Source organism: Sorex fumeus, unplaced genomic scaffold (assembly GCF_029834395.1).
Source record: "Sorex fumeus unplaced genomic scaffold, SorFum_2.1 ptg000024l, whole genome shotgun sequence".
Lineage (NCBI taxonomy): Eukaryota > Metazoa > Chordata > Mammalia > Eulipotyphla > Soricidae > Sorex > Sorex fumeus.
This window is the reverse complement of record NW_026606081.1, coordinates 54,587,429-54,729,270: the sequence shown is the minus strand read 5'-3', so window position 1 is coordinate 54,729,270 and position 141,842 is coordinate 54,587,429. Positions and strand designations below refer to the sequence as shown.

Here is a 141,842-nt window from a genome sequence, read left to right as displayed (position 1 = left end):
CCTGACCTGCTCAGCCAGCACCTTCCCACTCCCCCGCCCCCTGCGCCCAAGTTCCAGGAACAGGAAACTTGGGGGGAGGGAAAATAGGGGGAAGGGCATCTCTTCAGGTGCTGATATACCGTGGAGGCATCATTCACACACCAGGGCTTCCAGAAAGACAGAAAGACTCATATTTATGCTGGGGGGGGTGGTACTTCCTCTCCAGACAGAGACCCCCGTTCTTAGAAAGCACTGAGCAAACCCGTGGAAACAAACACATCTCTCAGGAAGGTGTGTTAGAACTGAGAGCCGGGAATCTCCAGACCCAAACGATTTTCACTGACGCCCTGTGGTAGAAATGCAGTTGCGAAAGGGGAGAGAGAACAGGCCGAGTGAGGAAGGTGGGGCCCCAGGAGCCTGTCCAGCCTCAGCGTGATTCTGAACCCCTGTGTTCTGTGAGTTCTGGACCTGGGGGACGCCCCTCCGGACACCCCAGTTCCCAGTTTTGAAAGAGGCAGTTCCAGTTACCCACTTGTCTCTCTCAGCATTCTGAGTTTATTGTAGTTTTTTTTGTTCTTTCTTTCTTTCTTTCTTTCTTTCTTTCTTTCTTTCTTTCTTTCTTTCTTTCTTTCTTTCTTTCTTTGTCCTCCTCCTCCTCCTCCTCTTCCTCCTCCTCCTCTTCCTCCTCCTCCTCCTCTTCCTCCTCCTCCTCCTCTTTCTCCTCCTCCTCCTCCTCCTCCTCCTCCTCCTGGATGCTCAGGGGTCCCTCCTGGTTCTGTACTCAGAAATTACTTCTGGCAGTGCCGGGGAACCATATGGGATGCCGGGGATCGAACCTTGGTTGGCCTCATGCAAGGCAACTCCCCTCCTCGCTATACTATCTCTCCAGCCCCTCGTTCTTCATTCTAGCCCCATCTTATTTCTGACACACCTTTGCTTTCTTACCAGAAGACCCAGAGGTTTTATTTTGTGAAGAAATTTAAAGCACTATATTTCTGTTTTATTGTGGAAAGCCTAGCACTAGGGGTGGGGGTCGGTGACGTAGCTGTCTCTCTCCTCCAAGAAAAAGAATGGATTGATCAGAATTGAGTGTTTCTTGTTTTGTGGGGAGGCTACCCATGACGATGCTCAGGGCTGACTCCTGACTCTGTGCTCAGGGATTACTCTTGGCTGGGTTTGGGGGCCCCTCTGATATGCCGAATATAAAACCCACGTGCAAGGTAAATGCCCTCCCTGCTGTACCATCTCTTTGGCCCCTGTATCAGAATTTAAGATGGGCAAAATGCCTTGGACATCTCTGAGTGTCGAAGGAGGGCGGAGGAATCGAACTTGGGTCGGCCATGTCAGCCGCGTACAAGGCAAATGCTCTACCCTCTGTGCTATCGCTCCAGCCCCCAAAAAACAATAATAAATAAATTTTTAAAAATACAAATTGCCGTGTTGGAGGGTAGAGCACTTGCTATACACATGGTTGACCCTGATTTGGGCACCACACAGAGTCCCCTGAACTTCATCAGGAGTGAGCCCTGAGCACAGAGCCAGGAGTCAGCCCTGAGCACAGAGCTAGGAGTCAACACGAGTGCAGAGCCAGGAGTGAGTCCCGAGCACAGAGACAGGAGTGAGCCCTGAGCACAGAGCCAGGAGTGAGCCCTGAACACAGAGCCGGGAGTCATCCCTGAGAACAGAGCCAGGAGTGATCCCTGAGCACAGAATTGGGAGTGATTCCTGAACACAGAGCCAGGAATGAGCCCTGAGCACAGAACTGGGAGTGACCCTGAGCACAGAGCCGGGAGTGATCCCTGAGCACGGAGCCAGGAGTGAGCCCTGAGCACAGAGCCAGATGTGGCCCCAGGCACCACAGGGTGTTGGCCAAAAACAAAACAAAACAAAACAAAACCCCAGAACAACAAAGAATGTGAGAACTGAACCAGCTGAAAGGATGGCATCAAAGAAAGCAATTCCCGAGAGATGGGTTTTGCTCAGCTGTATTTACGGATGCCTCTGCCCAGCCTCAGGCTGAGGTGCTTGCAGTATGTGTAGAAATTAGCAGCAGCACCAACCCCCCTAACCAGAGTCATTAGCCTCCAAAATGTGCTGCTTCCAGCCGTGCACAGCAGAAACTGTCTACTTTTCAATTGCTTTCAGAGAAGCTATTTGATTGAATTCTCCCCAACGCTCCCCGGGGTTCGAGAGGGCAGGAAGATGATGCCAACCTCCACAGCAGGAAACAGGAGTCCCAGCGCGTGGAGGAGGATGACCACTGGACAGGTGCCAGCCCCCCAACTCCTGCCCACCCCACCCTGAGCAAGAAGCACACCAGGACCAATCGTAGCTGTGTCGATCCAAACCGGGGACTGTCCTCTGACACTTAAAAATCTGCATTTCTGTTTTTCACTTCTCAAACCTCATTCACTCAGAGATGTCCAAGGCATTTTGCCCATCTTAGTTCTGATACAGGGGCCAAAGAGATGGTACAGCAGGGAGGGCATTTGCCTTGCACGTGGGTTTTATATTCGGCATATCAGAGGGGCCCCCAAACCCAGCCAAGAGTAATCCCTGAGCACAGAGTCAGGAGTCAGCCCTGAGCATCGTCATGGGTAGCCTCTCCACAAAACAAGAGAGAGTCCGGCAAGCTACCGAGAGTATCTCGCCCGCACATCAAAGCCTGGCAACCTACCTGTGATGTATTTGATATGCCAAACACAGTAACAAGTCTCACAAAGTTACTGGGCCCGCTCGAGCAAATCAATGAACGACGGGAGGACAGTGACAATGACTGATTTTTTTGTTGTTGGGGGAACCACACCTGATGATGCTCAGGGGTTACTCCAGGCTCTGCGCTCAGGGGACCAGATGGGACCCTGGGGATCAAAGCTGGATTGGCTGTGTGCAAGGCAAGCACCTTACTGCTATACTATTGCTCTAGCCCTGAAATTTATATTTTTGAGTGAATCAAAAAACCCTACGGCCTCAGGATTTGAAAATAAAGCTTGGCCTTTTACTAAAGATACTAAAAAATTTACTAAAAATATAAACATGATTGCCACTCAATGTCTCTCTTGCAAAACACAGTACTCAAAAGAAGAGAGAGAGAACAAGGGGGAATGCCCTGCCACAGAGGCAGGGTGGGACAGGGGGATGGGGGGTGGGGGGGGATGCTGGGACCCGTGGTGGGGGGGGATGGGCACTGGTGGAGGGATGGGTACTTGATCATTGTATAACTGAAACCCAAGCACAAACATTTATAAGTCTATAACTGTACCTCATGGTGTTTCACTAATAAAAAAATAAATAATAAAAAATAAATAAAAAATGAAGTATAAAAAAAATATCAGGGCCAGGGAGAGAACATCAGGGTCCTCATGTCCATCCCTCAGTACTTCGTGTCACCTCACCTCAAGCATTGCCAGACCTGGTGGTGCCCTATAACCTCCTTCTCTGCACCTGAGCTTGGAGCCATCAGGCTTGTTGGCTCAGCACCAAGAGTGGCCCATGGGCCCCCCCACCCCCCGAGCACTGCTTGAGGGTGGCCCCACACCACACACTGCAATAACGAATATGGAGCACTTCAGTCGCATTTTCAGACAGACCCAGGTGACAAGCGTCCTTCTCCTTGGGAGCCCCCTGCAGACCGCCTGCCTACAGGAATGTCCTCAGTATGGAAAGAGGAGAAAGAGATGGTCCGCAGGAAGTGACGCTGCCCCTGGACAGAAGCCAGCAGGCTGGGCTAGCTCGTGCCTTGGAGAACAGATATTTTCAGGAAGTCTTCATCCAGTAAAGGCATTCAAAGATCAATAAGGAATTATGGTGTTTTTACAGTATTTGGCCAGGACAGCAAACCACCAGAGCTCTCGAAAGTGCCCAAGGCGTGTACCCAGGGACATCAGACGTTAAGTCGCTCTTGGACTGGTTTTGACGAAGACGGTGCCAGCAATGCCTGTTGTCAGGGAGGGGCCCGATTTCCGTCCAGCCGCCCGCAAAGGGGTCCCTTCAGTGTGTCCAGGAGGAAGGCACCTTCCTGCTCCTCGCTGCAGAGCTGAGGTCAGTGCGAAGTCCTCACCGCTCCTGCCTCAATGGATTCTTGTCTGACTCCTGCCAGGCCAGTGCTGACCCCTCGGTCTCTAATGAATCCAGGCTGAGCATCTGCCTCCCGAGCTTCTCAGCCAGGGACTGTGCTCAGATAGACAGCGCAGGGGTGAGGCCTGGCAATGCATGGTCCCCACGCATAGGGCATCGCTGGGTGCAGCCTCCGTGAGGTCACCTGCATTGCAAGGGCCGGGCCACACCCCAAACTGCTCGCCCCAGGGGCTGAGAACCCCAGGGAGAGGTATGCAGGCTTCCGGGGGCCTCCGGGGAGATGGAGATGCCAAAAAGAAGACCCCCAAACATGCCGGAAGAGCAAATTCCCTGTCTGTTCTTTTATTTGGGGGCCACACCCGGTGATACTCAGGAATTACTCTTGGCCTTGCTTAGGGAATCCCACAAAGTGCAGGAGTCCACCCTGGGCCTGCTGTGTGCACAGCCCTCCCCGTGGCTCTATCTCCCTGTCCCCTGGTGCAAGGATTTCGTCACAGTTCCCTTTGGATCTGTTGTGTTTCCTTTTGCGTCCACTCCGAAGGGTCGATTACAGTGCTTTTCCCACGTCCCAGCAGTGTCTTAGCTCTATGTTAACATACTCATGGACAAGAAGAACCATACACAGCACATTCTTTTCTTTTAATTTTTATTTTTTTTATTTTTTGAGGTAGTTCACAATAGTTGATTACATTTAATATTCAAACACCAATCCCACCACCATGACACCTTCCCACCAACAAATTTGAGAGGTTGCCATCCCAAGCCCCAATCCCTGTCCCAAAGCATAACCGAAATATATATTTTGTATTGTCTGTTATAAGAAAAAAACCACTGAAAATGCTACAAAAAAGTATCCATAGAGGAAACAGTGTGAAGATTGTTCTATTTTGGTAGGGACCATTCAGACATTCTTTAGGATATCACTAACATGTTGCTAAAGGTTGAGTGATGTGGAGCTTTCATATATATCTGAAAATATGTATATAGGCATATATAATTTTTCCTCTATGATTTGTTGCCTACTATTTGAACCCCATCAATGTGATGTGGTACTTATGGACAATGGGTAGGGAGTGTCTTATGATGTGTCGCATGAATGCAGCCACACGGTCTGGGAATATGTTCACTCGAATGTGAGGCTCAGCTGGAGCGTGTGAGGAATGGCCTTGACCATGGCAGCGGTTGGGGTCTGGAGGTTTTCAGCTGCCGGGGCTGGGTCCCTTGGGGCAGGGAGGGCTCTCCCGCTCCCTCTGGGGTTCCTCAAGTGAAATAGCCTGGCGCAGAGTCTGGTGGCATCGCTATGGTGGGCATCATGTTCGCACATTCTTTCTTAAAGTCCTGTAACGCAAAGCAGCAATATTAGATTGGGAGTTTTAGCTTTTTTTTTTTTTTACATTCTGAAAGTTTATCTAGAACCTAGAATAGCAATTGTTCATGTAGCTATTCATCTATATAAATATAAAACATTGGGTGCCTCTTTTTATTCATTATTTTAGTTAAGAACTTATTTACAAAGTTATTGATATTTGAGTTTGAGACATACTATTTCAGCACCAGCCCTTCCTCCAGGGTCAGCTTTCTCCACCAGCGATCCTGCTGGGTGCCTTTTTAAAATATCAATTTAATTTATGTCAGTAATAACAAATCCATCATATATTAACGGTGATGGCATATATCAATATGAGAAAGAGCTATTTCCATCCCCCAAGAAGGATGGATGGTTGTATTTTGTGTTTTTCAAAATCTGTCTAGGGGCTCAGAGAGATAAAATGAGGAGTAAGGCATTTGTCTTGTACATGAGCTACCCAGGTCCAATCCTCAGCACCCCATCTGGTCCTCCAAGCACTGCCGGGTGTGGCCCTCCCCCCCCCCCCCCATACACACACACACACACACACACACACACACACATATCTTTAGGGCCAGAGCTACATAGCCGGCCTGGGTTCCATCCCCAGTATCCAGCATCTCCAAGTCCATCAGGAGTGATCACTGAGTACGTAGCCTGGAATATGCCCTGAGCACTGCAAAATAAAACAAAAATAGTGGCCACAGCTCCTTAGTCCCCTGGGACAGTAGCTAAGGTCATTCCTGACATTTCTCCTGGCTGGGCTGCTGATGCCCATCATGCATCTGGCCCTTTGATTCAGCTGGATCAGGGGGTAAACTGGCCAGAGGCAGGGGGAGCCCTGTGACCCTGCCCTGGAAGTTTCCCCCGGGAGGGCCCACCCTGAAAACGTGCACTGCAGCTTGCTGGAGGCTGGCTGAGTCCTCCCGTCCCAGCCCTGAGCCCTGGCAGACAAACGTTAAGCCTGACGCTGACCTCCATGCAGTGCCCCGGGTCGGGAGGGCGAGGCAGATGCAGGAGCCAGGCGGGCAGAGAGCCAGGCCCTGCGGGGAGGCTTGAAGGTGGCACTGAGGCTCAGAGTAATTTTCCTGCCCATTAAATAATCATAAGGGTTTTCAAAGGCACTTACCTCATTGAGGCAGTGATTTAGCCGAGAAGTACAGTCCGTGGTCACTGGGGAACCAGAGAATGGTTCAGGAAATTAATAATGGAGCCACCGCAGGGAGACAGAGAGAGGAGATGAGTGTGCCTCCCCACCCCAACCCGCCAGCACCCCGCTCACAAGCAACAAGTGTGTGTGTGGTGGGGGGGCGCTCAGGGACAGCTCAGCTCCAGGCTCAGAGGCATCTTTCTTTTTCTTTTTTAACTTTTATTCAATTTATTTTGGTTTGGGGGCCACACCTGGCAATGCGCAAGGGTTACTCCTGGCAGTGCCCGGGGGGGAAACCTTGGGGTGCCAGGGATCGAACCTAGGTTGGCTTTGAGCAAGCAAACACTCTCCCCGCTGTCCTAGTGTTGTCTTTCATCAGTGTGGTGTTTGACCTTCTCTGTTATTGCCATCGCTTGACCCGTGAGGATCGTGGGGTGTCTCAGGACCATCACCAGCTGCAGAGTGGGGACGAGCACAGCAGGCGGGGCGGGGGTGGCGGGGGCTGGGTACAGTCAGTCCCGGTATCCCTGCCTGCCCTGTGAAGTCTCCACACCACAATATGGCATTATGTCTGGTGCCAGCAGTCAGGGGTGGCCCACACTCGTCGCAACGAGAACCCTGGTGGGGAGTCGGGAATGCGGGTAAGAAGGATGTTCTCCCACGAGCAACGCCCGCCTGCCGTTGGTTCTGTTTAGGAGCCAGACTCAGTGGTGCTCAGGGGTCACTCCTAGCGGTGCTCAGGGGACTCTACGGGATGCCAGGGACCACAGCCGGGTCAGCTGCATGCCAAGCAAGTGCCCTCCCCGCTGTGCTATCTATCTGCCCCCAACCCCCCGCCCAATTTTCTTTTGCTTTTCTTTTCCAACCAAGTCCAAGTTAGGTTCCAAGGCCGGCTGCCTCCTAGGCAGTCTCACGCCTCTCTTTCTCCCCTGGCTACTGGGAGGGGTCAGTTCAACCTTCCACACCTGCATCTCAGCCCTGAGCCTGGCACGTGCTTGCTCATAAGGAACAGCCGGGCGCAGAGGCGGGGATGTGCTTCTTGGTGTTCCACATGCTTGTACTCCCCTGCTGTCTGGGGAGCCCCCGCAACGCCTTCCCCTGACTTACAGTGAGGATCAGGGGCTGGGAGGTTGCTCAAAGCTGAAGGATGCGGATTTTCCAGGTAGCCCAGGTTCCATTCCCAGCACCCCCAGGTATGGCCCCTGGACCCCTGAGCACTCCTTGGAGGCCCCCCAGAGGAAGTCCTCTCCACCTCCAGGGACTGAGAGTGGAACCTGCTCAGCCTTTCTGCTCTGGGCAGGTAGACCCCCACCCCTGATACTTAGGGCTCAGCACAGAGAGCCTCCCACCACACTGTGTGTGTGGTTCTGTGCTCAGGTAAGCAACACTTGCCCGTTTCCTTCCGGGAGGGTGGAGGGCACTGGGGACAGACCTGTTTGCTCTCGGAAATGCTGGCGTGAGAAAGCGTGCAAGGGTTTGTGCAGCTGAGCTGGGCGATGCGTCATGATAGCATGGGGGTGCTGGGAGTGGAGCCTTGGAAGCGGATCCGGCGGTCAGGGCATTAAGCTGGCATCTGAAAAGTGCAGTGGAGTTTACAAAGAGCTTTCTTGGAGATCAGCTCCTTGGAGTCTGCAGAGCTGTGTGCCAGCCCCGCACTGTTGATCTCATCAAAGGAGGAAGAAGAGGGTTCAGCGGAAGCCACCCGGGTTGGTGATGCCCACAACCCACATCAGGGCCAGAGTGACAGGACTGCAGGGAGGGCAGCTGCCTTGCAAGCAGCTGACCCGGGCTTGATCCCCAGCGTCCCAGAGGATCCCTGAGCTCAGGCAGAGCTAGGAGCAAGCCCTGAGCATTGCGGGCTCTGGCCCCAAGCAGAACCCACCTGAGCTGAGACTTGCTGCTGAGAACAGTGCTGTGCAGTGTACACTCGGGCTGCGGAGAGAAATTACAGGGGCCAAGACTGAACCCGGCTCGTGCGTGCCCACCCTTTGCACCATCTCCCTGGCCCCGTGCAAGTTCTGCTATTGGTGGCGGTGGCATAGGAGATCACAGTGAGGTGACAAGGGGTGTCGTTATCCTTGCCCTCCACCTCCCACCATTTGGCTTCCAGGAAGCCGTGGGGTGATTGGACAGGACAGGAGTGTTGCTGGCACTCCTTTTTCGATAACTCATACTGCTTCCTCTGTGCAGAGGGACAGCTCCGGGACCTTTGATCTGAGTCTTGTCAGCCACCACTTTCTACCGGTACCATCCCTCACCATCTCACCGTCTGCAGACATGGGTACAAGGTGGCAGGAAGCCGGGCCTGCCCACTGGGCACATTCCTGAGTGAGGGCAGACAAGGTGGCTCTCGGCTCTCTGATGGGAAACAAGTGGCCTTTTCATGGCCCGCTGAGTGCCACATGCTTCGCATTTCTGACCCTGCACTGGCCTGGAGTGTGGGAGGACCAGGAAGCCGCAGGGCACCCAGGGGTGGGGGACAGTGTCTGAGAGGCTCCAGGCATGCCTGCAGGCACCAAGAGCTAAAACCGGGAAACGCCCAAACCAGGGTGTGGACCCATGGAAACCGTGAGGACAGACTCATGGACACCCTGCTTTCCCTACAATGTTCTAGAACTTTCTCCTGAGCACCGAGACTCCACCTTCCCAGGAAGAAAATGGCCAGGGAGGCCCTGATGTGTGGCCATGTGTGTATGGTGACAGAAAGGTCCCATGCCCAGTCCTGGTCGGGGTTCTGCCTTCACTTCTGCTGACTCCAGGAAACGGGAAACATCACCACTGGGGTCTGCGTCCACCCTGTCATCTCACTTGGGGGGGGTTTCTGCTCCTCCTTTGCTCCCCAACCCCCACCCCCCACACCCCCAGAGTCCCCTGCTTTGCGCTGCCCTCCCTGGCGGCTGTGCCCAGCTCTGGGCCAGTCTGGAGCGTGGTCTGCATGCAGAGCCTGCGATTGGGGCCTGACCATTGACTTACAGGCCTTTCTTTGTGCCCCCATGGGGCACGTCTGGTGCCCAGGGGCTGAAGCCTGGCCGGGGTGGCACCTTCTGGGGAGGGAGCCGGGGGCAGACACCTCGCTGCTCACATCTCTTGTCAGCCCGGGTTCTAAGGGAGAGAGGGCGGTTATGGAGCCCCCTCACAGCTTCTCCTCCCCTCTCCCCTTCCTGCCATTTCTTCACCCTGAGCGGCCCAGACACCACCAAGGCCTGAGGAGCATCAGTCGCCAGCCTCCTCGCCAGGTGAGGCCTCCTGATCTCCTGGGCATCCAGGCTTTCTCTGAGACTATCCTGGGACAGTGTTCAGGGGCCAGGAGGGAGAGAGACTGTGAAAAGCAGGACAGGAGGTAGCACAGGGAGGCACCGGTGAACATGTGTGTTTGGGGGAAAGGATCAGCCTCAGAGCTTCCAGTCTCTGCCATTCCCTCATCATGGCCACTACAAGGAAATCCAGAGTGTGTGTGTGTGTGTGTGTGTGTGTGTGTGTGTGTGTGTGTGTGTGTAAAAGAAAATTTGAAAGAAATGAAGAATATTCTAGGCCAGAGAGAGCACAGCGGGGAGGGTGCTTGCCTTGCATGAAGCTGATTCAGATTCTCTCGTGTCCCATAAGGTCCCATGAGCACTGCCAGAAGTGATTCCTGAGCACAGAGCCAGGTGTAAGGACAGAGAATCACCCGGTTTGCCCTCCTTACCATCTCCCCCTCCAAAAAAAATGAAGTGGAGAGTATTCTTTGAAAAGACAGTAGAAGTAGTGGGAATTGGTGAAGATGTAGAGAAAATATTTCTAGTGAGAATTCCTCTTCCCCCAGACCAAGAACACGGCCCCTCCCCCAGTGGGCACCGAAGAGAGTGATGGATTTGGGGGTACCAGTCGCCAGACTGCCCATTCAGGGGAGCTCGTTATGTGTCCCATATGGAAGGCATCAGCAGCCCCGTCTTTCTAATTGCCAGAAATTTGAAGACTTAGTAGGGAGGGTGGGGGAGAAATAACCCCAACCAATTCACACTTCTTAACTATAAAGAAGAGCTGATAACATCAACCTTCTTGTTTAAGGGAAAGCATCAGATGTTTTTTGCTCCTTAGCTAGTATTTAGTTTCAGAGCAAAGAGATTAGCACTGAATACATTCTCGGAAAATCATCCTAATCCAGTTAACGACGAACATGATTGAAACCAGCTTCGAGGCAGTCCCTGGCAACGTCACCATGTCCAGTCTGGGGTTGACAGCATGGTGGCTTGTGATGTAGAGTGGGTGGGGCTGATTCTTGGGGCTCAGGGTAGGGCTAGGTCAAAGGAGCAAGGGGTGCCCAAAGGTGCCAACAAAATGATCCTTGGGGACTAAGGGGAAACCTGGGGCAGCACCATGAATTATACTGCATTGCATCCAACAAAGTTCTGAATCTAGAGAGGTGTTGTCTCATGAGACCAGCTGTGACCCTCACGATGGCTATTACTGAGTGTTGTGGGTCTGATCACTTTGCATCACATTCAAGTAGCATCCCTGCCGTCCAGCAGGAGGGAACAACATGGATTGGGTCCGTCTCAGTATTCCAAATGTTGACAAAGTGGGAAACTTTCCATTGAAGAGTCTTCTGTTTGCCTGGTGATCGTGACCCTCAATGAGACATGTGGCTGTGGGTAGGGCATTTGCCTTGCACGCAGACAACCCAGCCAACCCGGGTTCGATTCTTTCGCCCCTCTCGGAGAGCCCGGCAAGCTCACATGGCAAAGCTACCCATGACGTATTTGATATACCAAACACAATAACAACACGTCTCAACAGAGACGTTACTGGGCCTGCTCGAGCAAATCGATGAACAATGGGAGGACAGTGCACAGTGCACATTTATTATCAGATTATTGTAAAGATTTATTATAAGATTCCTTCGGTCACTGTCAGAAGGTCAGGCTTGGCCTGAGAACCCAGACAACGAGTCACTCCCACACAGAGGCCCACGGGCCTGAAGACCGGACAAGTTCACCAGCAGAATTCTCCCTCCCTGCTAGATTGTTTAGGAAGCTGAGTCTCATCAGCAGCCTGGCTGCTGTATCCTACTAACTCAACAAGCTCAGCCATGAGGACAGAGTGAGCCCAGAGTCTCCTTGGCTTCCCCCAGACTGGCCCGTCACTTGCTCACACCAGTGTCCATGACCAGCACTGGCTGACAGGAGTGAGAGAGCCTCATGCCTCTTACAGCTGTTCAGAGTTGACAGCTGGGTGTGAGTCATGCTACATGGCCAGAAACCAAGTGGGCCCATCCCTGCTGGCAGGTGGGCACGGGAAACTCTGGACCATCTCAGCCTCCAGACTCTTGCTCTTAGGAGCGCCCCCTGTCTACCATTATCCTCAGAGCTCATCCTGCTTCCCCCCAGCCTTCCTCCCTGAGTCTTTGCAGTGTGCGTCTCCCTTTGGATTCGCCAGCCCGATCCCATGGGCAGGTGGGAGATTCACTGGCCTAGCTCTTTTGCTTCTAGGAGGGGTAAGAATCAGTGACCAGCAAAGTTCTCAGATAGCCTTGAACTTGCTACCATGGTTCATCAAAATCGTGCCCCACCACTGTGTTCTGGGGTGTGTGGGGAAACAGTTCATAAGTCCTCAACTCAATGTGTCATGCCAATGGAGTTGTGTATGTTGTTACTGTAACTCACTGACGACATTAGTCTTGTTCTGTTGGGAGGGAGGAGAGAGTGTGTGTGAATGTGTGTATGCGAAGTGTGTGTGTGTGCATGTGTTTGTGAGTGTGTGAGTATGTGTGTAAGTGTGTGTGTGTGCATAGGGTGTGTGTGTATGTGTGTGAGTGTGTATGTGTGTGTGTGTGTGTGTGTGTGTGTGTGTATGTTTAGGAGAGAAGGGTCAGAATCTTCCCCGCCCAAGTGCAGGAATAGCAAACTCAACCAAAATGACGTGGCACAGTTTTTCCAATCACACTCATTGTTGTCCCCCTACCCCCATTGCTCATGCATTACATGTGAGAACGGATGCACTCGTACTTTGTAGGCATTTCTGAGGAATTAGGTAGTACCTATAAAAGATTTTAATGGTGAATAACTATTTGATATAGCACTTTCATTTTAGAAACTTTTTCCTTTGGGTAAGCACAAGATAAGACTATAAAGTTGTTCAGTTGAGCTTTATGCATTATAGGTTTGAAATGTCTTAGATGCCCAACAATAGAAAACTGAATAAATCATTTCACTGTATATTGACAATGTAATAGTAACAAATGTAATAGTATCCTCAGAGATAGATGCAGGCAGTCCAACACTTACACGATTAAAATTATGCCAACACTAAAATTTTCCAACAATCAAAATTACACCCAGAAACGTGTGTGTGTGTGTGTGTGTGTATTTGCTTTTTGGGTCATACCCAGCAATGCACAGGGGTTACTCCTGGCTCTGCACTCAGGAATTACTCCTGACAGTGCTCAGGGAACCATATGGGATCTCAGAAATCAAACGAGGGTCAGCCGCGTGCAATGCAAATGCCCTACCCGCTGTGCTATCACTCCAGCCCCATACCCAGAAACATATTTGTTGACACACAGAAATATTTCCACAATATTTTTGTATGTCAACAGTTTTGCAAACAACTACACACACATATTTAACCTTTGCTTAGAGTACAGCTTGGTTAATGCCTCATTTTGATCTACCTGGAATTTCTTTCTAGTGGAGATACATGTGTGACAGGGAGGGGGGCTGCCTGTGCTCTCAGTTTTCCAGTGACTTCCCCTGATGTTGTGTCCTGGTGGGCCCCTGGTCCTCAGGCAGGAGGGTGTCTGTGCCAGTCCACAGGCACCCTCCATGGCCAGGCAGATGGCGCTATTCAGGCCCTCGTGAGAGCAGGTGCACTGTGACACATGGTTGTGGGGCAAAGGAACCTGGTAGAAACTCTGAAATGGGAAGTTTCAGAAGTGAGTGAAATGCGACCTCCACCGCAGAGAGGGCAAAAGCTGTGAGGGTGTTAGATAAGGAGGGAACAGCACAGGGGGTGTTTCGTGCCCCCGCCCCCATATTTCCAAACTCCCTTAAAAGCTCTTTCACAGATGTGCACTCCCTGCCATCCCCACGGCGGATAAAAATACAGTTTCATGGAGCAAGAGGTTAAGCCTGTCAGGATGAGATTACAAAAGGTAGTAACCCAACTCGCCAAACCCAGCGCCTTCAGGCTGCCGGCGCCTACCTCTGAGGCTAGAATTACATTTGGTGCATGTAATCCTGATAGCCACAGCACCAGATTCACTGTGACTTTCCAACAAGAGAGCTGATGGCTCTGAGACTGTGCTCCCTCTGTGAGCTCGGTAATGGGGCACATGCCCTTCTTGCCCCCGATGACACAGTTGGAGCCGGACCCACGCACCAGTCTGCTGTGCCACCGAGTGCCAAGCTCAGCTCGTCAGCACCAGAGGCTGCCCGCAAGAAAATGCACTGGGGAAGGGGTGGATTAAGTCGGCAGCTGTGGATACCCCAGGCTTTTCTGCACTTCCTGTGATCTCAGGACAAAGGCATGATGGCATGAGGAGCTAAGAGAACAGGGTGGCCTAGCAGGAAGGAAGTGGATGGGAGGTAGATGCTCTCAAGTCTCCACTATCTCTATGTTCCCGGGCAGGACAGGAGGGGTGATCCCCCTGGACCTTGTCCTTTACCCTACTGAACCTGACCTCATACATAGAGCAGCTTAGGAAGGGGCTGCTGTGAGGCCAGTACCCACGCGGGGTACCCTCAAAGTGGGCTGGCATGAGGTCCCTTTCCCAGGCCAGTGGAGGCCACGTTCTTTCTGGATCCTCACGACATCTTCGCGCATGCACACCCGCTTCACACCACACTTTGTGTGTGCACTCTACTTCTGGGTATGCTCACCCTGTGTTTTACACAGGCACACCCCACTTTGTACCCACTGTGTGTGCACACTCCACTTTGGGCCTGCCCACCCCACTTTGCGTGTGCTCGCACCTATTTTGCATTTTCTCTGTGGCTCCGTCTCGTTTGCTTTGTGGCCCACGCAGGAAGCAGCTGTTTGCCCTCCAGTTGGCACACTGTGGCCTTGGCATTGGCTGGCACGGGCTCCTCTGTTGCCATCAACTTTGCTCCTGGGCCCTCCATCACCTCGGGACACACCGGGAGTGGGAGGCTGGCACGGGCTGAGTCCAGGCGCAGGTTGCTTTCAGCCTCGATTCTGAGATGGTGAGGAGCGGGATCAGGAAATTCTGCCTGGTCAGTCTCTGTGTTTAGAAAAGCAGTTCTCTCCTTGGGGGGGTGGGGGTGGGAGGGATACTGGGGTTAGTGGTAGTGGAGAATGGGCACTAGTGGAGGGATGGGCACTCGATCATTGTATAACTGAAACCCAAGCACAAAAATTTGTAAGTCTACAATTGTACCTTATGGTGTTTCACTAATAAAATAATTTTTTTTAAAAAAAAAGCAGTTCTCTCCTTAAGAGAATCCCCGCCCCGCCCCCCCCCCCACCCCCCCAACCTCCTGCCAGGAATTTCTGAGTTGACAAAGACAGGAGTGGAGCAGCCCTAGTAAATCATCATTCAGATCTCTGGAAAGGCCTTTCTTTCCAGTGCTTGTAAGTGAAGGCCGCTGAAAAGCATCAGCGTGGCTGGTGTGAAACGACCAGGAGTAGATAATGGATGACTTGGGAGGACATTCCCCTGTGGTGTTTTTGGGTCTGTGTGTAGGTAAGGCTCCTCAGGCGTGCCAGGACTGGGCAGGGCACGGCAGTGCTGTCTGCCTGGAGGTAAAATCACGGTTGTTATTGTGACAGACGCCCGAAACAGCGCATGCCCGGGACAGATATGGGAAGCCCAAAGCCTCCCCAGTGCTTCTGGGACAACCTGGACAGCAGTTGTCTCTGATGGGATCACGGGAGAAAAGGTAAAAATTGCCGTGGAACAATTGCACATGGCTGATTCAGGTTCAAGTCCTGGCATCCCATAGGGTCCTCTCAGCACTGCCAGGAGTGATCCCTGAGCACAGAGCCAGGAGGAAGCCCTGACCACGGCCCGGTGTAGCCAAAAAACAAACAGAACAAAGGAAAGAATTGTCTGCCTCAAATGTGTGCTCGCAATTGTATTTGGTTTGCCAGAGCTGATTCTGACTCTGCCTTTTGTCCATGCCATATGCACGGATGTTGCAAAGGAATACATGCGTGCACTCACAGGTGCCTCAGATTCCAGCTCACACCATGAGCGTTTGGTCTCTGCTGTCTGGCCATCATGGGACACGAATGAAAGCTGCATGTCTAGTTATTGTGAACATACCTGCTGGGTGAGGCTCCCCCTGGACTCCCCAGTCCCCAGTCCCCAGCCCCGCACTGCCTGGTTGCCACGAGAAAGGAACCAGGGAATTCCAGCCCAGCACTGATGAGTCTCGCCCTACACTGTGTTGGCTGTGACTGGCTGGCAGCTGCTGGAGGACTGCCCTGAGGCCCAGCGCCCCACCCAGCCAGGCAGCCCTGGGCACCTGTCTGGTCAGCCACCCAGGCGGGTAGAGAGTGGCAGTGGGTGGTTAATGGTTGTCTGGGTGGGCGGCTTCTTGGTGGCATATGCTCTGATTGGGCTACTTGCGTCAAGCTTGTAGATTCCTTGTCTCAGCAGACAAGGAATGTCTCAGAAATTATTGGTGACCCTGGGCTAGAGCAGAGAGGCGCTTGCATTGCCCATGACTGAACTAACTGGATTCAATCCCCGGTATCCCCTGTAGTCGGTTCCCCAAGCACCGACAGGAGTGGTCCACAAACCAAAATGATAATAAAATTTGTGACCTTACTTAATAATTTAATAATAATGTCCCCTAAACAGTGACCTTGCTTATGGCATTGTCCCCACACTCTCCTCCTTCCTGCTGAGACTTGCTGAACAGTCGCTTAGACGACCCTGACTGCATCCTTCGCTGCGTCAGCATCTCCTTCAGGGCTCTGCCGCGTCATCTCTGGCCCCCAATCTCCACAGCCACCCCCAGGGACCCCCCCCCCCACTGAAGGGTTAGAACACACCCTTCGCAGATCAGGACTGCCTCCCGCTTGTCCATCAGAGGCTCCATCTCGCATTGGGGTGTCCCCCACACCCCCCCCAGGAGCAGATGGAGCCAGAAGTGTGAAGAGCTTCCCTGAGCTGCCTTTCTACCTGCGGTGTTGCTGTACTGCCCCCTGGGCACCCTGACCACTTCTGACGCTGCCCTCGGTGTCCCTGGCCAGCTGTCTCTGTGCCTCCCCACCCTCGTGACCATACCTCAACCTGCCCTGAAAGTTCACTCCAGCCAAAGGATGCGCCTGCCCTTCCCGTGGCAGTTGGATCTGTCTTGTGTCGTGAGGTTGTCAGTGGAACCGCCATGTTTCATCTTTCTCTGTCCAGACCCCCCCCACACACCCCCCCAAGAGAGGAGGTGGGCACGGGGAAGCCTGTACCTTCTCGTCCTTCCAGATTTCGCCCCTGCTTTGGGGCTCCTGGCACTAAGAAGGCGCTGGAACATTTCCCCCGAGTATCTGATCCGCTTGGCGGATGTTTCCCCGGGCGCTGTGGCACTCAGAAGGCTCCCGGAGCCCGCCAGGCTTCCTGGGGAAGATTCGCCTCTCCCCTGTTCTCCTCTCCCTGCTCACTTGCAGCAGCCAGCATGCCCCTCCTCCTTGCCTCCCCTGCCCCCAGCCCGTGGCACCACTTAACAGTAGTAGCAGGGGTGGGAGGGGGCCACCGTTTCCCATAATGAAGGGCTTGGCGAGAAAAACACCCGGAAGAAACTGCGTCTGGAGAACAAGCACACGTGCGTGGACCCTGCACGTGGGGGCATTGGTGCCAAACCATCTGTCCCCGCTCCTCCACGCCGTCCCATCTGTTCTCTCCCTCACCATGGCTGGGTAACCCGGGGTGGGAAGCTACCAGGAGAATCGGCTGAGAGCAACAGCAGAGGGAGAAGCGCGCTCTTGGCTTGGAAATAGACAGACATGTCGGGGCTGAGTGGTGGGATGAGGCTCTGGGAGGAGAATGAACAGGAGCCTGAAGACTAGTTACACAGCGCACACACCACACACACACACACACACACACGCGCGTGCACGCACACACACAGGCACACACACACCGCATGCAGACACACACAGGCACACACATGCACACACACAGAGGCACATACACAGACACACGCAAACACACACACAGGCACACACATGCACACACACAGAGGCACATACACAGACTCACGCAAACACACACACAGGCACACACAGACACACACACAAGTAAACACGCACACAGGCACACACGCACGTGCTCACACACATGTGCACACACAGACACATGCATGCACACACACATGCATACACATTCACAGACACAGACACACACACAAACACACGCATGTGTGTGTGCACACAAGCACAGAAGCTCAGGAGGACAAAGTCTGAAGATGATGTAATCATGAAACCCAGATGGTCACTATTTTTTGTTTTGTTTTGGGGTCACACTCAGAGTGCTCAGAACTTACTTCTGGCTCTGCATTCAGGGATCACTCCTGATGGTGCTTGGGGAACCCTGTGGGGAGCCAGGGATTGAACCCAGGTAGGCCATGTGCAAAGCAAGTGCCTTCTCCTACCTGTACTGTCACTCTGGCTCCACTAAGTCCATTGGAAGGAATTGGAGAACTATCAGAGCAACACAAAAGAACAAACTGGCGCTGTGACCAGAGAGATAGTACAGCAGGGAGGGCACTTGCCTTGCATGTGGCTGACCCAGGTTCAGTCCCCAACACCACCATGTGGTCCCCTAGCCTCACCAAAAGGAACCCTTGAGCACAGAGCCAGGAGTAAGCGCTGAGCAACACTGGGTGTGGTTTAATGCCACCCAGATCCCCCCCCCCCCCAAATAGAACAAACAAAAACAAATTGGCAGTTGTCAGAATTCTCAGGTGAGCAACCTGGGTAAGGGTGGTCAAAAGATAGAAAACTTAACATCTGCACACTGGGTGAGTCCTGGGCATGTAACGGCTGGCATGCAGAACCATTAATAAAACAATATTGCAAACTTGAGAGTTTCTGAGAACATGAATATTAACGAGTTTAGAAGATGGCAGCCCTCTCTGTCAAGTGACACCAACCAAACTCACAGCAGTGATCATTCTGCAATGGCACATATACCACGTCACTCCCCCTTGCAGTTGATAACAATGTGTGCCAACTATATTTCAGTAACCATTTTAAAGTATTTTTTTAAAGGGCAATGCATTAATGAGAACTTGACATTATTGGGATTTTCTCTTCGAGGCACTGGATAATTCTAAAGCAGCTTAGAGCCAAGAACTCAGAGTCCGTGTTTAAGAGGCGGAAAGGCTAAGAGATTTCAGTAATCTCAGAGAGCTGGGAAGACAAGAGTTAAAGTCCAGGCCTCGCCAGATGCATGAATACATGGGCATGTACCCCTATTCCAGGAAATGCCCTTGAGGAAAGGCAGAATGGACCCACTTGAGCTCAACAGCTAAAACCAGGTGCAGGCCACTCAGTGCCAGGGGCTTAGCAGAGTGTCAGACAGAACGTTCTCTCTTGTGGAGGGAGATCCCAGTCAGAGCTTAGATGATCTCAATGACTTTGCCTGTCAAATATTTGATTCCTAATTAAATATTTAATTTGTTAAATATTAATATTTATTGGGAATCAAGTATTACATTCCTGGGTATGTGAGAAGTTCTAGAATGTTACCTGGGAAATAAATATTCCTGGGTATGTGAAGAGTTCTGGAATGGGACTAAAAAGCAAGAGAAGAATTGGGGTGGGGGGAATGACAGGATGGAGATTTTCACTCCAGAATTTCATTTTTAGGAGATGGATGAAAATAAGAAAACTAAGGACTTATTAAATGAATATCTTAGACCCTACTAAATTTAGCAGAGGAGAGAATTAGTGAACTGGAAAATAGGTCAATAAAAATATTCAGACTAGGAGTTAGAGTGATAGTACAGCCTCTGCACGTGACTAACCTGCGTTCGATCCCCAGCACCTCACATATTTCCCTGAGCATTGCCAGGAGTGATTCCTGAATTCAGAAATTCAGAGCCAGGAGTAACCCCTGAGCATCTCTGGGGGTGGCCTAAAAAAAAAACAAAAAAGAACAAAAAAAATATTCAGACTAAATAATTTTTATTTAGTTTCTTTGATTCTGTTGAGACGGAAGCGGTCATTGAAGCCCTAGCCAATCAGGGCATTCAAGCCCAATACATCAGGATCCTCCGTGAGCTGTATTGCGGATTCACTACCAGGATCTCACCATTCTACAAAGAAGTGATCGTTGATGTCAAGAGAGGGGTGCGGCAGGGTGATACCATTTCACCGAAACTCTTCAGTGCCACCCTCGAGAACATCATGTGACGACTGGAATGGGAAGGAATGGGAGTGAAGATAGATGGTCGGCAACCACACCACCTCCGCTTTGCTGATGACATTGTTTTAATAACACCAAACATCAGCCAAGCGGCACAAATGCTGGCCGACTTTGACCGTGAGTGTGGAAAAATAGGACTACAGCTGAATCTTACGAAGACAATGTTTATGAGAAACAGCTTCGTTCCTGACGCCCCATTCTCTCTCAACGGAACGACCATCTCCGAATGCAACAGCTATGTGTACCTAGGTCGAGAGGTCAACATGACAAATGACCTGGCACCCGAGCTGCGCAGGAGAAAGAGAGCGGCTTGGAACGCCTTCAAGAACGTCGAAGAAATAGCTAAGAGGACGAAGAACCTCCAGCTCCGGGCACATCTCTTTGATTCCACTGTTCTTCCTGCATTAACATATGCCTCAGAGACCTGGGCCCTACGCAAACAAGATGAGAACGCTATTCAGGTCTCCCAAAGAAGAATAGAAAGAGCTATTCTTGGAATATCACGTTTCACTCAAATGAGAGAACGAATCCGGAGTTCCGACATCCGACATGATCAAGAATCAGGGACGCTATCTCATTTGTCAAGGTGTCGAAAATCAGATGGGCTGGTCACGTAATGAGATTTAAAGACGACCGCTGGACTAGAGCTGTTACTGACTGGATTCCACGGGACGTCAAAAGACCGCGTGGCCGACCACCTTCCAGATGGTCAGACTTCTTCGTCAAGATCATGAACGATCGGTTTGAGGCCCTTCATGTTCCAGGAGCGAACAGATGCCAATGGGCTACACTAGCACGCGACAGGGACAAATGGAGACATTACTGGCGCCCGCTCGAGCAAATCGATGACTAACGGGAAATTAAGTGACTAAGTGACTAAATAATGAAAGATGAAAGTCCATGAAAAATAATATTAGACGTGGGGGTACATTAAAAAGACTGGTCAATTTTTAAAAATGCATTATTTGTGTGACTGGTGCACAAGAAGAAAGGGTATGGGCCAGAAGCAATATTGGAGGAAAAAGAGTACAGAAAAATGTTAGAAAGGCTTCCAATCAAAGATTCAAAGAGAGTTGAAAAGCACAGCCTAGGAAAGGAAGGGGAGGGAGGAGAGAGAGAGAAGGGAGAGGGGAGGCTGGGAAAGGCAGGGCCTGCGGTCAGAAGCCTGAAGGTAATTGGGCCTTCCTTAGCAGAGGGTCCTGTGCCTCCAACCCCCATACAGGGTCCCGGGACATTCCAGGGCACCTCAGGTGGAAATCACATAAATTAGAGCCAAGGGATGAACTTAGGGCATAGGACAGGGCCCCACCAGCAGGGGACAAGTCTGTAAGGGCCCCCGATGAGAGAAATGCTGAGAAGCATTTTTCTAGATGATTCCCGCCACCCACAGTCCTGGACTCCTAACTTGGAAGGAAGGCGTGGCTGTGTCCAGCAGTGTCCAGGCGTGGCCCTGGGCCCCACATCTTGGTTCACAAAACTTGGGAAATAAAACAGGGGTGGTTTTAGACCCACACAAGAAGAACTGCCAAAGCCGGATGCTGAGAGGCCTGGGTGAAGTATCCAAGACCCAGAGGGTCCCTGCTGGCTCTTGGGGGGCTGCCGAGGAAGGCATCTCCCTTCCTGCCCTCCCTCCCAGTGTTTGGCCGCAGTGATGGCTGCTGTGGTCGGCTGGTGGTGGTGATTGGGCCCACTCTTGCTCCAGTGCTCATACGTGGTCCTGGCACCCCGTGGAGCACACAAAGTGGGATCACACGGGTGGTTCCCAAGTGCTCCAAGGGACCCCGGGTACCAGGGGCAGCCAGGGATGGACCCGAAGCCTCGTGATCTGCAAGGCAGGCAGCCACAGAGCTGTCCCCTCGCTCTTACCAGTCCCATGGGATTCCACAGAATCTTCACTTAATCACTTAACTTCCCGTTAGTCGTCGATTTGCTCGAGCGGGCGCCAGTAACGTCTCCATTTGTCCCTGTCGCGTGCTAGTGTAGCCCAATGGCATCTGTTCGCTCCGGGAACATGAAGGGCCTCAAACCGATCGTTCATGATCTTCAGGAAGAAGTCTGACCATCTGGTAGGTGGGCGGCCACGCGGTCTCTTGATATCCCGTGGAATCCAATCAGTAATAGCTCTAGTCCACCGGTCGTCTTTAAATCTCATTACGTGACCAGCCCATCTGATTTTCGACACCTTGGCAAATGAGACAGCGTCCCTGATCCTTGATCGTCGACGGATGTCAGAACTCCGGATTCGTTCTCTCATTTGAGTGAAACGTGATATTCCAAGCATGGCTCTTTCTATTCTTCTTTGGGAGACCTGAATGGCGTTCTCATCTTGTTTGCGTAGGGCCCAGGTCTCTGAGGCATATGTTAATGCAGGAAGAACAGTGGAATCAAAGAGATGTGCCTGAGCCGGAGGTTCTTCGTCCTCTTAGCTATTTCTTCGACGTTCTTGAAGGCGTTCCAAGCCGCTCTCTTCCTCCTGCGCAGCTCGGGTGCCAGGTCATTTGTCATGTTGACCTCTCGACCTAGGTACACATAGCTGTTGCATTCGGAGATGGTCGTTCCATTGAGAGCGAATGGGGCGTCAGGAACAAGGCTGTTTCTCATAAACATTGTCTTCGTAAGATTCAGCTTGATTCAGAATCTTGATTCCTAAAATTGAGAGGGCGTTCTGAGAAATAAAAAAGCGACAGGTTCAATGCCCAAAATTAGAGTGAGAGTAAGAAGGACTGTACCTGCCACAGAGGCAGGGAGTGGGGTGGGGTGGGGTGGGAGTGGTGGGTGGAACACTGGAAACAATAGTGGTGGGAAACGTGCACTGGTGGAGGAAATGGGTGCTCGAGCATTATTCGAATGAAATGCAATCATGCAAGTTTGTAACTGTTTCTCATGGTGAGCTAATAAAACTTGTTTTATATATATATATGTGTGTGTGTATATATATATATGTATATATATACATATATATATATATGAAGACAGGTAATTAGAGGTGGAGAGATAGAACAGAGAGGAGGCACATGCCTTGCAGGAGACTGACTCCGGTACGATCCTTGGCATCCCATATGGTCCCCTGAGCACCACCAGGAGTGACTCCTGATTGCAGAGCCAGGAGTAATCCCAGAGAACCCAAAAACAAACATACAAGCCAAAAAAAAAAAGACAGGTAAGATTTTCTTATAAACACTGGCTTAAAAAATAATCTCTAATTAACTGCAATCAATAATATATTAAAATAGACTTGGGCTGGTTGTTCAGGTTTGTCTAGTAATTCAAGGTTTATTTAAAACTCAGGAAGCAAAAGCTGCAACGTTCCCTCCCATCGAGGATGAAAACCTCAACAATCACCTTCCTAGATGAATAAATGCAAAAAAGCAAAAGCGCTGGACAGAACTTAACCATAAACCATGGTTTTAAAAGTCATTCTCTTAGCAAAGCAGTCACAAAAGGGGAACTTCTGATCAAAGGTATCACCAAGCCACCTGAAAACATGCTCCTTACTGAACAGCTGACACAGCTTCCCCAGAGGCAAGACAAGACTACACTACTTGCTGCCTCTCAGAACTTTGTGTTTCAGGTTGTAACCACTGTGGTATGTTACTCCCTAAAATCTACACAGATAGACGAACTTGCATTCTTCATATGAGCGTGCAAGAATTTTTAAAATGACCTAACAAAGTTGTCATTCCCATACTTTGCAATTGTATGCCAGGAAAAGATTTTTTACATCCAAATTGTTAGGATTTATAAATGAGTTGAGTGGTACTGCAGACTAATGGTCAAGAATTCCAAAAATGAGGCATCCTGAAAAAATATCTCAGGCCTGGTAAGGTCTCTCAGAAGTAAGGCACTTGCGTGGAATCTCTAATATGCTGGTCCCATCTGCAGCACTGTAAATAAATATTTCTGCATACCAGCAATAAACAATTAAGAATGAAAGAATAAAATGAATAAACACACACCAATTTTAAATACCTGAAACTAATGTACAAGTTTTCTACAATATGGAAAGACCAATATTAAAAGAACAGTTGGACCCAAATAAGTGGAAATGAAATATCATGTTTCCTAGAAAAATCAACGCTATATATAATCATTGATTTTCCGGAATTCATCTAAATTTCAACCAGTTTTCTGTGTTTATGTGGAACTTAGAAATTTTGTCTTGGAATACAGTGATCAAAGCATTGCTGGTATAAACTGGAAATACTCCTACCATCAGATAAGACTTTTATTAAGGAAGGCATTGTAATTAAGATATTAATTTGTCTAAGAAGAGACAAGTAGGTCAATGAAACCAAATGTGTGTCTGGAGAGAGACATATTCACAGAAATAATTTATGGAAGAGTGAAAAGGGGCATCTTGAGTGTAGCTCAGTCAGCTGGTTATTTGTATGAAAAAGAAAAATAAAGCAACGTGTTCCACCTCAACCCACAGATAGAGCTCAATTTTAAATAGAGGGTACAAGTGGCTGGAAGGACCATTCAGTTTGGTAAAGATTTCTCAAACAAATACAGGGTCCAGAGAGATAGTACAGGGGGAAGGGTGTTTGCCTTGCACTCAGACAACCTGGATTCAATCCCTGGCACCCCAGAGGGTGCCCAAGCACTGCCAGGAGTGATTTCTGAGTACAGAGCCAGGATTAATTCCTGAGCATTGCTGGAATAAGAAATAAATAAGAAACAAAAAAATAAGGGGGAAAATAGGGTGTAGAGTTGAAATTTAGGCCAGCGGTCCCATAAATTTGCCCAGAGTTGAAACATTCAGCATGCGGATGGGATTAATCCCTAGAGGGCAGGGAGTGGGGTTCGCCAGCCCAAGCCCTGGCTCACCCAGGAGCTGGTTCTGGGATCACACTTCAGATTCGTTCCCCTTGCATCCCCCGCGCAGGCCCACCTCCCTAGCATTTGTTGGTGGATGCAGAGGAGCGGCCGGGTGCAGGGAGACCTCTTCTTCTCCAGTCACGGAAGGCACATGCTCCTTTATCATCCCCTCATGGTATGAGACAAGAGGAACATGCTTCCGGCGAGGTCAGGGGCACCTCGGAATCTCGCATGGCACTGGAGCCCAGGCCCTCCCATCTGGAGAGACAGTGAGAGGGTGGGGGTGGGGGGAAAAGGAGTAGGGCTGGCTTTGGGGAAAAGGAGTCTGAGGAGGCAGCCCCGGGAAGTGGCATTCAGCAGGGACTTAGAAGCAAAGTCCTCGGTCCTGGTCCTCGCTGTATTGAGAGAGGGAGCTGAGTTACTCTAAGGAGCCCCTCAGCCTGGCTCCTGTGTGAACAGGAGCCGGGACCCAGGAGACAGTCCCGGACTAAGGCACTGGCCTTGCATACTACCGACCACATGCGTTCAATCCCTGCCAAGAGCCCCTCCAAGAGCGATCCCTGAGCACAGAGCCAGGAGCCAGCCACGATGCACAGCCAGTGTGCCCGCCCCACCCCTCAAAATCCAAATAAATGAATGAATAAAGTCCATCTGTCCTGCCCAGCAGGGGCACCCCGCTGCTGGGCCCACATGCTGTGTGTCTGCAGCGCCCCTCCTTGGTCACCCTGTCCTCTTCTGAGCTCCCTCTCCATCCTGGAACCAAATCCTCATTCATTTGTTCACCAGTTGCCTGGGGTTTGAGTAACTGGAGCTTTTGGACATCCCCGTGGCATAGGGCAGACGCAATACCCAGTCAGAGCAAGCCCCGTCACCATGTCCCATGCTGACAGCAGGTCGGAGAAGGGCATCCGAAAGGCGACACTGGCTGCAGGTCTGAGGGCAGAGGGGAAGCTCGAGAAAGGCTGCGAGTCCAAGCACCCTCGCCCTGGGCTTCTGCCCGAAACGGCTGTTTCCAGCCCCAAGCCAAGGGCAGTGCCCACACATAAGTGGGCCGACGACACCATCTGTTCATCTGATCCTCCTGAAATCCCTGCAACTCCCCCAGCTCTGATTTGCCACCCACCCCCACCAGTGTCCTTGCCTTGACCCAGGGCAGGCCTGGGACCCAACGGTCAAGTGAGGGTTTGAAAAATTAAACAACTACTGGAGACGGTTCTGAGGCGCGAGCGAGCCCGGATGTGCCCTTGGCCTCAGCTGGGGGGTGGATCGTGTTGCAAGCCGCCCCAGATCCGGGAGGGTGAGATGGCAGGAGGTGAAAATGTCACAGCTCTTGACCAGGAGAGAAGGCGGAGGCAGAATTAGCAAAGCCCGTCAGCCTTGTGCGCAAAAGAGCTGCTCGCCGGGTATTTTCGTCTTTGCACCTCGCCAGGGAACGCGGCTGAGGTCGGGTGTTGATGCTGTGCCCTCTCCTCCACATCAGCCCCCGCCGTCTGTGTCTGGGAGATGCATGGTCCCAAGGATGTGGGTGACTCCTGTTAAGAGAAACGGGGAATGTCCCCCACAGCTTGGAGCCCCAATCTCAAAGGCAGAAGCTGCATCTCCCCGTTGAAGGCCAACACGGGGTCCCCCAGCTGCTCTCAGAGACCCTGAGGGGTGGGTGGGGTGGGTGGGGACTGAAGTCCTAGGTGGCCAGAGCCCACTGTGAGCTCCTTATCCGTGTGTCTGTCTGTTGGTCTGTCTGTCTGTCTCAGAGAGCAGATTTTCAGGATGAAATCTTCTTCCCATTCCCCCTTTTCCCTGGGTACCATCATGCCCTCTGGGAGCCAAGGGGTTGGGCTGTGCAGAGTCAGACAGCTCCCCCCCGCTGCCAGCGCCTCCGCCCCTACAAACAGACTTCCTTCTACTGTGACTTCTGTGCATCCCCTTCTCCCCCCCTCCACACACATGGCAGTGCTCAGGGGTTATTCCTGGCTCTGCACTCAAGAATTATTCCTGGCGGTGCTCAGGGGACCAAATGGGATGCCGGGGATTGAACCCCAGTCAGCCACCTGATAAGCAAGCGCCCTACCTCTCCTACTGTTGCCCTGCCCACCCTCCTTTTTTCCCTCTCAAGTTGATGACACTGTTTCTTTTTTTTTTTATCGTCAAATCCACGCGGGTTCCGGGGCTGAGATCTCCAAGCCTACTCGGATTGGAGTTGAGCATCCTCCACCCAGATCCTCCAAATTCCAGTAGGCGGGGGTCACACCCACCACCTGGCCCCCTGGCATCGTGTAATCCCATCAGCGGCCAAGACTCAGAGACTATAAAATCCAGCTCCCGGAACCGCGCGGCCGCGTTTGCAGCCCTGCGACATCTTATTATGACATCTTATTATCTCATTCCTACTTTGGACAAACTGGCAGGCTATCGAATGTAGCCTACCCACAGGGTAGAGTCTGGCAAACTCCCCGTGGCGTACCAAATATGCCAAATACCAGTAACAATGATGGGTCTCATTCTCCTAAAGAGCCTTGAATATAATCTCAGGGCTAGGATGGGGCCTGCTCGAGGCAATCGACGAATAACAGGATGATGAAATGAAAAATGAAAATGAAAATCGTCAAAACCTCTATTCAGAACTGCCCAGAAAGGTGGGCACATTTCCCCAAAATAGTCTCACCTCTGAACTCCTGGAAATTCTAGTGAAATCTGTAAGATGCATTTAATTTTTCTTAATCTTGTAAGATTTAAAAAAAAAAATAAACAGTCTTGGAATTGTCGCACAAACAGATGACACTTGGGGAGGTAGGGAGTCCAAATTCCACTAGGGCAAAAGCAGATTTGGTTCAGTGGGGAGGCAGTGGCCATGCTCAGTGAAAGAATTTCTTCTCCAGCGCTTCCCACTGTGATTCACACTGAGCATTCTCTCATTGCTTTTAGAAAATCATTTGGTCATCTGTGCACAATGGAGTATTCTTATAACTTCACTTAGAACATCTCTTAGAAAAATCTATTGACTCAGATTGTTCACCTCCTACGATCTAACCGTGGTTATTTCAGGAGAAACGGCAACTTATTCAATAATTCAATATTAATCATATTGCTAATATAATACTTATCAATAACTTGATCATTATTAATAAATTGTTATTGTTTCCACGTTATTTCAGGATAAATCACAGAAGGCTACAACAGTACTGAGCAGGAATTCTTCCTTCTTCTTTCAGTTCACTAGTTAACAAGATTTCACCCAGGTCAGCTCTGCTTACCCGGCAGTCTGGAACCCTGTCAAGGTCCCTGTCGCATTACGTACAAGTAAGTTTGCCTGTGACTTCCCATGAAGAGCAAACACCTTGAGAGTGTACTCCCCAAAAGGGGAGAAGCCCAGTAATAATGAGTGAATAAAGGGAGCCCCCAGGCTTTATATGGGAATCGGGAAAATCCCACCTGAGTTACTGAGGCCCAATGGAGGGTCACGAGAGAGCCCACAGCTCAGCCTCCTGACGTCAGGGCGCCCAATGGAGGGGTCCGAGTTCTTGTCGAAATCTCAGAGCTCTCTTGCTCTGAGCTACATTCAAGTGCTATTTGCATCTTAGAGTTGAGAATAACCAGTCTGGCTGGTAACAAGCAAGAAACAACTTTTGTTCTTGCTGAATAAACTTCTCTTAGAAGATTTGAGCCTCTCTGGGGTAGGGCGTGTGAGAGCACGCAGCCTGCCCTGCCGGGGTGCCAGGCAGTCTCCTCAGTGTTTATCTCCTTTTCTTCTTTTAGACCCTCTTTATTATCCAGCTTCACATATGAAGATAAGGAGGTGAAAGGCCTTAGCCAAGGTCGACTCAGCCTGACCCAGTGCAGTGCAAAAGGCGCTGCACTTCCCTACTTGACCTTGTTCCTCGACTTGGCCGACCTTCCTCTGAAGCCCAAGGTAGTCAGCACTGGGGGGAAGTTTTCTTCCCAGCCACCGAGACTGTAAAGCCATTTGAGCTGCAATTTTTTTCAAAAACAGGCGGTAAGTTTGGCTCCAAATGTAGTGTGCTGACTCACACATACAGACACACACACACACACACACACACTCTCATACTCACATATACACACACTCACATTCATACTCGTACACATACACACTCATACACATATTCACTCACACTCACATACACACAATTACATACGCACTCATACACCCTTATACATACACTTCATACACTCACACATACACTCATACACACACACACATTCACGTATTCACATACACATACTCACACATACTCATACTCGCACACACACACACATGCAAACACCCACTCACACACTCATACACACACTCACATACACACACAGATACTCGTACACTCACACATACACACACACTCACATGCACTCACATACACGAGGGAAGAGCTAGGTGCCGGAGAGGAAGGTCTGGGCAGAGGGGAAGTAGCCGGGGACAAGTGTCCATGTCCCTTTGTACTCGGGCAGGGAGGCAGGTGGCTCTGAGGTGCCCGGAAAAGTCCCACTTGTAGCAACATAACACTCCAACTCCCCTCCTGTACTGAGACCGCAAACTCAGGCCCCGCCAGCACCCTGCCTGTCTGCAGGTTTTGGGGAACCCTCTTGACCTCGTCCCCCCGGTCACCCCATCCTCCCTCCTGTTTTCAGTTCCTCACCCTTGAGACAGGAATAGGCAGGCTACCGCAGGCCTGAAAACAGCTGTGCAGCCCCCCCTCCACGTCCCTTCCTCTCTCCCTCCCCACACAGACAGGGAAACCCTGGAGAGCTGAGGCCTGAGGAACAAAGAAGTAACCCCCCACCCCCACCCCCGCAGGCGTGGGCAACCCAGAGCCACACCATTTGCCTGAACTGTCCTGACAACAGTGGGTGATGGGCATGGAGAAGGTCCTCATGGGGGCCAGACTGGCGACAGGCCGAAGAGCTCATGGGCAAGGACCAAACTCCCCCTGCTCAGGGAGGGTCCCACTTGCCCCCATATCTGTTGCCACAGCCCTGCCCAGCTGCACAGGGGTCTGGGCAAGGGAGCCATCGCTCAGCTAACATCTGGAGCACTTTCAGTCTGTCTTTTGGGGCAGCCTCACCCAGGGGTGCTCAGGACTGACTTTCTCCTGGCTTTGTGCTCAGGGGACCATGCACGATGCCAGGGGTCGAACCCAGATGGGACACCTGCAAGATAGGCACCTTCCCTACTGTGCTCTCTCTCTGGTCCTGTTTTGGGAGATTAAGGTCGCAGGAAAGCATGTAGGGGTGTTGGGTCTCAGCGCCTTCCACCCATCTCAGTGGAGAGCAAACCCTCCCTCGCTGCCCTTGACCTTCACTCTGGCAGCTCCGATCAAGTTCCGGCCGCCGCTCCTCCCTTGGACAGTGTCCAGGGACAGTGTCCAGTGTCAGACAGTGCCGGGCTTGGACGGGGCCCAGAGTTGCTCATCTCCCATTCCTTGTGACTCGGCCTGGCCCAGCCAACTTCTCCGGGGCCAGCTCCCTTCGCTGTTGGTTGGTCTCTTCCCTGGCCTTTGTCTCTTGCCTGGACTCCCAAAGTTTCTGCCCTGGGACCTAACCCAGCATTCATGTTCATGCCAAGCCCCTCACCCACTGTCTGGACCCCCCAGGCTCTTCATGCAACCATTGAATATCCAAAATACAGATGGGAATGATGTTTTAGTCCCAAGGATTTTTTTTTTTCAAAGGATGGAAGGTGGGACTGGGACTTACATCTCTTGCACACGGTTGACCCAGGTTGGGTCCCTGGTACCACATGGTACCTTGGCCATTTCTGGGTGGTTAATCCCTGTCACTGCAGGCTCCCTGAGTACCACTTGGAAGTCCCATAGAAGAAAAAAAAATGAATGAAACTCCATAGGCAGAAACAAACAATGCCTAGGAAACTGTCACTTAAAAAAAAAAAGAATGTAAGTAGAATTGAAGGAGCTACAGGGATCGTTCCTTGCTAGGCATTATGACATCGGCAATGATGAATTTGCTTGACTCAAGCGCACATCTTAACTCTGAAAGGAAAAGGAGAAGAAGAAAAAAAAAAACGCCTGAGTCGATTCAGGTTCCAGCAGGCAGCCTGTGCTGGGTACATGTTGGAGGTGACCAAATATAGGCCCCAGGGAGATGGAATGAGAAATGAGACTGTCTCTGTCTCTGACTGTCCTTCCTCCGGGTTACAGGGACAATCTAATGATACCAGGGCCTGACAGATGTTCGCGTTTCCTCTGATTAGGAAAGGCCTGGTAGCAGAGAAAGAACGTCCCTCACCTTCCTTCTGCTGGCTGATTTGAGGCTCAGGACCTGGAGACAAATGCTCATGCTTAGAGGGACCTGCTTGGCACATTAGTGAAAGAATAGCAGACCAGTATTTTGAGGTTTACAAATATCATGATTGGGACTAGAGCGATAGCACAGCAGGTAGGGCATTTGCCTTGCATGCAGCCGACCCTGGTTCAATTCCCAGAACCTCATATGGTCCCCCAAGAACTGCCAGGAGTAATTCCTGAGTGCAGAGCCAGGAGGAACCTTTGAGTATTGCTGGGTGTGACCTAAAAAGAAAAAAATATATCATTATTGAGGGGCTGGAGAGAGTGCGGTGGATAGTGCACTTGCCTTGTGTGCGGCCAACCACAGGGTCCCCCAACCCTCTCGGGGTGATCCCTCAGTGCAGAGCTAGGGGTAAAACTCTAACGCTGCCAGTGGTGGCCGAAATTCAACACTAAAATGTGTGACTTTGTGTCCACACTCCCAGCATCACACATACTCTGCCTTCTCAGAGGAAATGCCCCTAAGCTCTTCCCTAACTTTTCATGGTTCTCTGGGTCTGATGTCTGTCGGGACTGGGCGGTGCAGAGATCAGCCAGGTTGCCGAGGATGTAGTTTCTATTTCTTTCATTTCACTTACTACATTTTTTGTGGAGATGGAAAGAATCTCCCCCAAGTGGTCCCTGGGAAGGCACCGGTCACTGAGCGAGGGGGTGTGCAGTTGTCCCTTCAGCACCCTGGGAGCAGCGCGGGCTGTAGAAGCGTGTCAGCGGGCTTCTGTCTCTTGCATGCTTGTGTTTCTTCACAGGGATTTATGTATCATAGAGATTCCCCCAGCAGTGCTCAGGGCTCTTTCCCAACTCTGGGCTCAGGAGCTCTCTGTGATGCTGGGGATCGAACCTGGATCAACCACACGTGAGGCAAGTGCCTTAACCCCTAGACGATGCCTCCGACCTCTCCGGGTATTTCTGTGGTATTCACTGTGGTGTGTGTTAGAAGCATGAGTTGGCTTGGAGTGGAGACTTAACCCGGTTCCATCTTGCCACCCCCCCCACCCAAGGGGGTCCCCTGCGCCCTCAGGGGTGATCCCCGAGCACAGAGCCAGGAGTAAGCCCTGAGCACCACCAGATGTGGCCCCCAAGTTCCCCTCCAACACACACACCCCACCAAAAAAGTGTCTAAATTAAACTTTTTAAGTCCACACACACTTCCTAAGCTCTTAGCTGGTATGATTAAGTGAGCTGAGAGTTTTCCACCGTGTTGAAACTTGCCCTTCATGAGGTTGGAAAGACCACTTATGGATCTACCTCATGACATAGTGCACGCAGGGCATCACAAGAAGACAGCTAAGGAAATTATCCAGGGTCATGGCTGTGGGAAAGAGGTAAGGGAGAGTGAAGAGCCAACAGACACAGCCCGGGGCACCAGTGAGCATATGGGGCACGCAGCTGCCTGGAGGTATTCCAGGCTGAAGTGATGGATGCTGGTCTTGCACATGGCCAGCCCAGCTCCATCCCCAGCACCGCCCAGAGTGATCCCTGAGCACAGAGCTGGGACTAACCCTTAGCATCACCAGGGCTGTCCCTGCACCCAGGGAAAAGAAAAAAAGATATGTTTCACATAAATAACAGAAAAGACTAACTCGTCAACCTGAGAGCACAGGCCTGCAGCATTAAATTCACAGTCAAGAGCTCCACGGTGCTTCCTCCCATACATGTAGCGCGCGCGGGAGGCCTCCACTAAGGAGCCGGGGCTATTTTTAGATACGGCACCACGTTTCCAGGAGTGGAGCACAGAGATCTGGGGGAGTAGCGTGACTCCAGAGTGGTGAGAACAATGATACATCGGGTGTTTGAGAGTCAGGCCCAGGGCATTTGGTGTGCTTGAAGGTCAGACCAAGGGCATTTGGCATGCACAACTGCTGGAACAAGTCCCATTGTGGCTGCCCCGGGGCCTGTCGGCTCCCTCACCTTACTCTGTAGACTGCCAGGTCACCAGACGAAGAGGCCACAGCTCCTCTTGGTCTTGTGTCCGTGAGCGCAGTGGCTGTTGGCCATTGGCGAGGTTTGGGCACGCACGTGGGTTCAACAGATGTGGATTTTGTGCTCACAGGGGACATTAGGTGGCAACAGCTGTCCCAAGACCGTGCTTGGGGACACCACCCTGGCTACAGCCCTCAGAGATGAGCCTGGTCTTGTGCGCTCAGGGCCATCCTAGAAGATGCCCTAGGCGAGGCCACAGAGTCTGACCGGGGCTGGCACACTCTTGCATCTGAATTCCTCCTCCCGGGAGCTGGCCTCTCCCCTCCTCTCAGGCCTCCAGAGAAGGCCACCATGCAGCCAGTAGATGTTCCAGGGCTGAGAAGCCTCAGCAGGGCATGAGGAGTTGGGGAAAAGGATCAGGGACAGCAGCGAAATCCATGTGCGTGAGGTTCTGCGATAAAGTAACCCGCCGTGGAATGGGTCACGGGGTCACATGGCATTTAGCTGCTGGCCCAGGCCCCACCATCCTCCACCACCGCTCTCCAAACACTCCTGCCCACACCCCAGACTCCATCGCTGGTTTGATTGGCGGCCTTACCTGCTCAGCGTACTGTCTCTCGCCTGGCAGTATTGAAGACTCTTGTTCAGGGCGGTGAAGTGGGGTGCTATCTCAGAGCGGACCCCTGAGAGTGAGAAGTAAAGGGCACTGTTGTCTCAAGGGAACCAGGGGTGGAAAATGAGCCCTGAAGGGTTCTGAGCAGCATTGTCCAGTGGAAACAGTACCGAGTCGGTACCCCTGATGGAGAGAAGAAACGGGAAGGCAGGGGGCCGGGATCTCAGTGCCACCTTTCTGGGCCTGGCCCCCTCACCACAGACCCAGCCCAGGGCCGAAGCATCAGCAGTGTGTCCCCAGGTGGCCGTGGGAAGGTTCTGCCATGGAAGCTGTGTCCATCCCAGCGCCTCCTTTGAGACTCGTTTTCAGGGAAACCAGGTGCATTTTCTTTGTTTTGTCTATGCGACAGCTCCAAGGTCCCTGCTCTGCCCAGCATGCTGGTGGGCATGATGAAACAGTGGGGCTGAAGTGCACCCATGCCCGGCCACTCGGGCCCCCTGTGTCCTTTCTTATCAGACGGATGTGGACCAGCCTCTTGCCGTTGAAGGCTCCCAGGGCTCTGTCGCAAGGAGTAAATAAATCCCCTGAGGCAAGCTGGGGCACATTTTTGCTGCTTTTATTGAAGTGGTCACAGCCCGAGAGGGACCCATGGTGGCCACTGAAGAAGCTGACTTACTTGGCTGTAGGAGAGAGATGTGGTTTGGGTGTTTGGAATGGGAGGAAGTGTTTCTGCAGATGAGAAGGTTTCCAGTTCAGCTCCATGACTGTCCGTAGAATTAAATCCCCTTGAAAAAGGGTTCATGTTTGTGCCACTGCCGGCACCTCGGTACCAGGTGTCAGGCCAGTGGCCAGTACAAAGTTCAATGAAACGGGACCCTGGTTCTGTGACCGGCCCTTACCGCTCCCTGACTCACTGAGTTGTCACAGCTGCTAGTCTAGAAAGCATTTTTCAGGGCCAGCACAATGAGACAGCAGGGAAGGCTTTTTCCTTTTACACAGCCGACCCAGGTTCCATCCTTGCATCCCTCCTCTCCCTCCCCGCCCTCCCCAGCCCAGACAGGAGTAACCCCTGATTTCTGCCAGGTATGGTCCAGAATTTTTTTTTTTATCGCTCCAGCCCCAAGGTCCAGAAAATTTTGATAAGAACACAAAGAGTCTATTGATTGGAAAAACACGTTTGGTGTTTTCAAAGAACTGCAAATCTGGTCTCTATTTAGGCCTAACTCTCCTACCCTCATAATCACTTTTGTGCCTTGTCTTCAAAGATGTTGGGCAGAAAAACAGTCTCGTAGTTCCAGGAGGGAAATGAGGGAGCTCCTCCACTAGAAAGTTAATTAAAATAAGAAAGCCAGGCCATAGATCCCTGCCCTTCAGAAACAGAAGCAATATAGCTAGAAGAGAAGATGAAGGAAGGGTCCCGCAGGGCATGCTCACTGACAGAGAAGTTGGCCCCTGAGGAAAAGTGAACCTGGCCTTGGCCCTGTGGTCCAGGTCCTTTCCTCATGGTGACCTGGCAGCAGAGCGAAGAGGAAGTGTGTTCCAGTGGGCAGCACACGTATCACACTGAACTGGCTACTGGGAAACTGGGGCCCTCCAGGCACTGGGACACCCAGTATGGGCCTTGGCTCGCTGGACAGCTCTCAGGAACTGATGAGTGCTGGGAAAGACCAGGGTGGGGGGCATCTGCTTTGCAGGATCCCCTTTGAGGGCGGCCGAAGAACCATCTCACCACCTCCCCTTGTGCTCCTCTTGTGATACCGCCCCACCGAATGTCCTCCGGCCCCCACTCATTAGTTGATGCATCTCCCCGAATCACATGCAGGTGCAGTATCCACACCCAACTCCCTCTCCTGGGCTGAGTATGACCTCTTTGCCCTTGGGTGCCTTTGTGTCTGATTTGGGACAGCCTCACCATGAAGCATCATGATGAGTGTCCACGGACTTGTCATTTACCCCTTTGGCTGATACGCCCCCCCCTCAACCCCCCACTCACCCCATGCCTTAAACTGACCCAGTTTTATGACTTGATCTGCGAAGTAATTAATTAAAACACACCAGCAGACGCCCATTCATTCACAGTGAAATAACCGGGGGGCGGGGGGGGGGGGGACCATGTGAGCAACTGAGAAGGCGAAGCATCCCGTGATAATCATTTATGCTCATAGTAATAACCCAGAGGCAGAAGGAGCCCGAAATAGCTGGTGAATCATCCAAGAAAGATCAACTTTATATGCAGTGTAGCTCAGTGTTAAGTGCATTTGATAAGGTCCTAATTCTCCGGGAATCACATGTGGCGCATATGTGTGTGCACATATGTCTGTGCACGTGTGTGTGTGTGTGTGTGTGTGTGTGTTTCTGACCCTGATGGATAGATAAGGCCCTCAGAGAGCATCTATTCTATTTGCATGTGATAATTCAGCCCCTGAGTACAGCCCCCTGCCCATCCTTGCCTCATCACGCATGCCTGCATGCCCCTGTGTGTGGGCATGCTGTGATTTACCCAAGAAGAGAACAGACATGCTGGGGTCAATGGGTCCTGCAAGGCGGGTTTTGGCTCTCCACAGTGAGTCAGGGTGGATCCCAGTGCTCGCTCCTCTCCTGGTGTCTCTCCACGCTACGGCCCCTTCCTCCTTTCCCCGCTCCCCCGCTTACCAGAATCTGTTCTCAACTGCAAGATAGCATCACAAAGACATGACACTCGCCACAGAGAACACCAGAGACAGAGACCTGTGCTCTCAGGAAGAGTGACCAAGACCTTCTCACAGGGGGCAGGTGGGGGCCTGGATGGGCCCGACTGGAGTGTCTCAGGAAGGAGTTCTGACCTCTTCGGCCACCTCTCCTGCATCCTCCTCTGCACCTTCCTCCTCCTCTCTCTCTTGAGGGTGTCTAGCTCCCCCAATTCCTGTGGGGTCATTGCTTAGTCACCTAGGAAGGCTGACCAACCTTCCCTGGGAGTCGATTGGCTGTGTGTGTATATGTGTGTGTGTGTGTTGCTTTTGTTTGTGGGCCAGGGACCCCTCCAAGTGATTGAGTCTCTCTCTCTCCATCCTCAGTTGGAGGGAGAAGAGACCAGAGCACCTTCCTCTGTGAATAAAGGCCTTCCCAACTCTACAGCACACCTCGAGGGTCAGGGATCCCCAGCTGGCCCTCTTTCCGGCCTTACATCCCCGACAGGGTTGGAGGAAGGACTTGCTGTTCACACCCAGGACCCAGCTGGGTTTCTGCCCCACACCATTAGAAACCTCCGACACATTGGTAGTTGTTCTGATTCTAGAAGAATAATGCCCTGAGTCTTCCTGATTGGGATTTATTAATTTCAAGGGACCTGGTTTCATTTTGGTCCCAGAGCAAATGCATCTCTTGTCCCAGAGCTGTTCTCTGCACACTCCATCCAGTTTCTGCTGAAACTGACCCGGAAACTCAGAACCTTCAGTACTTCAGTCTTTGGGGCCTTTAGTATCATCCCCTAATTTTGTCTTTTTTTTTTTGAGCATTTCCAACACATCAAACAGTAACAACAAACTCACAAATACAGTGACAGCAAGATCGTTGTACTAAAGCCCTCACCCTTTCCCATAAACATTGATGCTTTCTTTTTCACCCCGTTTCTTCTTTATTTTAGCAGCTCCTCCTCCTTTCTAAAAATACAGAACTCAGTTTAGATCCTCCCCATACTTCCAGGGGTCAGAGCAGGAAACCCTATTGATCCTATGGCCCAGGCCCTGGGGTAGATCGAACAAGTGACCACTTGGCCCCAACCCATGGTGTTCAGCCTTGGCTGTCAGGCTGAAACATCCAAGAGAATCTTCCCTTCCAGTGTCCGGGATGTGGGCTGGGTTCCAGCTTGGCTGGGGAAGACTGTATTCAGGGACTTGATAACCACTTTCATTGCCATTTTCTTTGGCCAGCATGGCCTTGCCCACTGCCCCATGGTGGCATGGACAGGCGGAAGTGACTGTGTCTGGCCACCTTATTTCAGTGAATGGGCTTCTGGTCATTTCTAGTGCTCTCCAGATGCTTGGCGGGGGAAAGCAAGGCTGTATCAGGAGTGACCCTTGAGGTGTCTGCCCGGATGGCCATCTCCAAACCCAGTTTGGAAACGTCTGGCTGAGTTTGGGGGTTTGCGGAAAGGGGGGTCACTCATTTTACTGAGACCCTCAGCTCCGGATTTCTCAGGACGCTGGGGCTGACTCAGGGCCTGTCTTTCTCCTCTTCCTCCTCCAGATCTGAGTTTCTTGTCTGCAAATGGTTAAGAGAAGAAATAGAATCACAATTAAGTCTAAAGATCAAGCAGGGCACTTTATCACTAAATGCGTGTGTTCATCTTAATCACCTTCAGGATTCTTCATGTGAATGTCTTTCCTTAATTTCAGGAACTCTTGTGCGTCTATCTCATCAGGCCACAGCTATGAATGAGGACCCTTCGGGGGCACTTGACTTGCTGCCTCTCAGCGCTACCCATGGGGCAGGGAAAGTCTCTGTTTTCTGGCAACTGTCAGTCTTTCTACAGCCCCAGGTGAGTGTTTGGGAGGAGGTGTGAGTGGGTGTGGAGCAGTGTGTGTGTGTGTGTGTGTGTGTGTGTGTGTGTGTGTGTGTGTGTCCATGCACGTGCCTTTTGGCGAGACACTACATACCCAATTCCAGGATTTAACAGCTGGGGTGAGTTCAGGCAGTGAGACACGTCTAGCTGGAAGAATAAACAGCGCTTTGGAGCATCCAGACCTCCATCGATTTCTTTTTTCTAATATTATGAGTATAATTAAGTCTCTGCACCTGTCTCTGGTGGCCTGAGGTCGGCAGCCCCATCTGTGGGGCCAAGGCTACACCTGCTGCCCCCGGCTACAGGCTGCTTTGGTCCCATCATCCCGACTTCATGTCGTGACAATCCCCAGGGTCTCAGCATGGCTCTTAGCACCCCCATGACCCAGTCTCATTTCATGACTTTGAAACCCGGGGGACAATTTAAAACCTCTTTTTTTTCTTGTGACTTATTAAGAGCCTTTCCCCGGGAGTGTTCTATGAGAGATTATTTGGAAATGGCTGAAAAGTGCCTTTTCATGAAAATGTGATTTAAAAAAAAATAAAAAGTGTCAGTCCTTATTCACAAACACATAGCCGTCAACCCAACTTTCAGGACTCTCATTCTTTAGCAAACAGTAGACAGTCACTAACAAGGCACACTTTCCTAACATGTTTGCTGGGAACAAACTGGAAGGGAAATTTCTGGTTCAATGGAAGTGAGTTCAGTTCAAGCAACTAGAGAACTATTCTCTCTCTCTCTCTCTCTCTCTCTCTCTCTCTCTCTCTCTCTCTCTCTCCCCCCCCACTTTACTTAAACTACATGGTTTACAAAATTGTTCATGATGCATTTGTTATAGGCATTCAGTATTCCAACCCAGTCCCACCACCACTGTCACCTTCCCTCCTTATCCCCATTTTCCCAACCACACCTCAAGCCTGCCCCTGGATCAGGCCCAAAATAATTTATTTTATATAGCTTGTCACCACTAAATCCCTAATGGAATGATTAAAAAAAACACTTCAGTAAAAGAAAGCTAGTGAAAACTTTTGTATCTCACCATGGAGATGTTAAGTCCTTGACTGAGGGTTTACTAAGCGGCTGCTGAGTGGAAAATTTTCCCTTTAAAAAAAAAATGGTTCGCAGGGCTGGGGGGAATAGCCCAGTGGCAGAGAGTTCAAGCCTGGCATGTGTGAAGCCAGATTCCTCAGCCCCACAATAACAACAACAAAAACACAAACACAAACCAGGAAACACACATCTCCCTTCCTCTCTCCTGGCCCCGAGCATCACAGACACCAGAAGAATGTTTCCCAGTGGATAAATCCCCTCTCTCTCCTCTTCATCTGGATTAGTATTCGATGGGGGTTAGGATCAATGTTGATTCATGAGCATGATGTGAATCTGGTTGGCTCTTCAACAGCACTGTAGCACTGTCGTCCCGTTGTTCACTGATTTGCTCGAGCAGGCACTAGTAACGTCTCCATTGTGAGACTTGGTGTTACTGTTTTTGAATACACCACAGGGAACTTGCCAGGCTCTGCCGTGCGGGTGGGATACTCTGGGTAGTTCTCTGGGCTCTCCGAGAGGGACGGAGGAATCGAACCCGGGTCGGCTGCATGAAAGGCAAACGCCCTACCCACTGTGCTATCACTCCAGCTCTTCATCATATTTCTGGCCATTTTCCATTTGAGCCTCTGCCCATGTCTCCTGGATAACTCGCGTTTCCCTTATTGATTTTTCAGAGCCCTCTTGTAGCCTCGATGTCGTCCTCCAGATGACTGTCCATCCCTCTTTGCAACTCCTTGGGGCCAGTATGGTTTCTTGTGTGACGATTGGGGGTTCAGATCTGTCTGATTTTCCCTTTGCTTTTCTGGCCTCTCTTGGAAGGGCTTGTCCGTGTGTGGTTCTGGAATCCGTACGTCTTTCTTGCTTTGGACTAGCTGCTGGCTGACCTTTCCATCGCCGTCCATCCATTTCTCAGCCCTGACGTGAATTAGCCTCTCCCAAATGTTGTGCTGTGCTTCCATCAGTCCCGTGGGAAGGGACCCGAGTGTGTCTCAGGTCTGATAGGACTGTTTTCCTCATCTCCTTGTTCCACCCTTCCTGTCCCATGGACGGAACTTTTTCTTCGTTGCTGTTTGCACTTAATCTTTATCCAGGGGAGTTTCGGAAAACCCGTGCTCTCTCTCTATCTCTCTCTGAAGATTAGCTTATCTTGTACTTTTCATCATATCCTGAAAATAATTCAACACGCCATTGCAGAATCATGCTAGTGCTGTTTCCTTAGGTGCTGTTAAGGGTTCTAGCAGTGCTTTGCTGACTTTTGGTAATTATGAACTATTTATTATTGGTTTGTATTATGAACGATTTATTATTGGTTTGTATTTGAAATTCTTTGCATTTTCACCTTTATTCATTTCATATATTTATTATAGGGGCTTCTTCCCAGAGGTGCCGGGTGGGTCTGGAATTAAAATCTGGGCCTTGGCATGTGTTCAGCATCTCCCTGGCCTCTGGGCCTTGGCCTGTGCTCTGCGTCTCCCTGGTCCCTGGGCCCTGGCGTATGCTCTGCGTCTCCCTGACCCCTGTAGCTTTCGTTTTTATACCTAGAAAACTTCTTTAAGATGAAATTATTCTGAGGTCCAGAAAAGTATCATTGGTGAGTGAATTTTGCAGACATCTGTGCATTTTTAATGGTGATTATATCAGGGTCAGGTAAAATTTGTCATGAACTATCCACATGGTTTAGTGTTTGAAAATCATTCATTTCTCATCTTGTAACCTCTGGAAAAATATTGTCTTGGTTGTTAAGACTCTCATTTTTATTCATTTCTGAACTCCTTATGTGAACTCCTTAAGTTTTAAACTTTGTTTGCTCTTCATCGTATTCTTCAGAGTTTTGCTTTTGATAAGTGCTCTTGAACTTTTTGAATGAACTTTACTGTTTATATTCTAACAATTTATTTACTATGTTTATATTTAGAAAATACTTTACTAATTTTCTTTTTTTAAAAAAAATGGCGGGTCATGGATGTGTATTTACCTAGTATGTGTGAGACTCTGTGTCTAATCCTTTAGTCTCTGACACTGCTCCCAACCCCCCAGATTGAAATATATAGACTACATGTAAGAAAATTTCTGTTTTCTTTCTTTTTTAAAGCCTAGTCTTTCTATAAAAGGATCACACAAAACAAATGCAATTCTGTCCGACTCTTCTTGTATGGCTTTGTTTATATATGTAATATTATGCATTTTATGCATTTTACATATGCATTTATGCATTTTTACATCTTCATTGAAATGTTACATTTGAGTGCGTATTGATCCATTTCATTTTGTGTGTCTCCTCTTTAGACTCATATGAATTTGATGTTAATACTAATGTTTTTGTACATATTTTTCTGATAAATTTTCTTTATTTTTTCATATGAAATCTATTTGTGTTTTTCTGAAGACGTTATGGGTATATTTTCATTGCCCTGTCCTGAAGCCTCGGTATTTTGGTCAGGAAGGTTAGACCATTTAAACTTAAGTGTCTTACATTCGATCTCTCATTGTGGGTCCTTTGCGCTATCCAGGGTTTTTTTGTTTGTATTCAGGCAGGCTGAAACTGGTCTGAACACTGACATGAAAACTGTTTTCTTGGGGGGATTCTATATAACAAGGAGAATAGTCCATGCTTTTCACCAGGGTCCATCTGGCAAAGAGAGAGACAGCCCAAATGTCAGTTCTTTGAGTATGATCAGAAATTTAGGCCCAACATGATCAGAAATCAAAGACACAGTCAAAGAGAGAGTTCTGGAACAGTGTGGAGGAAAGCACCCAGGTGCACACGAACATTTTCAACCAACCAGGGAAAATTGTCACAAAGCCCATTGATAACAACACGTGTCCATCGACTGTTATTGACTCAGAAGTCAAGAAGTGCCCTCAGCACCCTTTACTACTGCTTTCTGTGGAGAAACGGGACTGAATAAATCTTTCAACCACAGTCAGTAAGAGCCAGAACCACTTTCCCTGCAGTCCTGGGCTCAGAAGCCCAGAGCGAAGTTCCACTGTTCTTTTTTGGTATTGGTTTTTCTCTTGCTTTCTGGTTTGCCCATTTTATAGCTCTGGTTCGGCTTACCAACATCACACTGGAATATGATTCTCTGCTTACCCAGATGGTAACAGATGATTCTTCCTTCTTTATATGAGAAATTTATTCCTCATCTAGTGCCCCCTGCCCTCTCCTGCCTCCTTTCCTTGCCTGTATCACTTGGAATTATGGACTATTTATTATTGGTTCTATTTTTAGTGTGTTTATTTCAAGAAACAACCGCCCAAAAACTTTCCATCTGGGAAGATACTATATTTACGATACGTGTGTGTAACTAAATTCTGTGTGTTTAGTTGCAATTGTAACAGTTTTCAGACCTACATTTTCTATGCTTGAGTATTTTTCTTCAATTAATGCATTGTTCTATGCAAACATCTCTTTAAATTTTTCCCCAAAAGTAGCTTGTGCTTTTTTTTCTTGAGCCCGAATAGAATGTATAAAGATTTCTTTCTTTGTTTCCTTTTTCTTTGCAAATTAACACCATTTTTTGCCGGCATCGTGGCATTACCTCCCGGGACCACTTACTATGTCTCACCAGTGAGTCTTGTGATGAAATCTCCACAAATCCTGTCTTCATTGGATTAGAAACTTCCATGTTTTCTCTAGATGTCTGTAGACTTTTTTGTTTGTTTGTTTTGGGGTCACAACTGGTGATGCTCAGGGGCTACTTCCGGGTCTGCACTGAGGAATCACTTCTGACAGTGCTCAGGGGACCCTACAGGGTGCGGGGGATCGAACCCAGGCTAGTCGCCTGCAATGCAAGCGCCCTCTCACTGTGTCCTCTCTCTGGCCCCAAGGTTTTAAACATCGTTTATATACAAGCAGATTTGCTAGATTATGTTTCATTGTGTTGATTCTTTTTCTTTTTTTTTTCTGGACATAGTATGCTATTTTAAATTCTACATTCAAAACTTTCCTTTTACCATGGAAACATTTTCTTTCCTTATTTTCTTTCTGCTAACAGCAACACCATGAATCATTCTGACCTCAAATTCCCACTGCCCAGGGCACCCCACAACCACTCACTGCCCCACCTGGGTTTCTCCCCTGGAGCCTCCCTGCAGAATTAGAGGCAGCACGAAGAACCAGGGTGCAGGAGCAAGGGCATCCGGCCCAGGGAGCACCTGTCTTCTCCCGGGAGGGACACACACTTCTTTCATAAGACATTTCCCAGGAACCTGAGACCTGTCTGCATGACCCAGGGCTCTTGGTGGGCCTTTTGCTGGGACGTGGCAGGAGCGTCTGGGCAGCCTTTGACTTTTATCCTCTACAGTGCTCAGGGTGGGTGGGGGGCGTCACACACAGCCCAAAGCAGCATTGGGACTGGCCCCTCGTGCCCGTCTGACAGGCTAGAGCAGGACTTGGGGGATGAAAGTGTTTCATATCTTTCACAGGGTTTGTTCTCTCTTGGACAAGGCGAGGAGTCCTGATGTCTACAAAAGCTCCTCTTGAAGTGCTTGCAAAACCGAGGTCCTGGGTTGCCATGGGAATTTCTGGCAACAGTCCACCAGTATTGCTGATGGTTGGGAGGAAGTCCTGATGTCTACAAAAGCTCCTCTTGAAGTGCTCGCAAAGCCGAGGTCCTGGGTTGCCATGGGAATTTCTGGCAACAGTCCACCAGCATTGCTGATGGTTGGGGGGGCAAGGCCTGCCCTGACCACACTGACTCATAGGCCGTCTGGGGCTCTCACTTCCTGCAGGCCGCCCAGCTGGCTGCTCACTTCCTGTGGGCTGGGTGTGGCTTCACCGGCCCCCTCCCTGTCCCCATTCTGGCAGGCAAACCAAGCCCCTGGGGGCATACAGGAGGCTCTGGGGACAGTGGCAAGAGGCTCCTGGCAGAGGCCAGGGCCAAGATGGAGGCCCAGGGGGACCTGAGAGCACAGTGGCCAGATAAGCCCTTTCAGTGCTTCCTGGAGGAGCTGATTCTTCGATTGGCTTAAACACACACACACACACACACACACACACACTTTATTAATGAGATTTTTCTTTTTGAAAGGGTGAATTTGGGACCATACCCAGCGACACTCAGGGGTTCTTCATAGTTCTCCGGGCACCCTGTGTGGTGCCAAGGATCGAACAGAATCAGCCACATGCAAGGCAAGCACCATCACCATGCTCGGGGCTGACTCCTGGCTCTGCGCTCAGGAACCACTCCTAGCAGGGCCCAGGGGACCCTATAGGACGCCGGAGATCGAACCCGGGTCTGCCACACCAGGCAAGTGCCATTCCCACTGTGCTATGGCTCTAGTCCAGTGACCATTCCGGAGTGTCCCTGGTGTGCAGCTGGAGTGAAGGTGGCCTGGCACTGTGCCCCCTCCAGGGTTGGCCACTGGCGGGGACTCTCGGCTTCTGGAAGAGGTTGCAGCCCCCTGTGGCGCTGAATGGAAGCAAGCAACAAGCAGGCAGAGAGGCAGTGGATGGGGGCATGCCTGGGGACTGCTTCCGGTCTGCATCTGCAAGTGGGCGGTGATGGTTTTGTGGCTAGTAACTTAGTTTAGGGCCTTAACTCTTACTGGTGCTCCTGAGCGTCTGTTCTAGTGGTTTCATTTTGCTCGCAGGACCATTCGTTTCCTTACTCAAGGCCTGAAACCCACCACCTGCCCCTAGAACAGCCCCAGCATCTCCCCCCAAGGCAGGAGAGGCCAGGAGGAAGCCCCAGAAGAAGTTCAGCCCAGAGGCCCCAATTGGCCAGTTGCCTGTCAAAGGCGGGTTTCAGAGGCCTTGAAGGGCAAACAAAAAGAATGGTTACTTCATGGGTACAATCTGACAGATAAAAATATAAGGAGCAAGTGACCAATCACAGAGGGCTGGACTCCCAGCTTCCTCTCCCTCCAAATGCGGGGGTGGCACCTGGACATCCCTGGCCCAAGTCAGCAGGGCCCAGAGGCCCAGCGCTTGGCTGTGAGGTGTGAATGGGATCTGGGTGAGGCCACAGCACTGTCCTCAGAGCAGGGGCTACCCCCCGGGGGCCTGCTCGCTTCATTCCTGGAGAGAGAGAAGTCGGGCAGACCTTCCTGATGCCCCAAAACACTGCCTCATCCTGGAACCCTGATGGGCGGGCAGCCCGTAGGCAGGGAGGGAGGGGCGACCACAGGGCACCCATGTCTGAGTTCTTATGGCAGACTTTGGTTATTCTTTTGGGGCCGCAAGGGGGGAGTGTTGAGCCAGAGCTTACTCATGGCTTCTGTGCTCAGAGTAAGCACAGAGGAAGAGTAAATATACTCCTGGCGGAACTGGGGGTCTTGAACAAGGGTTGACCACCTACTCGTGAGTGCCTTACGGCCGGTCTCTCCTCAGCCCCAACTGGTTAGTCTTATGGTGTTGGGTGCATAGTATTTTTCAGGGCTGCTTACTCAGCGAGTTGGGGGAAGAATTTACCTTGAATCTGGAATCCTCTCTCTTGGCTTGATCTTGCTAAAGATGGTTAAGTTTGGTTTTGTTGGTTTGGGGGCCACACCTGGCACTACTCAAGGGCTGACCTCTAGCTCTGTGCTCAGGAATCACTCATGATGGGCCTCGGGGGACCCTTTGGGCTGCCGGGGATCGAACCTGGGTCAGCTACATGCCAGGCAAATGCCATCCCCGCTGTGATCTCTCTGGTCCCAAGACCATTCTGTTGTAATATGCAATAGTGGGGACTCGGCAGGGCCCGAGCCGCTCTGGCCAGGCAGGTCACTTTAGGCCTGGAGATGGTCCCCAGGGCTAGAGCACGCATGAGTCCCAAGTTTGATCCCTGGCACTGCCTAGCACTGCCCAGATGGTCTTGCTGGGCCTGAGCACTGAGCCATCCAGATCCACTGGCCAAGTATCTCTGGAGTGGCCCCGGACTCTTCGAGCATTGCCAGGATGGAACCCCCCCACCCCTCACCCCCCATACAAGTAGCTTATTTGATTCATTTAGTTATTTGGGGGGTTGAAAATGCTGTTGTCATTTTTGGGGGGAAAAGTATTTTTTTTCTCAGCACTCCCAGAGTCTTCACTCCCCAAATGGCCCCATCACCAAGCGGGAAGCTCAGTGGGCTGCAGGAAACAGTCCCTGAGCTTCTTCCCTGAGAGCGGGACTCAGCACCAAGGGCTAATTTGCAGCCAGGTGCCCCTGGGCCAGTGACAGGAGTTGCATCCCTAAGACAGGAACATCATGAGCCAGAGTCTGACGGCTGCTGGGTGACAAAGGCATGGGTTTGGGGGGGGGGGGGGTCTGTGAGAACCAGGACTGGGGGTCCAAGGCTGCCCCTGGACAGTCAGCTCACCCTCTGGGGCCTTCTCCATAAATCAGGGCTAAGGAAGGTATCAGGGTCAGTTGCAAATGTGGGTGAAGAGTGGCCCAGGGGCTGGTCCCATCAACTCAGAAGATGTTCAGGAATATAAATAAGATAAGAATGAGGGGGCGGAGCCCCAGGACAGTGGTTGAGGGCTCCTGCCTCCCTGCACACGGAGCCCCACCAGGAGTGATCCCTGAGCCAGGAGTAAGCCCTGAGCACCACTGTGTGTGGCCCTAAAACTGCCTTCCCCCCACCCCCCAAAGATAAGAGTGCAGTGTGGGTGCCATTCTAGTTGCTTCAGTCACCGCCCTCCCCCACAGCACTGGGAAACCCCCCAACCCAGCCTTAAACTCTAAGAGGGCCCACACCAGGGAGAGAGGAACCCTCCTAGCAAAGCCGGTTCTGAGAGAGGAGTGCTGATATGCATCAAGACCTGTGGGTTCCCAGGGACTGGGTTCAGCTCAGAGAAGACCTTGACTGGGGCTCCCCAAAGGGGCTGGAAGGGAGGAAGGCGAGTCCCTCGGAAGGGGCTTGGGGTGCCAGGCTTGCCCTCCGCTGCCCTCCTTTAGATCCTCCGGCACTGAGGAAGAGTGGCCGAGGTCCTGCTGGAGGGATGGCCGAGAGTGGGTCGCTTCCACCCTGCCCCAGGCGGGCAGAAGTTTCTGGGCGCTTGCTGCTACTCGTCTAGCCCTTGCCGGCTTCACGCTCCGGCTGTGGCTGAACCGGCTCCTCCTCGCGGCAGCGGCGGCCCAGACGCTCGGTCAGGATGGCAGAGCCGCCGGCCCGGGACCGCCTGGCAGGGGCTGGCAGGGGCTGGCCGGGGTGGATGAGGCTCCCTGCCGGGGTCGCGGGCGCGGGGCATCCGCCTGGACCAGAACTCCCCTGCCCTTGGTTTCGGTTCTCATGTGTCCCCGCCTGCCCCCGGGAGGGTCCCCTGGACTCGGGCCCCGGCGCGCACGCATCCCCGGAGATGCTCCTGCCGGGCCGGTGGGTCCCTCCCGCGGCTCCCTGCTCCCGGGACCTGCCCTGGGACCCCCTGGATCCCCCGGGACCTGCGCCGGGACCTGCGCCGGGACCTGCCCCGGGACCCCCGGCACCCGCCCAGGGACTTGCCCCGGGACCCCCGGGACCCGCCCAAGGACCTGCCCAGGGACTCCCGGGGCCCGCCCGCGCCCTGCCCTGGGACCCCCGGGACCCGCCCGGGCCCTGCCCCGGCGCCCCCGGAGCCGCCCAGGCCCTGCCCCGGGCCCCCGGGCCCCGGCCCGCAGCTCCGCCCTCCGCACCACCCGGCCTCGGTTCCCCGCGCGGCGGCGGCGCCCAGGCCCGGGAGGCGGGAGCGCGGCGGCGGCGCCGGTGATTGGCACAGGCCGAGGGGGGAGGAGGAGGAGGAGGAGGAGGAGGGGGAGGAGGGGGAGGGGGAGGAGCGGCGGCGGGAGGAGGGGAGGAGGGGAGGGGAGGAGGGAGCGGCTGCGGGCAGGCCGGGGGCCAGCATGCCGGGGAAGCCGCCGGGCGCGGGCGCCGAGCCGGGGTCCGGGGCCGGGGCCGGGGCGCGGCGGCCCCCGCGGCCCGGCGCGTCCTGCTTCGCCAGCATCAAGGTCTTCCTGGTGTCCGAGTGCGCGCTGATGCTGGCGCAGGGCACGGTGGGCGCCTACCTGGTGAGTGGCCGCGTCGCCCGCCCCAGCCTCCGCGCGGGGTGGGCGGCCGGGCGGGCTGGCGGGAGGGCGGACGGGGGGAAGTCCCGCGCCTGGACGGCCGAGTCCGTGCCCGGCCGGGGTCCGAGCCCCCCGCGCCCCCACGGGGGACCCCCCAGGGGCCTGTCACGGAGCTGCCGTAATGACTCAGCACCTCCAGACGGAATATTTGGGGGGTTTTCTCGTGCCTTACCAGGCACCAGTGCAGGGGTCCCCGTCGGAGCCGGAGCCCGCCCCCGCCCCGTCCCCCAAACGCCCAGAGCGGCCTCTGCAGACGGGGCGCTGGCCGGGACAGTGCGCTGGGCAAGCCACAGGCTCGGGTGGGGGTCAGTGAGCAAGCTTGATGCAGCCCTGCCGGCCGGGTTCCGGCCTCCGGGTGAGCCCCTATCTGCCTCCTTCCCAGCCTGGGGTTCTGCGGACGGGTGGCGAGGGGCAGGGGTGCCGGCTCCGACCATCCGTCATCGCCCCTGCCAGAGTCCCTGGCACCGGGGCACGAGGTGGTGCACTCAGTGATCTGATGGTGAGAGGCAGGGCGGGTCAAACTCAGCCCGGGTCTGGGGTGACAGCCTTATCGGGCGCCTGAGAATGGAATGTTTCGCTGGCTCCTTTGGAGGGAGGACGGGGCTTGAGTCCCAGGCCTTCACCCCTGACTGGGCTCTGCCCAGCCCTGGCAGCAGCACCACGTTTTTCTCTCCTGCTGATACTGTTGCCCTATCACAGTGACAGAATTAAGATGTAGGATCCAGGAGGATGGGGTGTGTGTGTGGTGATGGGGGGACAGGAGGCACTTAGGACCCCTTGGACGTTATCACCTCAGACAGGCGCCTTGCTGCAGGTCTGTGGAAAAGGGCCCTGGCCAGCCCCGTTGCCCAGCACCAGCCAGTCTGACCCCGTAGAGCACATTGTTTGCACGGGCATAGCCCCTGCAGTGACCCCCCCTCCCCAGGGCCAGCGGAGCAGGCAGTTCTCCCATGGTCAGGGAAGAGGTACAGGGCTGGACAGGGGTGGTGCCAGGTGCCCAGAAGTGGAATTGATTCAGAACTGGAAACGTAGAGGGGGGAGCAGCCTCGGATTGGGTCATCCTGGTGTGTCCAGCCTGGGTAGAAGGAAAACCCTGAGGGGTGGGGTGGCAGGAGTTGGCGAGTGTGAGGACAGGTGGGCAGATGGAATTCCCCCACAGTGAGGCAACCCGGGCCCAGGGCCCTGCCTGGCCACCTCAGCTCGCCTGTGCCCACGAGCCCTCACCAGTGTTCATAGGCACGGCTGCACTCCGGGACCTTGGGGGTGAGGGGGTGCAGTGGCCTTGTGCAACTGCCCTATGAGAATGAGAAGGGCACCCGTGTAGGATTGTGGGGAGACTGGCTGTTCCTCCTGGGACTCTCAGTGCCCTCGGGACACAGCCGCTGCCAAGTGTTCCCAGAGAAGGCGAAGGGGGTCTGATGCCTTTGTGTCCAGTGCCCTGTAAGATGCCCACAGCAGGGAGAGCACGGTTCGCCCCTGACTCTGGGCTGCACCGGGCCCTGGTGCCAGGACTACGTTTTTCTCTCTTAAAAATACTGGTGTTCTTTCAGGTGCATTTGTGGGGACAGTGGACGAAGGAAGAGTAGGGTCTGGGAGGATGGTGTGGGGCGGGGCGGCACAGGGTGCTTAGGACACTGCAGACAGGTGCCTTCCTCAGATGCAGATGTGCCACGTGGGGAGTTGCCAGCATTTGGAGGCGCGACTTTGCAAAGCAGTGTTTGGGCGGGGGAGGCTGTGTGTGTGCATGTGTGTACACGTGTGTGTGTGTGTGTGTGGAGTGCGTGCTCACGTGGTGTGTGTTCCTACCTACAGCGACTCTCAGGGGACGTCCCCAGTTGTTCCCCTCATGGGGGGGACCAGCCAGTTTTGGCCTGGGGTGTTCTCTCCAGGGAATTGGGGGCTGGGGGGGGGGCGCTGATCCCGGCGCACAAAGTGGGCCAGTGTGCTGTGAGCCACTGAGGGCTCTGGAACCAGCCACCCCAGCAAATGTTGGCACTAACAGCTCAGCCCGCCTGGCTGCCTCAGGAATCCGGCGTTCTGGGTCAAGGGGATGGACCCTCTCATTTGATCAGCATCGGGTGCCCAGTCCAGGATGCGGTCTCCTTTGCCCCTTCTCAGTTCTGTGCTTTGGGGCGGTGGCTCTGACTGGCTGACCTACTTCAAGGATGTAGCATCTGCTCACGCCCCAGACTGTTTGGAGAAGGCACGGGCCAGAGGATGTGCGCGGAAAGGCCTCGCGCTTGCGCCTTCTGAGTCCTCTGGGCACCCCCTTCCCCAGGAAGTGGCGAGCTGAGCAGATAAGGATGTGGACAGCCAACGAAAGCTCTGTCCCCAGCTCTGCCGCGGCGCGAGGCAGCCAAGCGTGTGTTTGACTTTCCCCGGCAAGCCAACTTCAAAAGCGTTCAGGGCAGGTCGCACAGGCCGACCCCTGATCCCCGACCCCCAAACCCGGGTGGGTGTTTTCCTCTTTAGGGTTCATGCAAAAGCCAAGTGAGTGGGCCGCGGGAGGCAGGCTCAGGGGTCAGGTGAGGTCACGGCCCACGTTTTCCCTCTTCCAGGCCTGCGAGGAACGAGAGGGAACGGCCCAGGCCAGCTGCAGGTTTGTGCCTTTCAAAGCCGTGTTACTGTCATTTAAAAGCTGGATTTTTGCAGTTAACCCAGAAGTATGACAGCTAAGAGAGATTTTTTTTTTAAAGTCCCTGTCAAATTGGTCTGATGACTCAGGCAACTGTATTTTACTTAATCAAATCATTTTACACACTTCTGGTTACTCAAGGTGACAGACTCACGGCTGTAGGACCCAGGGAGTGGGCAGGAACTCAGAATGGTGGGAGCCCTTCCGAGGGTTCTGCTCATCTGGGATGGAGAGAGTGCAGGGGCGGGATGTCCCCGCCACCAGCTATGTCGGCACCCCTGGGCAGCCCACTGACCTCAGGACTGGAGTGCCAGCCCCACACTCAGATGCCTGTGGGTCCCGGGGACAGGCACTGGGACTCTGGGTGTCATCAGATGAGAGTGGCCTGGAGTGTGGGCAGCGTCACAGAGCACTGACTTAGAGTAGGGGACTGGATGCAGCACTGACAGAGGTGTCTGTCACTGGGGAATGGGAAGTTTAACCCTCTGGGCCGGTTGACTGAGAACTACCAGGATGTGACTCCCCTGGACCCTCTGAGAGTGGGAGTCCCCCACCCTAAAAATGGCAAAGGAAGGAGAGAAGAGGGAAGGAGGGAGAGGGGAGAAAGCTTGGCTAGTGATAATTTTTGAGCAAAAATAAATTTGTTTTGTGTTTTAAGTCACACCCAGTGATGCTCAGGTCTGACTCCTGGCTTTGTGCTCAGGGATCAATCCTTCCAGGGCTCAGAGGACTATAGGGGATGCTGAGGATTGAACCCCAGGTTCGCCGTGTACAAGGCAAGAGCCTTCCCTGCTGGACTATTGCTCTGTCCCCAGAGAAAAAAATCTTGAAAAAAAAAGTGGTTTTTGGGACACACCTGTGAACACTCGACTTACTCCTGGCTCTATGCTCAGGGATCACTCCTGGAGATGCTCGGGGACCATGTGGGGTGCCGGGGATGGAACCCAGGTTGACCGTGCGTAAGGCCAGTGCCCTCCCCATTGTGCTCCACCCCCCACACCCCACAGCTTTGATAGTGAGCCCACTCAGCCATGGACTTAGCACCCAGTCTTTTCCTCTGGGCCCTGGGCCCCAGATGCCTCTGGTTCTCAGCACTCCAGCCCTGAAATTGAACTGTGCTTCTTTGTAGCTGAGTTACAGTAGAGGCAGGGAGGGTCGCCGAACAGGTGGACCAACTTCGCCATCACTGTGGATTCCTTCTGGGAACCTGAGGGCGCTTGTGTTGTCTGAGAGGTGGAGTTGCTCTAATCTGCCGTTGAATTCAGGGGCCGGAGAGAAAGCGCAGTGGGTAGGGCTCTTTCCTAGAGTACTGTTTGATCTTGACCTGGGTTTGATCCTCAGCACCAACGGGAGTAATCCTGGAGCACAGAGCCAGGAGGAAGCCCCGAGAACCAGATGTGGCTCCAGAAGAAACCAGACAAGATGTTGGGGGCAGGGGGCAGCCCCCAGGAGTGTGTATGTGTCTCATGTGTGAGGCCCTGCATTTGATTCCTGGCCCCACATCCACGGTTAAAGCTCCAACTCCTTGGTTGTGTTCGGTTTTGTTTCTTACGTCACACCCAAGCAGGCCTCAGAACTTTCCTGGCTCTATGCTCAGGGCTTCTACCTGGTGGGGATCGGGACCCTATAGGGTACTGGGGATCAAACCTGTTTTTACCACAGGTAAGGCAAGTGCCCTCCTGACCCCAAACTCCATCCCCTTGGAGTTGGACAGACAGTGTCTCCAGGAAGGCACTTGCTTTGCATGCAGCTGACCCCTGAGACCCTCCAGGAGTGATACCCTAGCATAGAGCGAGGAGTCATTCCTGAGCACCACAAGGCACGACTCACAACCAAAAGAAAAAAACAAACATTTTTAAAAATTATATCAAATTAAAAACTCCAAACATTTTTGGAGCTGCCCCCAGTGCCCCATTCAGCCCCACGTCCGTGCTGTGGCTTTACCTCAGTTCACCTCTGTTTTTCATCTTGTTTAATTAACTTGTTTAATTGACTTCGTTGTGGGAGGACACCCCCAGTGGCGCTCAGGGCTTCCTCCTGGCTCTGCACTCGGGGGTCACTCCCGGTGGGGCCCGGGCAACCACATGCAGTGCTGGGGATTGATTGAACCCAGGCCGGCCATGTGCCAGGCGAGCATCCTCCCTGCCACGCTGTCACTCAGGCCCCAAGTGACTTTATTTTCAAAATTACGGTTCAAGTGACACGGTTATGCTAGTGTTAATTTTTAACTCAGTTCCCAGTTGACTCTACGGTTTTAATTAGACAGTGTGGTTAGAGTAACATATTGATTATGGATTGCTGCACACAAACCCCCAACGCTGCCCCCACCCAAAGTCTTCAGGATCCTCCGTCCCCCTCTCTGTGTCATCTCTAAGTCTTTATTTTTCCTTAACCCAGGTCACCCGGGCACCTCGCTCCTGGCCTGGCTTTGCAGGTGGGACGCTTCTGGGATGTCAGGTTTGCCATTCTGGCTGTAATCGCTCCTGGCGCTTAAGGGACCAAGACCCGCAGCCCCCACATGGGAGAGGGGAGGGGAGGGGGGAGGGGCAGGATGGTACCCCCAGAGCCCCCTGGGAGTGCCTGGTTCTGCTGAGCATCCTGGCAGGCCAGAAGTCGGTCAGATATTTCCTGTAAACACAGAATCAGCCAGTCGTCTTGGGGGCTCCCACTATCTCTCAATCTGACCATCCCCTGCACTCAGGGGCCCAGGTTGAAGCAGGGTCAGAATACTTGACTTGGGGTCAGAGCACTTGGCTTCGTGCTTTAAGTCTGCTGGGGGTTGCCCCCGTGTGTCTCTGCCAGGGGCAGACAGGGTCCAGGATGCCTGTAGCGAGTTCAGTCTCCTGGTCCCCCACACCCCAGGGCTGGGGATGGTGAGGCCGGCCCTCTCCTTCCTGGCCCGCGGCTGGCCCTGCCTTTCCGGATGGCAGGGCTGAAGGACAGGAGGGGGGGGACCCATGGACATATGTCGACCACAGATGCTGCCCCCCAGGCCACCATGTGCAGGCCGAGGTCTCAGCGCACCTGGGCAGCAGGAGGGCTGGACCCCACGCCTTACCCCTGCCCAATCACCTGCAGTGCTGGGGGCCTATCCTCCCCCTCCCTCCTTCCCCTTCCCTCCTAGCCCACTGCCCACGTTGCTGCCTGTGGTAGCAGGTTCTAACTTCCCTGGCACATAGCCCTTTGGGACCGGTTCCCAGGTCACGAAGCTGCCCCCCAGGCCACTCTTGACACCCCTTCTCGGACACCCCAAAGCCACGGGGTCCTCTACTGGCTGTGTGGGGTGGGGCCCCCTTCCCCTTGGGGCCCTGGCCACCTCTGTCCCCTGCTCGTCTGGCCTGCTTGTCCCCGGTGCCCTTCTTCCCTGTGCTGGGTGCTGCCTGCAAAGGGGCCTTTCGTTTGTCCCCGCTGGCTTGGGGGTCCGAGAGTCGCCCGGGCCCCTAGAGCCACTCGCATCACTTCTTGGGAAGCCCAAGACTGCAGAGGGGGGGCCGCGGGCAAGGTGGACCGGGAGCCCCCAGCCCCTCTGAGGGCCGCTGCTTCCCTGCGCCTCTTCATTTCCGCTTGCTTTGTGTGACCTCGTGTCATGGTAGCCTCTCCCCCATGTCCCCCACCTGTCCACCCCGGAGAAGCCTGGCCCTCCCACTGGGCCGGGTTCCAGATCCCTGCGCCTTCCAGTGTGTGCTGAGGGGGGTGTGCGAGAGTGCACACTTGGGAATCGTGTGTGCGCTCATACATGTGTGTACGTGTGTGTGCACACGCGTGTTCACGCTGCCCCCTCTTGGGCCCTGACTTGTCCTGGGTCCTCCCTCCTGTGAGCCTGTCTGCGGCCGTCAGGGAGGCTTGCAGCTCCCCCTCAGGAAGCACTTGAGTGTAGACCCTGCTGGACTCCCTGGGACCCACCCGAGCTTTGCCCGAATGACTGAGTCAGGCCTGGGGTCAGCGGTGGCTCAGCCTCGGGGCCACCCCCCACAGCCAGCCCGGCAGGTTCACACGGATCTGGGAGGCTTCTTGGACCCTCAGAGCCAGTGAGGGATGGTGTCAAGCTGGCCTGTGAGGTGGAAGGTGCCGAGGTAGACCCCAGAAAAGATCCTTCTCACCTTTGGCCAGGGCAGATCCCAAGGAAGACCCTGCCTGGGGGTCCCTGTGCGGGAGTGGACAGATTGGAAGTGCGTGGGTACACATCGGGACTGGGCGCCTGTCCCAGCCAGCAGTGCAGGGCGTGGCACTCTTCCGGGTTGGGCTCCGTCTCCCCACCCTGAGCTTTGAGGCGGGCACCAGTTCTCCCCTGAGCTGAGGTCAGAAAAGGGCTTATCGTGCCAGATTTTTTTTTTTTTCAGTTTTAACCCTATAGTGTGGCCTTGGGTGTATCTGTCTGGTTCCCGTAGAGGCTGGTGGCAGAGCGAGCTGTGCCCACACACAGGAAATGTGTGCAAACAGAAAGCGTGCGTGGAGCTGGGGCGGAGGCTGGAAGCGGGGCCCCTCCTGTTTGGAGAAACAATTGTTGGGGGGCTGTGGGGGTGATCGTTGGGGCCCCCTCTACAGCTGACCTCTGTGCAGGTCTTGGTTACAAAGCTGGAGGAGAGGTGTGTGATGGGGTCATTCGAGGTGACCTCGCCTCACCTGCCCCTGTGGGTACCACACTGAGCGCCAGCCGTCCAGAGCGTTCTGGCTGGGGGCTGTTTGTCTCCCTGTGAAACAAAACATCCTGCTTCTCTCCGAGTCGCAAGGGGCCGGCGAGGGGAAAGGGAGTGAAGGTCTGTGAGGGTCTCTGGTGCGTCATGGAAGGGGCCACAGAAACCACAGGACTAGGCATACGGGCGCTGTGCCCGTGAGGCACCGTGCTGCCGTTTTCCCAGGAGGAGCCAGGCCTGAGTGTTGGCGCCTTGGCCCCGGAGGCATGGGAAGGTGGGTGGGGGAGGTGAACGTGCCGAGTAGCCCCTACGCCCCAGCTAGCTGGACATCTTGGCCCCCTGCTCGGTCCTGGATGTCAGGATTCCAATCCAGCCGGAACACTGGCCTGGGGTTTTGCTTTTATTAGCAGAGGGAAGGGAGTGGAAGTTGAGGCCAGCCTCGCTGGGCCTGGAGACACTGAGCAGCGCCCCATCCCTCACTCTGAGTGCCCAGTGCCCCTTGCCGGCCTCCAGAGCTCTCATGGTCCCCTGGTCCTGCCAGCCCTGGGACACGAGAGCCCGTGCTGTGAGACGCTCGTTGTCCAGCTCACATCTTCAACAAACGATCATTGTTGCAAGCTCGAGTGGGCAGGCGCCTTGTCCAGATGCCTCTCACGAGGTCTCACTGGCCTTCGACAGACAACCGTCCTGGGACTTGGCCGGGCAGTGTGTCTGCCGGGTCAGGGCTTCTGACTGTGCCCCTTGGTTTTAAGTGTCGTCGTCTGGCTGAATAAATGGGGACAGCAGACGGGGCCACTGTTGCCTTTTTTTCTATACCTGAACTCCTGCCCACACTCACTGACAGTTGGAAAGGGGGCTCCTGAGACCCCAAGAGAGTGTGCAGACAGGCGCCCGGTGTCCCTCCAGCCCTGCACAGGCCCCAGAGCACAGGGACGTCGCCCCCAAAGCACTGATGCAAAATTCATGCAGAAGAAGTGAGCGCCCAGCCCTATTGGCTCTTCACGAGGTCCCCAGAGACCCCCAGTGACATTCCATTGCTGTCTTCTCAGTGGAGAGTGTTCCTTACTCAGGGTCACACAAGGGGCCCCGAGTCCTACAGAATGGCAAGCCCCAAGCCCCAAGCTGATGCCCCAAGCTCTGGATCCCCCCATTACTAGCTCACGTCTCCTCCCCCTTTCCCCCGACCCCCCGGGAACCCATCCCGCTGGGGTTCTGCCGTCAGCTACACTGAATGAGAATCTCATTTCCTTCTGCTCCTTCTGCCTTGGCCCGGGTCATCTCCTGTCCCTGTTGGCTTCCGTGACCCGATTTATGCCCTGGTCTTTGAGACAGCTTTATTGATCGGAGGCATCACGTTTAATTCCGAGGTGGAAGAATGTTTCCGCCTTCCATTTGTCTGCTGGCCGCATCAAGAGCCATTCAGTATTTTAACTCTCGTGGCACAAAGGCTGTGGAAGGGCAGGCAGCCGGGGCCTGGAAATGTGAGTTTTACTTTTATTTTCCTAACCGGGTGCTGGCCCGTGCTTGGGACCGAGAACCGTTGTAGATATGTCACGGGTCTGGTCGGCAGTGACCGGGGTTCCTGATGGTGTGTGTGTGTGCCATGGGGTGAACCTGCAGAGTTGGGGTCCTGCTCTGGGGAAAGGGGTGCTGGCCTATGCAGGGGAGCCCCTGGCCAGGCGCACCCCCTCCCATTCCTGATGAAGGAGAAGGAAGGAGAAAGCTCAGCCTGCACTTGAAGTCTGGGCTCGGGGGTGCACACACCCCTGCACAGGGGGTGGCCATGCCGCCTTGTCTGCCCTCTTAGCAAAAGGCCCCTTCTCCAATGGTTCTTGCTTGACCTTGGCTGTCACACAGCTCTGCTTGCTGTACCTCATTTCCTGGGGGTCTTTTTGGGTTCAGGCACTTGCTTTGTTGATCTTTTGTTCTCTCTCTCTCTCTCTCTCTCTCTCTCTCTCTCTCTCTCTCTCTCTCCTCTCTCTCTCTCTCTCTTTCCCTCTCAGCACCATCTGCATTTTCCACTTGGAAGTGCATTAGTTACTATGGAGACAGTGATGTCATTATTGGGCTGAAGGTTAGTAATAGCCACAGGGACGGCCTCAAGGCTCATTCCTTCAGGCTGTGACCTCTGCCCCCCCCTCCTTGGGAAAGGACAGGCATGATGCCCACAGAACTGGAATCCCAGTCCTAGGGCCTCCAGCGGGATGCATGTGCATGTAACAAAAGTTGGCATTTACAGGGTTGTTTTTAGTGTGTAAACGGAGATGCCCCAGGAAAAGGGGGAAAAAAATGGAAAAGTCCTGAGGGAAGAAAAAACGGTCAGGGGCTTCCTGTTATTCCTCTTGAAAATTTCCTACTAGGCTGGAGAGACCGTCTGTCGGAGAGCCTGCTTGGCACACTGCTGGTCTGGGTTTGATCTCCAGCACCCCATACATACCTCCTCCCACCCACCCACCCCCAAGCCAATCCAGAAATAAGCTCTGAGCACCACCGAGATGGGCCCAAAAAATAAACCGCCCCGCCCCCCCGCAAATGTTTTTTGTTTGTTTTGGGTTTTTTTGTTTGTATTTTTACTTTTCATTGAATGAGTCAACCTTGCCTTCCCCTGGCTGCCAGCGAGGGGATGGGGGGTGGAAGGCTGTCCCAAGCGGCCTTGAACACTTGCGTCCCGTCCCCGAGTTTGCCAAGGGACACACGAGGAGGGGGATGCAGGCAACTGGGGCCACCCCTGCTGAGGTCGGGTTGGGGCTCCCCTCCCCTCCCTCCTCCCTCCTTTTCCCTTCCCCCTGGGCCTTCTCCCGTTCCTTTCCCCTTCCCTCTCCCCTCCCCCTCCTCCCCCTTCCATCTCACCTGTTCTCTCACCTGTCTCTCTGTGCGTCTCTCAGGGACCGTCCCCCCCCCCCCGCCCCCGTTTTAGCTCAGTGTCTGCCTTTGAACTGTGGCACCACAGTTTGTATTGTTCACCTCGTCTGTGTCCCAGTCCAACGCTATCCTCCGTATTGGATTGTCACTGTCACTGTCCTCCCGTTGTTCATCGATTTGCTCCAGCGGGCATCAGTAACGTCTCCATTGTGAGACTTGTTGTTACTGTTTTTGGTTTATCGAATATGTCACAGGGAGCTTGCCAGGCTCTGTGGTGCGGGTGGGGATATTCTCGGTAGCTTGCTGGGCTCTCTGAGAGGGACGGAGGAATCGAACCCGGGTCGGCCGCATGTAAGGCAAACTCCCTACCCACTGTGCAATTGCTCGATATTGGATTATTTGCTTCCCTGTTAACCAACCGCGGGTGGACCTCTGGGCTGTATGGGGAAGGGGACTTTGTGTTGACGTATCTGCAGGGCTGGGATTCGGTGCCCCAAACTCTGTCTGCAGCCCCTGCGTTCGGGGTCATCACGGATTAGGCTGTGACATGCAGCTCCGTGAGGTCACGGGTTTCCAATGTTCTTGAGCAGCTGCGGGGCGTTCCAGCAGAGGGTCACAGGGGTGGGGTTCTGGCCAGATTATATTTCTCTCCTTCTGAAGAACTCCCAGCTGTTTTCCCGCTGTGGCTGTCATCTCCTGTCTTCCTCCCATCCTGTGTGGGGCTCGGGGGCCCACCTGAAAGCAGGTATTTCCCGATTGTCTGTCAAGCCAGGAGGCGGGGTACCCTGTGGCTTTCAGGTGCCTTTGTCCGAAGACAACGAAGCTGAGCCGCTTTCCAAGGGGTCTCGAGACATCTGCGTGCCTTCTTCGGCGAGAGGCCTTGCAGATGAGTTAGTGGTCCCTGGTGAACACTGGGTTGCTTGTCGTTTTGTTGTTGGTCCATGAGACTGGTAGAGAGGGCGCTCGAGTCGCCTTTGCCCGTTAGGAGTTCCTACCCAGTTGCTCTGCTGCAGGCCAGAAGGACACGAACACCCCGGAACATTCCTGGCTGGAATTTGCTTCGTTCTCTTCCTGTCCTTATCCTTATCATTCTTGCTTTCTCTCTTGGTGCCCTGTGTTCCGTTGACCCATGCAGTTGGTTTCTCAGGACTTACTCTTGGCTCTAAGCCCAAGGATAATTCCTGGCAGACTCGGGGGACCCTAGGGGTACCGGGGATCGGACCTGGGTCAGTCACTTGCAAGGCAAACGCCTGCCTGGTGTCCTCTCTCTCCTGCCCCTCTATCTTATTCTTTCCTAACTTGTTTTATATCTCCTGTCTCCTTTGCTGTTGCATGTTAAACATAGGGCTGTTTCATCTTTCATGTCTCATTGTAATCAGGTGTCCCACAATGTTTCTAGTTGTTTTTTTAGTGCTTGTGTCTCCATTGGTAATCTTAAGTCATCAGTGTTAACTTCCTGTGAAATGTGGGGGCATTGCTTCAACTCACCTCCGAGCCCCCCGAGCTCACCCGCTACCTGCTACCTTACACCTGTTGTCTGTCCATGTTTTGAATCCAAGACTAAGGTATTCTTTTTATTTTTTTAATCAATTAATTTTTATTAAATTAGATCACCTTGAGATATACAGTTACAAAGTTGTTCATGATTGGGTTTCAGTGTTCTAACACCCATCCCTTCCCCAGTGCACGTTTCCCACCACCAATGTCCAAGGAGTTTCCCTCCTACCAACCTAACACTTTTCTTCTCTCTCTCTGTGTCTCTCTCTCCCTCTCTCTCTCTCCCCGTCTCTCTTTCCCTCTCTCTCCCTCTCTCCCTGTTTTTCTCCTTTTCTCTCTCTCCCTCTCTCCCTGTCTTTCTACCTGTCTCTGTCTCTGTCTCTGTCTCTGTCTCTGTCTCTCTCTCTCTCTCTCTCTCTCTCTCTCTCTCTCTGTCCTTTTGGCATTATGGTTTGCATTGCATGTCCTAAAAGGTTCTCATGTTTGTCCCTTTACCTACTTTCAGCACTCAGTACAACATTAAGGTACTATTGTTGTGTGTGATCTCTGCCTTTCAAGGAAAGAGGGAAAGGTTCATGAAACCCAATCATGAACAACTTTGTAACTGTATATCTCAAGGTGATGCAATTTAATAAAAATTAATTGATAAAAATAAAAACAACTTCATACTTAACCTATCTATTTAGTTGTTGGGGTCTTGATTTATTTGCTTGTTTTGGAGTGGGAGGCCTTACGAGGGATACTCAAGGGGCTCAGACCAGCTCTCAGTGGGACTTGACTTTGCCATGTGGCCAGATGGTTAGTGCTCAGGCCTGGAGGTGCAGAGTTCTCAGCGGTGCTGGGAGTCGCCAGGGCTACGCCTGGAGGTGACCTCATGGGACCAGGGATGGAAGTGGTGGGCACTGCAGCCTCTTGAGCCCCCTCCCCAGACCCGGGTTTGACTTTTTCAGGTCCTCTTTTCCCCTTAGGACATTTGCATCTGTTTGAGTTGCTGCACTCATCACCCATGAGAAGGAATTCCTTTTGGCGAACGTCTTATCCATCCGCCAGGAATTCTCCCAGTCATTCTTTCACTGGAAGACTCCCAGAGCTTTCAGGCCTTTATGGTTTCTGATAGAAGTTTTCTCACGAGCTGTTTGCCTTAGGTCAGACCCCTCATGTGTGTTGAACTTCTGTAGATTTTCACGCAGATTGTGGCCGTTTTGTCTGCTGGTGAGTGGACGGTCCTCTTCATGCCTCTGTTCCGTCGTCCATCACTTAAGCTTCTTGACTATCTACTACACTCATGGTTTGCAATACACTGTGGGCTTGGGAGCTCTTATTCTTTCTTTCTTTCTTTCTTTCTTTCTTTCTTTCTTTCTTTCTTTCTTTCTCCCTTCCTTCCTTTCTTTCTTTCTTTCTTTCTCCTTCCTTCCTTCCTTCCTTCCTTTCTTTCTTTCTTTCTTTCTTTGTTCATTTCTTTCTTTCTCTCTGTGCCTTTTCTCTCTACTTTCCCTGTGTGGCCCTCTTCCCCTATCTTGTGGTGTGGTGGACAGTGCTGCTGTCCCTCGGGGGTGTCCACTCTCCTTCCTAGACCCGCACTCACACACTCTCCGTCTAAGCTCACAGCTCCGAGTCTTTAAATGGCTTTTTCATGACCATTGCACTAGCCAACTGCAGACTCCATTTGCTGCCATGACTTTGTCCTCATCCTCTTCCTCTTCATCCCGATTCTCTGGGTTGGACCCTCGTCATATCATCGTTTGACCCTGTGGACCTGTGTCAGCTCCGTGGCCACATACAGAGCTGCTCTGCTCGGTGCCGTCGTTGCCTTGTGAGCGTGTGGAGTGTTTGGAGTGTCACACGGAGCAGTGTGTGTTTTGGCGTTCTCCATTTGAACCAGATGCCAGGAAGCCACTGAATTCCCATTGCTCTTAAAGTTTCCTTGATAAGAGACTCAGCCCCACATAAACTGTTGACGGGAAGAAGGTGTGCAGTGGCGTGAGAAGGTGCCTGTCTCAGGCTATTCACGACCATCAGCTGGAGCTGATGAACCTTCCAAGTAATGACTTTCAGGCTCAGGGACAAAGTGGAAAGAAATTCTATTAATTGTACCCAGCAGGGCTGGAGAATCTGTTTTCCATGATGGGCTGATGAGCCTTGCGGGGAGGGGCGATGAGAGAATCAATGAGGAGATTTCTAAGGAGGAAGCGATTCCATCCAGAGATTCATTTTGGGATTTTTTTTTTTTGGCTTTGTGACTTTTGGGTAATGCTTAGGGCTTACCCCTGGCTCTGCACTCAGGGATCACTCCTGGAGGTGCTTGGGGACTGTATGGGCTGCTGGGGATCAATCCGGGTTGGCTGCGTGTAAGGCAAACACCCTCTCCACTGTACTATCATTCTGGTTCCTCTTTTTTTTTTTAAAGATGAGAATGAGAGGGCCAGAAAGATGGTTCAGTGAGTAGGGCATCTGCCTTGAACATGGCTCACCCGATGTTCAATATTCAGCTGCTGAGTGTGTGTGTGTGTGTGTGTGTGTGTGTGTGGTGGAGGGAGCTTCTCAGAAGTGAGCATGTCCATTGACAGAGGTGAATCAGCTCTCAGGAGCCCCAGGCATCAACACGCATCCTCCTACCTGCCCATTGCTGTCCCAAGATGCCTAGAATGAGCCTCACCAATGAGGCCGGAGCATAGGAGAGCGGGGAGGGCATTTGCCCTGCATGCTGCCAACCTGGGTTCGATCCCTGGCATCCCTTAGGGCCCCCTGAGCACAGAGCCAGGAGTCAGTCCCGAGCACTGTCAGGTGTGCTTCCCAGTATTAAAAGTCTTACTTAGCTTTGAGCAACTGCCCCCGCCCGCCCTGAGCATGACCTGGTGCCACTGCAGACCCCCGGGTGGTCACTGAGGTGTCCTTTGTGTCCCTCCCCTTTTGCAGGTGAGTGTCCTGACCACGCTGGAGCGCAGGTTCAACCTGCAGAGCACTGATGTGGGCGTGATCGCCAGCAGCTTTGAGATCGGGAACCTGGCGCTCATCCTATTCGTCAGCTACTTTGGGGCGCGTGGGCACCGGCCACGCCTCATTGGCTGCGGCGGCATCGTCATGGCCCTGGGTGCACTACTGTCGGCGTTGCCCGAGTTCCTGACGCACCAGTACAAGTACGAGGCTGGCGAGATCCGCTGGGGCGCCGAGGGCCGTGATGTGTGTGCCGCCAACGGCTCTGGCGGCGACCCCGGGCCCGACCCGGACCTCATCTGCCGCAGCCGCACAGCCACCAACATGATGTACCTGCTGCTGATCGGGGCCCAGGTGCTCCTGGGCATCGGTGCCACGCCCGTACAGCCGCTGGGCGTCTCCTACATCGACGACCACGTGCACCGGAAGGACTCCTCGCTCTACATAGGTGAGGGCCGCTCGCAGGCAGTCCCCCTGGCACCAGGCCTCGGCGCGTCCCCTGACTCGCGGGTCCCCCGCCCCCAGAGGTGGAAGTGGGGTCCTCTTTCCAGCGAGTTCCGGCTGTGTCTGGGTCCCCCTTGTCTGTGTTGTGTAGGCCCTGGGCTCTCAGAGGGCCTCCGAGTTTTCCTGGGGGTGTTGGGGGGCAGGAGGATAATTCTTGGAAATCCTGTTTCTGATGGTGGCACCATTGGCAGGCGTTTTCCTGCCCAGAGAAAGACGCTGGGTGTTCTGGCGCTCCTGGGGGTTTTGGGTCCTGGGGTTCCTTTGGGAGACTGTACCCTGGGTGTTCGCGGTCAGGGCAAGGAATGGGGTGCATGGGAGTTTTGGATATGGCTTTGCACTGTTTCAGCTCTGGGGGCCACGTGGGTTGGCAGACGCTGGTGGGACTCCAAAGAGTCCATGTAGGTCGGGGCTCATGGAGCTGTATCACCCCGTAGGCTGACACTGCTCAGGGCTCTGTGCTGCCTGCCCGAGGGTTGGGCATGTGTCACTCATGGAGGAGAAGCAATTGGCATCCACACCAACATGTGTCCATACACGTGCACACATGAACATGCACGCACATACTTGAACGCAACATACACATGTGTCCACATGTATGCACATGCTCTGAACACACGCGCACACGTCGTCATGCATGTGGGCCCAGCGTGTCTGTCAGGGTCCTGAGTAATAGCCGCCAGGTGGTTGGGACTTAACCCCAGCCCCTGGGTGCTGCGTGTCAGGCAGGTGGCCATGGCCTGCCAAGGGCTTATGCCTGGGTGCAGGGAACAAGGATGTGAGAATGGGGGTTTGGGGAACAGCCTGAGGTCTGACGTCAAGTCGCCGTAAAGCCGAAACTCTGGGTCAGCCCTGGACCCCCGCGCTCCACCACCCGAAGAGCTGTTCCTTCCATGCCTTTGGCCTCACCCCGACTCTCCAGCGCCTCATACCCCAGCTGCTGCACGACCCTGAGGCTGTGAGGGTTAGCCTGGGGACAGGCAGACTGGGGGAAGGACTGTCCAGCACCCACCTGGCTGTGGCAGGGCGGCCCAGAATTTTAGGGACTAGAATGTTGCTGCTCCCTGAGGAGCCTCTGCATGTCCAGCAGGAAGCTTTGGGGTGAAAGGTCAGACCCCTCTGAGAGTGACCCCCCCTCCGCTCCCCCTCCCACCTCTCCTCTCCTCTTCCTGTCCTCCCTGCTCCCTCTGGGGATGGAATTTTCCATCCCTTCCTTCCGGCTGACCACAGGGCCCTGGACCATACTCAGCAGATTTTTCTGGGCTGGCACAAATAGGAGAATCCAAACTTTTTGGGGCTTTTTTCCCCCTCATTCTGTTTCGGTTTTGCTCTAAAAGCAAAAACAGTTTTAAAAACATCCTTGGATCAGGAGTAGAATCTGAACTCTCAGAGACAAAATTTTCCATACATCCTTACTGGGAAAAAAGGGGGGGGGAAATGAATGTAGGACCAAAAAAAGGGGGGGCTGGGGTTGGGGGCAGTTACTACTAGCCAAGGAAACCATCTCAGGACGCCCGTGGACTTGGCCGACTTCTGGCGGGCAGAACGTTAAGGAGGGCATGCTAGGGACCCACCCCTCCAGGCACCCTTTGCAGCTCCTGAGGCGAATTTCCCTGCGTCTGCCCAAGCCAGGTGCAGGTTCCCTGCAGAACTTCTCCCTACCCCAGCCCCTGCCGGGGCTTGGTTAATGGCATCTGCAGAGGGAATTCGGGCTCCCCAGCACGGGGCCTCATTAACCCAGCAAGAACCTAATAGGTTCTCAGATTGTGTGTGGACAATCACTCGGAGCCCTTGGAAGCCCGTGGTGGGCTGGTGTCTATTATTAGACCCGAGTCCTGTCACCTCCCCGGCCTGTGTCCCTGCTGCCCCAGGGGCTGGCCCTCCTGAGCCAGTGGAGTTCACAGTCAGACCTGCGGTTCCGGGCCCGGATGTCGCCTGCATGCCCGCGCCTTTGTTTGTGGTTCTGCTGTTACGCCGGTCTTGTCACTCGCTGAGAATTGAGGATCCATCCCCTGTCACAAAGGAAGGAGGCACCAGGGAGGGGACAGCGGGCCTGTGGAGCTTTGAGTCCTGCCCCTACCTCCCCCCTCCCCCCCGCCCCGGGCGTACTAACATGGCAAACGTCTCTTCTCTTGCTCCTCACTGCTCTGGTACACGTGAAAAGCTGGGCTGGGGGTCCTAGTGCCTTGCTTGCCTGGGTTCCACATCTTTCTACCCTGGGCTCCGTCCATCCTTGGTAGGAGTGCACCTCAAGGGCGCGATGCTTGGGGCGGGAGGGACGTGACCCGTCTTGTGGCTCTGGGCACCGTTCCTTCTGCAGCTGGGACCTGCAGGCTGTGCTTCCCGGTCACGGGGGCTTTGCTGTGGCTCAGGTGTCCAGGGCCTGGCTTCTCCCTGAGAATCTTCCAAACATCCGTCAGAAGAAGCGTTGTTTCCCCCACCATCCCCACGGCCTGAGAGAGCGCAGAGGGCTGGGAGCCTTATCTTACATGTGACCAACCTGGGTTCAACCCTCGACACCCCAAGAATGATCCCTGAGTTTAAAACCCAGAGTAAGCCCGGAGCACCAAAACCCAAGAAATGGGTTTCACAGACTCCAAAGCCAGTTCGGTCAACCCATAGGCCACGGGGTCCAGCAGTCATGAACTGGCCAATAACAACTGGGGTGGCCGGCCCAGACCATCTTGGTCCAGCCGGCCTAGTCTCTTGTGCTTATCAGAACCAACTTCCTAATCGCAACTGGGGCAGGGCTGCTCGGAACCAGCAGGCAGACAGCCATGACCCGGGCTGCTGAGGAAGAGATGAGGGCAAGTGGAGGTCCAGCATTGATAACCAGCTTCCCGAGGTGCCTACGTTGCTGATGGGTCTGAGCTGTTGGAATAGAATGGCCAGGGATGGCCAGTGTCCACAGAAGCTTTGTGATGCCTGCAGCTGTCCCCGGGGTCTGTCTCCTGAGAGCTTGTGGGCCTCTGGCCCTCACCCACCCAAAGCTGATGCCTGATGGGCAGAAATGGGAGCCAGTCAGCGCCACTTGACTTTGGCAGCTCCAGAACCTTTCAGAACGGAAGTAGCTGGGGAGGGAGCCCGCGTAGCTGGGAAACAGCCCCCGCGCAGGTGACCCTAAGTTCATCCCCGGCCTTCCTGCTCCCCTGAGCCCCCCCGTGGTGGCTTGCTGCTAAGGAAGAATGAAATCTTAGTGCCAGGCAGAAAACCCAAAGCACCAGATTTCCCATGGGCTTCATTTCCCAAGTGTCGGACGCCACGTGGGCCAGGGCCCCGTTGCTGGGACACGGCGTCTCCAGTTGGTGGCAGGGGCCATGCCACAGAATGTGGGAGCTGCAGCACTGAATGTGGGGACTATGTCTGGGGGGGGGGCTCGCCACTGAGGGGGTAGTTACGTCTATGAAGGTGGGGGTCGTGCCCGGCAGGTGGGGAGTCGGGTCTGTGGAGATGTGCCTCGGGGGGGCCATTTCCAGAGATTCTTGACCCAGCAAGGCAGATAGCTCAGTGGTCGGGCCCAGCCACGTGGTGCTGGGCCCTGGACTGAGCTGGGGGGCTTCACCTGCAGTTTCAGGCATCCCCCTTAAGACCTCACGCACGGAAAGCTTCAGCCCTTGGCTCTGGCTCTCCACTCAACCTTTACTTTCTTGCATGGGAGCGTGGCCCAGAGTCAGAGGGATAGTTTTGGGGGTGTGTCCGTGCCATCGGTTAACCTGTGATGGGCAGCATGTCCCCCGCATGCCCTCCCTTGCCCTAAGGCCCAAACCTGCTGTCTGTGGACACCACCCCCCTGTGAGAGACAGAACAGGGCTGTCGCCTGGGTTTCTTGCCTCAAGCATTAAATTCAGATTAAACCTTCAGGGCCAGGGGCCAACCCCGGGTCAGAGCTTAGCATGCAAGAGTCCTGGGTTCCACAGCACCAGCACCACTAGGGGGGGGGGGGTGGCTCCAAACCCATAAAAGAAGGAGAATACTGAGGTTTCTCCCATGCTCTCTCTCGGCCCAGAGGAGGGACGCACAGTAACAAGGAAATCGAGTCATGACCTCTCCAGGACTCCCTTCCCTCTCCCGACCTGCTTTGCTTCTAACTCGGTGGTTGGATCCGGAGAGGCTGAGATTTACTGAGTCCAGGAGACGCCAGCCGGGAACCAGAGCACCAGAGCCGACTTGGACATGTTTTTTTTTAAATCCCTTTCTTCCGTGTATTTGTGAGTCGGTTTCAGGAGATTGTGCATCTACGGGTAATTCTGTTTCAGACTGACACTGTCTCCGTGGCCTCCGACCCTAATCAGCCTCGTCAGCCCATGCTCTGAAGGTTCTGCCTTCCAGAACCTGGCCCTCCCTGACTCCTGTTCCCACCCTGCCTTGCTTAGTTAAGCGCTCTTGGTTTGGGGGTCACGCCCAGCAGTGCTCAGGGGGCCACAGCCCAAGGCTCCCTCCTGCAGCTCCCAGGGCTTCCTCCCTGCCTCCTCCTTTTTCCTTGCCTCCTCCCCTCTCTGCTCCCCCCTTAAGGTAATTCTTGGGGGCTAATTTTTGTTTTGTTTTGACTTTTTGGGGTCACATCTGGCGAGGCTGAGGGGTTACTACTGGCCCTGTGCTCAGGAATTACTCCTGGCAGGGCTTGGGAGAGCCCCCCACAGGGTGCTGGGGATCAAACTTGGTCAGCGGCATGCCAGGCAAATGCCCTCCCTGCTGCTGTCCTATCACTCCGGCCCCTCTTTTGTTTGTTTGTTTTTAACCTGTTTTTTCATCTCTTCCTACTGGGAACATCCTTCTCCACACTCTTGTTTGGGGCCATCCCTGGTGGTGACCAGGGCTACGCCTGGCTCTGTTCCAACAGAGTCATTCCTGGCACTGCCTTGGGGGACCCTTTACCCCCTGTACTCACTCTGGCCCTGATACTTTTATCAGTTTGTTTTGGGGCCACACCCAGCGATGCTCCTGACTCTGCACTCAGGAATTATTCCGGGTGATGCTTGGGGGATCTGGTGGGATGCTGGGAATTGAACCTAGGTTGTCCACCTGCAAGCCAAGCACCCTTCCCACTGTCCTATCAGGTCCCGGGCCCTGATTTTTTTTATAAAGTAGTTCACAATATTTGATTACATTTAATATTCGAACACCAGTCTCACCACCATTATACCTTCCAATCACCATATTTGGGATGTTTCCATCCCGAACCCCAACCCCTGCCCCAAAGCAGAACCAAAGTAATTTGTTTTGTATTGTTTGTTGTGAATAAACCACTGAAAATGCTCCCAAAAACTTTCTTTAGAGGAGACTGTGTGAAGATTGTTGTATTTCACCCAGAGGCCATTAGACCCTTCTATAAGAGATTACTAATAGGATGTTAAGGGCTGAGCTTTGTGTATAAATATATATACATATGTGTGTGTATGTGTATATATATATATATATATATATATTTCCCTTTAAGATTGGTTGCCTTCTGCTTTAAACCCCATCAAATGTGGTGTACTACTTTTGAAGTATGAGTGGTGTGAGGTATGAGATGTTCAGGGATAGGTTTACTCATGGGTGAGGCTCGGCCCGAGCGTATGGAGAATGGCCATGAGCTTGGCGGCGGTTGAGTTCTGGAGGTTTTCGGCTGCCGGGGCTGGGTTCCTTGGGGCAGGGAGGGGCCTCACACGCCCCGCTCCAGGGTGCCCTGAATGAAACAGCCTAGCGCGGGGTCCAGTGGCATAGACCCTGATTTTTTTTTATTAGTGAAACACCATGAGGTACAGTTATAGATTTACAAATTTTTGTGCTTGGGTTTCAGTTATACAATGATCAAGTACCCATCCCTCCACCAGTGCCCATCCTCCACTACCACGGGTCCCAGCATCCCTCCCACCTCCTCCCGTCCCCCCATCCCACCCTGCCTCTGTGGCAGGGCATTCCCTTTTGTTCTCTCTCTCCTTTTGGGTGCTGTGGTTTGCAAAAGAGGCTTTGAGTGGCAATCATGTTCGGTCTATAGTCTACTTTCAGCATGCTTCTCCCATCCTAGGAGGATCCTCCCAACACCCTTTATTTGGTGCTCCCTTCTCTATCTGAGCTTCCTTTTCCCCTAGCATATGTGGCTGGCCTCCAAGTCATGGAGCAAAATTCCTGGTACTAATCTCGGCCACTCCTGGGTGTTAGTCTACCATTTTGTTACTTTATGTTCCCCGGATTTCTTAACAGTGCACCCATTATAGGAATAAGCAATTTCAAGGAATAGGGCAGCTGGTGGAGTAAGAACAGAGCTGGGATGAGGCTAACAGGAGGGATGTGATATTTGCGTCCACCTGGGTTTGTTCTAAGTGACCTGGATAGCGCGCTCGTTCTCTTGGACTCACTGACTACTGTGCTGTGAGCTCATTGTACAGAAGCAGAAGCAAAGGTGCCAGGTGGTCCATGCTGGGACCTTCCCAGAGTCCCACCACTGGGCAGTGGCAGAGCAAAGACTTGGCGGGGTTGGGCCAGAGCCAGAGAACAGTAGTGAGGGCACAGGCCTTGCACACCGCTGACCTGGAGTCCATCCCCGGCATCCCCTAAGGTCCCCGAGCACTGCCAGGAGTGACCCCTGAGCACAGAGCCAGGTGTAAGCCCTGTGTGGCCGCAAAACAAGACTTGGCAGGGCAGGCTGTCGGGCCAAGTCAGAGATGCAGGAAATCAGTTGCTCTCCGAGTGTCGTGGGTTGTGGGAGCAGTGCCCCCCTGGGTTGCTCAGATTAAAGCCTGTGCCCAGCCCTGGTTCCCGGGTTCCTGGCCTATTTGAATGGCCACTTACTTGCCCTGCAGCCTGGACTTTGGCCTTGGGAACGTGTTAGAAGTAGAACAGTTCCTTCCTGACTGCCCCCAGCCCATGATAATGGGGGTCCAACCGGGGCTGGACCTCTGCCCTTGGGCACTGCCACCCAGCCTTGGGGGAGAATAATTTATTGAGAGACCCCTGAGTTGGGGTTGGGGAGGGAAGAAAGTCGCCCTTTGAAGCTCGGGCACCGGGTCCTGCTGTCACAGTACAGATTTGATGCTGCGGCACCCCCAGAGGGAGGGACCCCCAGGGAGGGGGAGGGCCTGAGGTGGCAGCGGGAGGTGGGCAGCAGGGTCCCTGCTCACTCGGTCCCCTTGGTGCTCAGGGAGGGGGGCCTCTGATGAGCAGAGTCGAATTCCCCACGGAGAACTCCCCCCTTGCCTTTCACGAGGCGTGTGCTCCCTGCACCCCATGTCCCCCCACAAACATAAACTAGGGGCCCAATGTGGGGTCACAGTATGGAGTCAGATCTCAGGCTGAGTGCTGTCGGGGGATGGGACTGGGTGCAGACCTTGAGCCAGAGCAAGCCCTTATCTCTGCAAACGGTCTGGAGACAGGAGGAACCTCTTCATCTGCTGTGGGCAGGGAAGGGGGGGAGGGGGGCTTTGATTTTTTTTTTCTTCTCCATCTCGTGATGATATGAATCCATCTGACTAAGCACAAACAGTGCTCAGCTCGAGAGCAAGTATCCAGTGCTGCTTCATCCTGGGAATGTGCTGGCGAGGGGTGGCGGGTCTGGGCAGAGGGACCGTCAATAGAGGAGCCGGGGCCTGGTCACCAAGTGCAGCGTACCCCGCTTGCCCCATAGAACGCACCCCTCGATGATACTATTTGCGTCCCTGCAGCCCCAAACCATGGCGACGCCCCCCCCCCCCGGAAACCGCTGTATTTACGCCATGAAACTGGGCTGCACCATTGGGAACCCCCTTATGAAGCTGAACGGCCGAGGGGAAGTTTCAGGGCCCCCCACCCCCGGTCCATCCCCCAGGCTGTTCCAACAGTCAGATGAACATCAGATTATGGACAGTGGACAGTGCTGTGATGGGCAGAGGGGCGAGTGTGGACGCCGGTTTCAGAGCAGATTGTGCGTACTGGGGGTCAGGGTTCAAGGTTAGGGTCCAGCCAGGGCACCTCCTCAGGAATCACAATCAGGGCAGGTTAGGGGAGATGCCTTTCTCCCATGCAGGATTATACGCCAGAGAAGCTCTGGTTCAGAGGACAGCGGGGGGGGGGGGGGGGGGGGCATGAAGGCCCCTACTCCCATTTTTCAGGAAGTCCAGCGAATGGAAAGTTTCGTGAGGGCCCCGGCTGACCTTGGCTCAAAATAGAGCACATACCACAGTGATGCATCCTGGGAACGTCAAAGGGGGAGGCCTTCGAGGTCAGCCACGGTAGTGTCCGGTGAGATGACTCCCGTCCACCTCCTCTGCCGCCGTGGGGTCCCAGTTATTGCCGGCTCACCAGTGCTGAGTCTTGGGTCTCGTGGGCATGTCAGAAGTGCCACATGGAGTTCTGTGACTTTCCTTTTTTGTTTATTTTTTAAAAAATTTTTTTAACCACACCTGGTGTTGCTTAGGACTTTCTTACGGCTCTGCACTCAGGAATAACTCCTGGCAGTGCTCAGGGGACCCCATGGGCTACCCTCCCTACTATCCCAGCAATCCAGTTCCAGGGTCTGCTTGACTTTGTACTGGCCACATGGGCGGAGGCAGGCAGCGAGGCTAAGGCCAGGGTTTCAGGCACTTCCGGCCCCAAACCCACAAGCACCAGTTTCCTGCAGCTCATTCCCTCGGGTCTGGGGCCAGACGCCGACCCCATGATCGTCCTGCCTCTTTCTGCAGGAACACGGGGCGTTCTGAAACCTCCTGTTCTTTCCCTCCCTTATTTGACCTTATTTGTCCATAAGATTTAAGGGTGGTTTGGCTGTTGAACTCTGTGGGGCCACTGGGGGCTGGAGGGGGGGCGGCTGGAGTCATCGCTGCGATCACATTCCCAGCCTCCAACCTCCCAGCACGTCCTTCCCATGCCCTGATCCTCCGGAATGACATTTGCACAACTGCCGGTGACCATAATCCCCTCTGCTAAATGCTGAAAGGCCCAGACTTCCGGCTGTCCAAAGAAATGGCATGTTCTGGGAGGGGAAAATCCTGCCCAACTGCCAGAAGTCAGCACCCCATATAGTGCCTGAACCCTGCAAGAGAGAGCCAGGAGTGAGCTCCGAGCACAGAGCCAGGAGTGAGCCCTGAGCACAGACCCCAGAGTCAGCCCCGAGCATAGAGCCAGGAGTGAGCCCCGAGCACAGAGCCCAGAGTTAACCCTGAGTACTGAGCCAGGAGTCAGCCCTCAGCACAGAGCTGAGAGTCAGCCCCAAGTACTGACCGAGGAGTCGGACCGAGAGAGAGCCAGGAGTGAGCCCTGAGCACTGAGCCAGGAGTCAGCCCTGAGCACTGCCAGATGTGGCCCAAGACCAAACAAACAAGGCTGACCTGAGAGCCCCATGCCCCATGCTACCTGAAGGTGCTCAGGGCACAGTGAGACCGACTGCAGGGCTCTTGGAGCTAATGTGACTTCATCCCCCGCTCGATCTCTTGCTTTTTTATTCAGGAGAGGCAGAAGGAAACTGGCAGCTTCTCAGCCTGGCACTTGGTGGCTCTGGATGTCCAGAGCTGAGGTGGGGTCCCTAGGGCGGGGAGAAGCCTCCCACTGCTGTCCTGGCCCCAACACCCCAGACAGTCATCACGGGACTGGAGGCTCGATGCTTCCATTGGGAGCGGGTCTGGAAGGTGCACATGAGACTCGTAGGCGGTTCTGGTCCCTCCCCAGCGCCCAGGCCAGGTAACCGGGATCTGGGTCATCCACTCCCTCGTGCCCACACGCCGTTCTCTGTCCAGGGTGCACGTTACTGGCTTGGAATCACTGAGCCTCTCCTGGAGGCCCAGAAGGACCAAGAAAGTGGGAACTGGATGCTCTCCAGAGAGGGTCAGCAAGGGGAGTGACCAATGAGTGCCCAGCAGCCACGCCCTCCTTCTACCACCCCTTTCTCCCCACCCCTCCTTGCCCGGGGACATCCCACTGCCCTCCCAGAGAGCAGGCCCAGCTGTGAACCCTAGGGTCCAGCGTCTGTCCTGCCTCCCCAGGTCATGGGGACTCCAGCAAACCCCTTTCAACATGGTCCCCATCCTCCCCCTGTTCCCTGCCCCTTGGATGTTCTGGGGTGTTCTGTGGGGAAGGAGGGGGGAATCTTCCCTATCCCGACCCCAGCGAGCTTGTCTCAGGCCGGGGAGTAACCGGGTGGACAGTGGACACCAGCCAAAGAACTGGGCTGAACAGGCCTGTGCGTGTCTCCGCAGGCTGGTGTAATGGTCCATGGAACCCCTGTAGCTGAGTGGGTTGGGGTCACCACACGCGTGGGTGCCCCCGGACTCATGTCCACCATCTCCTGGCCCTGCACAGACAGCATGGGTCGGACTCCATCCCAGTGGCCCCCAACCCTGCAGTGGGGGAGGTTTGATCGCGGGATGCTGGGTACAGGACTCTCAATCCCCGCGTTTGTGCGGGGCCCGTCTGCTTCCAGAGACCTTTCTCTTGCTCTTGGTCTGTATCCCCCACCGCCACCCCATTTCCTATGGCCTGATTTTCTAAGGGCCGCAGCCCTCCCACCCCAAGTCCAGTTCTCCCCACAGTTCTAACCTGCTCCCCCCGCCCCCCCGCGCCTGGCTCACTTGATAAAGGAAATCATTTTGCTGCTCCTGTAGGCAGTTAAAGGTGCTCTTGTTCGCGTGCGTCCCAGGGAGGGAGGCCCCAGGGCCTGGAACTGTGGAAATCAAGGGTGGATGTTTGTGGCTGAAGAGCACTGAGGGGCTTTAGCGTGAGATGGACGTGGGTCCCGGGCAGGGAGGGCCGAGGCGTCTATTTGGTCCAGAGTCTTGCCCCAGGTGCTTGGCCCTAGAATGTTCCTGAGCAGCGGGGGGGGCAGTGGAGGTGGGTGTGAGGCCAGTGAAGCCAGAGGTGAAGACACGGTGGTTCTGGATGGAGGGGACGAGGTGCTCGGTTCCGCTGCCCCCTCTGCCCTTCCACCGGATATGCCCGCTTACCCAGCCCGCCTGTGGGGTCCCCTAGTGCACCCTGAGGACGCTAGGTGTGACCGGCTCTGCTCTTCCCGGCTTGCCCCTGCCCTTGGAATTTCTCGGGGTCCCCAGTGGTGGAACATGGAGGCGAACTTCTCTCTCCAGACTTCATCAGGGAGCTGGTTCTGGTCCAGAGCTCTATGCTCAGCTGTTTCCCCAACAAAGAGAAGGTGATTTCCTGCAGATGGGACATCCTGGGCCGCGCGTGCTGGGACGTGGACGGGTTCCCGGGCACCCACCATGGGCCCCAGGATGTCTGTACTTTGCTGTAGAATCTCAGACTCACACAGAACCTTTCTTCCAGACTCCCTTTGGGGCAGTGGGGTTTGGGGGGCATGGGATAACTGTCAGGTAGTAACTGTGCTGCCAGTTCAAAGCAAAAGCCCAAGGATTGGTGTGACTCGGGGCCTGGGGTGCCACCGGCCCCCCATAGTACTCAAGCATAATGCACTGGTATAGGATCAGAGGTCAGTCTTGGGACAGGGGATGTGGAGGGGCGACCCAGGCGTCATCTTAACCTCTGACCTGTCTCGCCAGTCCTCTGCGCTTTTTGTCGTAGAGCGGAATGCACTGGGGCCTGTTCCCTGGAAGAGATGCAGGCTGAGTTTCCCCAGCGCTGAGCTAGTCCCGGCGACTTCCAATGAGGTTTGGCTTCAAGGGCAAGGCCAGAGCATGGCCCAGAATGATGTGGAAGGTTCTAGACTCCAGACACAATTGCGGTGGCCTTCTCTGTCAGGCCACGTGTGTGCACCAAGGAAGAGAGCTGGCCGACCTGGGTCTCCCGCTTCTGGGACTTCCTGCCCTGGGCTGGTGTGAGCCGCCCTGAGTGCTGTGTAGTGTTATTATTATCATCATACCATTGGCATGATCACACCTGGCAATGCTCAAGGCTGACTCCTGACTCTGCACTCAGGGATCGCTCCTGGCAGTGCTTGGGGAACCCTATGGGAGGCCGGGGATCGAACCTGTGTCGGCCACATGCAAGGCTAGCTGTCCTCTCTCCCAGTTGTGAGTGGGACTCACTTTAGCAGTGGCAGGGACCATTGTCACTCGAGGGAAAGGCAGCTGGTTCTGGGATCGCTGTTCTTGGGGGTCTGGCCTGGCTGGACATTGGCCCAGTCTGTGGAACTGCCTGTAGAGGGGTGTTTGTGGGGGCTGGAGGGGCGTCTGCTCAGACAGCGAGGGTGTGAAGCTATGCGGCGTGTTGCTGCCGTGGGGGCAGGGGGTGACCGAGAGGGAGGAAGCAGCAGATCTTCAGCCATACATGGAATGGGGCCGTGCGTGGTGCGGGCTTGGGGGCGGGGTGTGTTTGCCTGGCTCGGTTCTGCCTCTCAGAGGCCTCCATCGAGAGGCTCACTCGTGTGTGTGTGTGTGTGTGTGTGTGTATGTGTTTGTGTGTATATGTCTTTATATATTGTGGCATGTGTGTATATGTATGTTTCATGTGTACATGTGTATGTTTTTGCATGCATGTATATGTGCATGCATGTGTGTTCATGTGTGTGCATGGATGCATGTCTCCTGTGTGTGCATGCATGTTTGTGTATATATGTGTTTGCATATATGTGTATATGAATGTGTAGGTGTGTGTGCATGCATGTGTGGTGTGTGTGTATTTGTGTATGTATTTGTGTTTGTGTCTGTATGTAGTGGGGGATGTATGTGGCCGTGTGTGTGCATGTGTGTGCGTGTGTGTGCATGCATGTGTGTGTGCATGCGTGCATGTGTGTGCGTGTGTGCTTGTGTGCATATGTGTGTGTGTGTGTGTGTGTGCCCGAGCGTCCCTGCTGGCAGTGCCCTTACCCAACCCAGCCTGTTCCTGCCCAGCGGCCGCCTCATCACTGTCCTTTCTTTCCTCTTTCCCCAGGCCTCTTGGGTGTCCCTGAGGCCCGTTCTGAACCTCTGGCTCCTGCTGTCTCTATTCAGGTAGGGATTGCCACATGCCCGGGGGCCACCGCTAAGGTGTCCAGCCTGAAGGGAAAGGAAGCTGAGTGCAGCCCCTGCCCTCCTAGTTCAGACCTCTGCTCCCCTCGGCCCTCAGCCTCAGGCTGGAGGGGTGTCCCCTCCTCAGAGGCCCCAGGAAGCAGGGACAGTGGGAGTACAAGCACGGAGCCCCAGCGGGAGCAGGGTGGGAAACGGGGCTGCCCTTGGCCTCTGGGGTGGGGACAATGGGGACGGCAGGAGGTCTGTTGAGGTGGACAGTGCTTGTCACCCACAGGGTCATCCTGAGGCCGGCCAGGCCCTAAGTTGGCATCACAGAACCCTAGGAAGAAAGAAGTCATGTATGCAGAAAGTCAACGGGACAGAACGAGGCATCTTGTTAGCAAGGTCTGAGGGGTCTTGGAGAACAGAGACCCCGCCACACTCTGCCTTTATCCCAGGCTTCTCCAGGTGTTCATTTCTGGAGAGACCCCACATTTTAGGTAGTGAAGAAAGGGGCAAGCATCTCCGGAAAACTCACAGGGCACCCACGGACCCCAGAAAATTTCAGGGGGCCCATCTTGGGGGATCGCATTCTTTTACTTAATTTTATTTTGTTTGGGGGAGTTCCAGGCAGACTTCAGGCTTACTCCTAACAGAGCTTGGGGGACCCGATGGGATGCCAGGGCTTGAACCCCAGTCGGCTGCAGGCCAGGCAAATACCCTCCTCACAGTCCTGTAGCTCAGCCTCACTGGGGAGCCTTGTACAAGGCCTCTCGCAGAACCAAGGGCCGTGCATGCTGGGACAGAGGTGGGCGGGAAGGAGAATACATACCCACTACATCTGGGTGTGTCCCCGTCACTGGCCCTGGACAACCCTGGGTCATGCTCACTGCTGGGAAGCTGCCCCTCCCCCCCAGGAATGTGCGCACAAGTGCACACACACACACAAACACACACACACACAGTCTCTCTCTCCCTCTCCCTCTTCCTCTCCCTCTTCCTCTCTCTCTCTCTCTCTCTCTCTCTCTCTCTCTCTCTCTCTCTCTCTCTCTCTCATCTCCACTTCGGGAAACAGGGACCTGGCCTTTCTGTGGGAGCAGCTTTCCAACTATTGTCTCCTTGGCCCCAGCCCTGAGCACTCCAGGGGTTTGTCTGCAGTGCTGGTTTGGTCTGTTGCTTGGTTTTGGTTTGGGGCCACACCTGGCCACAGCAGAGCTCCGGGCTGATCTGAGCTCAGGGTTCACTCCTGACTGGACTCGGGACTATATGGGATGTGGGGGATCAAATGGTCGCTTCGTCCCCAGAGCACTGTAGCCAGGGGCTGTTTCCTAGAGAGCGGGAAGTGGGAGTAGATCAGTCCTTGTCGGGACACGGCTCCGAAAGCAGGGCTCAGGATGCCCATGGTGGGTGGGGGAAGGGCTTGCATTCTGGCATTCTGTTTCCTCTTTCCTTTTCTTCTTTTATTTGGGGGGTGCCACACCCAGAGATGCTCAGGGCTGACTCCTGGCTCTCACTCAGGAATCACTCCTGGAGTTGCCCGGGGTTACCTGATGGGGTGCCAGGGATCGAACCCGGGTCAGCCATGTGCAAGGTCAGCACCCTCCTCGCTGTCCTGTTACTCTGCCCTGCCCTCACCCGTTTCCTCTCTCCATCCTCATCCGTGTGGCTGCTTCCGTCTGGACAATGCGCCAATCTATCCAGACCCTTTCTCCAGCCAGATGCCTGGTGCTGTGCCACCAGCATACAAGGACTCTGGGGCCCCAGGGGACCTTCAGTGGCAAGATGGAGGTGGGAGGGAACCTGCCAGCAACAGTGGGCATAGCCCTACAGCCCGGCCCTACTTCCAGAGGCTGCAGCTCCAGTCTTGATGCCTGCCTGCCTGCCTGCCTGCCTGCCCTTGCCCCCAAATCTCTTGATGAGTTCATTTGCACAGGAAACGGCTCGAGGGCCTTGGTTAGGCGGTGGCCACTTAGCTGCCCCTGGTGCTGTGCCATACCTTTGCCAACACTGATGTATGCCTTCCCTCACCCACGCTGGGAGGCAGGGATCAGCCTTGCCTTCCTCTTGCCTTTGTGGAAACAGACCCGGAGTGGGGAGTGGGGTGGGGTGGGGTGAGGGGACAGCTGTGTCTGGAACCGAAGTTGAAAATCAAGGGGTCCAGGGGCTTGAGCAATAGCACAGCACAGCGGGTAGGGCATTTGCCTTGCATGTGGCTGACCCTGGTTCGATTCCCAGCATCCCATATGTTCCCCCAAGCACCGCCAGGAGTAATTTCTGAATGCAAAGCCAGGAGTTACCACTGTGTATCGCCAGATGTGACCCAAAAAGCAAAAAAGCAAAAAGAAAGAAAGAAAGAAAGAAAGAAAGAAAGAAAGAAAACCGAGGGGTCCGATGAAGATGATGGGTTGGGGACTCCAAGTCCAGCCCTGTGGCCCCATATTTTGATGCGGAATGACCCCTTAGCCTCCTACCAGAACTGGCTGAGTTGGGGTGACCCCAGGGTTGAGTGGGACTCATATACACCAGATTCGTGCCCCCACTTCAGCTCCTTTCTGCTGACAGGGCCCGGCCCTCAGGAAGGATTTGTTTTCTTTTGGGGTTCTGCCGGTAATTCTGTGGATGGGGTCAGGGAGCCAGCCCAGCTCACTCGTCCCAACTCTCCAGGTAGACCCCCTCTTTAGGCCTCTGGCCCGAGCCCCGCATAGGAAAGCCAGCTTCCTTCTCCTCCCGACTGTCATTGTTCCTTCACAGACAACAATCCACCACCACTTCCTGTGCTTAATCGACACTATTCACAGCACATCCCCCCAACCGCTCGTCACCAAAGGAGTTGGAAAGGCCAGAATAAATCCTGGGCATGTGGGTTTCTGCTCAGTACCCTGGGCGGTCTGCATGGTAGAGCCAGTCTGGGTGTCTGTGGCTGTGACAGGGAGAATCCCAGCTCAGTCACCCTCAGGCAGGGAGCGTGAGGGGAACACATGAGGACTAGAATCCTTGTGTGGACCACGTGGGCCGCCACTAATCTCTCCTTTTTATACTGGGCATGATTTCGTCTCCCAAGGAAGCCAGATGGGGCAGGTTTGTCGGTTGGCATGCACGTGCCGGGCACAATAAGAACACTGGAAAGTCCTAAAGATGCCACCACCCAAAAGAGTGATCTGAAACCATGAATTTATTTTTTTTTTTAAATTTTCTTTAACTCAGAAAACTTTATTATCCTCTTCTATTGATAGCATTGAAATCTGGTAATATTGTATTGATTCATTCTTATGTCTATTTCTGTGTTGGGTTATACTGTATTTGAAGCAAGGATGGATGATTTTGCGTGCACTTTCCCTTGGCATGTAGCAAGGGCTTTGGATCTCTTTTGAGATTTATCGGTGGGTCTCTGAAATAAGGCCAATTAAAGAGCTTGTATAGCTGATCCAGAGGCAGTTTGTGGGCCTGGCTCCCACGTATCTAACTTTTGGGGCTTGAATTTCTTGGTAAGCTTGGTACCGAGTTTTTGGGGCCCGGCCAAAGGCACAGCAGCAATTTGGGGGTGTCAGGAAACCTGAAGGCACCATTAGGCTTCTGATGCACTGGCCTCACAGGTACAGAAGGACCTGTTGGCAGCATTATACCCCCAAAACCGTGGATTTAGGGAGAATGTCAGGATTCAGAATCCGTGCAGATTTGTACCTGTTGAATTTCTATACACAGAGGTAGTGAAAATGAATAGATGGCCCCTTGTCATAGGTTATAAAAGAAAAGGAGACAGTAGCTTTTCTGTTTGAAGGTGCTGCCGTGGGGGTCTATTCCTGGGCATCACTGCAATGAGGAAGGATCTAGGGTGACTGGCTGTGTGCTGACGGCAACAGAGGGGAAAAACCATACTCTGAAGATGAGGAGACACAACTGAGAAGTAGACACAAAGTAGCAGAACAGAGGGTGGGGCAGAGCCATAGCAGAGCTTATGTTGCACACAACCAACCCGGGTTCGACTCCGGGAGTGTGGTATTGTGGGATCATCTTGAATTTCCATATTGATTGCTTTCTGATTCGGGGGACACACCTGGCAGTGCTCAAGGCTTCCTCCTGGCTCTGCACTCAGGGATCATTCCTGGCCGATGCTTGATTGGACCATAGGGGATGCTGGGGATTGAACCAGGGTCAGCGGCATGCAAGGCAAGTGCCCTCCCTGCAATGCTCAGGGGTTACTCCTGGCTCTGCACTCAGGAATTACTCCTGGCAGTGCTTGGGGGATCCTATGGGATGCTGGGAATCGAACCCGGGTCGGCCGCATGCAAGGCAAATGACCTACCCGCTGTGCTATCGCTCCAGCCCCGTCATTTTTATTTTTTAAGGAGACTCCGCACTGCTTTCTCTAAAGGCTGCTCGATTTACATTCCAGCCGCTGATGCACCTTTTCTCCTCGTCCTACCTGTGCTGTTCCCACTCTGATCATGCCGCTAGAGATCTTCACAATAGTTTAGGGTGATTGCCTCTGTGCTTGGGGCTCTGCTAGTCCGAGACGGGAGCACAACCGTCTTTAAATTTGTGAACCATCTATGTTGGGGGGGGAGGGGGGATGTCTGGTTCAGCCCTCTACCCCTTGGGGGATGGTATTACAAAGTTGGGCAATTTTTTTTTCTGATATTTTGGGACTGGCCCTCACAGCTGCTTGAGGGTACAGACCCTTGCTCGGTCCCTTTGCTTTTGTCGCTGTTTTCCCTCCCTGAAGCATTGCTTCCTCTGGTGACCATGCGAGTCTTTGTTCCTGCTCCTCTTTACTTTGCCAACTTAGCCCACAGATTGGAGCCTCCGGATAGCTCAAGGAGTTCTTGTCCTGGGGTGTAGTATCTGGTTCCTCTGATGATGCTTCTAGATAGATCCAAATTCTTAATTCGATTTCAGTTTAGATGGTATTAGATACTGTGTGCGCTCTCTCTCTCTCTCTCTCTCTCTCTCTCTCTCTCTCTCTCTCTCTCTCTCTCTCCATGTCTCTGTGTCTCCCTCCCCGCCCATCTCTCTCATTCTCGTTTCCCAGCACCATTTGTTGAAGAGACATTCCTTTCTCCCCTCTGTAGGGCCTGGCTCTTTGTCATAGGGATGTGGATTTCTTTCTGGAACTCTCTACCCTGGGCTGTTGGTTCCTATGCTGCCTTGGTGGCGGGCACATTTTCCTTACCATGCCTTTGTAATACCGTTCGAATCTGAGGGAAGTGATTTATATAGCTTCTCTCCAGATAGCTTTGGCCATTCAAGTTTTCTGTGGTCCTGTTCAGACTTTAGAACGGTTTGCCTTGAAGAATGCCATGGGGAGGCCTTTTGGCAGAGAAGCACAGAGATTGTTTCAGGTGAAAGTGGCGCTTTGTTAATGTTCATTTTCAGCCCCCCCCCCCCCCCCCCCAGAGCTCCTGTTGACTGTCTGTTGGTTCTACACCCTGTGATGCTCAGGGCTTATGCTCCAGGATGTAGCCTGGAACACTGCCAGGCATGGTCTTGAAACCAAAGTCCGTAAATATGGAAATTCCATATGATCCCTTAATACCACTCCCCGGCTGTTATATGAACGATGCCATCACATCGTTTCAGAGAGATATTTGGACCCCATACTCCCAGCAGCGTCCTTTATACTCCCCAAGCCATGGAATCATGCAAAACGCCCCCAGGAGATAGCAGAGCAGGAACTGTCGCCTTCTCCTTAGCAGAAGAGCACCCTGTCTGTCAGAGCTGCCCCTCTGAGTGTGAAACTTCTGTCCCCTGGGAGAGAACAGAAGGATCTGGAGGTGCTCATACCACGTGGAAGAAGGATGTGAAAGTTACTGGATAGTTCCACTCACGGGAAATATGTTTAACTAAGACTGGCAAAAAAAAAAAAAGCAACAAAACAAATTATCAGACCCTTCCCCAGCTTCGAGCAGTGCTGAGGAGGACAGGGGGCTGAGAGAAAGGAGTTGAGGATTGATTTGGTTTTTTACCGAAAGTGAGCCGCGGGGTGGGGTTCTGTCTGTAAATTCGGTACTATCGTCAATTAATTGTCAGTCGGGAAATCGGGGCTGGAGTAATAGTACGGCAGGGAGGGCACTTGCTTTGCACGTGGCCAACCCGGGTTCGGGCATCCCTAGGTCCCCCAAGTACTGCCAGGAGTGATCCCTGAGCACAGAGCTAGGAGGAGCCCTAGAGCCCTGCCAGGTGTGTCCCCTCCCCCCCAAAGTAATTAATTAAAACATAATAGAAAGATGGGAATGATAATGAAAGAGAAACTTGTGTCCCTTCTGCAGGCCCCTGGCCTCTGTTCGACTGGCCCTGGGTCACCATGTGATTAAGTTCCTCTCTGTACTGAACTGATTCAGACTCTTCACTGAAGCAGCAGCACTCGTCCTGTTTGTCCCCATGGACATCTGTCTGCACTGTCTGCCTCTCCTTCTCTGCTGCCAGCCCGGTCCCAGGGCAAGGGCTGCTGTCACCCCAAAGTTTGGGCTCCACCGAGCCGTCCACTGAGGTCCATGCCAGGAAGGCAGTCACCCTTCTGACTGCTCCTCCTGATGTTCCCCAGGGCCAGCAAGCAAGGCAGCCACGAATCAGCCTGGCGGAAGGAACACAGCCCCCACACACGCGCGCTCACACACACACACACACACACACACAAATACACACACACAGAGTCAGCCCCACCCTGGGTAAATTCCTCCATGCTCCGAGGCTCTGGGGCCATGCTAGCCAATGTGACAAGGTCCCCAAGGCAGCCTGTGGGTGGGTGGGCAGCCTTTGGATCTGCCTCTGGGTTCTGCTTCTGTGAAGGCTTGGGCTGGTACCTGTGGGGAGGCTGTGAGGGGGGTTGGAGAGGAAATTTCCTTCCTTCTTCGCTGGATGAACAATCAAATTAACCCCAGACAGATCTGCAGGAGCAAAGAACAAATTTGATTATAGGCAAATGGAGAATCTGCATGAGGTGGGGTCTATGGGGCCATGGGGTGGGTATTGGGTGGCGGGGCAGGATGGGGGGTCTCTAACCTGCCCGTCAGAATGGCTGGTCTGCGGGTTCAAGCAGGAGAGGGGACCAGAGAGGCCTGATGCCCCGAGGCAGGTGTTTGACCCAATGCCAGAATGGGTTTCCCCCAGAGAAAGGTGACATATGGACAGAGTCCCAGTTCTGGGTGACCCCAGTTTCCTGCTTGTTGGGGCTCTCACAAACCCGTGTCACCTCCAGGTTGGAATGATGCGTGCGTTGATGTTCCACATTTGGGGCCCGTGTCCTTTGTCAGTGTCTGTGTGGCCCCGGGTGAGAGCAGGTGGGGCCGCTCCGCCTCCTTCCTCACGCGCTCCAATCCCCAATGTGGCTCTGGGCCTGGACCCCAGCAGAAGGGGGGCCGTAGTCATGTGGGAAACCCACCCACGCCGAGTCCAGGTGGGCCCTTCCCGGGGGGGGGGGGGGGAGAAAAATTCTTAAGAGTCCAGTGAGAAATTCTTGCCTTTAAAAGGACATGACTTTAGCCTAGGAAGTGGGTTATTTAGAGGCATCTGCCCTCTCTCTCTCTCTCTCTCTCTCTCTCTCTCTCTCTCTCTCTCTCTTTCTCTCTCTCTCTCTCTCTCTCTCTCTCTCCCCCTCCTGCTCACTCTCTCTAGCTCCCTCTTCCTTCCCCTCCCCCCACACCCGTATTATTTTTAGCCCCCTGGTGCGGTATGTGGCCTGGATGGAACAGTAGCCCAGTCTGTCCTGCTGGCATCCACATGTTGGGGTAGAACCACCAGCAAAACCCTCAGGAAAGGGGGAGACCCAGTTGGCAGAGGGGGCTTCGGGTCACTGGCTCTCAGACAGCAGAAGTTCCAAGCGAACAGAGGGGAGGGTCAAGGGCTTTGCTCAGAAGTCGGTTTCCACCTTTTTACCAAGGCGAGGAGACGAGACACAATAAACACCTGCGTGCCCCCGACTCCCCGACCCACACCCACCCATGCCCCACCATCAGCTGCTCCATCAATCTGGGCAGGTGGAGTGGAGCAAGACTGAAGGGGCGGCGGATGGGGAGGACACTTGGCGACTGAGGGTTCCCCCCCTAGAGCGGCACCTCGGGGGGGGGGCAGCGGCCGGGAAGGCTGAGGGGGATCTTCGCTCCAGGTCCCGAAGGTGGGGGCTGGGTCGCTCGCGCCTTTCCTGGTTTACTCCTGGGCAGCCTTTGTGGATACCCTCCTCCCCACCAGCACCTAGTCCTGGGGTTCCTGTCCACTGGCATCTCTGTACCCTCCGTTTTCTAGCTGTCCCCGTGGCCGTGCCCCGTGCCACACCGGGCAGGCAGGGGGCTTCTCCGGGCTGCCCGTGCCAGGAGTGGCCGTCAACCCTGTCAAGTTGCCATGTCTGTGTGATTCATCAGCTGAGAAGCTAAGACTTCCGAGGGGGTGGGTGGTGGAAAATGGGGTGTGGAGCGGAGATGCTCAGTCAGTTAATGGGGTCGATGGACTGGTTGGCACCAACTGTTCACTTGTTGGCACCGACTGTTTGCCAGGAACAAACAGAAGGAAGTGGCCAGCCGCCCCCCCCCCCCAACACACACACACATGCACGCATGCGCACACACAGTGCTGGAAGTGAAGGTGACCAGCACGGAGCATGGGGCTGTGGTGCTCGCTCCTGTCCTGGGGGGAAGGCCCAGAGGAACACCAGCCAGGGGAACGCCCATGGTGGCTCACAGACCTCCATTTCCTCCTCTGCAAAATGGGTTGGCAGGACCAGCCACATCAGAGGGGACCCCCACGGGTCAGCTCCATTCAGGCCCTGTGAAGCAGACACAGGTGGGAGTGGGTCTGGGTTCTCCCTGGGCCGGCAGGGCTCGTCCCCAGCCTCCTCCAGGCGAGCTCACGGTCAGCCGCCGAGTCACCTCCTGGCCCGCAAGGGCACAGAGCCCTCAAGAGCCACCCCCGGCTGCCGTCCCCGATTTGCTTTTGCTGACTTGGAAGCGGAGAGAGAAGGGAAGAGAAGGCCACACTCGGGGTGGGGGCGAGGGGAGGGGACAGGAGGGGGAGCCAGGGGGTGCTGTTGTACCCCCCAGGGGAGATGCCCTTGGCCACACTCCCATTTTCCCAACTAGTCTCCCCCAGATGACAACAGCTTCAGGAAAACCCCTGGCGGGGAAGAGGACGCAACCGTGGCCTTTTCAGGAACCTTTCAAAACCAAGTCCCGCGTTGCCAGGAGCAGGGCCGGTCCCCAAGGGTTCTTGTTGGCTCAGGAACGGGAGTGACTTGGGCTTTGCTGGTGGAGCCCTGGGATCCCGATGCCTACGGGTCATGCCCAGACGCCCATGACCCTGGGTGGGCTTGAAGTCAAAGCCTGACCCAGCTGCGCCACCCACCCCTCCCCCACCAAAAAAATAAAAAAGCAGAAAAAACAAACTGCCAGTTGCTGAGGAAAAAAAACAAAACAGAACAGAACGAAGTATGCCGGCTGGGGAGGGCATGCTCTTAAGTCAAGAGTTTAGCGAAATGCCAGGCTGTTGCAGTAAATGGCATTTCTTCTGGGCAGGCGCCCGGGGCTTTCAGGAGGAAAATGTTTATTTGAAAACTCCCCACTGACTATTGTGCCTCTGGCTGGGGCAAGAGAGGGACCTGTTCCAGCTCAGAGGGTGTCCAGCTCAGGATTTGTTCCTGGCCCTGGCAGGCAGGTGATGGATGGGTGATGGGTGGGAGCACATAGCAACTTCATGGGAGCCCTCACCTACCCCTTTCAAAAATCGGTAGTTTTGCAGGGGCTGGAGCCTTTGTGCAGCGGGTAGGACGATTGCCTTGCACGCGGCCAACCCGGGTTCGACTCCCAGCATCCCATATGGTTCCCTGAGCACCGCCAGGAGTAATTCCTGAGTGCATGAGCCAGGAGTAACCCCTGTGCATCGCTGGGTGTGAACCAAAAAAGAACAAAAAAAAAAAATCGGTAGTTTTTCTCCCAAAGCAGATGTTTCCCAGAGCGATTGGCCCTCCCCTTCGAGGGGTGCTGGAATGGTGGGGGGCAGTGGGAGCCTTGAGTATAATTGAGGGGGTTCCTGTTTGTTCACATCTACTAGATTTTCTAGAGGACTATTTTTCTCTGGCTGAAAGCGAATCACTCGGGTTTCTAATCCATCTCCACATTGATGGATGAAAATGGGTCCCACTATCCTTTCCCTCTAAAGGCAGGAGGGTGTTTCCATGAAATGTTTCCCAGGGGGGCCAAAGTGACAGGACAGCACAGAGGGCGTTGGCCTTGCACGCGGCTCCCGGCCTTGATGCCCGGCATCCCGTAGGGTTCCCCAAGCACTGCCAGGAGTCAGCCCTGAGCACCCACGAGTATAGCCCAGAGCCCAGCCAGTGAACAAGCCAGAAGCAAAGCTGCCGCCTCCCTAGCCCAGCGGCTCAACCCGCCACGCACGGCCCCTCACACGTCTACCGCTCATGGCTGCTTCTGTGCTGATTTTGACCACGTCCTCTCGCCTATCTCGTCACTGTGAGTCCCAAAGGAATTGTCATTGATTTTTTTTTAAGTGAATCACCATGAGATCTGTAACTGTGCACTTACGGACTTGGTCATGGTTGGGTTTCAATCATCCAGTGCTCAACACCTGTGTCCCCTAGAGCATGTTTCCCGCCACCAGGGTCCCCAGTTTCCCTCACGCCCTCTGTAACAGACACTTTCCTTCTCTGTCTCTGTCTCTCTGTCTGACTCTCTGTCTGTCTGTCCCTCTCCCTCCCCACATTTTCGCCTTTTAGATACAGTGGTTCGCAGCAGTCACTGAGAGGTTATCATGTATGTCCCTTTATCCTTTCAACACTCAGCTCGTGTCCAGAACCATCATTTCCAACTATCATTGTTGTGGCTGTCCTTTCTCTGTCCTAACTGCCCTCTGTGCCCCCCACCTTGTGGCTGGCTTCCCCCCCACCACCTGGGACCAGTCCCCCTGCCATGGTTCTGGTATCTGTGGGTCTCTGATCTGGATGCCAGCTGTGCCCTAGTTCCAGCCCCCAGCCCAGTCCTGCTGTTGATTCTGTGCAGTTCTGTCGTCTCAGACCCCCCCACACCTCCAGGAGGAGCTCACCGGGCATTTGCAGAAGCTGCCTTGGCCCTGGCCTATTTTCTTGAGCTTCACCTTTGGTGTGGTTGGGGATGGGGGTGGGTATTTGCAGATCAGCCTTCAGCCTTGGGGTGTCCCACCCTTGAGTATTCTGAGGCTGGAAGCATCTGGAAGGAGGCTGACAGCTCAGCAGGGGGCTGCGCACTGTGCTTTGGGGCCTGGAGTCCCCTCCAGCTTAGCCTCAGGGGTTCAGTGCTCAGACTGTGACATCCGGAGCAGTGGGGAGTGGGACTTGGGACCTGCCCCTGCAAAGCAACACTCCAGCTGTTTGAGCCCTCTCCTGGTCCAGCGCTGACCACCTGGGGGGGTCACTCTGCACACAGCGGGTGAACTGCAGCTTTGGCGGAGCAGCATGCTGTGCTCAGTGCTGAGTGTTCAGTGCTTGGTGATGAGCATCCTATGATCCGTGATCAGTGCTCGGTAATGAGTGCTCTGTGCAACGTACTTAGGGATCAGTGCTCAGTGCACTGTGTTTGGTGCTGTGCTTGCTGCTGTGTGCTCGGGGAGCTGTGCTGTGCTGAGTGATTTGTAAGGAGTGCACTGTGTGTGTGTGTTCGTGCTCCGTTCTGTGTTTTGTGGTTTTTGCTCTCTTATCTGAGCTCTGTGCTCTCCGGGCTCCAGGCTCTGTGCTCAATGTTCTCTGTTCTCGTCTCTCCTCTGGTTTCTCTGCTCCGGTCTCTGCTCTGGTCTCTGCTTTGGTTTCTCTGCTCTGGGCTCTGCTTTGGTTTCTCTGCTCTGGGCTCTGCTCTGGGCTCTGGGTGCTGGGCTCTGCTCTGGGCTCTGGGTGCTGGGCTCTGCTCTGGGCTCTGGGTGCTGGGCTCTGCTCTGGGCTCTGGGTGCTGGGCTCTGCTCTGGGCTCTGGGTGCTGGGCTCTGCTCTGAGCTCTGCTCTTGGCTTTGCTCTGCGCTCTGGGCTCTGGGCTCTGCTCTGAGAGCTTTCCACCTGCTTTGTGCAGGGTTGCTGCATTGTGAGAGCTGCCCCAGGGAGCACCATCAGTCCCTTTGCTCGATCCTTCCCCACAGCCATGTTTGGTAAAGACTTGGCTCCTGAGGGACCCAGAAGCCCAGATCTGCTTGACTCCAAGATATACACAGGCTCTCCCTGGCGGCTGGGATCTTTGTGTGCTCTGGAAGCTTTAGTCCTGGTGACCCTGCGCCCTCTGGGAGGCAGGAACCAGGCTGCGGGCTACCCCCACCCCAGGCCAGAGCTCTCCTGGACTGCCCCCTTCCACACCCCGCAGAGATGCCCTTGCAGGAGGCCCTGAGGTCTCTGTCCAGAAGCTGCCCTGACCAGCCATTTCCTTCCTCCCTGCAAAGGGCGGAGCTCGGGGCAGCTGGCAGAGCCTGTGGGACCTGGGGGTGGGGAGACTTTACAGAAGCCTCACAGTCTAGGGCCCGGAAGGCCAGAGTGGGTGGGGGGCCCCAGGGTGGGGCCAACCTGGCTCAGGGAGTAGAATGTGGGACCCGGGACCCGTGGCATGGGAGGAATGCCCCTTCACCCCTCCGTTCCCAGATTTCTCTGCAGCTCTTTCCTGAGACGTTTCTCTTCTTTTCTGTCTGTTAGTGTTGTCTAAGCAGGCCACCGGGTGCATTCTCAGGGTTATGCTTCATTTCTGTGTCTTCTTCCAGCCTGTGGCCCCAAAGCTCTTTTGGATCAGAAAGTTGTGGGGCGGGGCTGGAGTGATAGCACAGCGGGTACGTTGTTTGCCTTGCACGCGGCTGACCCGGGTTCGATTCCCAGCATCCCATATGGTCCCCTGAGCACTACCCGGGATAATTCCTGAGTGCAGAGCCAGGAGTGCAGAGCCAGTGACCGCTGTGCATTGCCGGGTGTGACAAAATAAATAAATAAATTTGAAAAAAAGAAAGTTGTGGGGCTTCCGAAGGCCTCCATCCCACTGGCTTCCCCCCTCAACTCCCACTTTGCCAAGCACTGCTTAGTCCCCACCCTGACTCAGCCAGACCCTCCATTAACCCCCTCAGCCCTGCCCGCTGCTCGTGTTGTGATGGGGGGGGTAAGGTACATGCAGTGCTGGGCCCCCCACATGGGGGTGCTGCAGGGCTCACAGGGGCTTACCCACTGGCTTACACACCTGACAGTGCTCGCGAGGTGTCTGGGAGAGCTCCCGGGGATTGGGGGTGGCATGTGAGGAGATGCAGGGATCAAACTCAGGACTCCCCATTTCAAGGCTGGTGCTCGAGTGTCTGAGCCTTCCCAGCTCCAGGGCCTTCGTTGTCCCATCCGGGACATTTGGTCGCCATCCCCACCCTTTCTCGGTGCCTTCCATCATCTTGTTCTCAGGTCCAGGACTGTCCCCCAGGTCCTGCCGGGCAGTGCGGGGAGGCAGACCCTCATGGTCCCTTCCCCGTCCTCACTGGCTGCCCCGTGCCCATCCCCAGCATATGCCCCCCATACCCGCTCCGACTCACCTTCTGCCACCCCCGGCTGCACCCTGACAGGGGTGACGGGGGCGTGTCCTCCCCACCCCAGCCCAGTCTGCTGCTGCATTTCTGGGAGTAGGGGACCCCTGCAGCGCGCTCCGCCCGGAGCAACAGCTCTGGCTGTGTTCGCTCTATTCTTCCTTGGAAGGCAGCCAGGAATGGGGAGGGGCGGGGCAAGCACCCGTGCAGCATGGGGGTACCGTTCAGAATCAGGGGTGGGAGGTTCTGACCAGCCCCAGGCCACCCCAGCCTCCCAGGGCACCTCCTCGCCTGTCCCTGCCCTTCCTGCAGCCCCCTCACTCTGCCTACAGGACCCAGTGCCCCCCTCAGCAGGCACAGGGTTCTGAGTGCCCGCCCTGGGGGTACCACCTCTCTTTCCTAAGGAATTTGCATGTTTTAATTAAAAGCTTATGCCAGGAGCGAATTCTGCGCATTTATTATGCAGATTTTCAAGAGTCTCATCTTGGGGTGCTAGTGGGGACAGCTTGGGGGGGGGGGAGTCTGAGGCATTGTGTGTGGGGGGGACAATCAGGCTGCAGCTAGATCTTTCCAATTTAGATGGGTGCTCAGAGGGTGGGCTGGAGCGATAGCACAGAGGGTAGGGCGTTTGCTTTAGCACGTGGCCGACCCGGGTTCGAGTCCCCCACCCCTCTCGGAGAACCTGGCAAGCTACCAAGAGTATCTTGCCTGCACGGCAGAGCCTGGCAAGCTCCCCGTGGCGTATTCGATGTGCCAAAAACCGTAACAACAAGTCTCACAATGGAGACGTTACTGGTGCCCGCTCAAGCAAATCGAGGAACAGTGGGAGGACAGTGCAATGACAGTGCTCAGAGGGTACCAGGGAGGAGACGCTGGCCTGTGGCACGAGTTGTCAGCCATGTCCATCCTACAGTGTGCAACTGTGTGGGAGTGTGGACAAAATTTGGTAGGGGCAGACAGCGTGCCGGGGCAGGGCGCAGGGCTCTGTGTGGGGCCATCCTGCAGGGTCACTGGAGTGCCCCGGCAGCAAGCACTCAGCCCAGCCCTTCCTCCAGTCATTGGAAGTTCAATTCAAAACTAGGGACACTTGGCCCAAGTTCTCCTCCAAATACCTCAGGACAAGGGACGTGGGGTTTCCAATGGAAACGGCCCCTGGGAAGGCCTAGGAGAGAGGGTGGAGCTGGGCTGTGAGCAGGCCTCGTCCTGGGGGCCTTCCCAGGCAGGCAGGAAGGACATGGCTGGTGGTAGAGGTGCTGAGTGGACAGGAGGGTCTGCTGCGGCCTGTGGTAGCCAATGATCCCAACACCATCTCCTGGACTTGCTGGTGGCCATGCCTGAGGACCCTGGGGTACGGGGCTGCGGCAGGGTCCAGGGTGGGGTGTGGCAGACCCTGTTCATGGAGCTGATCCAGGTGCCCGCCCCCCGCCAGGACCCTGAGCACTGCAGAGGTCTCCACGCCAGGGCATTGGTTCGGGGGCAGCTGTGTCACCCCTGCGGGGTTTGGGCGATTTGAGAAGGGTGAGTCTGCTCAGGCTCATTCTAGGGAGGTTGAGGCACATGGTAGCCCACTGCTGAGGGCCGCAGAACTTCCCTCCCCTGGCAGGCGGGAGGACAGATCCCGGGGTCCCCCACTGTGGACAGGGGCCCACGGGCCAAGTAAGGGTGTAAGAGTCCCAGGATGACTTCCAGAGGAAGAGGGGGCAGGCTGGGCTCCGACACCAGCACTGGATGCTGCCTGCCCCCTGCCTCTGGCCCGCCAGCGACCCCAGGCGGGAGAGGTGTGGGTGTGAGAGGCAGCCGGCACTGAGGCCAGGCCTGGGCTATTTGTGGGCCAGCGCTGCCCTCTAGTGGACAAAGAGCCACATCAGCCAGGAGGCCCCTCCGTGGTATATCCTGCCCTGTGCCCCCGTGAGCACTGCTTAGGAGTCCCACTCCCATAAACCGGGCAGTGGGGGGCCCAGATTTCTCAGCAGTCAGGAAGACACGAGGATCCCTGCCTAACATGTTCCCACAGAGCTTCCCGGTGGCTTCTCCCACCTGGAGCGGCCCTGTCCCTGGCCAGCCCATCTCCTAATCCCATCCTGGGTTTTTCGTCTTTTTGCAGGAATCCTGTTCACAATGTTGGTGTTCGGGCCAGCCTGCGGCTTCATCCTGGGCTCCTTCTGTACCAAGATCTATGTGGACGCCGTCTTCATCGACACAAGTAAGGATCGAGCCTTTCCTCCCTCAGACAGGGGCCCAATGCCCCCGAGCAGGCCTTGCCGTGACCCTCGGGGCCAGGAAGAAGCTGGGCTCTCTCCACGTGTTCAGACACGTCCATCGTGTCTACCCAAGGAAGGACTCCCACGGACACCAGTGGGCCAGAGTAGCACCACACATCTGTCTGAGCATGGGGCCCCCACCCTGCTCGGTTGGGAGTCCCCTGAGCTTGTGACCCCTCTCCCAGCAAGGAAGGACTGCAGTCATCTGGAGGGTACCAAGTTGGGGCCCAGTGGGCTCAGGAAGACCCACTTGGAATTGTTTGGTTTGGGTTTGGGGCCACACCCGGCAGTGCTCAGGGCTGACTCCTGGCTCTGCGCTCAGGGGTCACTCCTGACGGGGCTCGGCGGGGTGCAGGAGGTGCAAAGGGGATTGAGCCCCGGTCAGCTGCATGCAAGGCAAGAGCCCTGCCCATTGTACAATTTCTCTGGCCCTGACCTGAAATTCTTGCCATGGACCTTGTGGCAGGGCCACTGGAAATGCCACAGTCCTGTTCCAGCTCCTTCCGAGCACGGTGGAGGGGCAGGTGCTGTGACCGGGCTTGATGGGGCAGTGCTGATGCCCAAAGTCCTGTAGAAGGAGATATGAGGCGGCTGAGATGGGGTGTGGCTTGTTGGTGGGGGCGTGGCTTTGCTGGATGGGCGTGGTTTGGGCGTGGCCTTGTTGGTTGGGCGTGGCTTCTTGGGTTGGGCGGGCTTGAGGTGGGCGCGGCCTGACGGGATTGGGAGGAGTGGCTTGCCACCAGCTCCTGCCACTCAGGCTTCTGGGTACTGCCCATGCCCATGTGGGAATGTGACCCAGGCACTACTTGCTGGCTCTGGAAGCTTTTGCTCCAAAATGCTACCAGATGTTCTCATGGTTCACTGGCCACGGGCACTGCATGGCATGAGCAGATCCTGCAGACAGCTCACGTGCGTGGCCTTCTCCCCCCCGTCTGGAGCTGCTGTGCCCATGGGTCTTGGCCCCGGGGTGGGCAGCGGGAGAGACTGCAGACAAGATCGTACATGCTCTCGACCTGGTCACCCCCAACCCCCTCAGCAGGGTCTTTGCACAGGACTTCCTCCCCCGCCAGTGAATAATTCCTGAGTGAGGACGATGAGGGGTGCCTAGGGCCAGGTTCTGCCCCTCTGCATGGATGTGACTGGGGCAGGGGCCACTGAGGCCTCAGAAGTACCCCCACGAAATGGGCGCACCTCCAGCACCTGCCCAGCAGAGGCCGCTGTGACTTCACTTCCCCTCCCCCCACCCCCGCCCCACCAAACTGAGTTAGGGGTTAGCAGTGAGGTACCTGCCCGGTTCCTCCCATGAGGCCCATCTGCTCCAGAGGGTCAACAGGAAACACCATCCCCAGCCCTGGTTCTCAATCCGTCATCTCTCAACAGTGCTGAATGACTAATTCAGGCCCAGAGAAATACTCAGTTTTAAACCCAGCCAAGCCCTTGGTGCTTCTCCGCCTTGATCCCGCTGATACATTCACTCAGTGTCAGCCAGTGTCCAAATGGAGGGGACATGAGAATCCAATGGCACCTTTCTTCCTTCACAGTGCTGGGTCTGTTCATGGGGCAACTGGAAGGGGGGTGGGGGACACCGAGTCTGATGAGTTCATGGGGAGCACTGACCTTGGAGTCACGTGAGTAGGATGATGGCCCCATCAGATGGTGTCGGCCACCCATTCCCTGGACAGAGCCTGCTGTTTCTGCAGCTCCAGAAAGAGCAAAGGCAGGGACCCACCCACCCCCAGAGCAAGGGGGCTCCAGAAAGGGGCTGAGGGACTTTCAGCTGGTGGGTGGAGCCCGAAGGACACGCATGTTCTCAGAGCTGAGCTCCAGAGAGATGGAGGGTTGGGGGTGAGGGTCTCCTCGGGTCCTGGGCTCCTGAGCTTGTATTAGGGTGCGTGTGGGTTGTCCCATGTGAGCCCCTGAGTTCTGGTGCTGAAATCCTGCTCCCCAAACCGGGTGCTCTGGGTGGTGCCCCCGAGTGGCTGTGTAGACACTTCCTGCTTTCTCCCTCAAGTGTTTGGTGTTTGGGCCACACCAGGAGATGCTCATGGCTGACTCCTGGCTCTGCACTCAGGAATCACTCCTGGCAGGGCTCAGGGGACCCTGTGCGATGCCAGAGATCAAACCTAGGCTGGCCACGTGTAAGGCGAACGCCCTCCCCACTGTCCTTCCCCACCCCCGTTTTAGTTTAGCTCAGGGCAGACAGGCCTGCGTGTGGAGAGAGCCCTTCCCCTGCCCCACCCACTCACACCCCTCATCTACATCTCTCCTGGCAGGCAGCCTGGACATCACGCCAGACGACCCCCGCTGGATCGGAGCCTGGTGGGGCGGCTTTCTGCTCTGTGGGGCTCTGCTCTTCTTCTCGTCCCTCCTGATGTTCGGCTTCCCACAGTCCCTGCCCCTGCACCCTGACGCAGGCCTGGAGAGTGAGCAGGCCATGCTGCCCGAGAGGGACTACAAGCTCCCCAAGCCCAGCAACGGGGTCGTGAGGCACCCCCTGGAGCCCGACAGCACGGCCTCCTGCTTCCAGCAGCTGCGAGGTGAGGGCGCGTCCCACTGGGCAGGGCCTGGGAGTGGGAGTGAAGACCCCTGCTGGGAGGGGGGCCAATCGCATGCCCCAACCACCATGAGCTGCCTCATGGCCACAGCGGGGAGGTGGGGAGGTGTCCACAGGGGGAGCCAGAAGGTGATCCAGGATGCTTTGTCTCTTCACAAGATCAAAACAAAGACACACACAGACACATATAGATAGACAACACACACACACACACACAGATTCACAGACACAAATACAGATACAGATAGAAGACACATACAGATAGAAGTGACAGACTCAGTTACACAGATTCATACACAGATACATACAGATAAAGACAAGTACAGATACACACAGATACCCAGACACATAACAGATCCACAGATCCATACAGACCCAGATACATACAGATACACAGACATGCAGATAACACAAATTCATACACAGACACTCAGTGTCTACACAGATACAAAGACACACACAAAGACAGACTCAGGTATACAGACACACATAGATACATATGAGACACGCACACAGACACACACAGACACATCCAGATACACGCAGGGACACAGATGCATAGACACGCACACACACGCACAGATACACACAGAGTATGACACAGACAGACCCACAGACACACACACAGATAACGTTCCTGTGCTTGTGTGCATGGGCCCCCGCACACCCAGACAGCTCCCCTGCCGTCAGGTCAGGCTTCTTCAGGGCCCCAATGTCACATCCCGTCTGAGGTGCCTTTGGCCAGGGCAGCTCCTGTACCCCGGGATCTCCTTCCCGAGGACCGGAGTTGTCCACTGTGGCCCTCACCCGCCCTGTCCCCGAGTGATGGGGACGGCGGTCCTAGAGGGACGAGCAGAGGCTAAGACCCGAACTAGCCAGTGCTCTTTCCAAGGTGAGAACTTGGGGAGACTTGCTAGACTCCGGGGCCTCTTACCTGTCACGTTTGCTGCTTCTGCAGCTCCCAGCCCCTGAGTGCACCCCAACAGTTCAGCCTGGCCAGTTCAGGAGGGCAGAGGGTTCTGGTCAGTGGGGTTGGTGAGGAGGCAGTGTCCTGCAGGCAGCAGGACCATGCAGAAGCCCTTGGGGCCTGACCCCTGACCTGTGCCTACGAAGGCTGGCAGGGAGGAGGGATGGACGGTGGAGCAGGCCCTGCAGCCCAGGGGCTTCTGACCTCCAAGGGGATCCCGAGAGGGACCGTGATTAGATCTGGTCACCTCAGGGCCTCCTCGCCATTCCCCCAGCTGAGAACTTTCCAGAGGTCTTTGTTGCAAGGCTCCTCTGCCAGGGGGGTGCAGGGGTCAGGTGGGAATTGCTTTTTCTCCCCGGAGCGTGGGGAATATGAACCCCTTCTTACCTTTACCCTGGATTCAGTCCATTCCATTGCTGCTGGGTCAGTCCACATGCTGGGGTGGGGGAGGAGGGGGGATTGATCCAGCAAGACGCCGGTGTCCAGCTTCTTATTTTTTTTTTAATTTTTTGTTTTGCTTTTTGGGTCACACCCAGCGATGCACAGGGGTTACTCTTGGCTCTGCACTCAGGAATCACTCCTGGCGGTGCTCGGGGGACCATATGGGATGCTGGGAATTGAACCACTCCAGCCCCAGTGTCCAGCTTCTGGCAGACACTTATATCCCCTTCCCCTTGTCAGAAACAAGCCCCAACCCCCATTTTTTCAGTTTTTTTGGACAGGGGTGGTCACAGGCAGCCTCTTGCAGAACGCCTTAAGATAGGATGCAAGAGGGGCCGGAGCAATAGGACGGGGGGGAGGAGTTTGTCTTGCACGCGGCCGACCGGATTCATTCCCTGGCAGCTCATAAATTCCCCCAAGCACTGCCAAGAGTAATTCCTGAGCACAGAGCCGGGAGTCAGCCCTGAGCACTGCAGGGTGAGACCCCAAACAGAACCCCCAAGTCCCACTTCCGCTGCCATGGGTGGGAGCAGCGACACTCCCACGTGACTTGCGTCCTCAGGACTGGCACGTGCTGTCATCCCCACCCCCCAGACTTGGGGGTCGAGCTGGAGCATCACCAGACGTGCTCTCTGAGGAGGGAGACGCAGGCGTGGGGTGCCCCCCTGTCCCCACAGTGATCCCCAAGGTCACCAGCCACCTGCTGTCCAACCCGGTGTTCACGTGCATCGCGCTGGCCGCGTGCATGGAGATCGCGGTGGTGGCCGGCTTCGCCGCCTTCCTGGGCAAGTACCTGGAGCAGCAGTTTGACCTCACCACCTCGTCCGCCAACCAGCTGCTGGGTGAGCGGGACAGGGGCCTGGGGCGGGGGCGGGGGGACCCCGGGGAGCACTCCCAGGAGGCTCAGGAACACTCACGTGACACTTCCGCCCCTGCTTTGCCCGTAGGGATGACGGCCATCCCGTGCGCCTGCCTGGGCATCTTCCTGGGGGGCCTCCTGGTGAAGAAGTTCAGCCTGTCCGCCCTGGGCGCCATCCGCATGGCCATGCTGGTCAACCTGGTGTCCACAGCCTGTTACGTCTCCTTCCTCTTCCTGGGCTGTGACACGGGGCCTGTGGCCGGGGTGACCGTCCCCTATGGCAACGCGTGAGTGTAGGGTTGGGCCGTGGCGGGGGCAGGTGGTACCCTTGACCCTGGGAATGAGATGATTATGAAAGGGGGCTGGGGGGGTGGGGAGCAATAGCACAGAGGGGAGGGTGCTGGCCTGGCACACATCCAACTCAGGTTCCATCCCCAGCACCCCAGGAGTGATTCCTGAGCACAGAGCCATGAGTCAGCCCTGAGCACTACTGGGTGTGGCCCAAAAATCCAAGAGGAAAGGGAAAAAGAAAGAGAGAGAAGCACAAAATTTAGTCCACTGTCAAAGGCAGTGATTTTCAACTGCTCGGAACTCCTGTAGATCCCGATTCCCAGAATGTGGCCACCTCCCTGGAACCCCATGAGAGCAGAGAGGCCTGGGGTGTCCCAGGGGAGGGAGTCGGAGTGAGACGTGAAGGGCCAGAGGGGTCCATGGAGGGCCCGGAGCCCCTTCTCCATGCCTGACCCCATCCAGGTGCACAGGGCTGGTTAAACCAAGGGCATCAGGAGAAACTTGGGGTCTCTGGCACCCCTTATCCTGCCACACCCCTGCCCTGGGGCAGGAAGGGAGCCCCGGGACGCCCCAACCTGCGCTCACTCTCCTGCTCAGGGTCTGGGTGACCCGGTGGCCGGGCTGCTCCTTCCCTAGGGGGAGCTGAGCACTCACCAGCCCTGTGTCTCCTGTTCCAGCTCAGCGTCCAGCTCAGCCCTGGACCCCTACGCACCCTGCAACAAAAACTGTGAATGCCAGACAGACTCCTTCACCCCCGTGTGCGGCGCAGACGGCACCACCTACCTGTCCGCCTGCTTCGCCGGCTGCAACAGCACGGTACTGCGCCCCTCTCACCTCTCACTTCTGACCTCCCACCTCTCACCTGTGACCTCCAGCCGGGCTGCACTCCTCTGCACCTCCTCAGTGCTCTAGTCTCCAGCCTTTTCCACACCATCACACCCCTCCCCTTCGCAGCCCCTCTAATTGTCTCTTTCCCTGCATCAATGTACATTGCTGGGATTTCAGCTCTCTCCCCTCTCAGGTCGCTCTCGCAACAGACTTTGTGTGTGTGTGTGTGGGGGGGGGGGGGGCACCTGGGCCAGTCCGCCAGCTCCTACTCACCCGTCAAAACCCCTTGCAGATTGCCCTGCCCCTGAGAAATCCCTTTCCGCCTGTATCCCTGGGTCCTTGGCTCTGCCGTCTCAGTCCCACACAGGTCTCTCCTGGGGTGACTGTCTCAGGGTACTCGTGGAGATCTACTCATGGTGTCTGCCACCTGCACTGAGGAGCCTGCCTGCCGTCAGACATGATTCCCTAGAGTACAGGGGCAGGCAGGGGTAGGGCAGCTGCTGGCAAGTCTGCCTGGAGCTGAAACCGCGCCTTGTCCTGCCTCCTGCTTCCTCACAGTCAGTGTCTTTGGGGAGCAAAAGTGGCTTTGAAAAAAGAAAATCAATCATTTATTTTCATTTCTAAAGGCTCCATTTTTCTTGGCTTTTTTTTACATTGACATTCCTGGCTGGTTATTAACATTTTTTTATAGAGAGAAAATAAATCACCTTGGGGGTCGGGGGCAGGGAGTGCTTTGCGGAGGAACTGTTAATCCAAATGAGATGAAATAGCAATTTCTTTATGCGACCAGTAATGAATTTTTAAAAAGGACCATGAGAATGGTTCAAATAAAAACACCAGATATTGTTTTTCGTGACAATTTTCATTAATGTCTAAACCTCCCCCCATCAAAAAAAAAAAAGTCCTGTTATAAATCACTCTGGGCTGTTGTCCTATTACGGAATTAGACGGACTCAGGATCAGCATGAGCTTCCTGAGACCAAGCATGTTCCAGAACATTCTCTGACCAAAGCCTTTCTGTGAAGCTCGAGGTTCCTATTCCGACAAGGCTGAGGCTTACTTTGTCAGAGGCTCTGGGCTGACCAGGGACTAAATTATGGGTCACAGCTTCTCTCTTCGTGAGCCTTGGTTCCTTGCCCAGGGTCTAAGGAAGACACAAAGGCAATTTCTAGTTCCGAGCTCCTTGCTTTGAGGGGCTCCTGGTAACTCAGGGCTCTCCTGCTCTCTTCCTGACTCTGAGCATCCTGTGGGGCTCCACCTCGCCAATGCACTTCTGAGAACTTGGGGTCACCCCCCCTGCCTCTCTTGGGGCCCTAACACAGCCAGGAGTGAGCCCTGAGCACAGTCAGGAGTGAGCCCTGAGCACAGAGCCAGGAGTCAGCCCCGAGCATTGAGCCAGGAGTCAGCCCTGAGCACAGAGCCAGGAGTGAGCCCCGAGCATTGAGCCAGGAGTCAACCCTGAGCACAGAGCCAGGAGTGAGCCCCAAGCATTGAGCCAGGAGTCAGCCCTGAGCACAGAGCCAGGAGTGAGCCCTGAGCACACAGTCAGGAGTGAGCCCCGAGCACAGAGCCAGGAGTCAGCCCCGAGCACAGAGCCAGGAGTCATCCCTGAGCACAGAGCCAGGTATGGCCCCCGAACCCCCAAATATAAACCAAATATAAAAGAACCCCTAAAGCGCCCCCATTCACTGAGCCTGACTCCCGGGGCCCCACCGCGCCAATGGCTTCTGCTAACGTGGGGCTCAGGGTGTGCACCCAGGGGTTCCCTCTATTCACCCCCGCCCCTGACTTTCAGAACCTCACGGGCTGTGCGTGCCTCAGCGGCGTCCCACCAGAGAATGCCACCGTGGTGCCTGGGAAGTGCCCGAGCCCGGGGTGCCAGGAGGCATTCCTCATCTTCCTCTGCGTCATGTGTCTCTGTAGCATGATCGGGGCCATGGCCCAGACACCCTCCGTCATCATCCTCATCCGGTAAGCTGCGCCCTGCCTGCCCCTTGGTCCTGGCCACTTGCCTTCCCCTGGGACCAGCCTGGCCCCCGGCACGCAGCCTGCACCCTCCCCCAGGGACAACCTCCGCTGAACAGAAGGAGGCGCACGGGGGAGCAGAATGACGCCTCTGCGGTCCGCCCAGCCACGAATGCACCCGCACCACTTAGCGGAGAACGGGGCTTCTGGAGAGTGTGGCAGACAGAGGGAACTTGGGGGTTTCAGCCAGTCCTGGGGTGATTCTGTCTGTCCTTCCTTGAGGCCTTCCAAATCACCTTGTGTGCTCTAAATTTTTCTACCCTAAAGTGGCACCAGGCCTGTGTGGCACTCAGGTCCTGGGCAGCAGAAAGAAGAAAGTCCCCCTCCCGGCACCCTCCCCCTCATCCCTGCCTACCTGGGTGCCCTGGGGGAGGCACTTCCAGCCAGCCTCAGTTTCCCAGCGGTCCTGAGCCCAGGGATGCTCGGGAAATGCTGCTCCCCTGCAGACCATCACAACACCCTCATCCAGCTCTTCTCCCCACCCCTCCTCCTCTGGGACCCCAAGAAGTGGGCTGTGATTAAGGGGGAGAGTTCTTCAGCAGGAACGGGTTTGGACCCAGGACCACAGACAACCGTGGGGTGAAGGAATGCGGCACAGGGGAGAGGATCGAGGCCCAACTTGGGCTGTGGGCTGGAAACTTGGCGCCGACCATTGGGGGTGTCCTGCTGAAGGCCATAGCGGGTGGGGGGGGGTTGTCGATCTTCGGTAACTACCCCCTGCCAGCCAGGACCTGGCAAACGGGAGTTGCTGGCTCTCTCTGTCTCTGGGACAGGAGGAGTCAGGCTAAGGCTGGACCTGCTGGCACACTTGGGGTGCGGAAGCAGGCCAAGCTCCAGCCTCCAGCCCCAACCCCCCACCCCCAGCTTTCCAGATCTCTGTTACGGGCTGCCCCCGACACATACACTCCCCACCTGGAGGCTTGGCTCTCCCCATCACCCACGGGGCACCTGAGGCTCAGAGAGAAAGAGAGAGCCTTGAGGGCCTCACTCAACTCCTCAGGACAGGGGCCGGGTCTGGGCCGTGGGGGCGGGATGGAGGTCACCAAGTGTCCCCTCCTCTGCCCACAGGACCGTCAGCCCCGATCTCAAGTCCTACGCCCTGGGGGTGCTGTTCCTTCTCCTCCGGCTGCTCGGTATGTACCTGGCGGGTCCTTAGAGACGTGGTGAGTCCATCTGTCTGGGGGCTAAGGGGCTTCTTAGGCCCTGGGGAAGGCTCAGAAATGGGGGTGTCCAACTTCAGCACCAGTCCAAACTGGGCAGGCCAGCCCCCTCCTCCCCCACCCCACTGTTGCCCCGTGACCATGACCCTACCCACAGGCATGCACAGGGAAGGCCTGACAGCATCTGCCCCTGGGGTGAGGAGTGGGGTCCCAGAGCAGAGGGTCCCAGGGTGCCCAAAGGGGAAGGTGCGTGCTGCGTGGAGAGACCCCCGGGATCTGGCAGGCACAGAGCAGTGTCCTGTCCCCTGTCCCATTCGGTGCACACGGGAACCTGATGCACATGGGGTAGAGGCGGCTCAGCGGGAATCCACATAGGCACATCTTTAGGCCTCTGGGAAGCTTCTAGAATGAGACCAGTGGAGGGGTGCCCCCCCAACCATGACTTCCCCTTCATTGGGAAGGTGGATGGTGCATGCCCTGATGTCCCCTCCTAGCTGGGGTGAGGGGAGGAGCCTTATTATCCAGTAGCAAGCCAGGGAGACTTCTTTCTGAAAGTGCACCCCTCTTCCGAGAGTTGGGGGATGAGGCGATCCCACCCAGAGCATGCTGGCTTGAGTCCCGTCTGCTGAACCCCACCGGGTGGGCGGCACCAGATGGGTTGGCTCCAAGCCACCAGCCTTAACCGGTGTCCCCAGTGTCCATCTGACCCCCTGGTCATCATCCCAGGCCCAGAGCAGCCAGGCCACCGCATCCCTCTGGCCAGCAGGGGGCTTCCTGGAGCAGAGTTGGGGGGACCTGCAAGTTTTTGGGGGTGTGACCAGGGGAGTAGCTGTCAGCTTCCTTTTGTCCCTTACAGGAATCTGAATTTCGTTTCCTTACTAAATTTCCGGTCCCTTTTTTAGACAGAAGCTGAGAGAGAGGCCAGGTGTTTGCAGCATTTAATTTGGGGGGAGGCCTGGGGGTGTGAATTAAAAGCAGGTACAGCTGCCCCCCACCCGACATCGCTGTTGATGGTGTGTGGGTAGCAGAAGGGTGGGATGGAGGGTCACCCTGAGACCCTCTCAGCACCGAGCCACCACCTGATCCTCCTGGTTTCTGACGCCCCTCCTCCACCAAACTGACTCAGGCCCGCCCCTCCTCCCTCCCCCGCCTCACGCAGCCCTGCCCCTGTGCTGGGTGGGGCTGGGATGGCTCCCAGATGCCGTCTTGCAGCACCCAGTAGAACCCGGCTCTCTAGCACCAAGTCGGGGGGGGGGGGGCACCGCACTTGTCCGAGCACGTCTTTGCCATAAATAAACAGGGGAGCAGGTGCTGTACCCCACCCTCCCAGCGTGGCCCCATCACAGCCACCAGAGAACCAGACGCGAGCCTGGGAGCAGGTCGCTGTGGGTGAACCTAGTGCAGCTTCCCCCAGAGTGCCTGGACCCCCCACAACCCCCTCCTTTCCTCCCTGCCCCCCACTAAGCCACATATCCAACCCAGGCTGGGCACACGTGGTCCTTAAAGGTCCTTAAGGGACTCAGGTCCTTGCACTGAGCCAGGGTAGCACAGTATTCTGAGGGTTGGGGGGAGGGTGGCTGAGCCCCGTGTCCCATACCCCCCATGCCCGCAGGCTTCATCCCTCCGCCACTCATTTTCGGGGCGGGCATCGACTCCACCTGCCTGTTCTGGAGCGCCTTCTGTGGGGAGCAGGGCGCCTGCGTCCTCTACGACAACGTGGCCTACCGCCACCTGTACGTCAGCATCGCCATCGCACTCAAGGCCACGGCCTTCCTGCTCTACACCACGTCGTGGCAGTGTCTGCGCAGGGACTACCAGCGTTACATCCAGAACCACGAGGGCGTGCTGAGCACCAGTGAGTTGTTCGCCTCCACTCTGACCCTGGACAAGCTGGGGAGGGACGCGGGCAGCGCCCCGCAGACACACAGGACCAAGTTTATCTATAACCTCGAAGACCACGAATGGTGCGAGAACATGGAATCCGTTTTATAGTGGCCATGGGGTTGGGGGGGAACAGCCTCACCCTAGTGACTAGAGGGTCATTTTTTTCCCCTAAAAAAGCAACAGCAGACCCGCAAACAAACAAAACCCACTTGGGGCCGCACAGCCCCCCCCCGGCCCTTTGCCTCAAGATCAGGGCCCGACATTGAGACAAGCCTGCCACCGTGTGGCCGTGGCTGTCTGGTACCAGATACCACCCTGGGAACCGCGTGTGACTACTGCAAGCAAGCTAGAGAGACCATCCCGCGGGTCCCGCTTGGAGGACAGAAGGTTCTGGACTGGACGGACAGACACAGACAACACGCGGGTTTTTTTTTTTCTTTTTAAGTCACCTAAAAGGAAACCAAGTTGTCAACCTGGCTGGGACAATCACTGGTGACCCTCCGGGCGGGCGGTGGTCACCACTTCTGATGATCGCAGTAGGTTCCCTGCGTGGACCCCGCCGTCCACCCGGGGGTCCGTGGCCCCCTGGAGTCCACCCAGCCATGCCCCCTCTGGGGGCATCCAGGCTGGAGGCTGCCCCGGGCACTTCTCACCAGCTCCATTTCCATGCTCCAGACTGAGGGCCCAGGGGAGTCGGATCTGGGGGGAAGGATTGTCCCTCTCCCCCGTCCAATGCCCCCAGTCCCCACAGAGTGACCTCAGGAAGCTGTGGGTCTCACCTGGCTATGACTGACCCTGCTCAGAGCTGGTGAAGACCCCTACCTAGTCCAAGTCATTTGCTTACATTAGCCAAACATTTTGCCACTTTTTTAAGAAAACAAAACAAAAACAAAAACAAAAAAAGGCAACGCACCTGCATTTCAAACAGTTGTACGTAGACCCCCCACACACACACCTCACCCCTACACTATTTTTAACGACATCTGCATCTGTGTTTTCTCTGCCCTCTCTGTTCTCCAGGCTGAGTTTATTATGCTGGTTTGCTTTTACTTTTCTCCTTGGATTTTTTTTTTAATGCACCAAAAATATAATGTGATTCAAGGGATGCAATTCATCTATTGTAATTTTTCGTTTGTTTTCTGTCATTCTCAATAGTCTGCAAACGCAGGGCTATGCAGGGTGGAGGAAGGTCTGCCCGAGCCCCCTGCCCACGCGGAGTTGCATCGGTGGGGCTGAGAGTTGCCGGCTGGCCCTTCTTGCGTGATTTCCCTGCTGCAGGGTGTGGGCCAGAGAGGAGCCAGGATGCCCCCACTAGGGTGGCAGGGACAGACCCGTGTGTGGATGCAGCTCACACAGGACGTCTGGAGTGTCTATCAGGGGGACAGTGGGGAAGGACCAGGCCAGAAGTGGGCCCCCAAGTCCTGCGGTTACAGCTCGCCCCGCGGGGTGGGGAGAAAGAGCTCCGCTGGCCTGTCCCCTGTGGGTGACGGTTGGTGCTCCGGGTGGAGACCCCACGTGGCGCCCCTTCCAGCCTGCATGTGTGCACAGAGACTCTGCCCCCAGATGGGGGCCACCGTGCATGGTGGGCAGGCCGGGGTTCAGGTCATGGCTGGTGCTCTCCACACACCACTGTTGCCCATCTGTGCTAAATGCTGGCCACAAAAGGTGGATGGAAAATGTCGCCCCAGTACTCTGTATTTCCACCTGCTTGGGCTGGAGCTAGCCCATCTGGGGGCCCGAGGGGGCTCGCCTCACCTCTGTCGGGAACACAGGGCTTCCTGGCCACTGGGGATGGGTCCCCCACCAGCCCTGAGCAGGAGGTGGGCCTGGTGTGTGGAAAGAGGCCACACCCTCCCCTTAACTCCCTGTGACTGGCGAGGGGACTCGAAGGGGGCCCTCCTGCCAAGTGCCCAGCCCCTCTGCCCTTCCCAAGGGCCAGCCAGAGCCCGGAAGCCCCCCTGGGCAGAGGGACGTGAGTGCCTTCCCTGCTGGGGCACATAGCCTTGTCTTGCAGGAGGGAGACCCGACCCGCAGGCTCCATGCGCCCACTGGGGCCGGACCTTCCAGTGGGCAAGATGCCCAGGGCAGGCGAAGGCGTGACTCCTAGTGGCCTCGGCAGCAGGAGGCAGAACCACAGCTGGGAAAGGTCACAGCCTGGAGCCCGGGCCAGCCTGTCTGAGTGGACACAGCCTCTGGCTGCTCTGTCCACTCGGCCAACTGGGCAAGGCGATCCCAAGGACCCGGCTCCTCCGCCTGTGTCTTCCCACCCCCTCTGCCTGTGTCTTCCCACCCCCAGGGTGCCAGGGCAGTACTCACCTGGAGCAGTGCTCACCAGGGTGCCGGCCTTGCCTGCTGCCCACAGACAGCCAAGGTGCCTTGCTGGGGCCTCAGACGTTTTCTGTTTCTGCTCCGTTGGAGGCGACCATGGGGGATGGGGCGGTGAGCCCCAGAGGCAGGAAGAGCCGGTTCTGGTGCTCAGGGCCATTGTCTCCACCCCAGGAGGTTCCACATGTGGGATCCCACCAGCCCACGGCTGCCATGGACGTGGAATCGAGGGTCGACTTCTGAAAAGCCCTGCGTGGGGCCGCCCACCCCGCTATGGACATGTGGCCAAGGGGCCAGAGGGCAGAGGCTGGCCATGGGCCGTCCAGGAAACAGAGGGGCCTGGAAGGGACCTGGGGGGGGGGGGGCGGGGGTCCAGCTGAGCCACGGCTGCTGTCAGGACAGGGCGCTCTCCCCCCCGATCTGCACCCATGGAGGGGCAGTTTGTGTCCTTGTTGGATAGACTGCAAGTCCCTGTGTCCTCCCCAAGTCGCCCAGGGGCTGCCACTTGGGAAGGGCTACAGAAGGCCCGCGGAGAATTGACAGAGGGCACAAAAGTTCATTTGAGAGGAGCCCAGGTGGGCACAAGATGGACACAAGAAGGCCACTGGGGCCACAGAGGCTGAGACCTCCCTCGCTGTCCCCCACCAGCTGCCCCGTCCCAGCCTCCCCTGCCCCACCTCCGCTCTGCTTGCTCCTGCATCCATGAACCCACCCCAGACCTCTCTCCATCCCAGCACCCCCGCCTCCCCTGCACCCCAGCGCTCCCCACGGACCCCACCCTCGAACCCAAGCCTGAGGAAGCCACGGAAAGATGCTCCGAGCGATGCTTCCCCCCCATGGCCCGAGGCCTCCGCTGGACCGGTCAGTCTCCACAGCCTCTGCCTGGGGCGCGGCCGCCGGGAGACTCACCCCGTGTGTGCGGTGTGGCATCGGCAGGCAGAGTGAAGCTGACGGCCCCAACCCCCTGGCCGTGAGATCAGGGCCGCCCGAGCCGCGGGCCCACTAGCTGACACGGGGCCACCCAAGGAGCACTGGGACAGGAAGCAGGAGTTGCGTTTCCTGCATCCCGCAGGGCTCGGGGCACGGAAGCTACTTCCTGGGGGTTCTGGGGCGCGAAGCTGGCGCTTGTGGGGCTCTGCTGCCCCAGCACTGTGGGAGAAGCCTGCGGAACAGGAAGCAGCACACACCGATCTCTCTCTCTCCTCTCGGCCTCTCTCCCCCCTAGGCTCCGAGTATCAGGACATTGAGCCCGAGAAAGCGTGCCCTGAGCCCCACTCTCCTTCCGAAGACTCCTTCGTGAGCAGCTGACGGTTAGTTCCTCACAGAGGACGCCACCAGCACCCAGACCCCGGGCCGGACAGCGCACCCCGCCCCGCCTAGGAGTCCCAGAACCCCACCTCGCCGCGACAGCGCAGGCCTGGGGCCAGGAGGATGGAGATGGCCCCGGAGTCCCCACTGCCCACAGAACAGGCGACTCGGGGCTTGGGGTGGGGTGGGCAAGAGTGACACTGACCAGAGGCTGCGGCCCCCCTTCTCCTGATGCTCCTTGCGTGTGAGGGGGGGCTCCTGCTGGTTGCTTTAGAACCCCCCCCCTCCTCGAATGCTTCTCTGCTCTTCCCAAAGATGCCTGGGCTGGATGTGTGTGTGAGGGGGGTCACCACAGGACCCCAACCTTAGAGCGGGGGGCAGGCACGTTCTTAGCCCGCCTGGGGTGCGCCCCTCTGTCCTTCCCCGCTTCTGCTGTCCAGGTGAGCTGTTTAGGAATCTGCCATGTCGAGTACGCGCTGAGCGCTGGCTGCGAATTCTATTAAAAACACTATTTTCATTCATCACTGTCCGTCGGCCTGGTGTCCTGGGGCAGAAGGACTCGCAGAGCAGCCTGGGCCCCCGCACCGCTGTGCCATCCTGGTCTCTCCCCAGCCACGAGCTTCCCCTGGCACCGTCTGTCCATTTCCACATGGCTTGGTTCTCCCCATTGCCCATACTGGGAACCTTGGTCCCTGGGTGTCTGTCTCAGCACTCCCACCCACCCCTAGCTCCCTCCCCGCCCACCAAGATGGTTCCCCCCCCCACTACCCGGGGCCTCTCCCGAAGCCCTCCCCAGAACCTCCCTGTGGTCCCAGCTTGGGGGAAATACGGGGTCTTGTGTTCCCCGAGGGCCATTCCCCAGCCCGCTGGCCATCAGATTGCCCCACAGGCCTCTTACTACGTGCTGGTTCTTTTTCCTGAGCTGCAGCTTCAGGGGAAGGATCTGGCTTAGGGTGCCTGCACCCCCAAATTTCATACATCAGTTCCTGTCCCCTCACTTCTCAGCCACTCCCTGCTTCCCCCACCCAAAATTGACTCGCCACTAAGAAAGACATGGGGACGCCAGAGCCATTCTCCCATGCTACAGTGAGTCCAGCTCAGGTTACTTCCCAAAGGGAGTCCACCAACTCATGAGCACACGATAGCCCAGAGTCCAAGTGCCCCCTCTCCCCGGCGTCCACCTTAGTCCTGATCTGGGCATCCAATGGAACCACTTTCCTCGGCATCTGTGAAAGAGCTGGTCTTTTCCCCAAACCTGAGGCCAGTCAATTAGTCAACTGACCAACCAACTAACTGACCACTCAACCAATCAATAGGTCCACCAACCAACCAATCATCAACTCACCAACCAATCAACAGACCTACCCATAAATCAGTGGAGCCACCAACCAATCATCAACGGACCAAACAGCCAGTCCACTCACTAACCTCTGCCCAATCGACCAAGTCCTCGACCAGCCCACCAGCCTTTTGTGACTCCAAGATGGCAGCAGCATGGCCAACGGCTCTGCAGGCAGTGACCTACCCAGTCCAGGCCTCAGTGTGCCAGGAACTTCCCCTCTGTGCTGAGACACTGGCTGGTTTTCCAGAAAGAAGTTTGCTTTATGCTTCATCCTGCCCAAGTTCCAGCATCCCCCGCTGGGAAGCATCTGGACTCATCGATCTCCTCGAAAGTCAGTATGTCTGGATCTTCCTTCAGCATCAGTGAATAACCTCACTAAGACGTGGGGCCAACAAGTCCTCCCAAACCCACCGCAGGGGCACAGAGGTGTGAGTGCACTGGAGTGGTGCTACAAGCCCAGCGTGGCAACAGGTGGGGCCCTGGCCCCCCTTTACAGAGGAGGCTTTTCCAAGGGTCACCCAGATCACTAAGACGATGCACAGGCTGCAGTGTCCTTAGGGAGAAACTGGATGCTTTTTCCTGGGCCCCCCTCTCTGGCTCAGCCCAGGGCTCCTTGGGTCCCCAATTCCCCCACCCCGCACCTGCCCTGCTGTTTTGTTGTTTCTGCTTTGGGGCCATGCCCAGCAGTGCTCAGGGCTGGTCCTGACTCTGCACTCCGGGAGATGCGGAGTGCATCTCAGGGGATGCTATGGGGATGCCGGAGATGGAACCCAAGTTGGCCGCGTGCAAGGCCAGTGCCCTCCCACTGTAATGTTGCTCTGGGCCTCCCCTTGCGGTTTTGGGGGACCCATTCTGTTGGTGGCGAAATCCGTGCTCAGATGAGCTGAAAAGGAAGCAGGACCCTTACAATGGGGGGTCCCGGGTATGTGTTCGTGCAAATCTTTCCGCAAGCCGGTTCAGTTTCAGGTGAGTGGCTGCAGGGGCATGCATGCTGAGGCCATTACAGGGTGTCACTCCTGAGACCCCCGTTTGCTGTGCGGGTTCAACAGGCTGGTCAGCCTGGACCACCCACCCAGGCAAGCTCAGGGGAACACGCTTGAGCACCTCCTGGCTCTCAGGACCCAAGATGGTTCCTGGCACTCTGCTCAGATACACCTGCAGGGGGCAGCAGAGATCCAGAAGCCCCCCAGGCTGCTCCCGTCTCGGAGGCCACTGCCGGGCCTCCACGAAGTCGTAGGAGTCTGAGGCTCCAAATGTGACCCCACTGCAGTCTGCCAGGTAACAGGTTCCCGCACAGATCCTGGGCACAGGGGCCTTCAGACACATTCTCTCCCTCCCTCTCTTTCTCTCTCTCTCTCTCTCCCCCTCTCTCCCTTTGTGTCTCTCTCTTCCTCTCTTCTCCTTCTCTCCCTCTCTCTCCCTCCCTCTTCGTCTCTCACTCTCCATCTCTCTCTCCCCCCCCTCCTCTCTGTTTCTCCCCCATCCCTCCTTCTCCCCACCCCCACCTTTTCGGCACAAACCTGCCCTGAGTCCTGGCACCCCAGGGAGTTCTGGGCTCTGCACCCAGCTTCCAGGGCCCACAGTTGTCATTGGAGGTTCCTATGTTCCCCCTCCGCCCTCCTGTGGGCCCCTCCTCAGCTCTCTGGCTCTTGGGGTTGTTGCTGCCTCCCCAGCCCTTGGGGGCCCCCACTCAGCCTCCCCTCTTCACAGGCCATGCCTGGAGGCCCACGCCTTTCGAGGGGTGTCACTGCTCACCCATCTCTGACGAAAGGTGAGATCAGGGGGCTGGAGTGGCCTGTTTCCCTGGAGTGTGGGCCTCCTGGACATCTCAGCTCCTCTTTTGTGGTCAGAAGCAGGGAGTCCAGGCACCAGCTCCCTGAGAAGCTGACTGGCAATGCCAGGGAACGTCTCCGCTGGGAACTGCAGTGAAGGTGCTGGAGAGCGTGGGAGAGGGTCAGCGGGGGCCCCGGCCACTTGCCTGGGTCTCTCTGCTTTCCCTTTCCCAGAGCACTGTTCCCACTGAAAGGAGGGGACAGTCAAGATTCAGGGGACTATGCATGCACAGTTTTTTGCACCCAGAAAAAGCCCAAGAAATTGGAATCCCCCGGGGCCCCCACACCTCCGTCAGCCTGACAACTGCCCAGGTTCTAATTGAGAAAGGTCGGTCATGGCCTAGCATGGAGGGACAGTGACCTCTCCCTACAATGAGGCCAAACCACACACTGGATGAATACGAGAGATCGTGGCCAGGTACTGATTCCAGAACCGCTTCTCCAAGCTGGTTGCTGTTTTCTTGGTTCTTTGTCTTTTGGACTATACCTCGTGGTGCTCAGGGATTACTCCTGGCTCTGTGCTCAGGGATCACTCCTGGCAGTGCTCAGGGAACCCTATGGGATGCCAAGGATCAAACTAGGGTCAGCCACATGCAAGGCAAGTGTTCTGCCCACTGTCCTGTCTCTGTAGGACCCCACCCCCCACCCCCGGCCCCATTGCTAATTTTTGAAAGCTGGTTCTTTGAATTCCCACTTTGCACTCATCTCTTCTCTCGGGGTCAGCCTGCAGCCCATCCACCTCATCCACCGGGAAGCTCTGCAGATCCCCATGGAGTGGTGTTGGCGACACAGCTGCCGGGGTGGCCTGGGGTCACACAGCATGGGGACACAGTTGCGCCAGGCCTGGCAGTTGGCGCTGGATCATTCCAAGTCATCTTCGGCAAGAGGCCCTGAGGTTGTATACAGGTGTGACATATTCATTATGCATCATAAAGAAATATCTTTTAGGACCGGAGTAAGTACAACAGGTACTTGTACAACAGGATGCTTGCTTTGCATGTGGCTGGTGGGACTTGGGTTTGATCCCCAGCATCCCGTATAGTCCCCTGAGTTCTTTGGAAGTGATCCCTGACTGCAGAACCAGGAATAAGCCCTGAGCACCACTGGGTGTGGCCCCCAAACAGAACAAAACTAAAAAAGAAAGAAATCTATTTTAAAACAAATTTTAAGATTTTTTTTATGACCCCTATGTGAACCCACAGTTCACGAAGTCTAAAGAGAGTTCAGTGAGCCAAGCACATGTTTCATGTGCAGGAGGCCAGGTTTGATCATGGCACTATGAAGTCCTGAGCTCTCCTGGGAGCAAACCCCAAGCACCGCTGGGTCTGGCCCCAAAGCAAAAACAAAAATAAAGCAGTAGGCTCTGATCAATATTAATTTATTTCCTTTTAAGAATATATAAATGATACAAAGGAATTTTTGTTGTATCGTTTCTACAGTTCTCCTTAGAGGGCTTGCTATCTCTGGAAGGCAGGATATACAAATTCAGAAGCACTATTGATTATTTGTGGTAGGTGGTTTGGAAAGATCACCTGGACCAGAGTTTTAACAACAAAAATATACTGATAAGCAAAGACCAAGTTACGTGCCAGTCATCAGAATCGATGATAGCAAAACCAACAGAATATATGCACTGACTTGTGACTTCTTGGTGGCAAGTCCTGTCCTCACACACACCCCATGCTTTCTCTTTACAGATGAAAAAATATTCTGGGGGAGTCCCTAAGGTGTCGGGAGGGAGAAGAAGTCATCACCACTATGTTAGTAACACAGGGACCTAATACCTAACCACATCATCGCAAGACAGCTTTCAGTGAAATGGGAGTGATGGTTTGTTCAACAGGAGGTCCTGTATTTAGAGCTTGTTATATGGCGGTATCACAAACTTATAAGTCATAAACAAAAGTGCCACTCTGGCAAAATATACATATGAGTTTTTCTTGAAAATATCTAGCGCTTCCTTGATAAATCCCTCAGATCTCCTTCTCTTGCATCTCTACCACTACCATTCTCAGTCCAAGCCATATCTCTCTCCCCTGGCCCGTGAACAGCATCACCCTGTCAAATTTTCCTGTTCTAACTTGCCTCCTGCACACTGCTTGTTTCCTCTCTTACTGCTACTGGAATGTACTCCCAGAACACCAACACAGAGGCTGGAGAGACAGCACAGCAGGAAGGGTGTTTGCCTTGCATGTGACTAATGTGGGTTCGATCTGCTGCATGGTCCCCTGAGCCTACTGGAAGTGATTCCTGAGGAGTAAGCCCTGAGTACCACAGGGTGTGACCCAAAAAGCAAGCAAACAAAAAACAACACCGACCCGGCATGTCAGTGTCCTGCTCCCAGTCTGCCAACTCCCAACCGTGTAGCTATAATTCTGTACATTTGGCTGCTCCTCCTTTTCCTCTGTACACAATTCTTGCAAGCCCTCATATGCATTGTACAGTTCCAGGCCTTCCCCATTGGTCTCCAAGTTATCCTGCAAATTATGGCTCTCGTAAATCTTTGCAGATCCATCACCATTGCAGCAATTTTTGAATTTCCACCCCAGGTGATTCTGCACTTCATTATGGTGTTTTCACACCTGTGACCCACCACAATGAAACTTTCTATAGAGCAGATAATGAAACATTTGTACCTCTATGCCTACACACACACACACACACACACACACACTCACACTTTAAAGGTAAAATCAATGAAGACGAGGGAGATAGCGCAGCAGGTAGGGCATTTCCCTTGCATGTGGCTGACCAGGGTTCAACCTTCAGCATCTGATATGGTCCCCTGAGCATGACCATGAGCGATATCTGAGTGCATAGCCAGGAGTAATCCTGAGTACTGCCAGTTGTGGCCCCCAAAACCAAGCAACTCTCTTACCTCCATCACCCAAAAGGTAAGAGCAACAGAAATTATTCAGGCCTGCATATCGGTCTGACGCCAACACAGTTATCACTGACAACTGGCAATTTTGCTAAAAGATACCAAGTGGTGCCTACCTTTTGGTCCTCAAGGTCCAGGTGTGGAACTGTGATGGGCATCAGTCAGGCAGCTGAGGAGCGGCTGAATTAGAAGACTCAGTGGCACACCTGAAAGGAAAAGGATAGCTGGTGATGGAACTCATCATTCCTTGGTGTCATCCGCACTGAGGAGACAGCACTGCTGCTGGACGCCAACTCTGCTTATCTACATCGGTCTCTGCTCTAGCTACCATACACGACAACTCAGTCCTCAGCCCAACTCACATTTTAACCGTTAGTATCTAAACTAATAAGTTATATTCCTATTTCTCCCTCCCAGAGAGCCCGGCAAGCTACCGAGAGTATCCTGCCCACACGGCAGAGACTGGCAAGCTAGCCGTGGCGTATTCAATATGCCAAAAACAGTAACAATAACGGGTCTCATTCCCCTGACCCTGAAAGGGTCCCCAATACATCACTGGGCTACGCTAGCACATGACAGGGATGAATGGAGATGTTACTGGCGCCCGCTCCAGCAAATCAATGAACAACGGATGACAAGTAGTACAAGTGATGACTAGTGAATGAAGCATCTGGGTGGCCAATCATGAAAGAAAAGATGGGACATTTTCATGAACAGATCCTATTTTTTATGTGTAAGATATGTTGTCTTGTTGCATAGGAAAGCATAACAATGTTAAACAGTTCATTCACTAAAAATTTATTAAACATTTGATTTTTTAAAAAAGCAATAAGCTAAAAAAAAAAAAAGCAATGAGTGAGCATCAGAGATTTTCTGCACTTAAGTCCCAGTGAAAATCTGACACAGGCCCAGATCAAAGCCAGCCACGGGGAGCAGAAACAGATCAGTGATATGCAAGTCAATGACCCTTAGGATTTCCCAAAGTAAAAGGGGCAAAGTGCCAGCTCTCGCCCCTTTGGAGAAGCTCCTGGTCTTTTAAACCCGGTCTCCTTCCGGTTTCTCTAAAGAAAACTGTTTTGCTTCAAAAAGTAATCTTCAGGGGCTGGAGAGATAGTACAGCCGGTAGGACGCTTGCCTGGCATGTGGCTGACTCAGGTTTGATCCCTGGCACTCTATGCATCCTTCCAAGCACCACCAGGAGTAATTCCTGAGTGCAAATCCAGGAGTAACACCTGAGCGTTGTCGGGTGTTGCGCAAACACAAAAAGACAGCGGCAGTCTATCTCTCCCGCCGCCCCGCATTCAGTAGTTTCATGCTGCTTCCCCGACCCCAGGGAGGGCAATGGCGATGGGCAGGCAAAGGAAGGAGATGAAGGCCAGGCTGGTTAGTCCTAGCTGGGATTTATTCCAATCCTCTCTCCATTCACTCCTTTCTCTCTCTTCTGCTTCCCCTCAGCCCACTCTTACAGCTAGTTATATCCCCCAGCATGGGGGCTGGAGTGATAGCACAGCGGGTAGGGCATTTGCCTTGTACGTGGCTGACCCGGGTTCGATTCCCAGCATCCCATATGGTCCCCTGAGCACCTCCAGGAGTAATTCCTGAGTGCAGAACCAGGAGGAACCCCTGTGCATCATCGGGTGTGACCCAAAAAGAAAAAATATGTATCCTTTTAGAAAAAAGCTTATAAATTCTTTTTGCTAAAGAGAGCCTTATTCCTGAAAATAGTAAATAGTCTTATTCCTGACCTGATAGTTTCACTTTTAATATCTTAAGCAATCAAAACAGAATTTTTGTGGGTCATCTCAGTATTAAAATGGCAGAAAACTAAGTTTCTAGAAGCTCTATCAAATACACCATGGTAGATCCATTATGCAGTCTGTAACATTACTAGTGTTCCTTTCAAAAAGGAAAAAAATAATAAAGCAATCTATAAAAATGCCAAAAAACAATAAGGTCTGAAATTTACAAAACAGTTATCATGGTTACCTTTAAGAGCTCAAACTATAGACAGTTTTCCTCATTTTCCTCTTATTTTTCCTACCCCATTATAATATTTTTAAAGGGAGTGATAATCATCTACCCTGGTAAACTTGTTCCAGAAACCTCAATTGAAGATGAATGATTCAGTCTGAAGGTGTCTGGTTCCTCCACTGATATGAACACACCAGGCTTGGGAGAGACCTTAAGTATACGAGATATGTTTATTTTCTGTTGAGAACAGGAAAACAACACAATAATTGGACAGGCTTGTGCATAAGATCAATTCCTTTGATACCAACAACTTTGGGGGAGAGTATAGACTGTTTTTCAAAAGCTGAATGCTTATCACTGTCATTTATTTCACTGACAAGTTGATTCTGCCGTGGCTCTTCTCCACTATTATTCTATCATTATTATCCAGCCTACTTTAAAGAACTTTCATTCTTTGGATTTTATGAAAGGATTTAGGTAGATTTTGGCTAAATTGTTCCCACTATAGATTGTAAAGGTACTGCATTGCACTGTCCTCCCATGTTCATCGATTTGCTTGAGCGGGCCCAGTAACGTCTCCATTGTGAGACTTATTGTTACTGTGTTTGGCATATCAAATACGTCAGGGCTAGCTTGCCAGGCTCTGCCATGCGGGCGAGATACTCTCAGTAGCTTGCCAGGCTCTTCGAGAGGAGCAGAGGAATCAAACTCGGGTCGGCCTGGTCGGCAGCGTGCAAGGCAAACGCCCTCAGCCTTTTGGCTAACATCAAGTATAGTATCTGAAAAGGTAATGCAGAGTAATATAAAAATCAAATCTATACCCCAAATATTTAAAAAAACAGAGCATGTTTTACCCTGCTCATAAAGTGCACATTCACTAAACCACAACTTACAGTTGAAAATAAAAATCAGTAAACCTCAGTCTCCATTACCTAAGATATTACCTGGCGAAGTGGATCGTTTTGTTTTCCAACTCACTTCCAGATAGATTCGATTTTCTTATTAAAGCCACAGGCCATCTCATATCTGAGGGGATGTAGTGAAATAACTAAATGATGGCTACAAATCAAACATGCAGATTATTTCTTTAGTGTTCAGATCTTAATGCATCTTAAACAACAACCGAATTTAACAACTGCAGTAAAATCATTCTGTTCTTTCCATTTTACCTTAAATTACCAGAGACAAAAAGTCCAGCTAGAGCATTGTATTTCCTTATTGCTATCTTTGGTATTCAGAGATAACACTTCTTTTTTTTTATTAGTGAAACACCATGAGGTACAGTTGTAGATTTACAATTTTTTGTGCTTGGGTTTGATTATACAATGATCAGATACCCATCCCTCCACCAGTGCCCATTTTCCACCACCATGGATAATATCCCCCCCACCCCCATCCCCCATCCCCCCCTGCCTCTGTGGCAGGGCAATCCCCTGTGTTCTCTCTCTCCTTTTGGGTGTTGTGATCTGCAAAAGAGGCATTGAGTGGCAAACATATTCAGTCCATAGTCCACTTTCGACATGCATCTCCCCTCCTGGGAGGGTCCTCCAAACATCCTTTATTTGGTGTTCCCTTCTCTGTCTGAGCTGCCCTTTCCTCTAGAATGCCCGACTGGCCACTAAGCTATGGAGTAATCCTCCTGGTGCTGATCTCAGCTATTCTTGGGTATTAATCTCATACTTTGTTACTTTATATCCCCCAGATGAATGCAATCTTTCTATGTCTATCCCTCTCTTTTTGACTCATTTCGCTTAGCATGATACTTTCCATGTTGTACCACTTGTATGTAAATTTCATGACTTCATCTTTTCTAAGAGCTACATAGTACTCCATTGTGTAGATGTACCAAAGTTTCTTTAACCAGTCATCTGTTCTTGGGCATTCAGGTTTCTTCCAGTTTCTGGCTATTGTAAAGAGTGCTGCAATGAACAAACAAGTGCAGATGTCACTTCGACTATACATTTTTGCCTCTCTGGGATATATTCCCAGGAGTGGTATTGCTGGGTCAAATGGGAGCTCAATTTCTAATTTTTTGAGAATCGTCCATACTGTTTTCCAGAAGGGCTGAACCAGTCGACATTCCCACCAACAGTATAACACTTCTAATATTTGTTGCTTGTACTAAGAAATCCAAATCAAAACAAACCTGAAACGATAATTATCTATGAACTTGAACAAGAGCAGTTTTCTATACCTGTCACCAAAACAGAAATTCTGGCCAAAATACCTATTTTCCATGGTCCCATTTCACACTTCAGCTTTAAAAATCAATTCCAACACTACAGATACTATTTTAAATCATTCTAAGTTCTAGTTTGAATGACCATTGCCTCTGTGAACCATAACTCTCTGTTACTGGGATTTGACTGTAGCTTCCTTGACTCCACCACCAAAAAAACCCTTGGTTTTTCTGTTTTTATATTATCAACCTGGTCCCCATCCTTCATCTCATTTTCCAAAGGCTCTACCTACTTCCCCAGTGCCTCGATGCTCCACTGACAGGCACCTAGATTCCTGAGGTCTACAGTGGCCTCTGCTCCTACCTAGAGATGCAATTGAGCACCAAGACAAGTTTGTCCCAGAAACATGAGTCCTACCAGGGCCCCTTATGATCTGGCCCTTTCATTCTTCAACCTTGAGGCCCACCTACCCCTCACCTCCCACTCCCAGGCCCAGAAGCTCCAAGTCTGCTTTCTCTTCCTGAGATGGCCCTTGGGCTCCTACCTCCAGACCTTCACTTATACAGCGTCCCTTTAGGGAACAGGCTTCCTCTCAATCTTTCAGTGTAAAAATGACCGATATTCAAGATATACAAATCACTCAACACTCAACAATAAATTCACAAACAAATCGGACAGTTGTTGAACAGACACTTCCTGAGAGACAGAGAACCAGCAGGCACATAAAAATTGTACTGAATAAATTTTCATTACTACAGTAATGTTACATGTATTTGGAATAAACAAGATGAGATCCTCCTCACTCAACTGCATTCACAGAATCACAGGAAACCAAGAAAAAAATCAACAGAGGGGTTGGAGAGATAGTACAATGGAAGGGCAGTTGTCTTGCTGACTTGGCTTCTATTTCCCAGCACCTAGTCTCCTGAGAACCCTTAAAAGTGAACCATGTTGGGGCTGGAGCGATAGCACAGCAGGTAGGGTGTTGGCCTTGCACACAGCTGACCCAGGTTCGATTCCCAGCATCCCATATGGTCCCCCGAGCATTGCCAGGAGTAATTCCTGAGTGAAGAGCCAGGAGTAACCCCTTTGCATTGTTGGGTGTGACCCAAAAAGAAAAAAAAAGTGAACCGTATCAAGAGCCAGGAGTAAACCCTGAGCACCGCTAATTGTGCCCCCCCATAAAAGTTCAAAACAGAACAAATAACAAGAGACTATTCCAGTATTTAGAGGTATTACTATTAATGAAGAGAAGAAACATTCTTTCAGTCAAAGAACTACAAACCCAAAACTTAATTGTATGCCAGTGAACAATAAGCATGTTATAACTTTTAAACATAACTTCACTATAATTGTATTGATTCTTATTACCCAGTTTTGAACTATATACATCAATCTCTGTATGATTGAACTTGAACTTAAGTACCACTAATATTATAATTTTTTTAAAATATTAATAAACAGTAAAAAATACTACATTGACATAAAACAAATAACTACTTCACAACTTAGCTATTTGGTCAGAATACAGCAGGAGAAAACCATCATCATGGTTATGCTTCCAGAATAAAGTTTGCTTCAGCTGATTTAGTCTGATTTAAGTACCACGAATAGGCAACAAATTCCTAAAATAGATTTAAGAAATATGCAAATAATGAGCATTAGACATACTTACAAACTTTTCCATAACTTTAAAAACCTCCTGATTGGGCTGGGTATGTGGCCATCAAGAGGCAGAGCACATATCCTGTGGTGGGGGTAGTGGGGTTAGTCCCTGGGTTTGGTGTGTGCGTGTGTACCCTAGGAACCACTGGGTGCAGAGTGACCCCAAACACTGAAAGACAAGAAACTGGCCCCAAGAACATCACAAGGTCCCTGAGCCACGCAAATAACACAAAATAATGCCATACTTTGACTTTCTAAAGTTATCTTTCATCTATTTCTCTATTATTCCAAGCCCTTCCTTCATTTAACAAAATGAAAAATCCTAGAGGGGGTTGTTTTCTTCCCCTGCCTCTTTTTGGTTTGGGGCCACACCCAGAAGAGCACAGGGATTTTACTCCTGGCTCTGCACTCAGTGATCACTCCTGCCAGAATTTGGGGGACCCTAAGGTCCTGCATGAAATTTACATACAAGTGGTACAACATGGAAAGTATCATGCTAAGCGAAATGAGTCAGAAAGAGAGGGATAGACATAGAAAGACTGCATTCATCTGGGGGACATAAAGTAACAAAATATGAGATTAATACCCAAGAATAGCTGAGATCAGCACCAGGAGGATTACTCCATAGCTTAGAGGCCAGCCGGGCATTCTAGGGGAAAGGGCAGCTCAGATAGAGAAGGGAGCACCAAATAAAGTGTGTTTGGAGGACCCTCCCAGGAGGGGAGATGCATGTTGAAAGTAGACTATGGACTGAACATGTTTGCCACTCAAAGCCTCTTTTGCAGACCACAACACCCAAAAGGACAGAGAGAACACAAGGGATTGCCCTGCCACAGAGGCAGGGTGGGATGGGGGGGGGGGGGGTGGGAGGGATATTATCCATGGTTGTGGAAAATGGGCACTGGTGGAGGGATGGGTATCTGATCATTGTATAATCAAAACCCAAGCACAAAAAATTGTAAATCTAAAAAAAAATGAATGTGATCAAAACAGAGAGAAAGTTAAGTGGAAATCATCTGCCTCACAGGTATGGGGAGGGGTGGGGTGGGGGCGTATATTGGGCTTCTTGGTGGTGGAAAATATGTACTGGTGAAGGGACGGGTGTTTGATCACTGTATGACTGAGACTTAAACTTGAAAGTTTTGTAACTGTTCTCACGGTGATTCAACAAATAAATTAAAAAAAAAAAAAAGAAGAGCGACCTGGACCGGCTGCATGCAAGGTAAGTTCTTTACCTGTAGTACTATTGCTCCAACTCCTCCGGGGGATGAATTTTTATAGCAAGCAGTGCTGAATGGACAGCAATCTCAACAGAATTGTACTTCTATTATAGAACATCTCTCTTTAGAAACTCAGACAACTTGGGATACCTGGAAGAAGCATGTCTGAGAGAAGTGTGAAGACTTTGGGAATAAAAGGATGTGATAAAGGTTGTCGCATATCTGGTAGCAATATTCTCAGAGTTAAACATCCTTCAATTTTTTGTTATTTCTATTTATATCGATCTATTTCTCAGAAATGAAATGTTTGAAAACATCATTCTGATATACTTAGAAAGCACAATTTTTGTTTACAGAATATAATAAATATTATTTTGATTTCTTTGTAATAATGTTGGCTTAATATTTACTAAAAATATCCTGAATTTGTTACTGTATCCTGGTGTGTGTATCAATACTTGTTTTTCTTTCATAATTTCACTTGTCTTTTCCTTTCTTTTAAACCATTTCTGGGCTTTCATCATCTCTTGTACTTTTTCTTCTGTGCCATATTCTATACATTCATCATTATTTGCAGATGTCATGAGAAGATACATAAAAGATCCTGAAGAGTACGCTAAATCTTCCACGAATAATAAAAAACCACAGCAGAGTAGTAGGCTACAAAGTCAACAGACAGAAAACTGCCACATTACTATGCGCAAATAGTGACTAATAGGAATAGGCTAAAACAACTGTTCCACTCAAAATACTGTCCAAAAATGTCAAGAACTAAGGAATCAACCTAACAATGTAAGAGACCTATACCATGAAAACTCAAAAGCTACTTATGAATAAAATTGAAAAGAACCTCAGGATATGGAAAAATTTTCCTGTTTATAGAAAGAATCAATATTGTCAAAATGACCATCCTAAGTTATTATATAGCTTCAGTGCAATCCCCATCAAAATTTCAATGGCATTCCTCAAGGACTTCAAATGTGTATTAATAAAGTTTGTTTGGAATCATAAAATGCCATGAATAGCCAAAGTCATACTGAGAAACAAGAAGGGCTGGAGGGTTGGGGCAGATTATAATGAGAACACAAGTGGACCAAACATCTGCTCAATGATGCACAACCAAACCCCCTTTGGAAGCACCCTAGATGAACTAAGACCCGTATCATCCATGACACTGTCCTGTGTGAGGTCCCTGGCAGGAATGTGTAGGGATACCTCATGGCTGAGCCATTCCTGTGCTCACCAGGCCCAGGAGCTTCATGAGAACATGTGCAGCTTGAGACAGGCTGGCAGCAAAGCTTCCACTGATGCTCAGACCGAGAAGGCCACGGGCAAGAGCTGCTTCCGCAGGAACACCATTTCCAGCATATATGAACTCTCCAACAGCCCCTTCGGGAAAGACCATGGGGTGAGCTGCAGATGGGGTGAGCCCCAATAGGGCCCCCAGCCACCGATCGGCCAGGGGGAGGAGGGGAGCAGCTAGCTCTCCCTCTTCTACGAAGGCCTGGGACTGGGGAGGGCCTGAAGCAGCTCAGGGTGTTGGGGGGCTGGGGCTGCTTTCTGGCTGATCCACCACACTCCTACTAGAGAGACAGTAGGATTAATGATGGAAGGATCATGGAGGGGTGATGGAACTGTAACGGAGAGGTGATGAAGCAATGATGGAAAGGTAACGGTGCAGTGGTAAAACTACGATGGAGAGGTGATGAGTGGGTGATGGAAAGGTGGTGAAGGGTTAATGGTAATATGATGGAGGGGTGACAGAGCAGTGACGGAGGGCTGATTGAAAGGTGGTGGAGGGTATGAGAGGGTGATGGAGAGGTGGTGGAAGGTTGAGAGGGTGATGGAGAAGTGCTTATGGGTTAGGTGCTAGATTAGGATGACAAGCTCCTATTGATGCAGGCATGTAGGTTGAGGAAGCCCCCACACATACACACACGTGTTGACAATGAAATTTCTGGTGTTAAACCAGATGGAAATATTCCCAGAGGAATCACATGAAGACAAGTTGCAACAAGCAAAGGGTCTTTATTGCCTAGCTCGAGCTAGGGCCCCTGTCTGGCTCACCAACACAGCAGCAGATTCCTCAGGGCAAGCGGCCTTGAGTCAGAAAAGCACAGAGTTTTCATCTTCCAGCATTACATAACGGGGGGCTTTCTGCTGGCTATAGTCTAAGGGACTTTCCACTGCCTATTACTTGCTGATTGATTAGTACCAATCAATGGGTGCCCCTTTCTTCTAGTCTTTCCATGCCTGGCTGACCACTAGATTTCTTCTTTTTACTGATTAGCTGACACTGTCTGCAAGCATTGTAAATTTTGTTCATTCTGTTCCCTTTCCCAAGATTTGGTCTCAGGTACATGCCCAGATCAGCTGTCAGTTACATAATCTTAGAGAATAGCAAAAATTTTTACTAACAACTAAAATGGCTATACTTTGGTTCTAACACTGGGAAGGAAAGTTCTAAGGCTGACCTGCTTTGTGGATACAGAAAGCAAGACCTGGATAACATCTTCTCCAGCAACAGACCACGAGGAGACTGGATCCCTCCCTACGGAAATGGTCTGAAGGAAATTACTGGAGAACCCTCAATTCCTTCCTTTAATTTGATTGACCCTCAGCTAGCTCAGACCAGAAAAGGCTGCACCCATCCTCCAAGAGAAGATTCAGCAGGACCAAAGGTCAAGAAAAGGAGCTTCAAAAGGAGTTTCACCTAATTCTACCCACTTAGCAACAATGGACTCTTATCTAGGTAGACGGCCCACATGGGGACAGACTGCAAAAACCCTATAAAAGCCACCTTGAACAAAGAAAGGGTTCGCATATGCTGCCCGAGCCCATGTGCTGCTTGTACCTACGTGGCTGAGCAATGTGTCACCCACATCTCTCCTCTTGAGATGTGTACTTTCAAGCTTTCATGTCTAATGCTGGGATGTGTGTAGGGCTCTCTCCGCTCTTCGAGAAGCCCGGATTCTCTCTTGTGCATGTTACTCTGCACTATATCCCATTTTCTCTTCCTCCTCCCCTTCAAAACTTCCAAATAAAATGTTTCACTTCACTGCTCGTTTACTCCTAAAAGTCTTTTCTGCAAGGTGAGACAAGAGCCTAGTAACCCAGGGTCCCCGGTGGCAGAGGTGGATGGGAAGAAAGTGACTGTCTTTCTACTCCCTGCTTCACATAAGCCACCCTTGGGCCCACCAACATTCCTATTGTTTCAGGATCCCAACAAATACACAAATCTCACTTGAAAAATATCCTGGATTATGATCAAACAACACCAGAGACTTGATCTGAGTAAAAATGAAATTACCTCTGCTGCCCCTACAGCTCTCCTGCCCCTGCGTCTGGCTGTTCCTCGCCGGGGTGCCTTGGAGGGGAGCGGGTTGAGCTTTCCTCCCCGCCCCGACCAGGGCTCCGGCAGCCGAAGACCTCCAGGACCAGCCACCACCATGCCGAGACCTCTCTCCGCACACATGAAGGTACTGGCAGAGGGACAAAGCCATGCGGGTTCCGGGGCCGAGATCTCTAAGCCTACTCGGATTGGAGTCGAGCATCCTCCACCCAGATCCTCCAAATTCCAGTAGGCGGGGGTCACACCCACCACCTGGCCCCCTGGCACCGTGTAATCCCATCAGCGGCCAACACTCAGAGACTATAAAATCCAGCTCCCGGACATCTTCTCAGGACATCTTTTTATGACATCTTATTATCTCATTCCTACTTTGGACAAACTGGCAGCCTATCGAATGTAGCCTGCCCACAGGGCAGAGTCTGGCGAACTCCCCGTGGCGTACCAAATATGCCAAATACCAGTAACAATGATGGTTCTCATTCTCCTAAAGAGCCTTGAATATAATCTCAGGGCTAGGATGAAAGAGACGTTACTGGGGCCTGCTCGAGGCAATTGACGAATAACAGGATGATGAAATGAAAAATGAAATGACCCTACAGCTGACAAGCAAACTCCTTGTCAGCATATGTTGAAGAGGAGTGTGTGTGTGTGTGTGTGTGTGTGTGTGTGTGTGTGTGTGTCAGACATTAACGTCCAGACTTTGGGGCTGACTTCTGAAATGCGGTCTCAAATGCAAGCGGTACTAATCACCGTCTTGCCACATTGATAGATTTTAGTTACGTTCTTTAAAAGTGCAGTGACAGCTGTTGGCAGCCAGGAGAGCTCTTCATTCCGTTGGGCATCAGTGGGGGGGCTCTGGAGACAGGACTAATTGGACTTTCCCAGCTCCATCTAAATGCTCGCGGAGGCCGGAGAAATCCGCTGCAGAGTCGGAGAGGGAGCGTGAAGACGCCGAGAGCCTGCAGAGATGAGCGTAGTTATGCAGTTATCACCGGACCCGTCGGGACGTTCCCTGAAACCCTGGCTTAGGAGGGCGATGCCCCAAGCACTGGGTGCCGGAATTTCATACCCTGATGACACCTGGCACAGACAAGCATTAGAGCAAAACCCGTTAGCTGTACCCAATCAGGGCCCAGGCCCCGCCCCGCCCCGCCCCCGCTCTGTACTTAGTCAGGGCCCAGGCCCCGCCCCGTGTCCAATCAGAGCCCAGGCTCCCCCCTCACCTCGCCCCGGCCCTGCTCTGTGCCCAATCATGGCCAAGGCCCCGCCCCCGCCAGCCCTCATCCCGTAACCAGTTAGGGCCCAGGCCTCGCCCAGGCCCCGCTCTTTGCCCAATCATGGCCAAGGTCCCGCCTCCGCCCCGCCCCTGACCCCCTACCCAGTCAGGGTCCAGGCCCCGCCCTCGCCCTGTCCCCGACCGGTCCTGCTCTGTACCCAGTCAGGACCCAAGCCCCGCCCCCGCCGTGTCCAATCAGGGCCCAGGCCCCGCCCGCTCCTCGCCCCCGCCCCTGCTCTGTGCCCAATCATGGCCAAGGCCACGCCCCCGCCAGCCCCATCCCGTAACCAGTTAGGGCCCAGGCCCCGCCCTCGCCCCACTCTGTACCCAGTCAGGACCCAGGGCCCGCCCTCGCCCCGCCCCTGCCCCCAGCCGGCCCTGTTCTGTACCCAGTCAGGGCCCAGACCCTGCCCCCGCCCCGCCCACCGACGGCCAAGGTACCCAGTCAGAGTCCAGGGTCCGGCCCCGCCCCGCCCCGCCCCGCCCCGCCCCGGACGCCTCTTCCGGGCACTGTCCGTTTAGCGCCGTGAGCGCGACTGCGCGGAAGTGCCGCGAGATCCGGGCGCGAGCGGGCTTCCGGCGTCGTGCGCGTGGAGCAGGCGCCGCGGCGCGTCGGGACTCGGGGGGTGCGGGCGCCCGGCTCTCCGCGCCCGGCCCCAGGGCCCCGGAGCCGCGGTGTCGGATGGGGCCGCGCCCGCAGGTGAGGGTCCGGCAGCCCCGGGGCTCGTGCTGTGGGGAGGGCCTGAGCGGGCTCCTTGGGCCTCAGCTGGGCGCTGGGTCGTTTCGCCTGCAGCGGGGAGAACTCCAGATCCGACGGCGGGCAGGAACGCCCCGAAAACGGCTTCTTAGAGGATGGTCTGCTCGGACCCGAGAGGGTGGCGTTGTCTGAGGAGCGCTGTCTTTGGCATCCCGAAGCCAAGAGGACACCCCGAAGAGCCAGCGTGCGGGGCAGGGGCCAGGGGGTGGGGGGAAAGCCGTTTCAGAGCAGGGGCGGGCCCTGGGGCGGTCGAGTTCCGGGAATGAACTTGCCTCCGGGGCTCATCCTTGTCGCTCGGGCTCACCCTTGTCGCTCGGGTCCCGGGGTTGTCTGGCGCGGGTGGGTGTGGGCTTCGCCCCCACGCCCCTGGCGGCGAGCGCGTCCTGAAGCTGCAGGTCCTCGGGCCTCGCTGTTCGCTCCTGTCGGCGTGCCGCATCTGTGATCACATTAAATCCTGTGCAAAAACAGCTTTCCAGTCGTCTCTGAGATACGCGACCTCTTCGCTGTGCCCCAAACAGTAACAAGCCCCCCAGTTCGTTGTGAGGCGTTACTGACGCCCGCTCGAGCACATCGACGAACAGCGGGAGGACTGTGCTACAGTGCTGCGTGAGAATGATCAAGAACGGGAGGGTGTGAGACATTTAGAGGTTTACAAAGTACAGTATTATTATTATTATTGTTTGTTACCTGGTGTTTTTTGTTTTGGGGTCACACCTGGCCAGTGCTCAGGGCTGACTCCCGGCTCTGCTGTCAGGGGTTACTGCCTGTCAGACTCGGGGTACCATTTGGGGTGCTGGGGATCAAACCCAGGTTGGCCCTATGCAAGGCAAGCATTCTATCTGCTGTACCGTCTCTTTGGCCCCAGTAATCACTAGTCCTGTGTGAGCACGGTAGGGTCTGCTTAAGACAATCATAGGTCGTTGATTTTTGCAGTGTCTTCACAAAGTAGTATTTTTCTGCGAGGCCGTTTTAAAAAATTTATTTTGACCCTGTCAACCAACCACAGTCACTTTGGTCTGCTGTCAACAAGAATGGCAATTACCAGTATGACAGGCTTCTCCCTTCATATACTTCATCATTGACCTGATCCCCACATTGTTACACTTTCACTTGTGTCTTTTCAATTAGCTGTTCAGGTGGCTTCCTGGCCCTGTATTAGTCCCACTCTGTTTCTGTGTTTCAGAAACACCGTATGACCCTGAATGCAGATGTGTAGAGCCCGTAGGCCCCTGAGCACACCATCACTGGGCCCTATGTGTGCGGTTGGGTTTCTTCTCCCAACAAGAGAGGGACGGTTTTCACTGCAGTCCAATAAAGGTGATGCCTTCCGCTAGCAGAAATTGCAGCATGGCCAGCAGTGAGAAGCGCAGGTCAGTTAGGGACTGTTGTTGCTGCAGGAGGTTTATGTTCGTAATAGAGTCAGTAGCATTTGGTGAAACATGTGCCAAAGTAAGGGAGAAGCTGGCTGGGGGTGAATTACTTTTTAAGGCTGGAACAAGGTTGACAATGTTGTAGATGAATTACATATACTGTATAGTCCATGCATGTTAATGATATGAATTATTTGATTTGCATTGTCATAGTAGGGTTCTGAGTTAAAATAGCTGTCACTCACCCTATAGATAAAATGAAAGAAAATGCTTTAATTATCCAGGATTGTGTTTAAGCCACTCGCTCCTCTACCATGATTTCTTTATTGTAGACATTTATTTCTTTATTGGTTTTGGGGCACTCCTGGCAGTGCTCAGGATTTACTCTTGACTCTGGTCTCAGGGAGCATTCCTGTTACTGGTTAGGGAACCATATGCAGTGCTAGGGTCTAGAATTGTGTGGGCATGTTCTGATCATGTTGATTAGACTTGGCTTCTTGTGTGACGAAGGGAAGCTGTTGAATTAAAGATTTATGTGATGCTTCAGTCACTGGAGTATAATAGCCCATAGTTTAAAGGGTATGCATGCAGTTACTGATGTTCGAAAACAATGACTGCTTTTATGGCACAAGAGGATGAGAAACGATTGCTAATACATCAATGGGGTAGATGCTGGGGCAAGGGCCACCCTGTGTCCATGGCCTCTGAGGAGAGTGTGCACCGGAGGCCTGGTAGAGGAGGTGGTAAGGGACGAGTTGGGATGAGGTTTTGTTGCCCAGCAGATAAGGAAAATGTAGGAGCCAGTCTCTGAGAGCCTGTGTCTGCCAGCCCGCCAGTGGGTCTGGGCTGGAGTGTGATGGTGGCCCCCTCGATCAGGAAACCAAAGCTAGAAGCTTGATTACCCATAATCCTCAGACCTCCATTTCCCACAATGTTCAAGTGCAAATCACTTATATTTCAGGGAAATAAGGAGATTGGAACATTGTGAGTGAGAGTTGACATCTGGTACCTTTATGTTTGGATGTCCTTTAGAATGGTGGAATCTTTCAGTCGAGCCTCTCTTCCTATTTTTAATAGGTCAGTGCTGTGCTCGGCTGAACGTAGACTTCTGCTGCTATGAACACATGCAGTGCCCCAGCATGTGATGTTGATAAAAATGAGATACTTAAGTTCCCAGAGACAATAAGCGCCCTGCCAGCTGTGTCAGTCACTTCTTCCCTGGCTCATCTGCCCCCTACGAGGTGGTGCTGCCAGTCCTCTGGCGCTTTGGTGGAGGAGGCTGGCCTACCTGGAAGAAGTCTTCTTCAGGTATCAAATAAAGGTGGCTCGGAAGAGCAGAGTGAATCGCCTGGAAGGAGGAAAAGTTCCTGAGGACTGAGTACTCCAGAAAGAGGGTGAACTGGGAGGCGCTTCTTGTCTTCTGTTCGGAATAGATGGCCAGAATGCCTTGTGAGGATTTCTTAGATGCTTTCAAGATCAATACTCTTACTATCTTGTAGGCAAGCTCTTCACATATCCCGAGGTGGGCAGTGATGCTCGCTGAGTTTTTTCCATCACTGCAGTGGATTCCATCTGGTTTGTATTAGGATAGGTGTCAAGTTTTAAAAAAATAATATCACCTGTGTGCCCTCCCCACAAATTTTGTCTATTCTGTGTATGAATATCAGTGTTTTCATTTGGTCTCCCAGCTGATTTTTTAAAAAGCAATTCTATATTAAGATATTTTAGAATTTACATGGAACAGGTAAAGCCTACTTTTCCCCCTACACTTTATATAAACAGTGGTTTACAAAGTTGTTCATGATGATTTGTTACAAGCATTCAATATGTATTCAACAATTCCATCAGCATTACACCTTCCTTCCACCACTGTCTCCAATTTTCCCAAAAAGCCCTTAAGCCTGCCCCCATAGTGGGCCCTCAGTTATTTATTTTATATTGCTTTTTATCAATAACTTTGCTAACAGCGTGATCAAAAAATGTTTCCTTAGAAGAAAATTAGTGTAAATTGTTGTTTATCACCGTGGAGACATTAAGTCATTGTATGAGGGATTATTACGATGTTGTTATAGGTTAATTCTTATGTGCTGATATTTTGTTGAGATTGCTTGTCTTGAACATTACATCCCATCCAATCTGGTGTGCTACTCCTGGGTTATTAGTGTTGTAGAGATTGAGATGTCATGTGGCTTTGGACACATGCTCAAGAAGTCCAGAATTTTTAAGGGTGTTTTACATCTGGAGTTAAATTTATAACTGGGTGGTGGCTTTGGGTTGTGGGCATTCATGCCAGGACTTTTGAAAGTACTGGGAAGTAGGAGGAGCCCATTCCAACTCTGAGAAAAGCCTGGAGATTGTAGTCACAAACCCCACATACTGGTTTTTTTTAGCAGATTAATTTCTGAGTGAGGCTCAGTCCTGACCTGAGGCAGTGGAATCCGTCTGGGGGCATGGTGGCGATTTTGGAATTTGGGAGCTGTTGGCTACCTGGGCTTTGTTTGGGTGGACCCTGGGCTAACTGACCCCCTCTGGGGTGTGTCCCAGCTGATTTTAGCAAGACTGACACAGGAAGCTCATGGCCTTCGAAGTAATTTATTGGTTGAGTTCATTCAGCTTTTGGTCCAGTGGGAGTTAGCTGAGTTTGCTTTGTGTGAGTTTATTAGGGAGGTCATTGGAGCCCACATTCTTTAAAAGAGAATTCCTGGAAATATATGGCAGGAGACAGTATGTGAATGTAGGAAGTGAGAGCTGTTTTATTTCCATGTGAAATCTTATTTCTGAACCACTCTAGGATCTTTTAGCTTTTCCAGCTGCCTCTGAGTGTGAGTGGCAGAGCAGGCAAAGAGGATGTGTTGACACGTACTGGGGGACTCGAAGCTAATTCTTGAAGATAATATCATCTGAGTGGGGAATCAACCAGATGAGGAGTAGGAAGGACTGGAGGTGTTCATTCCGCGGTTGGGCCTTCTCCCTTCCTTCTGAAATACAGTTGATTTCTACCATTTGTTTCTTTACTTCTGATGTTCCTACCAAGTGAGTATATTTGAACCTCTTTTCCAGTGATTTATAAAGTCAGCCTTTTTTATTTTCAGGGGTGGTGTTGGTCCAGGAGTAAGTCCTGTGGTACTTAGGCCTTGCTCCTACTTCTCTGCTTGGAGATTATTCCTGACAGGGCTCAGGGGACCACTTACAGTGCGGGGGGATTAAACCTGGGTGGGCTGCATGCATGGCAAGTGCCCTACCTATTCTGTCCTCAAAGTCCGCCTTCTTGGTTCCACTTGGGGACCACACCTTGCAATGCTTCTTGACTACTCTGGTGCTGGGGACCAAACTGGGCCTCCCACATGCAACACATGTACAGGTCAGTTGAAAAAAGTCACGTAGATAATAATGATTTACAAGACCACAAATAATTACATGATTTCAGGATGCAGGCTTTCAGGACAGGACTGATGAGCACAGATTTGTGGTCAGAGTCCAGTGGTTTGTCTTCTGTGAACATTCTCTTTCCTTACTGTTTCTTAATAGACCATCATGAGGGAGATCATCTGGTTTGTCTTTTTCTCTCTTTGACTTACTTTGCTCAATTGTTGCTGTGATTTTTCTCTTTGATTTTTCTCTTTTTAGTTATAGGCGTTCTCTTTTGCATATAGAGTTGCAGCGTAGTGTACATACAGAAATGCAATAGTCATGCATATGGCCACTTTTCCTTGTTTATTTTCTGTCTGCTTATCCGTTCACTGGTGAGAATAAGTTTCTAAAAGTCAACTCAGGGGCTAGAGAGATAGTGCAGCAGGTAGGGCACTTGCCTTGCAAGCATCTGGCCTGGGTTTAATCCCCAGCATCCCATGTGGTTCCTCAAACCCCATCAGGAGTAATTCCAGAGTGCAAAGCCAGGAGTAACCCCTGAGCACACCAAACATGGTCCCCACCCCTCCAGGAAGGTCTTCTCAGTTTATGTGTTGCTGGTTATATCTCTTCACATTTGAATTAATAGTCCTTTTTATATGTATTTGTATATAATGTCCTACTCTGCCTTTTGATTGGCAAGTTTCGGCCACTGACATTTAGTTAAATATAGGTTTAAATATTACCATTTTCAGTATGTATTTGAGGTTTTAGTAAAGTCTATTTTCCTTCTGCCCACGATTCTCCATACATTCATACCTGCCTTTTGGTGGTGATTTTAATTTCCGTCTTCTCTTTTTGGAAATGACTGTGAGGTTTCTATGCTATGATTTTAAGCTTATGCTTCATTTTACATGGGAAGCAAGTGAGTTCGTGGGTCATTCTTCGTTCTCTTGGGTGTCGACATCCAGAGCAGCAGTTCTGGTCCCATGTTTGGGTGTCGCATGAAATTCTAGTGTGCTCATTCTGGGTATCTCCTTTCTTGGTTTGTAAAAGTTCTCAACACATATTCCAAATCATCATCATCATCATCATCTTTTCTCTAATAATAGTAATTATCTTCTGTCGCTGTTCCTGAGAGGCGGTGACCCGAGGTCCCTAGGTGCATTCAGGGCTAATCACCATCTCCTCAGGCAGGTGACAGTGACAGAATAATGAAGGAACGGAGGCCACCAGGCTGGTTGGTAATCAGTGGCCGCTTATTCAGGTCTCACAGTGTTAGTTATTGAGAAATCATGAAGGGTTAGGGGTAGCAGTTACACAAAGATGAGGTTGAATATTATCATAAACAATTAACAGATAAAAGTTTCTTCCTTCAGGGGAAGTTCTTCTAGGAGGACCACCCAAAGACAGAATCTCATCTCAGTGCTCAGCACTCTAGAGTCCTGCTAGGAAATCTGCTCAGGAATTCCACCTAAGGGCGTATTGCTTTCTCCTTTCTTTAGCCAGTATCCATTTAAACAATCCTCTTAAATTTACTTCTTAATAGCATTTATAGTCATTTTGTATGGACACAGTAAGAGATATAGTAAGCTCAAAGGGTGGCTCTTCCTGGGGATGTCTTGCCATATATCCCAGACTACAGTCCTCAGCCAAGTTAGTCTTTCCTAACCCAGCAGAGTCCTTATTTAAGAGTTACTTCTTTTTGCATCATGACAGAGTTTGTTCCATGACCGTGCTTTTAACATACTTTATGGCACTTCACCTGTCCCTTTTCAATGCCAGCATAGCTTATGACTTGCCCTGGGTCCATCCAGGTCCCTCACCAGGACCCTCCTTCTGGAATCTTAGGAACTAAAGGCAACTGAGTCTTAAATAAATATGAAGGATGCCCAGGAGTAAATATTATTTGGAGTCAATTAACTCCCAGGTTACAAAAGCATAGCACTGTCTTCCTGTGTCTATACAAAAAGGACCTTGCTCTAAAATAAATTATGCAAAGGACATAAAGGAAAGAGAAAAGCAGTATTTCACGTACATATACAAAATCCAGAACCCTCAGAATAATCTGACTTTACAAATTACAGGGTCTCATTTGGGGATATTAGTGATTAACAGATAGGGGAAGAAGAGTACAAAGGAGAGATTAAAGATAAAAACAGGATTGAGAATAGTGCCTGATGGAATTGGATGTGCCTCGGGAGCACTGTGTGGGAGTAACTAAACCTAAGCTCCCTGTGGGGGAGGGGAAAGGACAAACCAATGTTATTTCTAAAAGTGCTTAGAACTGTTATCCAACAATCTTCCTTTTTCTCTTTAAAAAATTTTTTTCAAACAATTTTATTGAAATGTGCCGAGTTCATGGGCAGCACAAATGTATGAACAGGGAGGTAAAACTCAGATGTACAGTAATTCCCCAAAAGTAAAGGTTAATCTTGGGAGATATCAGTTCTCCTCCTTTCCCCCTCCAGATTTTAAGCATTTCCATTATCATTAAAAACCTGTACTCACCTAGCACTGAAATAAAGGAATAAGGAACTTTTACAAAAAGGAAGAAAACAAAAGCTTACAGGAAAAGCACTGTTTCCTGCTCAGATGGGACTTGTTCCTAGGCACCCAGTTAGGTGCCTAGGATGCCTCGTGGTGGAGACACAGAGTTTATGAATGTTTGGGTGTGGGCCATTTGGGTTTTCCACTGGCTGATGGCTCAGGAAGTCCAACATTTCCAGGGCATCGCTCTCATCCATCCAGCAGCCCAGAGTTGCTGCATTCTCTTTTGCCGGATTCTCCTCCCAGCTCACTGCAGATCTCTGGTTCTTGTCAGTCACCCCAAGGGGACACTGAAGAGGTGCAGCACATCGCTGGGTGCTGGATCAGTTCTTGGCTGCCTGCTCTGGAGTGAAGAACCCAAGGTGTCTGGACTTGCTGAAGCCTTTGTGAGGGCAGGAATCATCTTCCAGCCTGTACGACTGGCCACACACTGTGGCAGGCTGCTTGGAGATTCAGACATTCAATTTATGGCTGCACATGTAATTGTTGTCAGGGTGGGTGGTTGTCTGGCTGCTATGGCAGCCTCAGGCCTGCTTTTCATGAATTTGACCTCCACATTGCCACACTAGCAGAAGACCTTAAAGACTTGATCACAGTTTCTCTCAGACTGATCACAGTTTCTCTCAGACTGATCATGCAGTAAACCATGAACACAGGGCTGTTGCATAAGCGCCATATTTAGGGGGTGTGGAGGGTGGTCAGCGCCAGGTTCCACCCTTCATATTGCGGTGGGAACCGCTAGTCCTCCTAAGAATGCCTATGGGCCCTCCATATTCTCAAAGGGCTCTACCGGGAGAGGGAGCTGTCTTCTGTGTTAGGGTTGCTTCCTGGGTCACCTTGTCCACTGAGGTTGGGATCAGTGTAGCCCCAACTATCCTGATAGCTCTTGAACAAGTTGAAGTGTTCCAACATGGTCTACTTGAGCTTGAGTCCGACAGCCTGATTGGTGTCTGCCCCATTGACGAGAACTTGGTTCCAGGGCACTGCACGGGCTCAGACTGCCCTGTGGCCTGGACTCCTTCCTTCAGAGAATGACAGTTCTCTGGGCCACAGGGCCACAACAGTATATCAAACACCTTCAAATGGAATAGATGGGGTTCAAGATGGGAAAGAGAAGCACACTGGAGAACCCTAGGAGTCATCTGGGTGCCCAGGACAGAGATCTGACTGGGCGGCAGCCAGCAATGTTCGTCTGGTTGTTCACTGGGCAGTTCACAGCATTGTGAGCCCCCAACATAACATCTTCATGCCCCCAAAACATGTCTCTGGGTGTCACTACCACAGAGCCGATGGCTGCAGATTCCTCCAGACCTCTACCAGGTCAGCTTCTACCACACCATCATTCGGGCCCCTGACATGGTCACTTGGGGAGGTGGGAGTTGTGCAAGTCATCATAGTTCTCACTGCCTCCACTGCTTGCCGCCACCAGCATGTTTGTTGCCTGGTCACTGGCACTGTCCCCTTGAGCTGCTTAGGACTCAAGTGCCCTCACTCTGCCACCCCACTGTTGTTTTCCACCGTCACCCTCAGCCACCTCCTTTGCTCCAGCCACTGATGCAGCTTCTCTCTCCTTTCTCTTCTGAGCCTGCTCTGATGTGAATGTAGCTCTGTGATGATCTGTTCAGCTTTGGGGGTATCTTCGGGTTTAGAAACTTGTCATGGGGGCTGGAGTGATAGTACAGTGGGGTAGGTGTTTGCCTTGCATGCAGCAGACCCGGGTTTGATCCCTAGCATCCAGTATGGTCCCCTGAGCACCTCCAGGAGTAATTCTGAGTGTAGAGCCAGGAGTAACCCCTGAGCATTTCTGGGTGTGACCCCTACTCCCACCCCCCAAAAAAAGAAATTAAAAAAAACTTGTCATGGACTTGTCTACTCTAGAGAAGCCCATGTTCTTGAACACCCCTCCTTGCTTTTCTCCCTCTTTCCCTCTCTCTCTCTCTCTCTCTCTCTCTCTCTTTCTCTCTCCCCCCTCCTTTTTCTCTTATCACCCTTATCTAAAAGATTTCTTTCAATAAAAACTACTTAGAGCTGGAGAGATAGTGTAGTGGGTAGGGCACTAGCCTTGCTTGCATATTACCTGAGCACTGCCAGGTGTGACCTTACAATAATCCCACATTTTGGTGGTGGAGAATGTGTACTGTGGAGGGATGGGTGTTCAATCATTGTATGACTGAAACTCAAATATGAAAGCTTTGTTAACTGTATCTCATGGTGATTCAATTAAAAAAATCCCAAAATAAAAAGATTTGTGTCATGAACAGGGAGATAGCTCAGGGGCCCGAAGGAACCTGGTTCTGGTCCCTCATGCCTCACGCCTCCTTCACCAGAAATAATAAGAGTAATTTGGGGGTCCCCGAGCACCCTGGGGTGAACTAGGTGCACTCCAGCACTGCTGAGTCTATGCTGCAGTTTGAGCCATGTGGGCTGATTGCTGACATTCACTGTGCCTCAGACCCTTTCCATTTTTGATGGTTCTGCCTTATTTTGAGGTCACAGATTTCTGATGTGTTATTTTGTTTTTGGTGGTTTGGTGCTGTGGCTCAGTCATGTTAGATTTTCCCACATATTAGCTCTTTCGAGCTTTCTTTCATGATTTTTTGTTTCATTGAGCATCATTGGTATTGTGGCATATAAAGGAAATTGTGGTCTATAAAACCAGGAAGTTGGCTTGGCTCCAATAATGTCCTTGAGATTATTCTCTGGCTCTGATCTTCATCCATCAGAATGGAGAGCCTGTCTGAATTGTTTGGTGCTTTGGGAAGATCTGAGACAAGGTCATGGAGGGGACTTGGCGTCCAGGGTGGCAGTCAGTGGCCTCTGGGATTCCTGGTTGTCTAGCAGTGATTGTGTCACTAAGGTCACGTAGGATCTTGCTGGGACTCTAGAGTCTGGAGGCAGCTGTGTTGTCTCTATCAAGGGGGCCTGGCAGTGGCTCTGGGCATAAGCAAATCTAGCACCTGCAAGTCTCCAAGGAACACGGCAACAGCTACAGCACTGAGATGACACCCACTGAAATGAAATGGTGCATGGTCACAGGCGCTTGGTCCAGCTTGGGGCAGCAAACACAGCCTGGGTTGCAAGCAAAGGTTTAGTATTGTGGGCACTGGGGCTATGTGTGTTCCAGTTTTCAGTAGACCAGGTCAACCGTCAGGAGTGTGTGCTCACAAGAACACAGGGCCTACCTCCTTGTTGAGCCCAAATATACCCTATAGAGTGCTGTTTCACAAGTGCCTGATAGCTAGAAGGTCACCACAGCTGCACAGATTGGGCAGTGCCTAGGGAAGCTGTCCCAGAGTCTGTCCTCCTTGAGTAGAGACCACGACCTCAAGTGTCAAGCATGCCCCTGGGGCTCCCATGCTAGAGACCTGATAAATCTTCTTTTCAATTTTAGAAACCATTGACATTCAGGGATGTGGCTATAGAGTTCTCTCTGGAGGAGTGGGAATGCCTGGACCAGTCCCAGCAAGATTTGTACAGGGATGTGATGTTAGAGAACTATGGACACCTGGTTTCCTTGGGTGAGGAAAACTTTCTTCCAGAATCCCTAATTCCACCCTTCTACTACTCTTAATCTGTGGACAGTTTCTGGGTGCTTCTTTATGTATTAAAATAGGTCCTTGCTTTAGAGTAAACAATCGGGGGTTGTGGGTACAGAAGAGAAAGCTTTCGTAAGTGCCATGGTGAATTGGATTTTTCCCTTAGTGGCGATTTTAGGAAATCCATGACATGTAAGCATTGATCTCCGTAACTCAAATACAGATTACAACTTTTTCTTTTGATTCAGTGGTACTTGAGAGTGAAACTCAGAACTCAATATTGTAAATACAAATGTAGTAAAGGTACACTCAGAAAAAAAACTGTATCTTGGTAAATACGTTTCTAAAATATACCATATTCTCTCATCTGTTCTGGCACCTCAGTATATTGAAATGTAAGAACCTGAAAGTAAAATAATTCCCTTTTCTGGGAGCCAGAGCAATATGTCCAGGGAATACGGTGCCTGCCATGCATTTGGCTGACCTCTGCTCCATCCCCAGAAAACATGGTCCCCTGGTACCGCCAGGACTGGCCCCCCCTCCCTACACACACACACACACACACACACACACACACACACACACACACACAAAGTTTAGTTCCTCAGCTCTGCTGGATGTGGCCCCGGAAACCTCAAAATAGAGAAATGCACATAAAAACAATTTTCCCTTTTCTAATAAACAGGTCTCAGTGTATCTAAGCCATACCTGATCACCTTACTGGAACAAAATCAGGAGCCCTGGAACTCTCAGAGAGAGAAGGTGGCCAGACACCCAGGTAGGTGGGACTGAGTAAAGCACTATGTGACAGACCAAGGTGGAACAGGAAACCAGAACTTTGAAGTACAGTTCGGAATTTCCTCAGTGGAAGAGCTTTGTGAAATTCCGAATTTCTCCTCAGTTACTGATCTTGCTGAGACTTTAGGGTTCCTGAGCAGCCTCTCTTCTCCTCCCATCATGTCCGGACCCTCCTTGCTCCAGTGACCTTCTGTTACATCCCAGTGAGGATCGAAGTTCTCTCTTGAACGCCTGTTCTCCATGACCTATCTGCTTACCCGTTGCCTTTGAGGCTTGAGAAGATGTGTCCATTCTAATGGATTATGCACCAAGGTGTTTCCGGGGCTGTTCTCGCACGACCTCAGAATGTGGGAAGGGAATGGTGGAGATAGAGGTTTGGTGCAGAAATCCCTAAAACACTGGAGGTGAACCCACATATTCATCACCATAGAATTTCCAGTTCTATGTGTACTTTAAATTGATTCCATTTTATTCATTTATATATATATATATAGGGGAGTAGGGCGTGGGCCATGCTGTGCTCAGGGCTTCCTTCTGACTCTGCTCAGGGATCACTCCTGGCAGTGCTTGGGGACTGTATGTGGTGCTGAGGTGGGGGAGTTGAGTGCCAGGCTAGTGGGTGTCTGGACCTTGGTTGTCTGTATGCAGGGAAGCACTGTAGCCCCTGTACAATTCTCCCAGCCCCAGTTCTATGAAGACTAAACATGTCTCCACAGTGCCAGGTTTAGTGGTTTCGTAATAGTATAAAGCATCTCATTAAATGAGAAAATACAAACTGTGTGTCTTAAAATCTTGTCATTTATATATACTAATGCTATATATGTAGTTTTGCTTTGGGGGGGGGGCCACGCTTGGCAGTGCTCAGGGCTTACTCCTGGCTCTGTGCTCAGGATCACTCCTGGTGGGCTTGGAGGACCATATAGGTTGTTGGGGATCACACTCTGGTTGGCCACGTGAAAGGAAAGCAAGTATCTTGCTCATTGCACTAACAGTAAAGATTTTAAATTTTATGCTGCTACTTCTTAAAGGGTAAAGGAGTTAAATATTTCTTCACCTCTTTTGGTTGACTAAAAATGAACTCTAAGGTGATGGACGTCGAGGGTTTTTTCTGGGCAGTACAATGTGAGAGTCCCAAGATGCGGTGCTCCGAGAGCCCTTTGGGATTAGCCAGAGCAGTCTGTTGGTGTTTGGAGGCCTTCCTGGGTGATTTTGTGATACCAAGACCCAACTGGGGTCAGCCATCTATAAGGCACATGCCTTAACCCCCATAAATCTTTCTTTTATCTATAATATCATTCATAGAATTTTCTTGACGAATAGTTTTATGTATTTTTGCTTGAAATTTTTTTGTTATATTTAAAATAATATCCACTTTTCCCTACAAAGTTGTTGCTGAGCACCTTGTTGATAATATTACAGACACTTTCTTTCATGAGATTAATTGCATTTCTATTATTTCATTCTCCTTTTTGCTTGTGTCTGTTTTGACATACTCACTTTCAATCCATTGCATTTTTAAATATATATATATTTATTTCTTTACATGTGAGATGCTTAATCAAACCATTTGAGTTTTCTTTTTCCTATTTTTCTTGCCTCTTTATGTAGGTATTTATTTATTATATGTATAACTATATATGTTGCCCTACTTTTTGTGTCTTTGATCTTTTTTGGTGTTTTTCAAATTTCCCCTGTAGTTGTTTTACTCCACTAACTGCTTGTATTATCCTCACATTTTCTACTTCTGCTTTCTCTTATCATTTACCCTTTGTAAAATTTTAAAAAATCATTTATTCTTCATCACCCTGTTTTTATTTTATAATTTTTATATTTTCTGTTTCACTAATAATCTTATACTAACCATGCATAATTCTTTTATTTTTGTTCACATCATCTTTATTTTCACCTCATTCAAAATCTTCAAAATAATCTTCAGATATTTGTCATGTCATGTGTTTATGGTTCTATGTGTTGTAATTGTAATAATGAGTGTTTTTTTCCATTTAGCCATGATGTTATGTTTCTTTGTAAGAGTTTTATATTTATTTCCAACTGTTGAATCTGCCCTTGCCCACATGTGAAGTGGGTGGGCAGAGGTTGAATCTGCCTGGGTCTACTACCAGCTGTAGATCCAGTATCGTGTTTGTTTTTGAACTTTTATGAACACTTGAGAATTTTAAGAGCAGACCTGTTTTCCACTCCCAAGCCTTCTTTTATAGTACAGCAATGGCAGTCAATATTCTGTGTCCTCACAATGCATTTCAGGAATGTTTCTGTATTTCAGAGGTTAGGTACTGACCAGTATCCTTTTTCTGAGCAGAGACTTACCTCCTTGTTGGCTTGTTTTAGCACTGCACAGTCTCTAGTGTTTGAAGAAAGGCTCAGTATTAATCTCAGTGGCTATACATCTGTGATATATTTTCATCTTTTATATTGATGTTTGTCATGCAAAATAGATCTGAGTCTGTTAATTAAGTGCCCAGAAATTCAGGTCCCTGAACACAAAAACCACTCTAACTTTTTGTCCTGAAAGAAAACTAAATTGTGCATTCTCTTTTTCTTTTCTTTTCTTTTTTTTTTTTTTTTTGGTGGGGAGGGATTTGGGTCACACTTGGCGATACTCAGGGTTTACTCCTGACTCTGGGTTCAGGAATTGCTCCTGGAGGTGATCCGGGGACCATATGGGATGCTGGAAATCAAATAAATCTGGTACGGTTGTAAGGCAAGCACCCTGCCCTGGGTTAGACATTTTCTCACAGTTGTGCAGTGGTGTTGTAGGGAAGAGTGAGCAGGTATAAGTAAGGGGCAAACGTGGCACATTTTCCCCCTACTCTGTTTCATTCAGTTCTTCCCTAAAGTTTTTCTCTCCTAGCTGGCATCTAGTCATTTCACAATGTTTTTTCAGTAATTGTTAATGTGATGTCTCTCAGAAGCGTGGAATTTTATTGTTGTAGTAAACTATACTGCTCTCAGTACTTAACTTTTTCCCCTTGTCTTTGCTTTTTCTTTTTCTGAGTTTTGGGCCACAGCTGGCTCTTACTCAGGGATCACTCCTGGTGGGGCTTAGGGGATCATATGTGGTGCTGGTGATCAGGCCCAGGTTGGCTGTATACATGTAGCGAGATGCTCTCCCACTTTATAATCAATCTGGCCCCAGTATTTAGTTCTACATGTGATTTCACAGCTTATGAAGCAATAGTGTTGTGAGTGACACAGTCTGATGTTTTTCTGTTTTGTTTCCATAGGTATTTCTTACAACACCCAGAGCCTGTCTGACACTGACAGTTCACTCCCCAAAGGACTATTGAGAAAATTTGGAAGTCCTAAAAACTTATGCTTAGTGAAAGACTGGAAATGTGAAGTGGGTAATGAATGGCAAATTGGACGTTATGATGGACATAACAAAATTGGGACAGTTACCACCAGAAATGATTCAGTATATAATTCCTCTTGGAAAGAACCAGATGTAAGTGCAGTTGTTTCAGTAGAGAAATCTGTTTCTGTAAACAAAAACCCTGATGACTCTTTTAAACATTCATGTTTTCTGAAAAAAAAATTGGAATGTCTGCAAAGTCAGCTGGTGCATTCTGTGTATAAGCATTCAAACTATCATAAATACGGGATTGCATTAAACATTAATTATGATGTTTCTGAGCATCATAATTCCAGAAATGAAGAAAAAACTTTTATGTATGATCAAATTGGAAAATCTTCAAAATTTATTCTACATCAAAATATAAATCAAAGAGTTTATACTAGAGAGAAACCTTATAAATGCAAACACTGTGGAAAAACCTTTCACCAGAGATCACATCTCAATCAGCATCTGAGATTTCATATTGGAGTTAAGTCTCACCAATGCAAAGAAGCTAGCAAAGCCTTTATATCCTGTTTTCAACTTTCTGTGCATCAGAGAATACATACTGGAGAGAAAAGTTGCAGAACTGAAGAATGTGGGAAACCCTTTCATTGGCATTCACACCTGACTCAGCACCAGAAAACCCATTCTGGGGAGAAAATTTACAAATGTGAACAATGTGGCAAAGCCTTTAATCAGCACTCATATTTGACTCAGCACTGGAGAACTCATTCCGGGGAGAAACCTTGCAGATGTGAAGAATGTGGCAAAGCTTTTAAACGCCATTCATCACTTATTCAACATCAGAGAATTCACTCTGGGGAGAAACCTTACAAGTGTGAAGAATGTGGCAAAGCCTTTAATCATTCAGATATTACTCGACATAAGAGAATTCATTCTGGGGAGAAACCTTACAAATGTGAAGAGTGTGGGAAAGCCTTCAATCAGCATTCACACCTGACACAGCACCAGAGAATTCATTCTGGGGAGAAGCTTTACAAATGTGAGGAATGTGGCAAAGCCTTCAATCAACGGTCCCATGTTACTCAGCACCAGAGGATTCATTCAGGGGAGAAACCTTACAAATGTGAGGAATGTGGCAAAGCCTTTAATCAGTATTCAAATTATATGCAGCATCAGAGAATTCATTCTGGGGAGAAACTTTACAAATGTGAAGAATGTGGCAAGGCCTTTAATCAGCATTCGTCTCTTACTCGACATCAAAGAATTCATCTAGGGGAGAAACCATACAAATGTGAAGAATGTGGGAAAGCTTTTAATCAAAGTTCGGATCTGACTCGACATCAGAGAATTCATTCTGGGGAGAAACCTTACAAATGTGAAGAGTGTGGCAAAGCCTTCAATCAGCATTCACACCTGACTCAGCACCAGAGAATTCATTTAGGCGAGAAGCCTTATAAATGTGAAGAATGTGGCAAAGCCTTCAATCAAAGCTCAGATCTGAACCGACATCAGAGAATTCATTCTGGTCAGAAACCTTACAAATGAAAAGAAAGAGGCAAAACCTTCATTTGACATTCACATGTTAACTGAGATAATTGATTCTAGTGAGGACCCCAGGCTGGAGCGATAGCACAGCGGTAGGGCGTTTGCCTTACAAGCGGCCAACATGGCCGACCCGAGTTCGATTCCTCCGCCCCTCTCGGAGAGCCCGGCAAGCTACCGAGAGTATTCGATATGCCAAACACAGTAACAACAAAGTCTCCAATGGAGACGTTACTGGGCCCGCTCGAGCAAATCGACGATCAACGGGAGGGCCTTTACCTTTACCTTTAGTGAGGACCCTAATAAACAGAGAATGTTATAAAGCTGTTGACCATATTTACAGCCTTAAATCAATACACAGAGAGAATCCCTCCTAATGTATGGAGGATGAATGACTTTTATGA

The 141,842-nt window shown here is 52.9% G+C and overlaps 2 protein-coding genes and 1 pseudogene across 3 annotated transcripts; all 3 read left to right on the top strand.

Moving 5' to 3' along the window:
• Positions 1-47,921: 47,921 nt before the first annotated feature.
• SLCO3A1 (solute carrier organic anion transporter family member 3A1) lies at positions 47,922-107,017 on the top strand. Of its 2 annotated transcripts, XM_056114400.1 has the most exons (11): positions 47,923-48,126; positions 62,728-63,193; positions 91,698-91,796; positions 94,128-94,391; positions 96,494-96,658; positions 96,764-96,962; positions 97,644-97,782; positions 99,590-99,765; positions 100,888-100,952; positions 102,592-102,834; positions 106,414-107,017. In XM_056114400.1, the coding sequence occupies exons 1-11, from the start codon at positions 47,962-47,964 to the stop codon at positions 106,494-106,496; spliced, it is 2,064 nt and encodes a 687-aa protein (XP_055970375.1). In that variant the 5' UTR covers positions 47,923-47,961; the 3' UTR covers positions 106,497-107,017. The 2 variants fall into 2 exon arrangements, with proteins under 2 accessions (XP_055970374.1, XP_055970375.1); XM_056114399.1 differs by lacking the exon at positions 106,414-107,017 and having other exon boundaries at positions 47,922-48,126; positions 102,592-103,968.
• A 17,823-nt stretch (positions 107,018-124,840) lies between these two features.
• LOC130023403 (zinc finger protein 678-like) lies at positions 124,841-141,468 on the top strand (annotated as a pseudogene).
• On the top strand, positions 124,878-136,568 carry LOC130023643 (zinc finger protein 679-like). The gene is made up of 3 exons (XM_056114217.1): positions 124,878-124,915; positions 135,632-135,758; positions 136,462-136,568. The coding sequence occupies exons 1-3, from the start codon at positions 124,898-124,900 to the stop codon at positions 136,566-136,568; spliced, it is 252 nt and encodes an 83-aa protein (XP_055970192.1). The 5' UTR covers positions 124,878-124,897.
• Positions 141,469-141,842: the final 374 nt, after the last annotated feature.

Bases quoted from the DNA above. Each gene is read 5' to 3' on its own strand.
- SLCO3A1 (XM_056114399.1), top strand. From the start codon at position 47,962: ATGCCGGGGAAGCCGCCGGGCGCGGGCGCCGAGCCGGGGTCCGGGGCC. The intron at 97,783-99,589 runs GTACTGCGCCCC...CCTGACTTTCAG, and splicing joins TCGCCGGCTGCAACAGCACG to AACCTCACGGGCTGTGCGTG. The intron at 100,953-102,591 runs GTATGTACCTGG...CCATGCCCGCAG, and splicing joins CCTTCTCCTCCGGCTGCTCG to GCTTCATCCCTCCGCCACTC.
- LOC130023643 (XM_056114217.1), top strand. The intron at 135,759-136,461 runs GTGAGGAAAACT...TCTAATAAACAG, and splicing joins TGGACACCTGGTTTCCTTGG to GTCTCAGTGTATCTAAGCCA.